At 33.4% G+C, this 144179-nt stretch overlaps 3 protein-coding genes and 1 long non-coding RNA gene across 10 annotated transcripts in view; all 4 read right to left on the reverse strand.

Annotated features, from left to right (window-relative positions):
• Positions 1 to 3331: 3331 nt before the first annotated feature.
• LOC128179817 (neurogenic locus notch homolog protein 1-like) lies at positions 3332 to 16748 on the reverse strand. 2 transcript variants are annotated; one of them, XM_052847445.1, is made up of 11 exons: positions 16637 to 16748; positions 14752 to 14802; positions 12395 to 12514; positions 11958 to 12056; positions 11522 to 11641; positions 11026 to 11124; positions 10225 to 10344; positions 5616 to 5714; positions 5043 to 5276; positions 4399 to 4558; positions 3332 to 3544 (listed from the first exon to the last, which is right to left on the reverse strand). In XM_052847445.1, the coding sequence occupies exons 1-11, from the start codon at positions 16683 to 16685 to the stop codon at positions 3364 to 3366; spliced, it is 1332 nt and encodes a 443-aa protein (XP_052703405.1). In that variant the 5' UTR covers positions 16686 to 16748; the 3' UTR covers positions 3332 to 3363. The 2 variants fall into 2 exon arrangements, with proteins under 2 accessions (XP_052703405.1, XP_052703413.1); XM_052847453.1 differs by lacking the exons at positions 11522 to 11641; positions 11958 to 12056.
• A 10808-nt stretch (positions 16749 to 27556) lies between these two features.
• LOC128179811 (integumentary mucin C.1-like) lies at positions 27557 to 83000 on the reverse strand. The gene is made up of 11 exons (XM_052847432.1): positions 82932 to 83000; positions 82687 to 82749; positions 46827 to 46928; positions 45949 to 46116; positions 36096 to 36215; positions 32977 to 33075; positions 32714 to 32833; positions 31799 to 31897; positions 31066 to 31422; positions 30412 to 30571; positions 27557 to 27827 (listed from the first exon to the last, which is right to left on the reverse strand). Exons 1-11 carry the CDS (start codon positions 82978 to 82980, stop codon positions 27647 to 27649), a joined length of 1518 nt encoding a protein of 505 aa, XP_052703392.1. The 5' UTR covers positions 82981 to 83000; the 3' UTR covers positions 27557 to 27646.
• LOC128179848 (uncharacterized) lies at positions 58290 to 68339 on the reverse strand. 2 transcript variants are annotated; one of them, XR_008243151.1, is made up of 9 exons: positions 67924 to 68339; positions 65854 to 65924; positions 65058 to 65141; positions 64603 to 64722; positions 63363 to 63398; positions 62765 to 62963; positions 61741 to 61804; positions 59493 to 59883; positions 58290 to 59092 (listed from the first exon to the last, which is right to left on the reverse strand). It is a non-coding gene; the product is annotated as an uncharacterized LOC128179848 (long non-coding RNA). The 2 variants fall into 2 exon arrangements; XR_008243148.1 differs by having other exon boundaries at positions 58290 to 59883.
• A 15209-nt stretch (positions 83001 to 98209) lies between the features above and the next one.
• LOC128179823 (protein psiF-like) overlaps positions 98210 to 144179 on the reverse strand; it is a 62462-nt gene continuing 16492 nt past the window's right edge. The window contains exons 5-11 of one of the 5 annotated variants that reach the window (XM_052847469.1): positions 140284 to 140382; positions 130535 to 130654; positions 110869 to 110967; positions 104724 to 104765; positions 104374 to 104403; positions 98542 to 98663; positions 98210 to 98450 (exon numbers count right to left, since the gene is read on the reverse strand). In XM_052847469.1, coding sequence (XP_052703429.1) covers positions 98352 to 98450; positions 98542 to 98663; positions 104374 to 104403; positions 104724 to 104765; positions 110869 to 110967; positions 130535 to 130654; positions 140284 to 140382 — 611 coding nt within the window. In that variant the 3' untranslated portion in view covers positions 98210 to 98351. The remainder of the gene's footprint in view (positions 98451 to 98541; positions 98664 to 104373; positions 104404 to 104723; positions 104766 to 110868; positions 110968 to 130534; positions 130655 to 140283; positions 140383 to 144179) is intronic. The other 4 variants (XM_052847493.1, XM_052847479.1, XM_052847501.1 and 1 more) reach the window with 4 other exon arrangements.

Below are 144179 nucleotides of genomic sequence, written 5' to 3' on the forward strand. Positions count from 1 at the left end.
CTGATATGAACAGTGACACGCACCTTTATTAAACCCCCCATATCACCTCCCTTTATTTAACTCTTTATCACATCTCTCCGGAACACCTTTGCACTTTTCATTCGGAGTTCCTCTGTTTTTTTACGTTTGGAAGCAGACAACGTTTTTAATTGTAAATAAATGCGATGGAGAAACGTTCTGCAAGAGAGTTGGAAATGGGGTGAGAATTTTAGAATCATTGGCTAGGAGAATCGGAGAGTTGGACGAAATAATAGTCAGAAAATTTCACGGAAAACTTATGTTATGAATATGCGGAATCCTAACACTGTTAGAAAAACAACAGATGTAAACAAGGTAGTAAGCTGCCTGCAAAGTAAAAATGAAACTCGCGACCTTTGTGATATCCGTCCAGGGGAGCTGAATACCTACTAATTAATATCCAACTCGTTGTGTTTTTTTTAACCCCTGGCTGATAGAAAACACACAACTCGCTGGAAAAAATCATTTACCATCAAAAACCATGAGAGATACTATATATAAACGATATATATATTGATCAAAAAAGTAATTGATCATATGAATCCGCCAGTTTTTATTTTTCTTAATGTTCTAAAAATACAGTAAAATCTTTTGCATTTGCCTTAATAGTATTTTTTTCTGAAAACGTTACTAATTCCCAATTCTAAATGAATTCCTGCTTCTTTGCTTATTTATTCTTACTACAATTTCGACAGCGCCCTCCTTTTTAGTAACTTTTTACCTTTTCTTAGTTAGTCAAACAAGATGCTCAAAGGTCCTGACGCTCGCTTGAGTATCTTAGACAATTGAACCAGGGAGTCTATAATTGAATTAAAAGCTTCATTTTGGAGTCAAAATCCTAACCTAAGACTCCTCTGCTTTAATTAGTCCGGTGAAACCGGGGAAGGGGGGAGCTAATTCAAATCCACGCCAACTTGTTCAAAAACTTTTTTCCGCTCAATATCGTAAACGCCAAATATAATACGTTTAAAGTATGTCAGGTATCGATAGGAGATCATCTTTAGGCGACCTTTTCTTCTGACCAATCAGGTTAGGACTTTTACTGCTTAAGAAATCTATTAGAACTCATTTTAATTCTTGCTTGATTTGTAACAACCCGTTAATAATACAGCGCCGCTTAATGATATAAATAACATTAAGCGTTGCAATTGCAACACCTACTTCTATAGATGATTGCATTAATAACAGTTGACGCCGCCAAAGTCTAATGATATATTGCCATTTAATAATTTATAGAATCGATATCATTCATTATTACGAGTTTTCGACCGAGGGGACAAGATTCACGGTGTAGGACGAGGCTTTACCGAGTCCTACACCGTGGATCTTGGTCCTGAGTTTGAATTTCACAATCCCACATGGGTATTGAATGATTATTTTTTTTCGTATTATTTACATTAAAATATGATGTCTGTCAACTTTTTTTACGACGTTCAAGAGAATACTTTTGGTTTATCCCTGTGCGTGATTCATGTATTTGAAAGTTAAAATGAAAGCATACGACAGTTTTTTAATAAAGATATGATATATTGTAATTAATTAAGCAAAACAGTTACTTAATGGATTATCTCAATCCATCAGTTTGCATTTCCATATAGCACATAACGTTTGTTTACGTTTTGAATCGACATAGCAACGTCATAAGTGGACAGCAGCCCTCACGCTTAATGAAACAAGCAAATATCTACACTCTCAACCAACTTCATATCATTAAACGTTTCAGTCGCATCTTTTAATTATACAAAATTGTACGACTTTTATAAAATAACACATTTCATTTTCCTAAATTCGCTTTACATTATTATCATATTTGTGAACCGATTACTACTGCTTTACTTTTGTATATGTACTATCATCATGATTATGTACGCTTCAAATATGCAGTAAAACAGAGAGATAGATAGATAGTTGCTTATGAAGATAGAAATATATAGTGTAAGGAAGCTAGCTATAAAACATAGATATATTTATAGATTATCGACAAAATGCTTATACATCGACATATATCGAGTTAACTGTTAAGATAGACAAAAAACTCTTGAAAGCTAGCAACCACTTATCACAGCCACTAAACTCGTGGATGCTAGATGCATATAAAACAATAATTTAAGTACTGCAAGTTACTTTTTCTTTGTCATTTACATATTATAATTAATATCAAGATGATAAATACATGAATGAATATAAATGACGATTGACAACATCGAAGACAGTAAAACTCGCAAGGGTTACTGATCTTTTCTAGGGTTACTGATCTTTGTCTTACAGGTCATAAGTTATGAAACTGATAATGTTAGAGCCGCTTATCTTAAAATGCAGTTTTAAAAATGGTAAGGTACAATTTAAAGTATTAAAACTTCACCCTCGCCGTCATAACAAAATTATGAATACACAAGTTTGAGATGAAAGAACTATATATGATAAGAGTTAAATTTTGCCCCCATAATTCGCCATTTTTTAAGTGTTTCGGGTACAATAAAATGTTCACTAAATTTTTAGAAGAGTTGATATAAAATATATTTTTCATCTATTTATTTGATTTATTTGCACTCACTGGCAGTATATGACGTCAGAAGTGACGCCATTTCTCTTATTCAATCAAACTCAGCCAAAAATTGACATTTTTCTTATCTATTTACGAATCGGAAATATACAGCGCATGCTTGAACAAGGAAATTTTTTTGGTCACTTATTAGTCTTGGCTAGATACATCTCTGATTAAAATATTTTATTTGTTCAAGAATGCGCTCTATGTTTTCAGAAGGAAAAACTGCTTGAAAACAAGCTGTTTTACGCTAAAAATGCAAAAATGGCGGGAAAAGGTTGTCTTTACAATGTCATATTTCTAAATTGTGGGCACTTGAACCAAAATGAATATTATGTAAACACATCACATACATATCTGTACTAAGAAAACAAAGAATGATAGTAAACTGATGATGTTCATTTTAGGGGGCCATTTTAGGCCCTTATCATATATAGTCCTTTAATGGTTTATATTTGCTAAAAATGTTGTTGCTCGATTATTGCTATCTTTATAGTTCAAAAAAGTTACATATGTGCCTGAAATCAAACCCACATCTTTTACTCCCTTAAATGAACCAATCTTCAAAAGGTAAAATCTTAAAAAAGGGCCAGTCAAACATCTAACATACGGTTTTTCATCTCATATAGAAATCAGCGCCTGACGCAGCCAAAATAAAGACATAAGAAAGGAATGTAGGCAATCTCAAATATCTTAACCAAAAGTAATCTAGTCTATCTGCAATTTATTGTAATGTCAATTTCAAAAGAGATTTTCTCAAAAGTATACATTGTATATTTGACATATATATATGGCTACACTTAGACTTTAATGTACAATGAAGAGTTGTCAGGAATCTGCTTGGAGTTACATCCGTCCGATGTGCAACAGAAGTGACAGCTGTAGTGACCTCTGACAAGGACGTTGCCATAGTTGGTACAGTGTTCAAGGTTAGACGTTTGGTGGAGCCACTTGTTCCGACACTCTTCTTCAGTCACACACCTTGTGAACAACAGTTCTAACTTTCAATCATATATCTTTTATTTAGGAAGTCTTTAACGCTAAAGATAAGGTTCAAACTTGTTGAAGCTTGAACCTTTCAATTATACATGTATCTATATATTAACTGGTCTAAAGCGCTTAAAACGCAGCACATCTTCTTGAGACTAGTACCTTGTGTTTACAAATAAAATACGCTTTAGAAATATTGAAAATCGGGAATCACTGTTTAATTGTGTGTTTTTTTTTTGTTTGTTTGCAAAACAAAAGGGCACGGAAGGGCATGCTCTTCGTATGAATAGTTTCTAAGGCGAGGCAAGCTACTGACAAACAAGTTGATAAAACAGGACTATCAACAGTCTCGTTTGAACTCATCTTTTCGTAAATTCTACGGTCGATGCAACAACTTGTCAGCAAATACAATCTTACACTGGGTCGCATGATGACTGACGTTTTTCATACTGATTGTTAGACCATAATTAATCACCTAATTGTCTACGGACTATTCCGTTTTTTCCCGATTAGACAAAGAGGACACGGCGGGAATGACCGGTCAGCAGAGAATGCTCACTCCTCCTAGGCACCTGATCCTACCTCTATCTTTTTGGAGGTCCGTGTTGCTCTGCTTTGAATTTGTATTTCGTTTTATGGATTTTTGAGATGGTTGACGGTTTGTTATTGTTATTTTTTTCATATAATGAAACGATGCTATTCAAAATTATGTAAACTGAAACATACGATGTTCAGTTGGGCTATGTACTGGAAATATAAAGGTTAAAGACAGAACACTTAGGGAATTAAACGGTCATTAAAATGTAATAAGTTATCAAATGATATATCCAGGTGGTTATTTGTACCTTTTATAGATGCTTGGAAAGGTCTGTCCATTATGGATTAAGTCAGTCATACAATAATCCTCTCCCGGGGCACAGTCCTGTAAATTTCCCACGTAAATTGACCTTATGTCACACGGTATCGAGTTGGAAGAATCTCCGCAAATGTGGCATTGTCTTACACCTTGTGTATAAATGGAATATATTTATAATATTAAATGAAAAATGTGTTATAGTATATGGATTTTATATAACGAATTACAAATCATAAGGAATGTTTTAAACATATTTTTAATGTTCCACTATGTATATTAATGGTTAAGAATATGGATGTTGCTTACTTTAGTCATTTTTACAGTTTCAATTCGATGTTATTGTTATACGACATATTGATCATTCTAATAAGTCTTTTTAATTTTGATGAATATTTTATATTGTGAAATAGACTTGAAACGAAAATAAATGTTAAACTTAAAAATAATTATGACAAAAATAGTATTCATGATAACGCGGTGTCAATCACATCAATTTTGATATAATCTACCAGGGGAGTATGGTAAGAAACACAATTCGCAACAATGCATTGCTGCGAAATATACAATTTTCATTTTCACTGAATATGATATATACTGTATTTATTCAAATTTTTAGCTAAATTAGTCACACACCTTGTGGTTTTGTAGTTAAAGTTACCACTATCAGAGATGTGTTGTTTTCGGGTATCGTGGTGTTGGTTGACTGGGGAGTCTGTGTGGAATCTGTCGTTGATATTGTCACATCCATTGAGGTCATATGTGTTGGTTGTGTCGTCGATTCATGGAATGGATCTGAGGAAACCACGGGTGTCATTATGGTGGAAGTTGTCGCCATTTTGGTTGTTGTTGTTGAGTGCGTAGAATGTACTGTAGAAAATTCCGTAACTTTTATCAATAAATTCGCCAGTTATTTTTCTAGAGTCCGTGTCCTATCTTCATGTCGATTGAGTAGTGATTAATATTTAGGGCTAAATACACATAATACACTAATCCTATGATTTATCATTCATAACTAGTACTGGTATTTATTTAATATTGTTTAAATTTATAATCAGACGAATTGTGCTCATATAAAACAATTTTGTAATTAGATTTTTTTTCACAGATTATCATTACCGTCAGTTCTATCTGTAATTATATGACACCTTACTAGTTTCTATGCATCAGACTGTAAAGCTTCATATTCTTTAAATATATGTATCATACCATTGGACTGGTTACAATGACAAGTATTTCCAAACGCAGTAGTTCGACAACTTGGAATCCACCCTGACTGGCAATGACAATCAGAATCCTTGGAGCACTCTGTAAAAAAGATATAATACTTCTTTTTAAAATTCCGTAAAGAATTACAGATACAGTTGTATTTCTCTATCTTATACGAGCAAATACAAGCACTTGAATGCATTTAAAAAATAAGGGATAATTACAACTTACATGTACAATTTTTATACCGGTTTAGCTTTGAAAATCTAAGATGAAATTATAACACTATAAAAACAAGAGGCCAATGGGCCACATCGCTCACCTGAGGAACAATAGGTATGATAAAATCAGCTCAATGGAGTCATAATACAAAATATCTGGACAATATACAATAATTCATGTAAATCCTGTATAAATAAAATCCATTTTCCCCTGGATATTCTTATGTTTATAATCATTAGTCCCTTTTCTAACAGGATGATTTTATAGTCATATCATGTGTTGAGTATTGCAGTTCTCAAAAAGATCCCTAACAATAGTTTATATATGGGATATAAACGTACAGTAAACTCTCAACCTTCTCGTGAGGCCAAAGAATTGTCCTGGGGCCAAAGTCTTAACAATTATAAAGAATCATCTGGCTGATTAGTTTCTGAGAAGATTTTTAAAGATTTACCCTATAAATTCCTTTGTTAAACTTTGACCCCCCCCCCATTGTGGCCCCACCCTACCCCTGGGGATCATTATTTTCACAACTTTGAATCTACACTACCTGAGGATGCTTTCACACAAGTTCCAGCTTTCCTGGCTGATTAGTTTCTGAGAAGAAGATTTTTAAAGATGACTCTGTTTATTCCTATGTAAAACATCGACCTCCCATTGTGGCCCAAACCTACCCCCAGGGATCATGCTTTTCACAAATTTGAATCTACACTAACTGAGGATGCTTCCACACAAGTTTTAGCTTTCCTGGCTAATTAGTTTCTGAGAAGAAGATTTTTCAAGATTTACTGTATATAATCATATGTTTAACTTCAATCCCCCATTGTGGCCCCAACCTACCCCCAGGGGTCATTATTTTCACAACTTTGAATCTTCACTACCTGAGGATGCTTCCACACAAGTTCCAGCTTTGCCTTCGAATTAGTTACTGAGAAGAAGATTTTTAAAGATTTACTGTATATATTCCTATGTTCAACTTCGATCCCCCATTGTGGCCCAACCCTTACCCCGGGGGTCATGATTTTTACAACTTTGAATTTACACTTCCTGAAGATGCATCCACACAAGTGTCAGCTTTCCTGGCTGATTAGTTTCTGAGAAGAAGATTTTTAAAGATTAACTGTGTATATTCCTATGTAAAACGTCGATCTCCCATTGTGGCCCAAACCTACCCCCGGGGGTCATGATTTTCAAAAATTTGAATCTTCACTACATAAGGATGCATCCACACAAGTGTCAGCTTTCCTGGCCAATTAGTTTCTGAGAAGAAGATTTTTAAAGATTTACTTTTTATATTCATATGTTAAACTTCGACCCTCCATTGTGGCCCCACCCTATCCCCAGGGGTCATGATTTTCACATCTTTGAATCTACACTACCTGAGGATGCTTCCACACAAGTTTCAGCTTTCCTGGCCGATTAGTTTCTGAGAAGAGGATTTCTAAAGATTTACTCTATATATTCATTTGTTAAACTTCGACCCCCCATTGTGGCCCCATTCTCAGGTGAGCTAAAAAGGTTAAGTTTACAATTCAATAAGTTGGTTTCTGGAAGAACAGATTTTGAAAATTTTCGTAATAAATATTGACAATTTTTTTACTTTTTAAAGCGCTAAGCATAGCTCAGCCCTTTATTGTCGTTAGACTTCAACTTCCGGTGCATCGAATAACCGCCCCCTATAAGCAAAAGTATACATCATTTAAACTGGTTAGGGAACCAGTTTCAGGGGTTTATGCACATAACTGCACGGGCTATTGTGAATCTAATTTACGGGTTATTGTGAAATTAATGTACGGGGCTTACATACATCATTGCAGGGACTGTCATGCAGTGATGAGGAAATATAGTGCGTATACAGAAGCTGAAATGCTATATACATATATCTGTTATATACATACAGAAGCTGGGATAGCGCTTTTCAGTACTATCAGTACTTTGATTTAATCTTTAGCTTTTAAGATCTGTGTACAAACATAGAATTGTTAGCAAATCTCTGTATCTTGCTTATAATTCGAAGCAAACACTCAAAAATGGTTAGTAAATAGAAATTGTTAACAATTAAACACAAGAAACATGCACTACATGTATAACAAATATTTAAAGAACACGATTTATTTTTTCGAAATGAATCATATATATACATGTATATACCTACATATTGCCGTAAGCGATATCAAACTCTATTTAAACTGAATAAACTAGAGAAAATGCCGAGCATCTCAACAAAAACCTATTGCATTAATCTACCATTACGCAAAAAATAATGCCGAATTACCGATAGAATGAATTGTATTTCAGTACTCCTACATCAGATTTTGCTTAATTTGCGCAGGTAAACAGTTAACGTAACTGTTTGATTTACCGAAGTCTCTGTTTGATTTGATACGTAAAAATCACGAAATACAGACGACAGTTTCCAGGTTACAAAGCATAAATAATGAAAACGAAACGAAAATCAGAACAAGCTAACATCAACGTTATGTGTGAAAACTGTCAACGCATTGAAATATTTAGCCTCAATTTACTTCACAAAATCGGCACCAATATATTTTTCATGTTTCAAAAATTTCCCTTCATACGCGAGCTGTTGCACAACAAACAAATTCATCATAGTCAGATCGACCCTTTTTCGTATAATGTCATGGCTGCTTTAAACAAAGAACCTCGTTTTAGAAGTATGGAATACGAGTCTTGGTAAAATGGGTAAGCAAAACCGGGCCGTGGCAAAATAAAAGCCGGGGCAGATCGGCAATCGTCAATTCCAAATACGCATTATTTTGCAGCAATATTTACAGCGAATACAAATATACTGGTCCATCAAATATCCTGAAATTTTAATGAGATTGGCAGATTAATAACTGCTTATCTTTTGTTTTGCCCAGGCCAAGTCTTGTCTACCCATTTTACCGGATGCCGAGCCCGAGGCTATTAAACTGATTGAAACACGCCTTTCCTTTATTATTATTTTCGTAATAACTCAGATTTGAAACAGAATTAGACCTTAATTTTTGCAATTTATATTTTCCTTCCCATAAGGATAATTTATGCTAAACTACGTTGAATTGGAATCAGTAGTTCTTGAGAAGAAGATTTTTAAAAATGCACCCCCCTTTTTCTACAGTTTCAAGGTTTTCTCCGCTTTGAATACAGATCGGACTTTTATTTCTGCAATTTATATTCGCCCTCCCATAAGGATGCTTTGTGCCAAATTTGGTTGAAATTGGATAAGCGGTTTTAGAGAAGAAGTTCAAAATGTAAAAAGTTTACAGACGGACAGACAGACGGACAGACAGACAGACGGACGGACGGACGGACGGACGACGGACAAAAAGTGATCAGAATAGCTCACTTGAGCTTTCAGCTCAGGTGAGCTAAAAACCGCAAGCGTTTATTTAAAAAAAATCTGTTGATGGTAGTATTGGAGCAGGAAGAATATGAGCTAGCTTGTCCGTTTTATCTCACAGTCAATTGTCTTTAATAAAATCAATTTTGTATTTTGGGTAAAATATACATTCATATTTCATTTTCATTTTAAACAAACGATTGCATACAATGACATCATTTAGAAATGGGCGATTTTTTTTTACAGCAATAGATATATATCTTTAGAGTTTGTGAAATAATTTAATATGCAAATAATTATACATAATTAAACTGACATATTAATTATTTTGTCGCAGGTTTGTAATATATAAACATGAGATACTGTGAGAAAGCTCACAAGTGATACCCCTTGCTAAGAAAATATAAAAACTACCTACATGTACATGTACCGGTATTTCTCTATTAGAAAGTAACGGATTTACAACTTTCTAACAATGACATTGGACTTGTAAAAATTTACAATTTATAAGCAATCTTTGTGTCAAATTGTTCCTTTCAATAATTTTTCATTACAAGATATGGCCTAGACAGGAATTATGCAGTTTTTTTTAACAATGACCTTGAATCTGCACAACTGAACTTATGTCAAAATCACGACACGCAATCAGGTCATGAGCAATCTTTGTGTGAAGTAAGAACTTCCAATGTTTCTCCATAAAATAAACATGGACCAGACACGATTGCACAGAGAGACGGACGGACGGACATACGAACAAGGTGCACGTGATTCCTAAATACACCCAAAACTTTGTTTGCGGGGGGTATAATAAGATTCTCACAATGCGGCCTTAAACTGTTAAAAAGTACCAGGAAATTTCTTTCATCTCATAAAATTAACGGCACGTTACCTGTACTTAACTTCTATAATTTTTGTTTTACATCCCAACAATTCTTTCATTTTAGTTTGACGAGTAAAACTCTTCATGATTTTTTCAAAATGATATCCTTGGTACATGGACATCAGCATTGGCAAAATATTATGCAAATCCACGCTTAAGCTCACCTCTACAATCGCAGGAAGAAAAATCGTAGACGAGAAACTTTTTCTCATGGCAGAAGGAATGGCTTAGGTTTCCTGAACACACGTGTGTGCTGCAGTCTGAATCACTTTTACAGGTGGCACCTGTATAACAATGTTGATTAAAGCTGCATGGTCCGATTTTCTCAATATTACAAATAGAATAAATTTACATACAAACCGATTATCTGAAAAAGTTATAGACTTTTGCCTTTAACACCAGCAGAATCGGTCTCCTTTCAAAGTGAGAACCATTAAAAGTAAACAAAAAAATAATTAATGGGCAAAAAACCCCCAAATCAAACTGCATTATGGGAATGTTTAGATAAGTGAACCGCTTGGTTTCGTTCCCCAAATGATTAGGTTTATTCAACTTGCATGTTATGCATCGATTGTAAACAAAGAAAACCTCAGAAATATCAATGAACAAATGTTCATAGGTTTATTTTTGATATGCCAAAATATTATAACCTTTTTTAGCGATGTCAAAGTCGTAATACAATCATAGCCGCCTCGAAGCCAGGGGCAAATTTTAATATGAGGCGATATAAACGCAGTAAACCTTTGTGTCGTTTGTTTTTTAAAAAAGGTTTGTACATCATTTTTTCATGGAAATATGGCTTAATTGACCGGAAAAAACTAATACAACGTCTTTTATTTTACACATACTTAGCATTACCATCGTTTAAAAGCGTTCACAAAATTTGATATAAAATCGGACTAAGCAGCTTAAGGCTACTGAATGTCCAAAAATTGCAGAACGACATTTGTTAAGCTTAATCTTACCAGGCAATAATCTGCATTCACACTTCCTTTGAAAAGTATCGTCCCTGCAGTGGCCAATCATTCCCGTCGGGCAACTACAGTGATGGTTATCGGTACACTCTAACAAAATAAATGACATCTGTGTTACATAAGGAATAAGGAATCATTCTTTGAGTATTATGAGGTGATAATTTTGGTCTGGGCGTGATCAAATCCAATAAAGCCCGAAGGGCTTTATGATAGATTTGATCAGGCCCCGACCGAAATTATCATCTCATAATATTCAAAGAATGATTATTTATTACTTATATTTATATAATTTTAGGCAATCGTACGATTAAATATTTAAATATAAACAAACAAACCCCGCTGGCGCCTCAATTTGGCGTAATTTGTATTACGGGTTATATAGTACAAAATCGATACGTAGTGTTATCACAGGCAAAGACACTGGAAAATGTAAATATATGTACATAAGTTTTAGCAAAATATTATGCAAATCCATGCCTAAATTTACCTCTACAATCGCAGGACGAAAAGTCGTAGACGAGAAACTTTTTTTCATGGCAGAAGGAATGGCTTAGGTTTCCTGTGCATACTTGTGTGCTGCAGTCTGAATCACTTTTACAGGTGGGACCTGTAAAAAATGTTTATTAAAGTGTCATGGTTTGATTTTTTCACTATTACAGTATCGAATAACTTTCCATGTTATTTAGACTTTTCAAATTTAAAATTATCAAGTGCAAAGCCCTCGGGAAATATGATTTTTCTCGGGGAAATAAATCTTCATATTTCCCTCACCACCATGCAATACATTTATATTATTATACGTATACTTAGTATAACCACCGTTTAAAAGCGTTCACAAAATTTTATATAAAATCGGACCAAACAGCTTAAAGCTACTGAATGTCCAAAAATTGCCGAACGACATTTGTTAAGCTAAATCTTACCAGGCAATAACTTGCATTCACATTTCCTTTGAAAAATATCGTCCCTGCAGTGGCCAATCATTCCCGTCGGGCAACTACAGTGATGGTTATAGGTACACTCTAATAAAATAAATGATATTCTGTAGGTATCAACTCGCCTTTATTTATTTTCGTGTTTATGTAAGTGAATGTTACATATATGAAAATCAATTTCAGATTCTTACTTGAAATCATATGCACTGAATTCATATCCGCGTGAAAATAGCGAGAGACAAGTCTCTCAAAATTTTTTAAATTTAGCTTTAACTTTTAAGATAGTTTTAAACTATTCAAAATTATAACAAAAATTGGTGCTCGCGGTTTCAAATTCTCGCGCTTTAATACAAAACAGCGGAATCGCGGAATTAAGTACTCTATTAAAAAAAGATGTTTACAGTATACGACACAAAAGTGTTTACCTGTACATCCACAAGCAGACCAGTGTAAATAGGGTTCACAAAATGGATATTGTTGCCTTGGACAGTTAAAACCAGTACAGTTTACGTCAACAGTGCACTTGGTCGGGATTGGCGTGGTAGCTAGTCGTAAATTATGAAGAAAAAACATCATCTAACTAGACCTGTTTTGTCTTTAACAAAAAGGAAGGTCTTTTGACAGCCCTTTAAGGCCTTTGATTAAATTGCTAAAACATTTCCAAAATTTTGTATAAAATATTTGAACGCATTTCTATAAAATATGGCCATACATGAACTCGCAAGAACTTTAGATGCGTAAAAAAAGATAACTCTAGAACTTTATGTCTTAGTATACACTGCAGTTTACAGCAAAATATGATAAGACATAAACTTTCAAGCTACGCGTTGGATGTAGCATCTCAGTGGCTGTCTGGATGTTCTTTTGAAGTGAAGCAGATTCATCTTTTACTGTAAATTCCTTATATTACGCGAGTGCTTAATTCCGCGATCCCGCTGGTTTGTATCAAATTACGAGAATATAAAATCGCGAACTTGAAACTCTTCTCCTTATTTCTTATAGTTTTCAACTCTCAGAAAATAATGGCGAGATTTTAAAATCCGCGAAGGATGCTTCTCGCGATTTTACGCGGATATTAATTCCTCGCGTTTAATTAGGAATTTACAGTACTTGAAATTAATGTGGAGAGGAAAATATGCAAGTTGTTGACAATGTCAAACCGATTCTTAAATGTAAAAGTAAATGATTATTATAGTTTTCTCTTCTATGTGCATTTTCTGAAAGCTGCGATCGCAGTTAAAGTGGACTTTCTATTCAATTTCAAAAAGATTGATGTTGCTTAATTACCTGATGTTAGTGATACACTAGAAATAACAACTGAGTGTAGCTTTATTGATATCATAATTTGACCACCTACATTAATAACCAACCAAATATTATAACACAAATAGGGAGTCTATCAAAAGTTACACCAAATAGACAATTGATGACAATGACATAACCATCTCCTCGGGGATATGTAAATATTTCACGTCTTATCAGTCTTAAACAAATGTTATAAAGCGGATTGAACGTGATGTAGACCATTTTTGACGGACAAAGTGGCTGACTCTTCAGATTCGGATGAGAAGTGAGGACTTCAGTACAAGCATCCGATATTTATTCGATGCTTACCTAGCATGTGTCTGCTACTGTAACATGTGAAGTTTTATTCGTTTTGATAAAGCATGGTCATCATTTCTAAATTTATGCATATGTTTGTTTTGTCTACATAAATCGATTGGTTTGTTGTTTGTTTATCGTTAATGGCAGTCGTCTGTATCCTCGTGCTTGGGGCAGTCTGATTGTTGGCACAGCTAAACCCACGAAGTGAAACAGCTAACATTTTCCAACTTGGTGTAAACAATAGTCAGGATCAATTCAGATTGGTGTGCCAGACTTACAACACACTTACTTAATTTTTCCAGTGTTAACATTTGCCCCTTCTGACTCATTTTTCTAGTTTCAATCGTCTTTTATATATTCTAGAAACTTTCAAGTTGCGTCACATGCACCAGTAGTATAGACATGGAAACCATTCTTTCAATTAAAAATTTTAGGTAGACAATTGTCATCCCCAGTTTCATAATACGGAACATCGACATTAAAGCCCCTGAAACACCGGAAGTCTTTTGATTTTGATCATGCATAGATGTGCCCCTCACGGTACGAACATAATTCAAAGGATTACGTATTTTTTGTTTTTCTCGTATGCCCAGCTTTGAAAACTGTTCAATCCATGCTGCATTATATTACATGTAAGGACAACTGAAAAAATAATTGTCCTTCATACAATTTCCATTCTCTTTTTCGTACCTTTTAGGCCATTTAATATAACTTAATCGTTTTCTTCAAATTTTTCTGACGATTTTTTGCATATCTTTGAATAGAGCGTTCCGGTCTTTTTTTCTAGGTTATTAAGGTCTTTCATTTCTAACGGAAGACCTAATTGTTTTTCTTAAGTTTCCTTTTCCCTATAAATATTTGTTCTCACCGATTTTGTGCACTAGATTTCTCGGAAACGCATACGTGTTCAGATTTGATAGGTATTGATTTGAACCTTGTTGGCAATTTTTTTGTTGAAGACGTCACTTCTTGTTTTGAGATTATTTGGATTTTTTGTTATTATAGGTATATTTGGTCATGTTCAATGACGTTTGTGTTTCACTTGGTTATCTATTTGTATAATAAATATATTAATATTGAAAATGCAAACGTGTATCTCTTGGTAAGTAAATTTATATTATCCATAAAGTGTATAGAATAAACAAAATATATAGTTTTGTGAATAATCTGTACAAACCCGTATATAGAAATCGACGGGATTCTTGAAAGTCCGTACACAGTGTCCAATCTGTAAAAGAAAGAAAAAATAATTTTGATGCAAAGCATCAAATCGGCCCCAACCATTTCAAAAGTATTTTGCATTTTTAAGAAATGAAAAACGTTTCCGCTGATGTAATAACGCTTTTTCTCGCATTATCACCGGTGTGAGATCGGTTTGTCCGGTGTGAGACAGCAGTGTGAGATTTTTCTGTCTTACACTGTGTATTACTACGCTGTTTTAAAACGTAAACAAACGTTGTCTGCTGTAGGGAAATGCAAAATAGTGCATTGAGAGTATCCATTAAGGAATTGTGTTGCATAATTAATTACAATTTTTCATATTTTAATTAAAAAAAACTGTCGTATGCTTTCATTTAACTTGCACTATTTGAAGCACGCGGAGGGAGAAACCGAAAGTAATCTTTTGAACGTCATAACAGAAAGTTGTCAAACATCATTTTTTAAGCTAATATAATGCGAGAAAAATAATCATTCATTATATACTCGTGTGGGATAGTGAAATTCCACCTTGGGGCCAAGATTCACGGTCTAGGACTCGGCAAAGCCTCGTCCTAGACAGTGAATCTTGTCCCCTCGGTGGATAGTGAAATTCCACCTCGGGGCCAAGATTCACGGTCTAGGAAATTCCACCTCGGGGCCAAGATTCACGGTCTAGGACTCGGCAAAGCCTCGTCCTAGACAGTGAATCTTGTCCCCTCGGTGGAATTTCACTATCCCACACTCGTAATAATGAATGATTCTATTAATCTATCATTAGTTGAAGAAGTAGATCGACTGTGATGTCGCAATAAAACATTGTTACAACTTCGCCAAATGCTAGAATGTGTGTACACATTCCAGTATGAATGAATAACTCAAAATGCTCAGCATATTGTTTGTCTTACTTTATTATCGGTCAATTAAAGGGACTTGGACACGTTTTGAGATCAAAAATTTAATTTTTTATCTTTTATGTATATAAAATGGTTTACTTGTGCAATTTAAATGATTGACCAATATATTGAATGTAAAAGTCAAGTTACAAGCGAGATACAGAGGTAAGAATTGCTTGTTATGTATACAAAGCTCGAGTCTTATAGTTGTTTACAAAAAATCTAATGTAGAGAATTACCATTTCTCAGACAAATTGACATGTAAAAATGATTTAAACTGATTCAGTATCTTCATAAATACTATAATCAACATACGAAAGATACATTTGATTGAAACTTACCCCAAAACAACACATATGTAAAAAAAAATATTCGAGCTTTGTTTACATATCAACCAATTCTTACCTCTGTATCTCGCTTATAACTTGATATTTGACTTTCAAATTTTGACATTGCATTAAAAACTTCTATATTTATCAGTATAAACAATGAAAAAGGAAAAATGAAATTTGAAAATTTTAAGACAAATTGTGCCCAAGTCCCTTTAAAAAACTTATATTCAGAACTAGCTGTTTTTATAGTTTTTACACTCCTCTCCTGAGGATCAGTAATTGTAGCAAAAAGGACTATGGTTTCTTTTTAATATTATTATATAAAAAAAATCAAAATATTTTTTCAAAACATTATTTTGACGTTACGTTAAAGATTTTTCATTCATGACTATTGCAAATGTTATAAACAAAAATAACATTCTATCGAATCATGCTACATGTAGATAACGTCTTATTTCCCCATGTGCACTTTCTAATACGACAAGATAAATGTACAGGTCGGCCGCTCCTGCGGCCGATAATAACATCGTTTGCGACCGATTATAAAAATTTTGAATTGGTTATTAATGAACGTATTGGTGGTCGTAAAAAAGTTTGATATTGCAAATATTACAAAATCAAACATATTTTTACTTACCCAGAAACAAAAAGCTTAACATAACAACACTGCTACATTGTTGAATCATGGTTGTTATGTGATCTATTATAAATTATACGATTCTCATGAAAAGTCAGCCGCTATCAGAGGGAACTCGTCTGAATAACCATGGTTTTAAGGTATGTCTTATTTACTGAAGACCACGATTCTATATAATTCTTTTTAAAGTCTTCCCTCTTCATTGTACTTTTCCTCAATTTTATCACTAATAGATTAAAAAAAAATAAACACATGTTGCATAAAGTTTTCTCTTATTATTTTAATTAATTTTACTATTTAATTTCCCGATTGTTTTGACAGATTTTTAGAATTTTTCACACATGATTAAAATTGATTGATTTAAAGTTTGTCTCAATTGACATTTTTTGTCAATTTGACGATTTATTAAAAAGAAAATACACAATTCAAAAAATACAAATGAATTGAAACCATATAAGATTTCTTTACTGACTTTTTTCTAAAAATTTTATTCATTTCTTTTCAAATGAAAGCTGAATACTTAAATTTGTGCCGAGATTATAATGCCGCACATTTTCTTAATTATATTTATAATCTATATATAATTATAAATACCTCTGGGTTCAAACGATGTTAATTCAATAGTGTAAAAATAAATCCGGGAAAAAGATTTTCCCTTTGAAACGCCCCCTCTAGCTTGTCAGGTTTCAATGCACGGCTAGAAATAAAACGTCTACGGGGATATTCCATTGCAAAAGAAATGAAGGTACCTAGATGATAACAATTTAAAATTGTGCGAGTTATTCCGAGTGACTTCCGAATGGAGAAAAGGTGTAAACATTCCTTATTATAAATCTCCGTAAAAATCGGTTTTCGTTCATGTGAATTTTCCCGAGTGAAAAATGATAATGGAGATATCTTGGAAATTTTCCTTTTCATCGATTTTAATTGCACTTTTCTCACAAATGTGTGTACCGTTATTAAAAATCGTCCAAAATATGCAACATCAATATATATCTTTAGACAAACTAAAGAATACGAGTTAATAACAGCACACTTTGTGGAATTAGAAACAACATGTGTCAGCTATTTAATTTTGACATATTAAATTGTACGACATGACCTAATTGAGTTGAATAACATTGAATTTACTTTAATAAAACATTTTCTAACATTATGCACTGTACGTGTCGTCCTCAGTTGGTACATGTATTCAACACATATGCATCTACTTCAGAAACCGTTGTTATATATATAGTGCGTTTTCCCCCTAGCCATCTTTTTCACCTGAAATATGGCTATATAGCAGTTTTTACTCCATGGAAAGCTCACAATATAGTGGATTTTCCTACTGATTTACATTCCGGTCATGTTTATGGTGGACCATTACGTGGTTAATTTGCAAAACTGATTACTCATATTACAGGGTAAGTACTGTAACGCATTTATTAATGCATAGTTTAAAATACAGGTTTTTGCACCCCTGATATGAGCAAAGCCGCGCGCTTATCACATTCCTGATTATCACCTTTTATTTCACTTTTTGTTACACCTTTTTGTTACACCGTTGTACCTTTTGTACGGATTTCGGAATACCTCGAACCTTTTACTCTTAATCGATGCATATCTACAATTTGGAATGTGACATTATGACATAGACATTTTTTAATAAAAGACGCCACAATACGTTTTAGCGTCGAAAATACGCCGGTTTGAAAATGGAAAAACTGGGATAAACTGGATAAAGTTTTTTACATGAAAATATAAACGAGTTCTTCAAAAAATAGGATAAAAACAACAACACATGGAAAAGTCTGTATTACATTCAAATCAACCTTCGACCAATATCAGCACTCTGGCTTTCGGTCTGATATTGGAGTTGCGGGTTAATGTGTGGTGTGAAACAGGTTTTGCCATGTATTATTCTCTACATAATAAGCTCCTCCCAGGAATTTAACGAACAAATCTTGAAATAATTTTGTAGAGGAGGAAATTAAGGAACGGAATTTATTTCCCTTTTGTCCCCAAAGACTATAGATTGAAAGTCAATACCTTTAGAATTGACGATCTTAAATACTATTAGTTACATACATTAAATTTGATATACTTCCTTTTATAAACGGTATCGTTTTAAAACATGCGCTAAGGATAAACTGTAAATCTGGGTCCCATTTTGAAAAAAATTAGATACATTCATTGATATCATGTACGTTTTTTTTTAGATATTTTAACACATTTTTCTGACTTGTTAAAATTGAACGAACGTATATGATGAGAAGTATTTCATTTTTAAATGTACCTTTATTACATAATATACATTATACAAAATTCAAAACAGACAAGATTTTCATTGATGGTTTTAGTAAAAAAATTTCTTTTAGGGATTGTCTTGAAAAGATTTTTGTTTCGTTAAGTGTTTGTTTTACTATCAGAATCGGAAGAAAGATTGAACAGTCAAGTAACAAACTAGAGCAATTTCGTCATGTTTATTCATTTGAGTACAGATAATTGGACAACACAAATATTTCATGTGACAGACAATGCCAACCCAAGTTGTACTATTGTATTAGTGTATTATTTTGTTTTGAAAATTACGATAGAGTTGAAAATTCATTTGATTGTTGTTTTTTATGGTGGCATATCTCTGCCCCTGGTGTGCAAGTTTTTATTTTCCTATCAAATATGTCGAAATGCAAGATAAATATGTTGACATGTAAGATAATTATGTCAACATGCAACATCACTATATTTGTTGACATGCAAGAAAATTGCAATCAGATAAGAATTACACAAAATCTCAAAGAATCTCAAATATCGCCCAACTGTGCCATCCAAGATGCTAGATGCTACCTTTTTATGTCAACATGCAACTTATTTCTGTCGACATGCAACTTATTTATGTCAACATGCAACTTACTTATGTTGACATGCAAGACAGAGATATGCCACCGTACATTACAATGCATTCATTTGTGTGAATTTTGAGTTAAGTATTAAATTGCGTTATCCCAATATGATTCATTACAACTTATCTGTAATTGTCTTCTGTAGAAATAAAATCTCAATCTTGTCTTTTGTTAAGAATAGTAATCAATTAAAGGTATGTGCATGTACATTTGCTCTTTTTCTCATGATAATTAGTTCTTTGCATTATAAGTTAACTACAAGTAACAACGCTTTTATTTTTGTTTAACATAGTACTTGTAAAATATCATTTCGTTTAATAACCAGCACGTGTTTAATCATTTTCCTATATATAAGTTTATGGACAGAGCCATAAAATGTTTTAGCTAAAAATATATGTTTTCATTTACATTTTCAGGTTTTAAGATTACAAATATCATCTTGTTTTGCCGTGCTTTACTTTGCAGTGTAATGTCATACTGTTTTTATACCATGAATATAAAATCAAAGACAAGTCAATGCAATTTACATCTAATACTGCTTTTCTTTAATTTCCTTGATACATCAAGATGGGCGAAAGAAAAAGAACAAAATAATAATATTCCTTTGGGTTAGTGCATTCTTTATTTTACTATTATATGATAGTTATTGCAATATTCCGCCCAGTATTCTGCTACAAATTCCGCAAAAAGTTGATGCAGGTAAGTATAGATATTGATGTAAACTGGGGGGGGGGGGGGGATATATCTGGGGAGATATCTGTACTCACCTGCATCACCCACCCTTGTTTGTTTGGTCCTAGTTGTCTAGGCCCTCACAAAATAAAACTGAAACGGAAGTAGGCTTGTGCATTATGGTTAAACACTATGGTTAAACCACAGCGTGGTCTCAAAAGTTCAGGCATGATCGTAGGGAGCTCGGGGAAAATGCAACAAGTTGATGCAGGTAAGTATAGATATCTCGTAAACAGGGTTTTTTTTTTACCTTTAAAAACCTCCAATCTTTAATTTCTTCTAACCTTCACTATCTTTTTAAGGCTCCCCGACAGACAAATATTTTATTTGGTGGATCGATCAGGGAAATTTTTTGAAATATGATTACAAAAAATACGTGTAGACAGCAATATCGGCTTCCAATTATTTTATATGACTTTTTTGTATTGTTTCGGTGAAACGGAAAATTATTTTAACTGAAAACCTTACCTATTTGTCTCAATTGTGACGTTATGGTGTAATAAAAAAAGAAATGCCAAAGATGGTCTTGTCGAGTCTTTATAGATCAATATTTTTGTGTATATTTAAATCGTTATCCTTTGAAATCTTTGGATAAAAGCTAAACCACATGTATAATAAATAGTCACACAAAGCACTTATTAAAAAATTGTAATTTTACAAAGAAAGTGAAACAGGAAAAAAGAAATTTTGGATTTGTACCTATCTCAACAAAAAAAACTCGATCAAATATATTTTAAAATTCACATTATATAAAAATTATGCAGTTTACTCGGAAAAATTCAAATCCATTTACATTTACAATTGATAAACAAAGCATGAACAAAGCATTTAAAGCCATATTACCTAAGATTAGGGGGGGGGGGGAGAACAGTTTATATTTGAGTTTGTTTGGGAGTGGGGGTTTCAAGTCATATATTTGACAATTTTTTAATGTAATTTAAAATAAGACTAACCCAAGCCATACTACAGTCATGAACATGAATAGTATAGAACAAAACACAAACTAATACATGTACATGTATATATACATAGGAAGTATTACAAAACAGATGATTGATCTATATCTGGGTTCTTAAATTGAATCATATATCATGTACATATTATGTTATTGTTTCTTTGTTCAAGGCATTTAAGATTGTATGTAGGTCATGATCCCAAGTGCTCTTCCTGAAATTATTAAATATCATAAAAACCATTGAGATACCCACCTTAATCCAAAGATATTATTCCTCCTTATAGGTCATGCAGGCGCATCAGATCATTATGGCATGTAAGTCCAGACCCTAAGGGGTCATCCTGACCCCCTTAGAATCAGAAATTGTCAATTATCTTTAAATTATTGATGTTTGATGATCCTATCTCTATTTAATCTTTATTATTAAGTCTTCCGAATAAAATTTGGAGACTAATTGTTTTTGTTCGGTACTTAATACATGTATTATTATTCTTCATCTTCTTTTTCTTCTTTCCTGCTCTGAACTTGTTTCTCAGAGATGGCTGAACAGAATTGTACAAAACTCTAGGATATGATAGGCCTGCATATCTAGTTGTGCATCCTGGTTTGTTTTTTCTCATTTTGGGTTAGACAACCACTTTTCGGGGGAGGGGGGGGGGGGTGTCAAAAGGGTGTGGGGTCTAACATTGAACCTTGTAGGAAGAATCGTAGACTCTATTGTAAATGGTAACTTGAAAACGGACAAAGATAATAATATAGGGTTTTCATAATCATATATTGGCTGTTACTGGCAATATATAGGGTTTATTAGATCTGACCCCTGGGGTCATCCCCACCCCCCAGGAATTTGAAATTACCATATATCTCAGAAACTGTTATAATCATGACCCCTAAACCATATATATTCATGTTTCTGATGTCTAGGGGCATCAAATGTTATGTAGGTCATGGGCCCTGTGGGTTGTCCTGATCCCCTCAAACAGCAAGTACCTTAATATCTTCAAAACTGTTGAGATCCCCACCCTTAAACTATATATATTCTTGTTCCTTGTGTCAAGGGGCAACAAAGGATATGTAGGTCATGGGCCCCCTTGAACAGGAAGTGCATGAATATCTCGAAAATGGTTGAGATCCCCACCCCTTAACCATATATATTCTTGATCCTTAAAGGGCATCAAAAGGTATGTACCGGTAGGTAATGGGCCTCAGGGTTGAATTTAATTTTTCAAAACCGTAATGCAGATCTATGGAACAGTTCCTATCATATCTCGAGATATGATGTGTCTATCCATTAAATCATAAAAGAAGATGTAGGATCTATGTTTTTTTGAAGTTATAAATGTCAATTTTCTGCTACTTTTTGACTCCCTGGATGAAATTTAAATTTTTTGTTTTTTTAGTGATAAACGTCAATTTTCTGCTACTATTTGACTCCCTGGATGAAATTTAAATTTTTAAAACCTTATTGCACATCTATAGGACAGCCCCAATTATATCCCAAGAGATGACGTACCTACTCCAAAAGTTGTAAGAGGAGTTCTGGGAACCATATACTTTTGGCAAAAAAACGTCATTTTTTGTTGCCCATTAATCCCCTTAATAAAAGAGAAATTCTGGAACCTGACCACGCCTCAATATGACATCCCCAATCATATTCTAGAAGATCATTTGGCTACTGCCAAAAAAAAAGACGTTTTTGAAACCAGTTTTTTTTGTTAAAAAACGTAATTTTTCAGCCATTAAATGACCCCCAGGACAAAATTGAAAATTCCGAAACCTTACTGCGCATCTATAGGATACCCTAAAACATATTCCAAAAGATGATTTGTCTACTGTTGAAAATGTAGGAGGAGTTCGAGGAAGAAGGTTTTTTGTGAAAAGACGTCATTTTTTACCAATTATTTGACCCCCAGGACTAACAGAGAATTTTTGAAACCTTTTTACAAAACAACATGATACCCCAAATCAAACTCCAAGAGTTCAGTTTGCTGGTTTATAAGATGTAAGAGCAGTTTGAGAAAGTAAAACGTGACAGACGGACGGACGGACGGACGGAACAGGGTAACAACAATATACCCGAACTTTCTTTAGAAAGTGCGGGTATAAAGAGCTACACGAGATATCATACGGAAGGTTTCGTGCATCATAAGTCATCACCCATCATTTTACAGTCCATTAAAACTCATCCGGAAATTGTAAACAAACCGAGTTGTTTTGGACATTGGCTGAGTGTCAAGTGATTGCGATTTCTGTCTAAAAATAGTTACAATGGGATTGACACACTGGAAAAAGAATTTGATTTGAAGCTATTCGATCACTGTGGTAAAAGATATGCATTTATAGAGAATGCATCTTAATAAATGTATAGTTCTCGAAGACATCATGTTTCAATGAGATGTTTCTGGCTCATGATGCATTTCACGCTGTAGTACTCACATTCCCCTGCGCTTGCATGGCTATGAATCGGAAGAAAAACTCAATATTTTTGTGTTGGCCCAACGCGTAATTCTATTTCTCTCTTTTTAATTTGAATTATTTATTTTGGAACACCGTAATTTATCAAAAGTTCATTTTTTCATATGATACATGTGTATATAAAATATGTGAAAATCGTGTAAAAATTTGATTTTTGCTGAATCATGGGTTTTTGCGTCACTATGTCCCTACTGGCCTTGGAAATTGAAGTGTGTGAAATTCACGTCGAGATCAAGAGTCGCCATTTTTACATGTAAACAACAGCACCACTTCACTGTACGGGACTGGTGAAGGTGTTTAAAAGAATATCAGAGGCAAGTAAAGGGATGATATTTGTAGTAAAATGTTTGAGAAATTTGGTGCAATTAAATATTTGTATAGAATGTATTCGGAAATAAGGTTTACAGTACTAAACTAGCGCAAATTTTTGTGCGCCGTAAATGGCAGATTTTTTTAATATTGGGGCACTGTAGCTCGTCCATTCGATTTTTTTCAAACCGGGAGTAACATACCTGCATCTAGGACAATTCTTGCTTTTCATTTCAATAAATATATTTTTTTTATCATATTTTATAAAGCTTATTTGGTCTTTGACATATATTTCTATATAACTGTATGGCGCCCATAGTGACCAACTATTTTCAGCTCTAAAATATCCTGTTCGCATGAAAAACGAGTTTCCAGTTTCTATTAATAAATATCAAAAGATTCATAAAAGATAATTAATTATAAAAAACCCTCTGTATTGATCCATCATGTAATATAATGGGTTTGTGTGGCCACCTTCGGGTTCATGTGCATATGTTTGAATTATATCAATATTTAGCTAATGTGCTAAATGGCACAGCAAAACTCTTTCAATTTCTACATAACTGTGATTAAATTTAAAACAAGAGGCCCAGTGGCCACATTGCTCACCTGAGCAACAATTGCCTTAATTCTGACCAAATTAGCATTACAGTATCAAAATATCTCGACAATTAAGTACAGTAGATCTTGCTAAAAAAATTGAAAATCTGCCAATTTTTATCCACCCTTTTTGGGGGGTAAATACCAAGCCCCTTTTGTGGTTGTACCTGTAAGAAGATTTTTCTCTATTTCTATATACCCCCTTCCATTTCGTGGCCCCACTTTTCTCTAGGGAATCATGGTTTCATCAAACTTAAATCTGCATAACCTGTCCTTTCACACTAAGTACTGAGTTTTGGACCGAAAACTTTCCCAGAATATTTTTAAAGATTTTCTCTATATAATCCTATGTAAAAATTCAAACCGCCATCACGGCCCCGCCCTACCACTAGGGACTGTGATTTTGCAAACTTGAATTACATGTAACACTACCCGAGGATGCCTCTACACAAGTTTAAGCTTTTCTGGCCAAATAGTTTTTAAAAAGAAGATTTTTTAAGATTTTCTCTATATATTCCTATGTAAAAATTCATCCCCCATTGTGGCCTCACCTTACCCCTGGGCTAGCTATTATTTAAACAAACTTGAGTCTATACGATCTAGGGATGCTTTCACTCAAATTTGGGCTTTCCTGGCCTAATAGTTTTGAGAAGAAGATTTTTATAGATTTTCTCTATACTGTAAAACGAGAAAATTTGGCGCATACGTATTTTAGCGCAAACGCAAGTGCCAGTACATTAGCGCAATTATATTTTAGCGCATGCATCTTTTCTTTAAAAAAGAATACAAAAAATGTTGTTGTTTGATAAACGATGTGCACGCCCAAAATTTAGTTTTGTGTTCACTCAAAATTTCTATTTCTATTTCTATTTCGCATGCACGGTAAACTGTCGTTGAGAACAATACACTTACTTTCGTGTAAATCGTCAGTAGATAAATATGAAAACTTCATTTATTGGCGATGATGTGTAATTGTTGTTGGTAAACAGATTTGAGTTATCGGACTTTGAATTTAACGTGTCGACTTCGATAATACTAGAAGAGTCCCGAAACTAAAGTGAAATCGAATGCTATATTTACCATGAGTTTCGATCACCATGAGAGAATCTTTTTCACAGTAATATTACTATAAAAAATTGATATCGTCTTGTTATCTTTATATCCACTAATCAGAGAAAAAAGAAATTATGATAAATTATGTATTGTCAGCGTTAACGATCGCCACGCTTAATCACATTTTCACCTCGAGGCGCTAAACGGAAGTGGCATGGGGAGAAGCCAAATATTCAAGGTGCTAATGAGAGACATTAAAAAGCAATTAAAGATGAATTAATTAATCCATGTTTAGGCACTTATACCCGATAACCCATGCCGTTTACCTTTGTAATTGTTTAAACAAACAGAACCGACAGCATCTGATATTTAAATGAACACTTCTATATAGCCTTAGAAATGGACTGACGTTATTATTTTGCAACTTAAAGAAATTTAATACACATGGAAAATCGTTGGCGCACTATTAATTTTAGCGCTCAGAGGCAGTTGCGCCAAAGGCGCTAAAATGTGTAGTGCGCCATATTTTCTCGTTTTACAGTATATAAAAATTTATCCCCCATTGTGGCCCTGCAATACCCCCAGGGACCATTATTTGAATAAACTTGAATCTACATTATCTGAGGATAGTTACACGCCAATTTGAACTTTCTTGGCCAAATAGTTTTTAAAAGAATTCTTTTTTCTCTCTCCCCGGGGACCATGATTTGAACAAACTTCAATCTACACTATCTGAGGATGTTTCCACTCAAATTTGAGCTTTCTTGGCCTAATAGTTTTTAAAAGAATTTTTTTAAAAAATGTTCTCTATGTATTCCTGTATAAAATGTATCCCCTAATTGTAGCCCCGCCCTACCCACAGGGACCATGATTTGAACAAACTTGAATCTACACTACCTGAGGATGCTTCCATTTTAATTGGAGCTTTCCTGGCCTTATAGTTTTTGAGAAGAAGATTTTTAAAGATTTTCTCTATATATTCCTATGTAAAACTTGATCCCCCTCTTGTGGCCCCTCCCTACCCCGGGGACCATGATTTGAACAAAATTGAATCTACACTACCTGAGGATGCCTCCTATTAAGTTTAAGCTTTTCAGGCCGAATAGTTTTTGAGAAGATTTTTTAAAAATACCAACAAATTTTTAATAATTCTCAATTATCTCCCCTTTAAAGAGGGCGTGGCCCTTCATTTGAACAGACTTGAATCCCCTTTACCTAGTGGTGCTTTGCGCCAAATTTGGTTGAAATCTGCCCAGTGGTTCTTGAGAGGAAGATGAAAATGTGAAAAGTTTACAACGACGACAACGACAGACAACGGACAAATTGTGATCAGAAAAGCTCACTTGAGCCTTTGGCTCAGGTGAGTTAAAAAAGTTTACAATACGGATCTATTCAAAAAAAATCTTACTTCTTCGATTACACATTTCACTTCCGACAAAGGTGCATTTACGTTCATGGTTCTATTCACAAAAGCTATATTAAGATCGAAACGTTGCCCATGCGCCTGCATTGTCTCTTATATGAGTAAATTAGAGAGAAATTGGTCTTGTTTATTACAAAGTTTTATATTTCTGTTTTAACATATTAATGAAAATGAGACTTAATTCATTAAAACTAAAATCATGTTGCCTTTTTTCCAATACACTTCGTCATTTTTTTATTTAATAGTTTAAACAAAGTTGTGTCTATCAATGAACTATCATTACAGACATTATTTTTAAAGAAGGCAAATTTGTATAGAGCTAGATTCTATGTTTCCGTCGTGAAAAACTTTTCACAGAAATTTTTCCTTTTCATTTGGATTGGATTTTATAAATACATCGATCGAAAAATTCAGAAAAAAATCATGTTGACTTTCCCAAAAACCCTATACCACAAATTGTTTTTGTGTATTTAGATATACAATGTCAATTTTCCAAAGTGCTGGCGTTCTTTTTATTGTTAAATTACATTTCAAGCTTTCATATACATTGTATACGTGACAGAAATAAACGTCTACACTCAGGCTTTAATATACAGTGTGGATTTGTCAGGAATCTGCTTGGAGTTACATCCGTCCGATGTGCAACAGAAGTGACAGCTGTAGTGACCTTCGACAAGGACGTTGCCATAGTTAGTACAGTGTTCAAGGTCAGACGTCTGGTGGAGCCACTTGTTGCGACACTCGTCCTCCGTCACACACCTTGCAAATTCAATTTATTCTTTTCAATCATATTATCATTTAAATGGTCTTTTACGCTTAAAATAAGGTTCAAACTTCTATTTTTTTAATGGTCTAAATCGCTAAAAAAAAAAGAGGCACTCCTTTTTGAGACTTGTACCTTAAGTTAAGAAATAACTTTTTGCCTTAGAAATACTTCTAAAAAAAGGAATCAATGTTTTATTGTGCTTATTATTTATTTTGCAAAATACGAGACATAAGTTAAAAAGATAAATAACTGAAACGATGTATTCATTTTAATGTAAACTTAAACATGCGATAATAAACTGGACTAAGAATTGGAAATATAAAGGTAAGGGAATGAACACATCATGACCCCCTGACTAATACTTGAGCCCCAAGGGGGGTTCAAAGTTTAACATAGAAATATCTTCTAGAATCTAGAAAAAATCTTCTTCTCAAAAACTACAATGCCATTATTTGTTATATTACTATGCAAGCATATTTAGAAAGTGTGGGTTCTAAATTGTTAAAATCATTTTTAGATTCAATCACAGCTTCTCTGGCCTTTCCGACAGAGCTCGGAAAAACATTTAATATGTATTAACATTACCGGAAAATAATTTTTTTTTTTTACAAAATGGAGTGCTTCCAATTAAAATAAGTATCGGCTTGCGTGTCGCTTCTCTGGTATGTTTTAGGGTATATCATTGACTTTATTAAAGTCTTTTTTCAATAAAAAAAGAAAAAAGGGGGGGGGGGGGGGGTCGTCATGGACGCCAATAAAATACATTCAAAGTGATTTTTCGAGCTCTGCTGGAAAAGCCCGAGAATGTGCGATTGAGTTAAATTGTTTGGTAATAAGTTTATCGAATAGTTCCTGACATCAATTGGTAACATTTAATCAGGATCAAAGATCACTAAATTCAAACAACTTCTGAATCTTACTTCTTACGAAGTTTTAAGTTAGGAAAGAACAGGAATAAAATTAAAGATAGTAAAGATTATGGTAAGAAAAGTATATAGGAATCATCGATAGACTATGTATGGACTTTCCATGATTAATTCTTTTTTTTTTTAAACAGATGAAAATGCAACATCTGGCCCCGGAGCCATAAAACTTAGACAAGCTTACTTTTGATCTAAGCCTCACTTTTACAAAAAGAACATATAGTAAAGAAGTGAGATTGAGATCACAAGTGAGCTCATCCAAAAATTATGGCCCCGGGGTCTGATGTCCTCAACAGACCAATTTTTTTTTCGATGGGTCGATAAAAAATCTTTTATTGAAATATCAATTCACAAAAGAGAGCCCTATATCGACTTTCTAATATTTAATATAAATATTTTTCCTTATTTTCAGTTAATCTGGGAAAAATTGTTTTGACCGCAAAATTAATATGGTATTTTAAAGCTTAGAATTTGGTCTCATTGGATGTGTAATATGATTATGAATACAAACATCCCAAAGATGTTCTGTTAACGTCTTTAATTTGTTATGCAAAAAATGTTTCTGAAAATTTGATTTGTTATTCTTTTATATTCTTAAATCTATGGACAAAATCTAACGAATAACAAATAGTCACATTAAGCACTAGTCAACAGTAACAGAAATCAAAATACATGTAAAACGATAATGCAAAATTTTTGAGAAATATCAGTTCATCAAATTTGAACCGATCCTAATTAAAAAAAGGTGATCCCGATAACATTTTTTTTCAATTGAAATTTTACAAAAATACTAAACGTACATTTTAATAAGATATAAAGAAAATGTTTTAAAATATTTTATCGTCAATTGATGCGTTGATGTCTATAATAATTAAGATTGGTCAGTTGATTCATCTTGGATCTTACGATATGATGTCCAAAAATGTAGGCTTCTTTTTATGTATTGATTAATGTATAGTAAAATCTTGAAATTTTAGGAAAGTGTTACGATATTTTTTGAGAGTCAAATTCAAAATGAAATATTTCAAATTGAAATGAACTATTGTTCAGGTAAACAAAGCTACGCCATGTTCTTGTTTATGTTTTGAATGTTGGGGAAAACATTTCAGTTTTAGGCCTAAAATGAATGTGATAAAGGCTAAAAACTATTTATTTAAAATAAAATAGAATATAGAGAAATCAGCTTGAAAAAGAACTTTTTCCGGTAAATGGAACTAATGTAAACAAAGACCGGGCAAAATGGCGACCGTGACAAATCTTTTTATTGTCAAAGTTCTTGGAATCTTATTTAAAAAAAAAAATATTTCTGTGTTTGTAATTGGTATACAAATGTTCACTTTGTTTGTTAATTCAGCAGTTTTAGAGTTTTCGGAGTTTTCATAAAACTTTTATTATGGATACTGTCCGACTTGTTGATTTCCCTTGGATCACAATATTGAATAAATCTAATGATTAGAATTATCTACTTTGATATAATTGTTTGATTTTCCCGGTTAGTAGTAATTTTTGAATTTTTTCCTTGGGGTCTTATTTTACATAATATACCGTTGTGTCAATTTTCTCCGATTATGAAGGCCGGGATGGAGTAAAATTTATAAATTCAACTTTCAAGACCCCGTCTTTCAGTACTCTCAGTACTTTGATTTTTTTTTACCTTTTATAAATACTTGGAAAAGTCTGTCCAGTATGGATTAGGTCAGTCATACAGTAGTCCTCTCCTGGGCCACAGTCCTGTAAATTTCCCACGTAAATTGCCCTTGTGTCACACGGTATGGAGTTGAGAGAATCTCCACAACTGTAGCATTTTCTTACAACTTGTATACAAATGGAAGATATTTATAATAAATGAAAAATATTTGATGGTGTATGAATTTTATGTTACAGAATGATTTTCTACTCCCTATTTGCAGAGTTAAATCATATATCACTACATATTGTAAAGAATTCTTTGAACGTAAAATTAATGTTTCACTTTGTTTATTAACGATTAATGACATTTGTTTTCTTTTATATCGTAATTTGTACTGATTAAATTCGATGTAATTGTTAAACGACATATTGATCATTCTAATAAATCTTCTTAACTTAGTTATATAGTTCATTTTATATTGTTGAATTGACTTTAAAACGAAAACAAATGTTTGACAAATGATTTTGACAACTATTATATGGATATAATCTACTTGGAAATTGTATATTTAGAAACACAATTTGCATCTATGCAATGCTGCGAAATATATGCCTTTCATTTGAATTGAATATGATACATATTGAAGTTTTCAAATGCCTAGGTAAAGTTGCCACAAACCTGGTGGTTTTGTTGTCAAAGTTACAAATATCAAAGAGGTGTTGTTCTCGGGTATCGTGGTTTTGGTCGATTGGAGAGTCTGTTTGGAATCTGTTGTTGCATCTGTCGTTGATTTTGTATCCTCAGTTGAGGTCATTATATGTGTTGGTTGTGTAGAAGATTCATGGAGTTGATTTAAGGAGACCGCGGGTGAAATTGTAGTAGACGTTGTCGCCGCTTTGGTTGTTTGTGTTGTAGTGCTAGTAGTGGTGGTTGTCGTTGTTGTCGGTGAAGATGTTTTTACAACACTTGTTGTTCTTATTGGTGTTAAGTGTGAAGAAGGTGTAGAAGTTGTATGGCCCATCGAAGATTCTGTAACTTTTATTTATAAAATCCATCCATCAGTTGTTTTTGTTGTCTGCTTGTCCTATCTTCATTGCGAGTTAATTGCTATTCAATGTTTTATACTACATAAGCATGATACACCACTTTTATGATTTACCGTACAAAACTAGTACTGGAATAACTTGTATTGTGTAAATTCATAAGCTACACACAATCCGACAAATTGTTCTTATATAAAAAAATAAATTTGTAGTTTATTCTAACTTGACATGCAGATCTATTAGGGTTTTTTTTCCCACAGATTATCACTACCGCCAGTGCTTTCTGTAATTATATGACACCTACATTGTAACTAGTTTCTATGCATCAGTATGTAAAGCTTCATATTCTTTAAGTATCTGTATCATACCATTGGACCGGTTACAATGACAAGTTTTTCCAAACGTAGAAGCTTGACAACTCGGAATCAACCCTGACTGACAATGACAATCGGAATCCTTGGAGCACTCTGAAAAAAAAATACTTTGTGTAAAATCTCGTTTAGAATTACAGCTACAGTTATAGTTCTCTATCGTATACACACAAATACAGGCACCTGAAATGCATTTTGCAATTAAGGGGTAATTACAAGTTATAAAAAAGAATTTAAAACTTTTTTTTAATCAAAACGCAAAAATCTAAAAATAAATCATAACAGAAACAATCACAGCATGTGCGTCATTATTTTTTTTAACTTTATTATTGGTAGTGTGGGAGCATGAATAATAGGAGCATGCTAGCTTTTCTGTTTCATCTAACATTCCAATGACTTTTCTATATTAATCAATTATAATATGTTGGTTGGAAAATAGACAGTTATGATATTTCATTTAAGTTTTAAACAAAGGGTTGCATGCAATGACATCAATTGAAAATTGGCGATTCATTGACATTCCTACAGTCATGTAGATGTCTATCATTTTAATATGCAAACTTTTAATATATATAATTAAACTGAAATATAATCGCAGGTTTGAAATCTTTATAAGGTTCTCGTTATGTAGCCTTAAAAATTTATTAAGCTCAAGAAAATTCCTTTTATCTCATTTAATCTACGGAGTTATACCTGAACAAAACGTTTGTATTTTTTTTTACCTTTATTAACAATAATTTTAAACCGCCATCTTAAAGGCAGTAAGTAATTCATCCCAACTTTTCTTTCATTTTATTTTGACGATTAAGACCCTTCGTGGTTTATTCAAAATGACACCCGAGTTACATCGGTATTGTCGCATAATCTATGCAAAGCAATGTGTAATACCGGATCTCTCTGATTTAGACTCACCTCTACAATCACATGACGAAAAGTCATAGACAAGAAACTTATTCTCGTGGCAGAAAGAATGGCTTAAGTTTCCTGTACACACGTGTGTGCTGCAGTCTAAATCACTTTTACAGGCGGCACCTGTAAAACAATGTTAATTAGGCTATTGATCTTTTTAAAATGCAGTCTGACTCACTTTTACAGGCGGCACCTTTAAAACAATGTTAATGAAGCTATTGATCTTTTTAAAATTGCACCAAGTTAATTGTTTAGCCAAAACTTACTGGGCAATGTTTTGCATTCACATTTCCTTTCAAAAATATCGTCCCTGCAATGGCCAATCATTCCCGTCGGGCAACTACAGTGATGGTCATTCGTACACTCTAACAAAATAAAGACATTCTATAGTTATCGGATCATCTTTCAAGTTTTGTGTTCAGTGTAGTTACATATATGAAAACCAATTTCATTTCAACATTGAAAACATATTAATTAATATGTTTTACGGTGTGACCGTTGGGGCGAGCGCAGAAGGAACCAAACATCTCTCATCATTGTTAAATTCAACGTTAACCCGTGGACTTGCCCCAACCTTAAAAACTTTGGCTTTGTCTCGAAAACTTTTATCACCGCAAGGAACCCGAAGTTATCAAACCTTTATTCCAATTGTCCATTTTAAGCTAATACACTTAAACAAACTACCACTGAGCATAAATTAAATGTAAAACAGACTTATTAAAATATGTTGAATCAAAGCCGTTTGATTTTTTTTCATAAAAAGACAATCATGTTTTATCAATCCTTTACGTTTTAGTTATGGTCACTAAAATCAGTAAAGAATAAACGCCTTGTCCGAGTGTGTTATTTCCCATTTTGTTCCTTGTTGTTATTTTCCTCTGTATCATCAATTCATTTATAATTTTCTTAACTTTTGTGTTCTATATATATGCGTTGTAGACATTTTTAAAATAATTTTTTGTCATCTACCTCACGCATGCATATATATTACAATTGGATCAATATGACAGTAAATTAAGTATGGAACTTGCATGTTTATTTACTAAGCAAATAAATGATCAAAACAAAACCAATCAGCCGAAGAGACACCATTCACACTGATACTGAGTACTAGCTACACGTTACACCCAGTACATTTGCTTGATCCACCTCTAAATTTATTGCGCGAAGTCACTGTGACGTCATACTTAACTTTCTTTTGCGCTCGACAGTTCTCGTAAATTTGTAGGAAAAATTCGGGAAAGGAAATGACGTCATAAGTCAGCAAAAGTTCAGATAGGTACAGTTTTTTACGTAAGCATATGTGTTGTTTACTTCAGTGTTTTTAAAAGATTTTTGTTGTTATAACTGAAATAGTGTATACGATTAAGGTAATGATCCATACGTCACAAAACAACGTCTGACGTAATTCACGCGTTATTACGTCTTTTCCGTGCCCGATCTAATCGAGACCTAACGCTAAAAGGTGTACATGTGTTTCAAAACAAAAAAATCAAGCTGACCTAGAAATTAATTCAAAACAAATCTATTAAAAATCCTGAAAACTGCAATCAATTAGCTTAGCCTATTACTCAGCGAAATGAGAAATTGACTGGGTTGTGTCGATTGAGTACTCGTTTTGAAAATACATACAGCTTACTTTTGTCCTGCATAAACATCAATTCATTACAAGGTTGAACTTAATCCAATTCTTTGAACGTTAATCCCTGAAGATGCATAAACATCCTGACCGAGATCTAGATTCCAGTGCATAAGGGAGATAAATACACAAGGGGAAATAATTTGACTTATTTCATCTATATTCTATATTCGCTTAGCAACGAGCATAGATATATTTTCCCACAAAAAATGTTTTTAGAATTAAAATCATACGCTTGAGAAAAGTTATTTCATTTTAAGAACAGTCTTTAAAACCAGTAAAAAAAAAGTTGAATAGAGGTTTTGTCTTACAGGCATATATCAGGTAGTTAGCATTATCCAAGCGTGGGACTGCAATTTCTAAATACCGATCTCGATCCATAATACTTACCGATATCCAAAGATACAATCTTTTGCGGACTAGATAATACAGATTGATCAACAGTTTGTTTAAATCATGTTTTCTATTTAACAATAATCTAAACATTTTTTTTAGAGTGATGAAATAATAAACCTATGCACAATTTAATTTTTACGGATCTTTTTTTCAAAATATATATTTTAATGATTTTTACCCAAAATACGCCCATTGTGATCCTGAAAAGGCCGATCCCTTGGGTAATTTTATTTCCAATTGATTAAGGGCGTTAATGTGTAAATAATATCAAAATTTTAGAGAATTCTGTACGTAAATAAAATTATAAGAGCTTAAATTCTCTTTGAAAATTTATTTCATTTTATCTCATTTGTATGCAGATTTATCTATTTTTGATAAATAAGCAAGTGTAACATAAAAAGTTTTGTTTTGAAATAATAATTCCTTTATTTTACATAGGATATAAGTCAAAAAATTATTTTGTGAAATTCTAATTTCAGGCTTAGGCTTATATTCTTTATGTATGAAAAAGCGCCATTTTCCGCAATCGGTTCTATTTTTAGCAACGACCCTAGCTTTTATAATACCGATGGACCACCCAACAGGATAAAATTTGATGAGAACATATCCTCAGATACATGTTTGAAAAATATGAAAAAATTCTGTACGCATTTTATTTATCTAGTGGGGTATGGACCATTACCTTAAGAGGTAAGAATTCTCCTTAGAAACGCTTCCTGTTCCACCATGTTGCTATGCACCGCAAAGGATTATTGGGATATGTAGAACTTTATCACGAGGCCTCATATAAATTTCTTTGAACAAGGTGCAGATTTCAACCCGAATTTTCTCCGTTCGTACACGTTGTCTATGGAGTTCGCTACGCAAGCGGCGCTTCGCGCCGCCTCTCTATTAACCTTAATTGCCTAATACTACAGATTCCTAATTAAACGTGAGAAATAAATATCCGCAATAATTCGCAAGACACACTCCCCCGAATTTTAAATCTCGCTTTATTTTTCACCGTTTTGAACTAAAGGAATTTAGTGGATTCTATTCTTGCGATTCGATACAAAACAGTACACTCCTAAAAAAAGGTTTATTCCCATAAAGCTGAAATTCTTATTCCGACCTGGTCGTCCATCCGAATTTTTTCAGACCAGGAGCTACAGACCTGCAGCTATAATTGAACAGACTATAATTCACTTGTCATTAATTTCCTTTGTTCTTTGACACCCTTACCTGTGCACCATTCCCATTAGTTAAACTCAGTCATCCATAAATAATTCAGAATTTTAGCTAAGTGGGAAGAAGACACCAAAAAAAAAAAGAAAAGAAGGAATTTACAGTATACGACACTAAAGTGTTTACCTGTACATCCACAAGCAGACCAATCCAAATTGGGTTCACAAAATGGATATTGTTGCCTTGGACAGTTGAAACCAGTACAATTTCCATCAGAGGTACACTTGGTCAGGATCGGCGTCGTAGCTTGTCGTTGATAATGAAAAAATATATATAATTTTATTTCTAAGTTTAAAGGCCGGGGCCCAGGTATAAATAGCAGCCAATCACAAAATGAATGGGAAATTCAATTTTCTTTGCAGCTTTCAGTTCAGAGGGAATATTTTCAAATTAATAGCATTATTCATGAATAAAAAATTCTAATTTTTGGTGTGGAAGTAGCTACCAAGACAGCTATCAATTGACGTCAAAGTTTTTACAAACAAAAAATTATTAAAAGAGTATTCATCTTATAAAGTTCTGAAGCAGCTCAAAATTTTGAATTCTAAACTAGTGATTGACATTGGAGGCGGAGATTACCAATGTTTTGTTTACACAGGAAGTGGCTGTAGCCATGTGCTCTGTAGATTACTCATCACAGCATGAGAAATGAACCTGCAAAAATCTTTTACCTTGGCATCGATTAAAAATTAATCCATCACATGAATAACACTGTTGGTGTGATAATTATTGAAATTTAATAAAAACCTTAAGTTAAAATTATCACATTACTTTTAGTTCCACATAAGAATCTTCATGAGTCCGCAATAAAGATGCATAATGTCCCATCTTTGGTAGATAAATTGTAAAAAATGCGAGTAAATTCATATGCAAAACTTCCTATTTTATGTTTGATATCTCTGTGTCGAAATTTAAATCAAGCTTCTGTCCTTCCAATGTTATAAGCTACTTTACTCGATCTGCACATTCCACTAGCCACCATAGTTTTGTATGTGATGTACGAAATAACACAAGCAATGCTGACATTCTTCAATCTTCAGTCTCCCGAACCTGACTTATCACAAAGTCATCAAAATGTGGGTCACTGTCCTAAGAACTTTGTAATAAACCCTTTACTGTTTTTCTCAACGGGAACTTCATCAAAATCCCAACTCAGTGTGTCAAAAGCTAAAAAAAGTTTCTCCACGACATTTAGTTACTTCCAAAGCTGGAATATTCATTTCTCCCTGCTTATTGTGATGTCCTTCCATTTCCCTCCAATTTCACTCTAGTTCCCACCAGAGGATGATTAATATGGGGTAAATAAGGGGTATATGAATATATGTTTGCTTGTAAAAGCAAATGAAAGTTTTATAAACGTTGTATTTGAGTTCTCAACAACCAGCTGTTAATTAGTGTTCATATTTTCTTCTCACATCGTAATGACAATCTACTGGGATTTTAATCAGTTGAATGAAAAATATCCCTAGAGAACCTCTGATTATTCTTTGTAAGTGGGGGAACTGCTAAATGTTACTTGGATCAAGTTTCATGCTTGAAACCATTATTGTTTCAGGGATGCCATATATCAGTATTAAAATTTTATCATCTTCACACATATATGTTACAAAACAACATAAATAAAATTATAAACTGATCAAAATCCCTTTATATGAAAATTTATACAGCCCCTCTTAATAGATTGGGTTTTCCCCAGTATATAAACAAAGCGGACTGAGCCACATGCAATGTTTACTCTTATCAGCATCACCGACAGTGATGGAGGTAGCCCCGCCTTTTTGCCCTTATAGGCTTAATTGTCTACCAGGTGGCAGAAAATCTAGGTCGACCCCGGCCTTAAGTTAAACTGTATGGTTCTTTTTGTCTTCTGTTATGGTTATACATTACATATTATAAAAGTTCTCGGACTCTCGTAAATTTTTGGTCTTGGAGAAGTAACTTTTAATTTTTAATTAGTCCCTTTTTTTAATTAGTCCTTCAATTCACCAACTGTCAATAAAAGAGAGCAAAAATTATTGCTGTGTTGGAAACCAACAATTGTATAAATTCAGCCAGTAGGAGAATCTATTATTGTATAAATAATTTATAACAATATGATAAATGCGACAAATTAATACAGGTATATATAAGATAAGAACAATATTAGGGGAAGGGCGATTTCAAAGCATATTTCTATAAATTGTCAAAGGTTTGGATGCATATGACAGTGTACATTTTAAGATTATATTTCCATTTATCTCTTTAAAAAAGGGGTTCTGTATAAAGATATATGAAAGTACGAAAATTTCAAATCTAAAATATATGACCGGTTTTTTTTTTTACTAAATATGGTTATATGGTTTATAACGTAATAATTTAATTCTGGTTGTAACGCGCTTTTTGATTGGCTAAAAAGATTATTTTATCTATACTACTATATTAAAATAATAGACTCGAATTTTTTGTCTTTAATACCGAGAAATCGAAAGAATACTGTCTTTTGTTTTATATATTTTAAACATCATTGGTACTTGAAGATTACCAATTTGTTTTTATTTTTTCTCAGTTGAGCTTCGCTAATTAATAATCAACGAAAATTCCTCAAAAAATTCCGGAAATCACCTGGATTATTTGCATTTTACAATCTTGCACTTGCGCAATACATTCACGCTAACGGGATCTTTGTTTCCACAAAATCACATCTGCATGAATAAACTCAGAAATGATAATATAAATAAGGGTAAATTTTCATTGGACTTTTGCTATATATTCTGCTCATATATATTAATGATTTCTTATGAGAGAAAATATAAAATACAAATATACATTTCAACTAAGTACTTACTTTTGTTTTCGGGATGACAAAAAATATTTGATTACATGCAAAAAAGTTACATTATATTTGTTAGGAGAGTGAAGATAGAATATCTTTTATCGTAAAAATGAATAATGTCCTACGGACCCAGTTTTACAAAGAAAATACGTGTACGTTGTTGAAAAGGTGTTGAATTCTTCCATTCTATGAATTAAAATTTTTAGTTGAAAGGTATTTGCAGTCTCTAAAAGGTTTGTTGTGATGAATTTGACTGTTATTTTCAAGGCAACTTCATTAACTTTCTCCAACATCGTTCTGGAACGATTCTGCAATTTTCTGCTACATAACGGTTATTTGGAAGGCATTCTAACTGTGGCGAGGGCCTTTCCCGAGACACAGTTAGATTATACAAATTAAGGAAAGTGTAGTGAAATTAACAGGATTATTGTAGGCTTATAGCTTTTTATGTAAATGTCAGCAATAAGGTGTGTCGATAAACCTATTTTGTAAATGTCCGATATGCAATGTCAACCCGTGCACGCACGGGTCAAAGTCTAGTATCGTATAAAGAATGTTGCCTACGTCATAGTAAGACTAACGTCAAAAACGTATCAATACGCCTGAAGTTACGTTTGAATTTTGTGAAAATTTACGTCATTTTAAAGTTCATATGACCGTTTATATCTACAATGAAGAGTAAAAAAAATTAAATTATAAGCAACGAATTCAATATTTATTAGTTTTATACGATACAAAATGGTTTGAAACAGTTTACGCTTTTTTATAAACCGCTTCGCGGTTTATAAAGCGTAAACTGCCCCAAACCATTTTATATCGTATAAAACTAATAAATATTGAATTCATTCCTTAAATAAATAAGTAAAGTTAGAAGTAAATAAATAATTTGTTGACAACGCAGCTTCCTTAAAATGCTTTACTTGTTATTCATAATGAAGTTATCTAGCGTTGCAGAGAAAACAAGTATTCCTTTAAAAGGAATGATCGGCAATAATGATATATAGATGGCTAGAAGCAATCAACATGATTAGTTGGATGTAAAATAATAAAAAAAGACTGTATTTTTACAAAATATAGAATATTTTGAATCTGTTCACCATAATTTCATCATTATAAACCGTCTACAATTTTAATTTTGAAATGGTGAAAGCCGTTCGTAAACTCCTTGTCTAGTTTTATATTTTTAACGTAATTTTTAAATGTTAATGTATCTTCTATTCTTCAGAATATTGACTAGGGCTCTTCAAAGAGCATAAACACGTATACAAAGAAAGAGATGTATTAATATAATTTAATGCGACTGAAAAACATTGAATGCCATAATTACTTGCTATTGAGGTCGCATTATAACGTAACCTTGTTAACGTAACCTTGTTAATAAATCAAGCCGTCTTCCTAGCTACTATTATGCAGCATCAATAGATCGAGGTCAGTTCATGGAGCATCTTCTTATGATCGAGGTCAGTTCATCGAGGTCAACTGCATTACTAAATGAATCTTTCGATCGAAATTCTTACGCGTGAGACAAAATGTGCATTCTTGAATTAACATGTCGAACTGTATTTAAGGTAGTCCTATACTCGGCACTAAATGGGCTCAATCATTAAAAGATTAACTTTAAATGATAAATATACATTCTAGCAATATATATACAAAAGAAAATATGTATGTTTACATGATAGTTTGTTTGTTATCACCTCTCAGACGGGTGTACCCCCTTGCGAAAATAATTGACAATTATGAAATTTGCCAAACGTCCGTTTTTCCTAAAAATAATTACCAATTTTGGGAAAATTAGAACTGAACATACAAAATAGAGTATAAATATTTATTTAAGCCATATCTCATCAATAATTTTGCGCAAATTTTTGTAAGTAAGTACGCTTTATGGACCTGATGTATCAAAATAGAATACAAAAAATGCAATGCTAGTATCGCGTTTGGTAATTTTTTTTAACTATTTTATGGACTCAAACTTAAATTCATGGTGTTTATTCTATAGATTGACATCTTAGAAAAAAGATTTGGTAAAATAAATTACATGTTGACGGATTACTTTTCACGCTATAAGCTCTAAACCAAGTAGACCCTGACGAAAAAATCCGTAAAAATTTCATTTGGCTAGTTTTCTGCCTAGATCTGTCAACAATGTTAGATATCATTTAAACATTAATTAATTGACGATTGATTAAATTCGAAATAGCTTCTGTCTCTAAATTTAAACCGGTTTTAGTAAAAGAAAAAGAAAAATTCGGGGGGGGGGCAGAACAAAGAAGATATAAGCATACCTGGGATCCTGGTTAATCAGAAACTTCGTTTTTCATTTTACTTTAACAGAATCGAGTTTCTCAACATTAACCATTTCTATCTCTCATAGAATACATATATTATACCGTTCTAATTGCTTATTATTGCCATTGTTTACAACAGCGATGTAGAGCAAAATCAATACCGGGTATCTAAAACCCTTTGTAAAAGTCGAACCAATATTATAAAATCCGTATTATGACGTAGTGCGAAACTCGGACTACTTTAATGTATGTTTGCATTTTTTAAGGTAAATGAATTGAAATAAAACTGAGTAAAATGTTATATAAATACTAAACTAAAGCTTCAGGTTTTTATAAGAACTACTTATGCAAGCGGAATGTGTGCGCACGTGAAAGCATTTGCCGTATGCCTCATATGGACACAACAGTGATCGGCCGAAGCCGATCACAAAAACATAGACCGCGCCTTTCTCCTGCAGTTATTGCTTCTATTATAGACCGTATAAATCACCAAAAAAGCATGTCGCTGTTTATCTTTGAATCATTCAATCAATTATATATTATACATTGAAACTTCAATATAAAAGAGGCCCATGAGGCCACACCGCTCACCTGAGCAACAATGACTATAAACGGGCGTTCAAAAGATATTGTGCCATATGGCCCTCGGTAGGATAAAAATAAATGAATATTGTAAATTAAGTATTCGAATTTTACACTTTTTTTTCATTCACGAAATCTTTGACATTGTACCTTTATGGAATACTATTATACTGATAATAAGAAAATCCTACGCAAGATATAAAACTAAACATTTGGTAGGGGTACACCGTTAACTTACAATTCCCTATATTTTCTTTCTGCCCACCCCCCCCCCTTCCTCCCCCTTTATAAAGCGATCAAATTACATGAGAGCATATAGGTACATTTTCTTCCTCAACTACTTACTAGTCATTGTATTTTTAATATATATACATATTATAATAGTTAATGTTTTTTATTTTAGAATAAAAACCCTACAGATGTGACGAAGAAAATTGTACCTCAATTCCTCAAATTAAAAACATTAAACAATTTAATTTGTCTTCCCCATTTTAATTAAACAACTGTTGTTTACCTGGCGTAAACTCGTGTGACTTTTATAACCTTACTCACATTTAATTGATAAATACACTGGAATGAAAAATCACGTGATATGTGAGCTATAAAAATCAATGTGTTGAGAGGCTTATCACTCTTTTTAACTAAGGCCCACCCTTTATTTTCATCTTTATTCAAAAATAACAAAAGGCTACAAATCAGAATAACTTTCGACTCTAATTTTTTTAAGGAATAGCGATAATGCCTTTATCCTCGTAACAGAAATGTGTCAGAACTATGAAAACTGTTTTAACGGTGTCGTTTTTATTAAATCGTGTCTGAAAAAGTATCAAAAATGGTGTAGATTTTACATCATTCATTGTATTACGAGGGACCCCGAGAGAGTAATTACAGCATATCATCCTTTAATTTTTTTGTACAAGTATTTAACGTCTAGCGAGACATTTCTAATGATCATCCAAAATTTCCGCATCAATCGTAGAATTACAAGCAAGATACAGAGCTCACCATTCTGCTAGTAAAATGTCAACCCTGGTTTGCCTACCCATTTTACTAACTTGGAAATCAACAATTATCACTAACTTCCAAAATACGTATTAATATTGTTGGCTATCAATATTTGCAGCGAATACAGAGATACCGGTCTGTAACATATCATGAAAATTTCAATGACATTGGTTAATTATTATCAACGTGAATTGAAAAATCTCGATCTGATCCGGCTTTTATTTTGTCCCGGCCCGGGTTTGCCTACCCTTTTTACTAAGACTCGTTTGGTATACCGAACCCAAAGCTATAAACTGATTGAAACATGCATTTTCTTTATTATTATTTTCGTAATATCACAGATTTCAAACAGAATTAGCCTATACATTTTGCAATTTATATCTTTCTTTCCATAAGGATAATTTATGCTAAATTATATTGAATTTGACTCAGTAGTTAACAATTGCCTTAACTTTGATCAAATTAGCATTACTGTTTAAAAATATCTTGACAACTAAGTACAGTAGATCTTGCTAAAAAAATTGAAAATCTGCCAATTTCTATCCACATCTATTATTTCGGTAAATACCAAGCCCCTTTTGTACGTAGTTGTACCTATAAGAAGATTTTTCTCTGTTCCTATATACCCCTCCCCCCCATTTCGTGGCCTTACTTTTCTCTAGGGTATCATGGTTTCATCAAACTTAAATCTGCATAACCTGTGCTTTCAAACTAAGTACTGAGTTTTGGACTGAAAACTTTCCCAGAATATTTTTAAAGATTTTCTCTATATATTCCTAGGTAAAAATTCAAACCGCCATTGCAGCTCCGCCCTACCCCTAGGGACTGTGATTTTGCAAACTTGAATTTACACTACCCGAGGATGCCTTTTCACAAGTTTAAGCTTTTTTGGCCGAATAATCTTTAAAAAGAATATTTTTAAAGATTTTCTCTATATATTCCTATGCAAAAATTCATCCCCACATTGTGGCCTCACTCTACCTCTGGACTATTATTTAAACAAACTTGAATCTTTACGATCTGGGGATGCTTCCACTCAAATTTGGGCTTTCCTGGCCTAAAAGTTTAGAGAAGAAGATTTTTAAAGATTTTCGCTATATATAAAAATGTATCCCCAATTGAAGCCCCGCCCTACCCCCAGGGACCATGATTTGAACAAACGTGAATCTACATTATCTGAGGATGGTTACATGCCAATTTGAGCTTTCCTGGCCTAATAGTTTTTGAGAAGAAGATTTTTAAGGATTTTCTCTATATATTCCTATGTAAAACTTGATCCCCCTCTTGTGGCCCCACCCTTTCACCTGGGGACCATGCTTTGAACAAACTTGCATCTACACTATCTGAGGATGCTCCCATATTAATTTGAGCTTTTTTCTGGCCTGATAGTTTTTGAGAAGAAGATTTTTAAGGATTTTCTCTATATATTCCTATGTAAAACTTGATCCCCCTCTTGTGGCCCCACCCTTTCACCTGGGGACCATGCTTTGAACAAACTTGCATCTACACTACCTGAGGATGCTCCCATATTAATTTGAGCTTTTTTCTGGCCTGATAGTTTTTGAGAAGAAGATTTTCTCTATATATTCCTAAGTAAAATTTGATCCCCGTCTTGTGGCCCCACCCTACCCCTGGGGACCATGCTTTGAACAAACTTGAATCTACCCTATCTGAGGATGCTCCCATTTTAATTTGAGCTTTTCTGGCCTAATTGTTTTTGAGAAGAAGATTTTTAAAGATTTTCTCTATATATTCCTAGGTAAAACTTGATCCCTCTCTTGTGGCCCCACCCTACCTCCGGGGACCATGATTTGTACAAATTTAAATCTACACTACCTGAGGATGCCTCCACACAAGTTTAAAGCTTTTCTGGCCGAATAGTTCTTGAGAAGAAGATTTTAAATTTTAAAAATACCAACAAATTTTCAATAATTCTCAATCATCTCCCCTTTTAAGAGGGCGTGGCCCTTCATTTGAACAAACTTGAATTCCCTTTACCTAGTGATGCTTTGTGTTAAATTTGGTTGAAATCTGCCCAGTAGTTCTGGAGAAGAAGAAGAAAATGTGAAAAGTTTACAACGACAACGCCGCCAACGCCAACGACAACACCAACGACGACAACAGACAACGGACAAATTTTGATCAGAAAAGCTCTTTTGAGCTTTCAGCTCAGGTGAGCTAAAAACGACTAATATTTTGTTATGCATTATAAAATAAAAGTTGTTGATCCTAACAATATTTGAAAAAAATCATTGCCACACCCATTGATGACGTAATTCGGAAATTTTATTCATTATATGAAAGTGTGGGATGGGGGTTATTTTGAAATTGTATCGATATTTCATCGTATTATATAAAAAAAATCGGACGAAAGAACGACTCGTTACGAGATCGTATCTAGTTTGACTCTATATTTACTGAGATTTTTAACACCTTTCTTAAAACTATGGGACATATCGCGGCAATATAATCAAAGAAACATTCTGAATTATCACTGGGAAAACCAAAAGATTTAGAGTTTTCTAAATATTTCCACAGAACTCATTTCAAGCTTATTGTAACGGTAAAATATTGAACGTTCCTTATAAACAAAATCATGTACTTGGGAAGACTGAAATGGATAAACGTTCAAGAAGAAGCGAAAGAAGGAGAGCAAGGGTTCGTGTAGTTAGCTACTGATTTGAAAAACCAGAAAGTGACCCGCAATATATACATGTACTAAAGTAGTGATGTCATAAGAACAACTCTCAAAGCCGCTACTTTAAATATTGAAATATTTTGTGATATACCAATCAACCAATTATAAACATGCGTTTTACATATTTTGCAATCAAGTTGTAAAAAGACACGGAGTACCCATGGAATGTATGCAAAACGGGAACACACCTTAAAGGTGTTTAATTTCTCCCGGTTATAAGATGGTACACGTACAAGAGGAGTTCTTGGAATTTGTTCCTTATAGTGATTTACTTGTCCTTTGACGATAGTACGTTTATTCATGAACAAATTCTTAGTGTTAGGAAAAACGAAAACCTAAACAGACTTTTACATAATGATTGAACCATGATATTGGCGATACTTGCTCGTTGTGACTTCTATATCTTTTTTAGTATGAGTTACAATATCACTTTATGCTTATCTTCATGCCGTTTCTTTTTATTTTTTGTAATTTGTGTTCTATTAAAAAGACCTTGTTTTAATAACTACATGTAAATTTTCCCATGCATTAGTCAGTATTTAACCTGAGGAACAATTTTGGCTAAAATGTGTGATTATTTTACAGACTTACTTGGACATTGTCCAGTATGACAAGGAGTAACACGGACACTGTCTCCCTCACAGTTCCTTCCACCATGTAACGGCGCAGGATTAGTGCACGTTCTGGTTTCATTTTTATTACCATCCCCACAGGTGGCGCTGCAAGGAGAGCTCGACCACTCGTTCCATCCTCCGTTTACTAAAAGATAGTTTTTTAAGTAAATTTGCAGATTTCATGTCACGAGACATTAAGGGACAATATTTTCCTTAGTCTTAAGATTCATTTTGAACTAGAATAATGTAGCAGTGCTATTGACGGGTTTTATCCTGTGTACTTTGGAACGGTACACACTTGAAAGTTACGTTTTTCTCCATAGCAGGTACATAAAAGTGTTTGAACAACAATTGTCCATTACATTTACATTACATTATTAAGAACAATTTTATATTTAATTAAATTGAAGTTTATTTAATAAAGTAAAATTATAATATGAAATTTAATTCTCATCGAAAAAACATCGACTTACTAAAATTAATGTATTTAAAATAGAAAATGTCATACACTTTATTTACACTTTTTTAAAGAATAATACGCAACAGCTTGTTCGTGTATCATGCATGGTTCTACAACGTTATTATAATATTCCGGTATCAAAGGATGATAATGATGATGACGACAGTGACACTCTGTTCCATCTGGACAGCATGGATATCCAACGTACTTTGTAATTTGGTCATGTCAACAGTTGTTGTAAAATATGATTTAATATTAAACTTAAATGTGGCATACATCATTTATCATTTAAGCATATATACTGCTAATTTTTCTGTCATAAATCCGTTCTAAAAACATATTCTTATATACCTAGCTTAATTACTGTTTTTGCGCTTTAGTAAGTTCAGTATTACCAGGTAATTGTTTGCATTCACATTTCCTTTCAAAAATATTGTCCCAGCCGCAGTGTCCAATCATTCCCGTCGGGCAAATACAGTGATGGTCATCGGTACACTCTAATAAAATAAATGGTATTCTGTTGGTATCAACTCACCTTTTTTCAATTTTTGTGTTTAGATAAGTGAATGTTACATATATGAAAATCAATTTCATTCCAACATAAAAAACATAATGATTATTAACCTGTGCCTAATACTGTAGATATCTAATTTAACAGGGTGAAATAATAACCGCGTAAAATCACGAGAAATACATGTAGCCCTCTGGGATTTTAAAATCTTCTTTTCATTTTTCAGACAAACTTTTTGAAATCAAATCTAAAATCGGTGCTTTCGGTTTTTATTATTGCGATTTGATACAGAACAGCGGAATTGCGGAATTAACTACTCTCCTGTAAAATTTTATTTTTCTGTTTTTATTATTTACAAAGCTTTATGAATGCATTTCTAATGAGCAAGTGAAATATAGGTGCCCGTCGATGAGTTTAAAGCAAGATACAGGTCTCACAATTCTTCGTCATGTAAACAAGGCTCGTGCCCTGTTTTTGTTTACATAGTTCAATATACCTTTAAAAAATCTTTTTCAAGATGATTTGTCTATATTCTTGTTTATTTTAAGCATAAATAAATAGTTCCTAAGTTTTAGCTCTAAAACTGGAATTTTCACTTCAACATTCAAACTGTAAACAAAAAACGTAAAACTGTAAACAATAGCGAGGAATTGTAAGCTCTGTAACTCGCTTAAAACTCAACAAATGACACTCAATTTTTGGTTGCCTATAAAATATGCTTTACTGAAGCATTATAAACATTAAAATTAAAAAAAATAATTTTTGACCAAAATCGTGACCATGCCCCTTTAAACAGCCAAACCCGATATCAAACGAACTCGAATGTAACAATATAAATAAAAAAACTGCCGATTAAATTTACAACACAATACTTGACACAATTTTACATAACTTAATTTTTTGTTAGAAATGATTAAAGTTTAAAACAAGGAACGAATATTACTGATTATATACTAGCCTCGTTTATTTAATACACACCGAACCCGATAACAAACCCGAACATTAAAAAATTATAATATAAAAAAATGATTTACTCGAAAATATGTCAACCAGAGGCTACAAAAGTGTAAACTTGATCTGTTGATTGACATTTTGAAGCTGTTTAGCAAGTTTCATACTATTTCTCAAACGCATATCAATAGCTAACTGGTGTCAGCAAATATTTAAATCCAAGTACGGAGGTATTGATGGGAGTTCATTTTATGGATTATTATTTGGTTTAAAATCATCGATAAATTCGATTATCTTCAAGTACTACGTCTTGTCAGCGGTTATAATTTGTGCGTAGTTCCAAACACTGTTTCACTTCCGGTTTGTCCGAGTAACTGCATAGGAAAGTTGATTGATTAAAGTCATCTCCCAAAAAGAAATAACTATTTTATACCTACATTGTATATATATTTCCTAATACATGTATACATGCATAAAATTTATTATTCTGAACACTAAAGAGATATTTTAATCAGCAAGCGATATGAAACAAAATTTTGTCACCATACTCTACAAACCAAGGTAGTACTTGTTTTCAGCGCATTTGGTTCAGATTTTTGCAAATCGGTTACCACGGATTCTACATGTATGATAACATCAATCACTGATTTTTTACTTGTCTTAGAATATAACAAAGTTTGGTAAGATAGGATAGCCAACAGTTTTATTTTTGTAGATTCTGATTGATAAATGTTTAATCTAAATTTTTCTCATGTTATTAAGGGTAAACAAACAGATATAAAATATCCAGTTTTGGACCATAATTTCTCTACCATTGCAATTTGCTGAATCTTGCAGACTTTACCAGACCAATGTCTGCAGGGATAAGACGTTACCTTACATCGAGGATTTAAGTCAACGTCATATTAAATCTCTATAAAAATTCAATGTCGAACAATATTTTCTCTCCCCGTTGGTCTAATGTTGCTCTTACAATACAAAAAGTCTGCTTATTGATAAGGAATAAATATGTATGCAGTTGAATTAGGTTTCTACATTGATTTCTAATTTAGATTAGGTTCTTATGTGGAGTTCTCAGATGAATTAGGTTTCCATGTGGAGGTCTAAGTAATGCCTTGTGTATAATCCTTGCCCAGCCTTTCTGTTTTGCAATATATGTCCAATACTATACACAAGAAGTGCAATATTTTCGGTGGTTTATAAGTTTTGGATAGTGAAACAACGATTGTTTGTGCAAGATTTGACAACGGGCACTTAAATTCTTTTGAATATCATTGTTTAAAAGTCTACGCTACTGTTGTAACATAGGCGATCGGAAAGTTCTATGATAAAGTAACAGAAACCTGAAAACACGAAAAGGAAGCCTACTGCATTTCGTCAGATTGGTCATATATAAATGTTGACTATCCCCCCCCCCCCGTGTTGCAGTTCTTCTTCAAAACGATATTCCACATGGAATGACATTGAAATGCTTTTGTAGATGATGAAAACATAAGGCACTAAAAAAAGTCTTGCTGCTATCTATGAAAGTTATGTTTAAATATTTTGTGATATGAAATGAAGTTATCAATATTCTTATAACCGGAAACTTAATTAACCGATTCAAAATAAACATGCCTATGCCTATCAACGACATTATGTCACCCTGTCATGTTTATCAGACACCCAAGGTAGGTATGTGACAAATGGTTATAACGAACAGTGGTCAAAATCAAAGTCCAAAGAAAAAATACAAAACAGGAGTAGAGCAAATACGGACATCCATAAAAGTTAGGGATAAGATCAGGTGCCATGGAGGAGTAGGTATCCTCTGCTGACCAATCACACCCACCGTGTGCTCTTTTTCGTGATCGGGAAAAACGGAAAAGTCCGTAGAAAACTAGGTAATTTATTATAGTCTAACAAAAGGTATGATAAACGACAGTCAGAATGCGACCCAGTGAAAGATTGTATTTGCAGAGAAGGTCGTACTAGTATCGACCATAGAACTTACGAAAACATGACTTCAAACAAGACTGTTGATAGTCCTATTTTATCAACTTATTTGTCAGTAGCTTGCGGCGCCTTAGAAATAGTTCATACGAAAAGCAAGCCCTTGCGATCGAATCAACTGAGTCAGAAACCCAATATGCAGGTGATGAAGGTATATTCCTACCACATAAGTAAGGAAAGTTGACTGTAGAAAAATTGAAGTCATCACCTTTGTCAGAAAGCTTTCCTGTTAGGTTACCATCAATGTCCCTTTTCAGTAAAATATCAAAATATTAAACAGATAACGCAGACTTAGTGATTTCTTTAATTTCAAGTTCACTGGGATATATCGAGTCGACGTAAGTAAGGAAGTAACAATTATTAAAGCTGACATGAATTCATAAATACGCATTATTTCCCTTTTATCTCCGACTACCGCCATATAAGTTGTCGATTTCTATTGTTCTGCTCATTGCTACACACCCCCTATATAAGGCCGAAAGCACTATTCATGCTTCACCGCATTCAGGTATTTCATTCACCTGAACACCTTGGACGAAAAGACGTGTAGAAACGCGTTTTGAACAAATATAATATGACAAGTTACTGTCCTTTAAAAAAGGACTACAATATGTGGACCATTTGCATTTGTTTCCAACGAAAACGTGAAAGCCTTAAGAATATTAGAGATTCCACCGACTCTAGCCCTCTGCTTTTAACCACTTAATTTGTACGTTGTATTACGTATACATGTATGTACAGCCCTGACTTTTTATCTCAGAATTTAAGGTTCATACTTCTAAAATAACTATGATCTATCTATGAATGAAGTTTGCATGTATATTATCAGGCATTTGGTGAATTCTACTATTTGCGCACACATTACGATTAGCACTACCTTTGTTAACAGCTTTGTGTAAATTAAAAATTTCATATTTTGATGCATTTTTCTTGAGATTTAAACTTTTATACAGTGACATAATTATTCAATCAAACTTAAATGTTTAAAAAAAAATTAATCGGGAAGTTCTCTAGCCTCGCCTACTATAAACGTAAAGTTAAGTTACATGTGTATTCGGAAAACAACAAAACATTGCAAATTATGTTATTTGATGCATGTTGTAGTTTCGGCATAACATTAACTTATTTCATAATACTGATAGTTCATATCACATGCCAATCATTTCTTTAAAAGGAATAGATTGCTTTGTTTCTCTACTGTTTACCGACAACTTTACAATTAAAGCGCCTTTGAACTTATGTGGGTATATGCACGGAGTCCCGATCCCGATTCAGATAAACGTATGCTAGCCTGGTTCCCTGAGCTACCCATTACGCACAGGAACCAGGCTAACTCATGCGCAGGCTTAATTTTCCCCATAGCATCCGGTTTAACCTCGCTTATATATTTTCTGCGTGGACCTCAGGGTTCACGCAACAATCACTGCACTGGCAAGGAATATACAATGAACAACGAAACGAGACAAACTGAAATCGAGGCACAGATACTTCAAAAATCCTCGATAATAGTAGATCGTTTTCCTGTGAATGTTATAACATTGCACAAGCGCAACCACACAGTGTGGCAGATCGAGCAATGCCAATGATTGTATGGATTTTTTGTAGAAACCGATGGAAACGATGTCACGTTGTTACTTTCTTGGATTTACTATCATTTATCTACTGTGTTGGATGTAGTGCTGCCGGGGTTTTCAAAAGATGCAGACGTTATGTACTCTGTATGAACGACACACGTGTTCGATGTGCATGTGAAGTAAGGCAGCACTATATGTGCAAAATAGTAAGGCTACCTTGGAAATTCTTTCAAAGAATAAATATTTTTTGTTTTTTATTGATTGCTGTTTCCTTTATTCTTTACTACAAAGGTTTTACTACAATATGTAGTTCATGCATTTAGAAGTCCGTGTAACCTGAATGCCTCGATCGGAAAGCAACCGACCTAACTAACATGACCGGTATATATATCCCCAGTGGCAGTAGAGGAGCGATCAAGACGCTTTTATGAGTTCATGTCAGCTTTAATTGAGAATACGTCGTCGATATACCTGGATGTTGAGTTGAAGGCCACAGCAAATGATTTATTTTTGTCTCGTACAAGTTTTTGAATGAATTCTGCTTCATATGAGTATAAAATAGGTCTGCTAACAATGAGGCGCAATTGGTACCCATTGGAATATATAATATTTCAATAATTTGTTGGAAGGCCTTATCTTTAAAAACTACATAAATGTTGTCTGTCAGGAATTCAAGCATCATAACCACTTCAGAGTACCTGTGTGCACCATCCAAATGGTTTTTAATTAACAAAACAGTTTTGCAAATGACCGATGACATGGTTAAGTAAATTTACGTCATCCATTTTCATTGAAAATGCTGCTATCAATGATGTCAAAAGCCTGTACTTTAATTTATAGTGGGGATGGTTGTATAAAATGTAAAATATCGTAAGTTTTGATGCTACTTAATTTGGTGAAATTTTTGTATTTCAAATTTTTGAAACGTTCCAGGGAATCATTATGTCAAAGTCCATTACGTGGTGTGAATATATCTTTACATTTGGTCAAATCTTTATTACGTGATGTCAAAAGATGTCAAAAGCACGTTAGGTGAAGTAAACATGACTTTACATTATGTCAACGTTTTACGTTGTGATGTAAAATCATCCTTACGTTATGCCAACATTGTACAACCAAAGGTCAATACACCATTACATTATTTTGACACTGTATTACATTGGGCAAATGTATCCTTAAATTATGTCAACATGTTATTACATGCTTTCAATACATCCTTACAATATATCAACACAGCAGTACATATCGCGATTCTATCCTTACAGTATGTCAACATTTTATTACATGATATCAATATATTCTTACATTTTATCAACACTTTAACACATGGTGTTAACACATCCTTTCATTATGTCAACACTTTATCATTTGATGTCAAAAGTACATTACTTAATGCGAAAATATCTTGACGTTTTGTTCAACTTTACATTAGGTTAATTCTCTATTCTTTTATATACACGCTCCATTACATCAAGTCGAAACATCATTCCGTTATACATTGTACTTACACGACTGTCCTAGGCCTTTATATCAACATGTATATCATGTTTTAAATTCAAAATTTACAACATGACATAAACATAGAAACGGTACGCCGATTTACCCAAATGGACCCAGAAAAACTCCACGAGTAGATACTAGTAAGAAGCAGTGATTTAATCATACAAGAATGAATACATATATAGGCCTTCGTATGCTTTTCTGAAAGCTGTAAGGGACTTAGTTGCTGACAATTGAATTTCCCGAGAATGAAAGAAGATTTACGTTTTTAAACATTGAGTTTATAGTTTAGATCGACCTAAGTTATAAGTTAGAATAAGACTTATTTAAAATTCAAGTCTTCTCGTGCTCATCGGCCCTTGAATACTTAAAATGAAACAAGAGGCCCATGGGCCACATCGCTCACCTGAGGAACAATAGGTATGATAAAATCAGCTTAATGGAGTCATAATACAAACTATCTGGACAATGTACAATAATACATGTTGATCCTGTATAAATAAAATCCATTTTTCCCCTGGATATTCTTATGTTTATAATCATCTTTTCTAACAGGATGATTTTATAGTCATATCATATGTTGAGTATTGCAGTTCTCTAAAAGATCCTTAACAATTGTTTATATATGGGATATAAACGTACATAAACTCTGAACCTTCTTGTGAGGCCAAAGAATTGTCCTGGGGCCAAAGTTTTAACAATTGTAAAGAATCATCTGGCTGATTAGTTTCTGAGAAGAAGATTTTTAAAGATTTACCATATATATTCCTTTGTTAAACTTTGACCCCCCCCCCCGTTGTGGCCCCACCCTACCCCGGGGATCATGATTTTCACAACTATAAATTTACACTAACTGAGGATGCTTCCACACAAGTTTCAGCTTTCCTGGCTGATTAGTTTCTGAGAAGAAGATTTTTAAAGATTTACTTTATATATTCCTATGTTAAATTTCGACACCCCATTGTGGCCCCACCCTACCCCCAGAAGGTCTTGATTTTCACAACTTTGAATCTCCACTACCTGAGGATGCTTCCACACAAGTTTCAGCTTTACTGGCTGATTAGTTTCTGAGAAGAAGATTTTTAAAGATTTACTCTATATATTCCTATGTAAAACTTTGATCCCCCATTGTGGCCCCACCCTGCCCCCGGGGGTCATGATTTTCACAACTTTGAATCTACACTACCTGAGGATGCTTCCACACAAGTTTCAGCTTTCCTGACTGATTAGTTTCTGAGAAAAAGATTTTTAAAGATTTACTCTTTATATTCCTATGTAAAAATTTGATCCCCCATTGTGGCCCCACCCTGCCCCCGGGGGTCATGATTTTCACAACTTTGAATCTACACTACCTGAGGATGCTTCCACACAAGTGTCAGCTTTCCTGACTGATTAGTTTCTGAGAAGAAGATTTTTAAAGATTTACTCTGTATATTCCTATATAAAATTTCGACCCCATATTGTGGCCCCATCCTACCCCCGGGGGTCATGATTTTCACAACTTTGTATCTACACTACCTGAGGATGCTTTCACACAAGTGTCAGCTGTCCTGGCTGATTAGTTTCTGAGAAGAAGATTTTTAAAGATTTACTCTATGTATTCATATGTTAAACTTCGACCACCCATTGTGTCCCCACCCTACCCCCAGGGGGTCATGATTTTCACAAATTAGAATCTACACTACCTGAAGATGCTTCCACCCAAGTTTCAGCTTTTCTGGCTGATTAGTTTCTGAGAAGAAGATTTTTAAAGATTTACTCTATATATTCCTATGTAAAACTTCGAACACCCATTAAGGCCCACCCTACCCTCGGGGGTCATGATTTTCACAACTACGAATCTACACTACCTGAGGATGCTTCCACACAAGTTTCAGCTTTCCTGGTCTTATGGTTCATGAGAAGAAGATTTTTAAAGATTTACTGTGTATATTCCTATGTTAAATTTCGAACCCCAATTGTGGCCCACCCTACCCCCGGGGGTCATGATTTTCACAAATTAGAATCTACACTACCTGAGGATGCTTCCACACAAATTTCAGCTTTCCTGGTCTTATGGTTCATGAGAAGAAGATTTTTAAAGATTTACTCTATATATTCCTATGTAAAACTTCTACCCCCCATTGTGGCCCCTCCCTACCCTCGGGGGTCATGATTTTCACAAATTAGAATCTACACTACCTGAGGATGCTTCCACACAAGTTTCAGCTTTCCTGGTCTTATGGTTCATGAGAAGAAGATTTTTAAAGATTTACTCTATATATTCCTATGTTAATTTCGACCCCCCATTGTGGCCCCTCCCTACCCTCGGGGGTCATGATTTTCACAAATTAGAATCTACACTACCTGAGGATGCTTCCACACAAGTTTCAGCTTTCCTGGTCTTATGGTTCATGAGAAGAAGATTTTTAAAGATTTACTCTATATATTCCTATGTAAAACTTCTACCCCCCATTGTGGCCCCATCTTAGCCCCGGGGGTCATGATTTTCACAAATTAGAATCTACACTACCTGAGGATGCTTCCACACAAGTTTCAGCTTTCCTGGTCTTATGGTTCATGAGAAGAAGATTTTTAAAGATTTACTCTATATATTCCTATGTTAAATTTCGACCCCCCATTGTGGCCCCTCCCTACCCTCGGGGGTCATGATTTTCACAAATTAGAATCTACACTACCTGAGATTGTTTCCACAAAAGTTTCAGCTTTCCTGGTCTTATGGTTCATGAGAAGAAGATTTTCAAAGATTTACTCTGTATATTCCTATGTAAAACTTCGACCCCCCATTGTGGCCACACCCTACCCCCGGGGGTCATGATTTTCACAAATTAGAATCTACACTACCTGATGATGCTTCCACACAAGTTTCAGCTTTCCTGGTCTTATGGTTCATGAGAAGAAGATTTTTGAAAATTTCTCGAAAATTTTCATAAATTTCTAATTATCTCCCTTTGCAAAAGGGCGTGATCCTTAATTTTCACAAATTTAAATTTCCTTAGGCTAAGGATGCTTTGTGCCAAGTTTGGTTGAAATTGGCCCAGTGGTTCTTGAGAAGATGTTGAAAATGTGAAAAGTTTACAGACAGACGGACGGACAGACAGACAGACGGACAGACACACATTTAAACATATATTGGGTACTTAGTGTCCAAAACTTTATTGGGTATCATTATTGGGTACATGATATGGTTTCACACGAGAATACATTTATTGGGTTAAATTTCTTTGCAGATGTATTGGGTATCAACAAATGTCCATCAACTTCTTGGGTACATAATTCTAGATGTTACCATGCATTTTTGATATAAAATTATTAAAATAAATTTTTTTAATTTAATTCATGAATTTTTTTTAATAATTCACAAAGCATAAAATAGTAATTTTTTAAAGTCTATTATAACAGTACCCCAACAAAGTAATACTCAACAGAGAACGAACAGGCCTGTGACCTACTTTGTTTTAATCTAGTATAGGAAATTATTTGATTAGGAACATTAAAGAAAGGGGGGGGGGGGGGCTACTAGGTCATAAATATGGGGATTACCATATAAAGTGACCTATAGGGTATTACCCAAGTAAGCATTGATCAATGTCCATGTTTCGTTGGGTAATACCCTATAAGTCACAGACTTGTCTAAGTTTTGTTGGGTAATACCCTATAAGTCACAGACCTGTGCATGTTTTGTTGGGTAGTACCCTATAAGTCACAAACTTGTCCATGTTTTGTTGGGTAATACCCTATAAGTCACAGACTTGTCTAAGTTTTGTTGGGTAATACCCTATAAGTCACAGTCTTGTCTATGTTTTGTTGGGTAATACCCTATAAGTCACAGACTTGTCCAAGTTTTGCTGGGTAATACCCTATAAGTCACAGACTTGTCCGTGTTTCGTTGGGTAATACCCTATAAGTCACAGACTTGCCCATGCTTTGTTGGGTAATACCCTATAAGTCACAGACGTGTCCATTATTTGTTTGGTTATACCTTATAAGTCTTACACTTCCCCATGCTTTCCTGGGTATTGTTCTTATAATAACGCAATAAGTAAACAGTAAGTAAAACACTGTCACTGTTTTGGGGGGTAAATACCTATACTAGTATCCATTACCCATTAAGTCAGAGACTTGTCCATGCTTTTTGGGGTTTATTCCTTATAACATCTACCCAATAAAGCATGGAAAAGTCTGTGGCTTACTGGGTAATACAGAAATGTGCAATTTTAACCAACAAAGTAATTCAGGGAAACATCTGAGTTAATTAAAGTGCTGTCTTTGCAACATGTATGCAATACCGCATATACGGTAATTTTTGCAATGATCTACAGGTAAATTTCGCGACCACTTTTATATTTTAATTTTTTAAACTCACAGAAATAATATCCCATATTCTTTTCTTTTAGAAACTTTTCACAACGCACGAAATGACTGACGCAAATTAAAAATATTACATATATCTCCCATTTTCGCAAATTTGTGACACGTAAAAAAAATCCCTTTATGCGGTATTTATACTTGCAGTCATGTATGCTTTTCCTTCGAGTAATTTTTGTGAGTTGATTTTAATCAACTCTCCTATGCAGTTACTATGGCAAACGGAAATTGAAACAGTGTTCGGACCTATGCACACATCATCACTGCTGACAAGACTTAGTACTTGAAAATAATTAATAATTTTGTTGTAATGTATACCGAACCATTGTTTTTCACAGAAACTTATTTATAAATACCTTGAAAATAGTCAGATTTTAAATGGTACGAACAATTTAGATATTTTTTGTAGTCGTATGTATTCCTTCGCCAAAGTTCAATATTGCTGGGATGCAATTTTGAAGATATATTTCAATTACTGATACATAATACATGGCAGAGTTTGATGGCGTTAAATCTATTCTTAAATATTACGCAACATGATTCATGTGGGGTTTTCCGTCTATAGCTCGGAAAAGCCTGATAATTCATAGTAGAAAAATGTGCTAAATTATTTGAATACAGCTATGAAACTACATATTATACTTACCATACAAAATTACACATCGTTGGTTTTAAGATAAACAATAATCAATAAAATTAACTCCCGTCATTACTTCAGTACTTTGATTTAAAATTTTTAACACACTCAAGTTTTTGATAATTTTATCTTTAAATGCATCAACTATACTGTGAAAACATTAGAATTCGTGGATTGCGTAAATTTTACAAGTTTGCGGGGACGTAATTTATAAACCTTAATTATTTATCCATGGACGAAGTTAATTTGTGGATAAGAGGCACCCATAAATTCAACGAAAATTGAGCATCATTATTAAGGAAAGTGAAAAACAACAACTTAAAGGAACTTTAAACAACAATTTATGATCATAAACTCAAAATTGATCAATTTACATAACTATCATAAACTTTGAAAATCTCAACTTTATCAACAATTTCAACAATTATCATCAAATATGAAATATACACAAATGCATGTGCATGTACACGAATTTATCAAATCTTGCAGAAAGATTGTCAGACATCTTACATGTATGGTTAAGAAGATCAAACAGACCATTCCATAGACCTTTAAACTGGCATAATATTCAGCTTGCATACAAAAATGCAGAGAAAGTTTAAATATTCAACAGTCATTGGCTGACTCATAAAAAATACACATCCAAAAATATTCAAAAAATGTTCATATCCACATACTGGTACAATTTGGGTTTTTTTTCCCCTTAAAACAGTGACAGAGAATTTTGTATGTGTGGAATTAGACACACTGTAACTCATCATAAACTTTGAAAATCTTAACATGATCAAGAATTTCAATACGATATTTACTGGTATTACAATGCATATGCATGATGTTCTTTTCTATGAGCACACACATATATTATTAACAATTCCTGTACACTAAGACATAACTCAATCAAAAGTGCAAATCTTAGCAAATTTATTACTTTTTAACTCTTTTAAGGTCATTCCATATATTTTCTTTATGGTCTCCCATATCCTTTTCCACAATATTCTTCCGCACTTTTAGTTACATTCTGTAAGTCTTGGGCACATTTTCATTCATGGGAGTGTATTTGATGTGCAACAGTCTGAAAAATATTCCCTTACCTCCTTTTCCTCTTGTTTGACCATTTTACTCTTGTTGCTATATATAATATATAATATGAAAATATTGAATGTTTTTCCTGTACCAACATCCTGTATTGAAGAAAATTGTAAATGTTTATCTTCATAACCACCCTCTAAGGTAATGACCTACACAATGAACAAGAATATTTATTGTTTAGGGGTGGAGATCCCATTTGTTTTTAAGATATTTGGTCATCATTTCAAGTTTATGGGGGTTGAGATTGTACAATTAATCTGCAAAATTAAGATATCTCTATCTTCAAAACTGTTGGAAGGAGTTATTTGCACAAAAGATGTACCCTATAAGCAAATGACGAGTTCAAAAGTGGGTACTTTTTGCAAAAATTTACAAGTTAAAATCCCAGCAATAATGCATATCTCGATTATATATACAATTGATCTGCAAAACAAAAAACCTTTATATCTTGAAAACTGTATGAGTTGTCCAGCCAAAGGGGCACCCTTTTGGCAGCCGCCCGTCATTTCACCACTTCAATTACCAGATTTTTCTGATGGTATACCCCATTAAACGCTTTCTAACACTAGCCGTGTATTTTTCCTGCAATGCTCGCTACCTTCATATCCACATGAAATGCCTGAGTATAGTCCACTGATGCATTTTCCATAGGCGGTAATGTAAACGTTCCGGTCCACTGATGCATTTTCCTTAGGCGGTAATGTAAACGTTCCGGTTCATAGCTCCGGCCCTATTTTTCGTTCAGCAACGAGGGACCTCTTGAATGAAAGCTCATCAAATTGCCTCTTTTCTGTTAAAATTTTATGGTGTGAAGTCTGTACTGAAAAACTCTGAAAATGAAAGTAAAAGTATTAAATTTGACAGTTTTGGAAAGGGTGTACGTCAAACAATTTCAATTCTTTCCTTCAAATGATAATTCAATTATGACACTTGCTTCTAAAATTGCAAATCCTTTTTTCTAACATTTGTCAAGCATTTTGATTTCAAATGTCCCAATAAATGTATATACACTCTGCAATTTAGCAGCTATTTTGCTTAAAGAGGTTCGCTCCTTAGGTTTTGGGTAGCCATTTTGGGTCACCTCTAGTCTGAAAATTCTGCATCACATATTAATTCTAGGGGTATATTCATAGTTTACAATGCATAATAAACTTTATTGAATAAAATTGTTTTACCAAAATTACATTTTTACAGAGTTTAGTAAGGGACAATATTTTGTGGCGGAAGGTTTTCAAGAACTAAATGAACATTTCCATAATTTGGAATAACATGGAATTTTCATAACTCACTAGTTTTAGATTACTGTTACTTTAGCTTCCTAATTTTCAGCGCAGACCAAACTTCTAGATATTTAATGTATTACGATATATTCATAATGTTCTAAAAACATATTTAAACAATCTTTTTATATTTCTATTGGTATATTTTGGTATATTTAGCTTATATTTCATAGACGTTAAGAAAAAATTAACTCCAATTTTGGCCTAAAATTAGCTTATTTCTTTCATGCTTTATCTCAAATTTTTGGGATGTGACCCCTACTTGTTTTACTTTTAAATGAGACATTAAATGTATGTCTATTTGTATGCAAAGTTTTGGAAAGATGACAATTTACTATAATTTTTTTATTTGCGTTATAATTTGAATACTTCAAAATTTTGTAACATCTGTTGTTGTGTTCATTATGTACTGGACTTTGAAACCACCAGTAAAGCAAGAATTTTTAAACTTTGACTTAGATTTTACTTTTATAGTCACTACATGTGTTCAACTTCATACCGTATTAAAATCATAGCTAAATAATAGTTCAAACTATAAATATTTGTTTTATTTCTTCAAATTATCAATTTCCATGTCAAATTTTAGCAAAAATTTCAGGAAAATTATCATTTCTGTTTGGAGCCTTATATTTCCCCAAAAAAATGGCATGTGACATGGATCACAAATAAAATAAATGAACATTTTAGGTCCCCATCTTTATATCCAAGTGGTTTTCGGATGATTGACATTACTATTATTTCAGGTGCCAACCTCCTTAAAGGCACTACTTTCTTGTCCTACCAATTCTAAAAATAGTTAGAGGTATATTCCCAAATATGAAACAGTCATTGTGGTTATTTACAACTTTAAGCTTATACATATTCATTCCAGACACCATACAGAACCATGATTCCAAATTGGGAAAAATTCAATACATAATCATGTATTTTGCAGCATTGATACACATGGATTACATCTGAAGAAATTGTCCAGTCAAAATTTAATTAAACAACATCTAGTTCATTAGCATTTGATGTTCTTAAAAAACATATATTGTAATATTTGCTGAACTTTATTTAACCCTAGTTTCAGAAGAAACGCACCATTACTTAACCCATTAAAGATATGTCATAAGGAAAAGAAACTTGCTAATAAGGAGGTTTCTTTTACTCTTCTATATGATAACCATGGTAACATTTATATAAAAACATATCCTATGGAAAAGAGACGTTAACTAGAGCTTAAAATCAAGAAGAATAAAAAATACCCACTAAGTCTGTGAAATATGTATAATCAATATAAAGTTTCCCAGTAATTATCTGCATGTCAAATACTGAATATATAGTTTTTACAGGTTCCTTCTTTCAAACTTGGATAAGTGTAATTACCTGGTAGACATCATTGTTACATAAATAAATTTTACTTACATCTAGTGTGTCTCATTGTTGTGTTTTAATCTTTGATGAAGTTCCAATTCAATTTACAAAGTATCTAAAATGAAATTTTTTGAATTTAATTCTACATGTATCAAACATTATCCCCAACATTTGCATTTTCATGTCACAATCAGCCATATATTTAAAACTCACAGAGAGAGAGAGAGAGAGAGAGAGAGAGAGAGAGAGAAAAAGAGAGAGAGAACAGCTAGACAACAAACAACTACTGTAACATCTCCATGCACAACACATGTGTACAACTTAAAGACCAACACCAACACTCCCCCCTTCAAACATTCAATATCAACCCCCATCCCCAAAAATTAATCTATTGTTTCAAAAGTATGAATAGATAAATACAGGTAGTTATCTACATAAAATGATTACAGATAAGTTCATTTAATATTTTGATTATGATTAACAAGGATAGGTTTTATGGATTTAGTACTAAGCAACATGGTAGGCTTTCACATATTAAAGTTTGCATACGTACATCTACATAGTCATGTCACATACATGGCAGATTTGTTTACGCAAATTTAATGCACATCTATAATCATAAACATAGAATTGGAACCTACCAGGCATTAAATGCAACTCCCTTACAATGCAAACCAATATTACATGTAGATAGCTAGACACTGCTTAAATGAAGTATTTTCCTTCACTAGAAACTTTCTACTTATCTACGTTCACTTTTACTCGCTTGAAATGATCGCACTAAAAAACAAATTCGATATTTTTTATTTTTTTAAATATAAAAACTCAAAATAAATTACATTTGGGTCAAAATCAGAATTTCTTTCATTCATTAAATTGGTTTTCTGAAAATCCCAAAGGGGATGGGGGTGGGAGGGGTGGGGTGGGGGTTGTGATGGATTTTTTCTTATAGAATGAGTTATTTAAATGATTGAACTTGTTGGAAATTTAGGTTGTTCACGTAATTGAGAAGATGTACAACAGAGAAATGCACGTTTATCATAATAATTGCAAATAAACAAGGAATATACCTTACCAGCATGGAGCTCAATATTGGTATTGTCCACTAATGCATTTCCATCTGAGGCGGTAATGTTAACGTTCAGGTTCATAGCTCCAAAGCCTTAATTTTCGTTCATCAACGAAGGACCTCTTGAATGAAAGCTCATCAAATTGCCCCTCTCTTGTTAAAATTTCGTAATGTGAAGTCAGATTCGTTTCCCGGCAAAATGTGTCTGTATTGAAAATGCAATGTAGTGAATTTCACAGTTTTGGAAAGGGTGCAGTACATCAATTTCAATTCTTTCCTTCAAATGATAATTTAATTATGACACTTGCTTTTAAAATTGCTAATCGTCTTTTCTGACACGTATCAAGCATTCTGATTTAAAATGTCCCAATAAATGCTTATACACTCTGCAAGTATAGGAACTATTTTGCTTAAAGGCACTACTTTCTTGTCCTACCGATTCTAAAAATAGTTGGAAGGATATACTGACCTAAGAAAGTATTTCAATGTTAAAATATAACCTCACTGGGCAAGATGGACTGTATTTTTATCTCTATATTTTTTTCCCTTATATCAAACATGTCAAATATCGTGATCAATATAAAGTTTAAAAAAATTAACTTACGTTTTTCATGCAGGTCAGGTAGACTGCTTGCTATTTCTGCAATTGATAAAAAAATATATTGATTAAATATTGAAATCAAATTTAATTTCTATTTAAATAACATGCGGTAGATGATATTCCGCACAAACACGGGAATTTGTACATTAATATGATACAATGCTTCATGTACATGACCTTTATTTATTCATTACAAATTGTCAAATCAGGGAGTGGATGTATACTAGCTGTAGTGCATCGTATCTCTCTCTTTTCTAATTTTTTAGGTCAATTTTCACTTTAACTATTATCACTGTCCCAAATAAGAATTTTCAGATGATTCAACTTCCTCGTTTTATGCATACATCATCTATTTATACAGACAGAAAATTGTTAACACAATCTGTTCATGGTTCACAAATTAACGTACAAGCTTAGAGTACATGTACTACCGATAAGTAGTGGTATAAAAATGTATGTAATTTAAAACTAATTTATATACATACATAATTATTTATTTGCATATCTTAATTCAAAACTTGCAGATCCAAGGTAACTGCCCGATGATTAACCCTAATAATATATATCATAAATCAAATTCATAGGGCCTATCAAAAAAAATGTTTGTTTCCGCTTTCATGCTGAAAAAAAGTAGGGTCGGTCGGTTGGAGTTTTTTTTTTTATTATTTTCAAATATTTTTTTTTCTTTAATATTGCAGTATCCATACATGCCGGTTAGATACTGAGACTGCTGAATGGTATAAAATGAGAAATACTTTAATATCATTCCTGACTGCTGGTCTTAAGAAAACAAAAAAATGATATTATATATCAGATACTTCCTCTGACAACGATGAGAGCATTATTAAAATCTATAACACATGGAAACATATAGCCATTTTGAAACAAAACGTTTGAGTTACACTGATTTGAGAAGAGTAACCGCTTCAAGCATTTTTGTGACCAAAATGTTGAGTAATTTTTTTCCAAATCAGATGAAAACGACAATAAACGTTTTTCCATCAAAAATCCTTTAAAAAAGTTTTGAGTCGGCAGGTAAAAGCAAGGGTCGGTCGGGAAAGCGGACACAAACAATTTTTTTTTAGGCCTGGGATAAACCTTTGCCCTTCTGAAAGTTAACAAAAACTTGACTGAATGGCATAGCTTTGCCAGAAACCTTTCTGAACCTTTCAGTTTACAAATAGCAGTTTTCTCTTATGATTATTTTTACACATAGGAACCCATACATATTTAATGCACATACCTTGCCCCTGGCCTCAACAAGGTCTTGGGTGCCCAAGGTTTCTTTTCCAGAGTTGAAAGGTCTGCATGCAGTGATTTTTCTATGCTGCTAACCTAAATTCTGTTCACAAAAACTTTCAATCTACAAATTAGAATTTATATTTATGTGTGTGTGTTTCATATGACTGCTAGCATTCTTTTATCATTGTGTCCATGCAGCTGACACTTCACAATGAATTAGAAAATTTGTTTTTGTCTCCAATAGAAATAATGCAATATAATAAGTTAACAAATTACAATAAAAGTCTTTTTTTAAAGAATGTATTTAGGTATGTTTAGAAAATTAAATCATTATTTATATTATCCAAGGCTCAACTCTATTTTCTACAGAATAAAAAAAAAACTTAAATTGTTTGACATGTACAAGATAATATAATTATATACATACATAATTATACAAGTGCATGTTGAACATACCTTTAAACTGTGAATCCAGGGCTCCATTATTGCTCTTTGTCCAGATGTCAGTATAGCTCTGATCATCATCATCATCATGTAATTCTACAACAACAAAGAAATGTTTCAGATTTTTTATAAAGACCACCGATATGTTCCGAAGAAAAAATGGCACACTACAAAAGCCAACATCTCATTGTTCAACACTTTATGTTTAACCAATGAAAATCAATGAAACATTACATTACGGCGGGGAAGTTGATGTCATGATATCACTGAATAAAACATAAAATCTCTCCCGAACCAGGATATATTAACCAATATAATTATCATTATATAAGGCAGTTAATGTGAATTTAATAACAACAAAGAGGTTCATGCTGAAAGGAACACTGATCCAGAACATGATATAAATGGTAGTCGCGATAAAAAAACAGAGAAAACTCGGAAAGGTGTTAGTGACGGCACTTAGCCTGTCTCCTAGTATGGTCATTTAGAAATTGAGTTTAATTATATGTATATGAAAGACTGCAAAACCAAGAGGATAAAAAATAGTTTTATGATTGAGTTTCAGACTTAAAATCGGACTGAAGTGTTAGTTTTAAATAAATTAAGCCAAATGAATCTATTAGATGGCAGCGATGTGTACCTTGTGTATTTTTAGGTATAGGGTATATTTTCTTATTATGAAAAAGATGTATTATATCATGCAGGTGCCTGTGAGGTACAATCATACTAAATATACATCATAAAACATGTACATACATTACACAAATGTTGTACATACATGTACATTGTGCATGTGACGTTGACTTACCATTAAAAAGCTCATCCAGGCTTGACTTCTACTTCCAGGTGCTAAATCAAAAGGGTCATCATCACATGATTCTACAAAAAACAAAGAAAAAGTATATGTATATGACATAGTTAGCTTATTTGTTTATTTTGGGGTCCAAAGAGGTCCACACAACTTTCCTACTGCACCCAATATATACATGTACATATAGCCATTAGGTTTCTAAAGATCCCATACCAATGAATCTTATCACAGGTAAATATTGGTAGCTCGAACAAGAGATATCTCGAATACCCTGATTATGTTGAAGTCTACCGCTAGTCCCGACCGTTCAATCTCTATATAAATGTAATGATTTTAAAAACTCCTGATATCTCGAATATGGTACATATTTTCGAATACCCTACTTATGTAAAAGTATATTGAAGGGCTGAAACGCTAATTTTACCTGATTTGTCTAAAAATGGAGTCATTTTTTTTAACAGCTGAACATAATTGCATGGTATCATTACTTCACACGTCTGCCCACGGCAATATTTACACCTTTCAAAACTATTGTTACCTCAATCATGCGAGACATAGTTTATTAAGATGGCAGCTTGTGTGTTTTGGGCATGTAAGGTGGTGTGGGGCACATCTTATTTCAAAAGCTTTTTTTGGGTTAAATATTGTAAAATTTGAAAATTCTAAACCGGTGAAAGTATTCTAATTATAATAAATAAATGTTCTTGAATCCACAGTAATATCTACAGATGTCCCATCCCATACCACCTTAATACATATCTATAAAATTTAGATAAAACACAGCCATGAATATCGCAAATGTGTTTAATAAAACACACTGTATACGGACATATTGAATACACAACTTGTGAAGTGACTATGGTTTATCATATACATGTGAAACGTTTCCACTTTTCAATATAATTACTAGATATGAGGACTGATGAGCGCAATAAATTAATATAAAATACATTAACTTCACAAACACAAAAAATACAAAAATATACTGTGTGCATTAGCTAGATAATAAATACTGTATGTGTTATTTGGTAAATTTCTAGCCGTATTTTTCATTTCATACGTGATAAATTTCAGTAATTACATGGTAAGTGCTTCATCCCTTGCAAGTTGCAAACCGTCGAGTGACAAAAAATTTAAGTCATATTTGAAACGAAACATTGATTTAATAATCTAATTTTTGTACCAATATTGATATGTATTTCATATACGTATACACAGTCACAGCAAATGAGGGGTTAAGGATCCCAACAGTTGAGTTCATCAAAGTTTATATTAGTCATTTATGAGTATAGTAGAAGAATTTGGAATAGACAGGTACTGAAACACGTGTAAATATAAGAATGGAATTAATCAGAAAGCCACTTCAGATATCTTGAACCCCTGGATATCTCGAAATTTTGTTGAAGTCACTTCAAGCTCAAGATACCGATGTTTACCTGTATTTTCAATCTACAATGTATTACCATTTACAATTTTCTCGAAATGTTTCTACGTTAGACCCCAAGAAGTGATTATAGTTGATTTGGAACCGCTAAAAAAAATTAATCATTGAAACAATGTCAATTTTTAAGACAAAAAGTTAACTTGTTCACTATGAATAAAGTATTAAAGGGACATGGTCAAGATTTTAGTAAAAAATTATTTTGCTATTTTGAATGCACAAATAAGGCATTTAAAATGATTAATCGAAATGATTGTCAGTTGTTAAGTTTTATGCAAGATAAAGAGTTCACTGTGACACAAGGCTTTGTAATGTAAACAAGGTGTGCAATGATTTTGTTTACATACATAAAAGACCAGTTTTAAAACTGAAATCAATGTGTAAAACGATTGGAAATGAAAATTTATGCCAAAAACAAACTAGCAGATAGAAAAAATCTTCTTGAAAGAAAGTTTTACAATGAAACTTCTTTATAACAAACACAAGAAACATTGACAAACTTGTTGGGTACTTTGGCTAATTCTTCCATATAAGTAGTGTTGTTTATGATTAAAATAGATTATGTCAATATCTTTTATTAAAGATATGAAAAGAAAAGAAATAAATAAGACTTAAAAATAACTTACATTCTTATCCAGATAGCAATAAGGCCTTGAATCGGTTTTCTCTAGTTCCAGGTGATATGTTCATCTAGCATCTGTTTCAGTAGCCATTGCTACTTTCTGATTGGATAATCTTATCACATGTCATAGTTGTTTGGAACTCTTCTGAATTCTTCATTGTTGATGATAAAACCAAAGGCATTCCGAAAGAATTTGATTTCAACAAACAGTAAAGTCCATAAGATGGACTAGATTTCATAGACAAATCTCAGACAAACATTTATTGGGTTTGTGTTATCCAATACCCAGTAAATGTCTCTGGAACACAATGAAAGCAATTGGATTATTGGGTATACCCAATAAATCAAAAGTACCCAATAAGTGTTCCAATGACATAAATTGAACCCAATAAATGTTCTCTCGTGAACACAGACAGACAGACAGACAGACAGACAGACAAAATGTGATCAGAATAGCTCACTTGAGCTTTCAGCTCAGGTGAGCTAATAAAATCTAAAACTACTGGGTAGTGTTTATTTAAAAAAAAAAAATACGTCTCCCCTTCTCCCCAAGGATTGTAATATGGGGCAAATTCAATGAGTGAAAAAGAATGATGTCAGCTATACGTTATATATCATCCATATATGATACAGGTCATTATTGTAAGGAATATTTTCATGATAATTGACCACCAGATCCAAAAAGGTCAAGGTCAAAAGGTTGGGTTTGGTTCACTTTTTCGCTAGATCATCAAACTATTTTTTTAGTTAAAAGTCTCTTTGTCAAAGAATTTTGAAGTTATGGTTTGGGAAAAAAATGATTTTTTTTTTCTTAATTTGACCTTGAGTTAGGAAAAGGGTAAAGGTAAAAGAAATTAACAACGGTATATCTCATGGTATTTTAGTTCTTTGTTAACAGTTTTAAGTCCTTCTGTCTAAGTATATTTTAAATAAACACGAGAATGTTTTGAAAGGGGAGACATAATAAACCCCTTTATTGTTGTTTTAAAATTTTGATTTTTATATAAACTTTTTTTTTACTTCAGGAGTATTCAAATTAAGTTCGTTACTACACAGTCATTTAACAGTCAGGGTTCTTAATCGTTCCAAAGCCTGTATATCGGGACGCGGACACCCAGGACATATTTTCTAAAATCTAAAATTTAGTCTTACATATTTAGTAGTTAAACTTTACGTTGCTATTGGTGTCTTAAATTAAGGATATTGACCCTAACTAGGAATGGCCGTTCTACTACAAAATTATTATTGTATTTAAATGATTTTTTTTCTTTTTGCAGAAGAGGTGGGAATAATGTTTGTGGAAGGGGATACGCTACGTTCATACGAATGATTTTTCTCCCTTTCATACACAGGACACTTGATAACTTAATATGAAATAAAATCTACAAATGAATTACAAAAGATCCTTTACCCCTTTATAGACATACTCCATCTTGACATACATGGTTTTGGTTTTTATGAAATGTTTGTTTTATGTAATTTTTCGGACAGAGGGTATAAATTAGAAATATATCAAAAAACGACGCACACATATAAGAGAGGATAACTGTATTCGCCTATTTAAAAATTTATTATCAAGAAAGGCAAACACTATTGGTAGAACCGGCACTGTCTCCAGCGCTTGCACATACATATGTACATGTAGCTAATTTTCAATTAAATAAATAATCCGACAGCATGAGTGTTGATTTCTTGTAAACGTCGTGAGAATTATGACGTCGTGAGAATGAAATTTTTGCTTATTCCGTTCTGTTCCGTTGATTACCAATATCAAAACGGGTAATAGTATTATGCGGAACGGAACGGAGCCATGCAGAATCTTAAAATATAAGTGAAGTACTGCTGACATTGTTATTTTGAAGATGTAATACTTAGGAATGTGTTTGTTTTGTTTTAAAGCTCTTATTCATATAGACTATTCTTTTGTTAGCTTAAATCAGTTAGTAAGTTCTGCTGTGAATATACTGTAATGTGTTAATATTAGAGTAGAAAGTAATATATGTACATTTTTCTTTAAACAACGAATTTAAACATTAAAATTAAAGATCAATTTTAATTATTTTGAAATGTAATGAAAAAAAAATCGCTCATTTTTTAAAATTTCTATTTTCCCATTTAGTAACCCTTTACTGGCTCCGTTCCGTTCCACAAAGTTCAAATAGCCCCTTGATCCATATCGGTAAACAGCTTACCGCCGTTTCTATATGTATAGAGAAAGGCCGAGGGTGTCCGTGTTCGCATAACAAAATGATGTTTTATCAGAAAGAAATAGACCGTGTACATCATGGAATAGAGAACTGACCTACAGCGAAGATTTCTTCACATCACGTTATTAAGTTTAGATATAATGTAATAAACTTATGACATCAAGTTGTAAAGTGTTGACATAATAAAACGACATATTTACACCATGTGTAATTCAGTGTTGATAAAATATAAAAATATATTGACATCATGTTATAAAATGTTGACATAATGTAAGGATATATTTGCCCCATTAACACAGTGTCGAAATAATGTCATGATGTATTGACCTTCGGTTGTACAATATTGGCATAACGTTAGGATGACTTTACATCCCAACGTAAAAAAAATGACATCATGTAAAGAGATATTTACTTCACCTAACGTGATTCTGACATCACGTAATAACGATTTGACCAAGTGTAAAGATATATTCACACCACGTAGAGGACTTTGACATAATGTAATGATAATTTGACATAATGAACCTATAGTTTTATGCTATAAGGCAGCGATTGCGTTCCATAACTATCGATATCTGACCATGGAGCAGAACAGTTAGAGTGACACACAAAAATTTAATTACGATTGACTACCAAGATAAATTCCCTTGTGGAGAACTTTTTTAACAAACCAAAGACCCTTAGAAAACAGAAACTAATATCAGAAACAATGGTGCAAAATTTGATAAAGCCTATGAACTTGCAAAGCACGCGATGTTTGTGCCATTTCAGTGGCTGTCGTCTGGATTGTATGTTAAGCAAATTCTTCGTTAACTTATAAAGTGGGGAGGAAAATATGCACTATTGTAAACAAAACAAAAATAAACTAAAACTTTAATATCTAAATGACATTTATGATCTTCTCTTCGATATGCATTTTCTAATAAATACGATTGCAATTTTAAATTAGAGGACTATTTATTCAATCTCAAAAAGATAGTACTTGCTTCTTACCTGATGCTAGTGATACCATAGAAACAACAATGAAGTATAGCTTTATGGAAGTCATAGTTTGACATTCTACATAGATAACAAAGCGACCAAATAAATATTACAATAAAAATAGAGAGCCATCTTAAGTTACATTAACAAGAGAATAGAGGAAAATGACATCATTATCTCCTTTGGGACAAGCAAATATTTTACCCCTTAGGAGTCCTTCGCAAATGTTTTTAGAGTCTTGAGTGTAATGTTGACTATACATAACATACAGAATGACTAGCTCTTAATTTAGATTCCGATGAGAAGAGAGGGCATCAACACAAACATCCATAATTTTCTTTTACCACAAGGTCCCTGTCAAAAAAAAAATCATGAAAAACATCCTTATATTAGCCAAGATTATTCAGTTGATTCCTAGCCTGTGTCTGCTACCATTTTCAAACTTGGCTTCTGCAATGGTCACGAACAAATTTTGTGTGCCAAACTTACCACAGCATGCAATTTTTAGGTTAAAGTAAAGGCAAACATGCCATATATGGTATTGAAGATAATTTTAAAGAAGAAATGATACAAGATATGTGTCTACATTTTGTCTAGTACCAACGATGGAATGCAATTCATGTACTCCATGTAGTGCTAATCTACGTAAATTATACCAATATCAAATATAAGTGTCTTTGCTCGGATAATGATCCACCTATCATTTACATTAAAACATTTCATATAATGATTTAGGCGTGTACAGTGTAGGACCAGACCTATTCAATTACTCCGTCGCCAAAAAAAAATAATGGAAAACCTTGTTTGCAGAGTGAATAAGGCACTGCATGAAGGTGATAGAAAAAATATTGCTGGTACGATTGAGAATAAAACGATTCTTTTTACAGAAAACTTTCATACATCTTATATATATTCGCTAGCTTAGAGTTTACGATCTGCTCATCTTGTCTCCAGCCCTTGACGGAGTTAATCAAGTTTCATGTCAGCAGCTTTCTATTTTGACTGGATACAGTGATCAACCCTGAATCCAAACAAAAATGTATTGCGTTTAAGAACAAGCTATTTAAAAAAGAATGAACTTAAAACACTTTTTATTAACAAAAACATTTAAAGAAACTGATAGCTGTGTATATATTTTATTGTTATTTTTTTATCCACATATAATGCCGTTCTTGTATATTCCTGCGCACATTTAACATGTTGTCGCTATTTAGTGTTGGGCTGTTGGATAATATTTGCCGTGCGCATGCGCTACTACATTGCTTCGGTCTTTATTAAGAATCAAAGTTTATTTATTTACATTTTTTATAAGGAATAAATACCTAATTGTACTGAAATTGCATTTTTTTGTCAAAGTGTTCACATATAAATGTAAACGTATTGCAATTGGTTTGTCCGTCGTGCGTTAACAATTTTACATTTTAATTTTGTGAAAACTATAGGGCCAGTGGTTAACATTTTAGTGCGAAGCATCACTATGGTAGGAGAAATCTAAATTGTGATATTCATGGCTATTATAATACTACCCCCTGGGCACCAAAGGCGGGGCCGAATATGCAAAATGTTTATAAAACCCTCTACCAAAATTGTGAAATTCATGGCCCCTAGGTTAGGGATTCAGGCTCTAGGGTGGGGCAAATACGGCTATAGAAAAAATGTATCTTCTCTACTCTCATATATATTTGTTAAACACTAAATGCATAGTTATTATGCCTATGACATCTTCTACCCAAATTGTGAAATTTTAACCACGAGGCATGGATTAAGGTGGTGGTGGTGGGGGAATATGGTCATAAAGTGTTAATGCATATAATATTTGTTTAAAAATCTTGTTCTCTCACATCTCTTAGAAAAACGGACTTTATAATTATGTTAACCAGGAAGTTTTTTTACTGAAATTATAAATTCCATGTCCCCTGGAGTATGGGTTTTGACTCTATGGCGGGGTAGAAATGGATGTATAGTGTTAATACCTGTAATGTTTAAAAATCATTTTCTCTACTCCCCAACTACATGTAAGGAAAACTGAATTCATCATTTTGTAGTCCATGTAGCTCCTGCCAAAATTATAAATTTTATGACTTGTAGGGATTTGAATATAGTGCGGGGCAAAAACACTCTTTTAGTGTATAGGATAGGGGTTCTTAAGGCAGGGAGTAGTCAAAATAGTTTTTGTTTGTTAATGTATATAATGTTTAAAAAAGTCTATAGATACAACAAAAATAGACTCTATCTTTAGAAAAAAAAACCATGAATGTCATTTTTAATAATATATCATATCATCTACATGTAAGACAAAGAGGAGGGTGTATATATTTGTCTTATTGTTTTATTATGCTCAGAAATTTTAATGAATTAAATGTGTAAATTCACATATGTAGAAAAGATAAAGAATGAAGCTGTCTATCAAAGTAAGTATATTGTGAAAGCATTAAGAAAGAGTTTTTGGGGAGGGTTGTAACAGTTAAAAGAGTTATCCTTCTTTGCTTCCTCATACATGTAATGGAGTTATCTTCCTTTGTTTCCTCATATTTAGTAATTAATCATTGAATATAATGTAAATAAGAATTTGTATGATGAAATGAGCTACGCAAGTATTTTTATGACTTGAACCAAAAACAGTTTTTGAACTTTCGAAGTAAACAAATAGTAATGTAACAGACACGATCTCGTTGCGAACAAACGAGTGGGTCTTCCGTTTGATCATGAATTAATGATAGGGTTGAATTAAAATGTTTGACATTTGGTACGAGTTACTATATTAACTTCCTTTTAAATTAATTTTTGGACATACACTGCAAAATTAAGATCTCCGGAAAAGGTCATTTTCAAACTTCAATATCTCTGCAATGCGTTGTCCAATTTTAAAACGGTTTTTAGTTTTGGATTCAGTACAAAAATGGCTACAAAGCGTATTCTGTATGATTGAAAATTCAAAAAATCGAAATGATGGAATCACTTCCGGTGACGACTGGAAGTGACGGACGACCTGCTCATATTAGAATTTGATAAGTGTAAAACATATTCTGATGGGAAAAAATGTAACTTTTTTAATTTGAAAAATGTCTAAAACACAACTTTCCAAAAATGCTTTTTGAGCGGATTGGAAGTGACGGACGATCGCGGTTTTACCTCATCGGCCCTAGGAAATCAAAAATCTATCATTACTGAGACTTTCAATTTTCTATCATTAATCGTTTTTTGAGAAAGAGGGAGGACAAAATCACTTTTTCAAAAAGAAAAACGGATATAACGGCCGACCGGAAGTGACGTCATCAACAAAACGGTAAGTGATTATAGACATTGATATTTTGTATTATTCGTGAAATTTTTATAAAAATCCGTTCAAGCATATTCGAGATATTTGAGATTTAAGAAAAATGTTTTTTTTTTTTTAAAAAAGGATAATAATTATAAAAGTAAATAATAGAGAAAAAGAAACCTAACAAAAACAATAGGGTCTTCCGTTGGAAACGGTAGACCCTAATAATTTGCCAACCAAAATCACCGATAACAGTACATGTAAAATGATTTTTGGTAAAGATGCCAGTTGGTGAACAGTTGTCAATTAAGGTTGAATATTCTAAAGCTAGAACAGGAGAAGGAAGTAACACATTATAGCTTTTAAAGCTATTTTTAATTTAAATGACCACACCGAAAAATTCTCTCTGCCCCTGGGGATGGGGAATGGGAGGTTGTTTAAATAAACATTTATACTAGCCACGTTTTTTAGTTTATCTATGAAAACATAACCCTATTTTGAAAGTTAACAAATATGGAAAAATTATTTTCTATCAGAGTCTTGCACCTTTTCAATATTAGGTCATGCATTCTATTATGATATATTATGAAGTTTTTCGCAAAAATTATAGATTTCATAGTCCATTTTAAAAGATTTCAGGCAGGGAGGTGGTCGACATTACAATATTATAATTTTTCTACTCCAGAAAAAACTTAATGAAATGCATACATGAGACTCCTCGACAAGTTTTTGTATGGGCTGATTTCCAGGTTACCGTTTAGATTTATTGTCCTCTTGTATAAAGTTAGTTATATTATGTTGTATAATTTTCTTTATCATTTGAGGTAATAAATTACCTTTTTATATTCTTATGTGTACCTTACGTCATATTTGGTAAAACCGAGCGTATATGTGTCAAACAGACCATTGCCTTCACAATTTTCTATAAATATTTATCACACATTACTACGAGTTTAAAATAAATTGAAGAGTTTTTTTTTTAAAACAGGTTACATTTCATTTTTTTTTTTATTAAAAAAATCACTTAAAAACAGGACAAAATATGACGGTTCCTAGTTCTCTGTGTTGACCTGCGTTAAAATATTGATCACTGTTTTAGGTACAAGAAGTCAATGTGTATGAGATTTCTGTCTGTTTTCTCTCCTTATCCCATTTAGGGTTGGGAAGAAGAGGAGAGAATCGTAAACTCTTTGCTTGGGGAGATGCTTATTCATTAGATTCTTCAAACCCAAGTCATTTTTAATTTTTTTTTTTACATGTAATTGTATTGAACGATAGAATTATCTTTACCATGTATCTGTTATTAACAGAACTTCAATAGTAAACAAACAAAACCCGAACAGAGTCAAAGTAAAAGCTTTCGTGGTTGTTTTCTTATTAATTACGTGATTTAATACAACACTGTGCATTTGAAGCACACATACAAGGCGCATAATTCTCAATGCGCTTCTTTTAACTGCACTGGTATTTGGCTGCACATCGAGGAAAAGGGGTTGGTTTTTATAACGCTTCTATCAAAAATCAATGCATTGTTGAATTTTTTTATACTAGACTTTTTGTTGATAGTCGATGAAACAATTAAGATGCTCTCTAAAGCTTTGCTGAAAGTTAAATCATCAGAGAGTGAGAGAGAAAGAGATAGAGAACACACGAGCGAGCGAGAGAGATCGCTAGACTTTACAATATGCATAATTTCACATTAAAAAGCCGTAGTAATGAAGAATAATGACCCCCGTAGAATAATGACCGGGAGTCATTTTTCGACGTAGAATAATGACCCCCCTAGCTGAAGAATAATTGGATTTTTCTGAAGAAAAAAGACCCAGGGGTTATTTTTCTTCATGTTAAACATGAAGAAAAATGACCCCCATAGAAAAATGACACCCCCCCCCATAAACATGAATAGATATTGGTTACACCGTATCCAACGTATGACTTTGAAATTTACTTAATTTTTCACTCTGTTCAACTGCTTTTGAAGTTATAAACACCGAATTTGTAATTAAATCGCTGTATATAGTTTTTCATATCCGTAGCAGGCACACACAAAACACTCTTATATTGCCACAAATTGATTGTTAACAGTTACGTCACTTCTCTCATCGACATAATGACGCAAATAAAGACAGATTCGTACACAATGAGGATATTGTGTGATAATTAACGAACAATAATCATGAAAGAATAATTGTTGTAATAATATAAGCAATTTTCACTAGTGAATGAATTGTCAATTTTAGAATGATACATGTATATATCTTTATGGAAAAAGACCAAGGGGACAAGTAACGTAGGAATATGAATTCTTCTTATTTACATTTCTTGAGGAAAGTGATTTTAAAAAAATCATTTTGCGTTAGTTTTGTTTTCTTCTACGTGATACTTGAACATCAATATTCTAAACATTTGTTGTAATGTTGTATTTGTGATCATGAATAGACTTTATTCTTTTAGAGCAAATGTGTGAAGAGTACCTGACTATAGTAAATCTTCATACATAATAAACACTGATCGATTATAATAAGAAAAGATTGTTTCTAAAAGCGTTGATAAGAGGTCAGGGCCCATGTTAGGGGTTTATATCCCCCTTGATTTTGATCACACGATCTTTATTGTATCCAAAGTCACCAATGCTCATACAAACTATTGATGCATTAATCATCTTGATATTAACAAACTTACTAAAGTAAAATATATTTTCTGTACGAGTACTCTCAGTACTTTGACGATTTTCCTTATTGGCTGTTAACCTCTACTGGCGTAATGGCTGCTGTCAGTGCCAACTAACTTCAGCTTGGTTATAATGCCTAACAGTGGAGTAAACTTTTCATGATTTTAGTTTCATCATTAATTCCGCGTGATGCACTTGCATAACCAGCAGTTTGTAATAGTGGAAATCCTCAATGCAAGTATAATTCATTAACAATAGGAAGAATATAAAAGATGCGACGGCGAAGCGCGAAGATGCGAAGAAGAAGGCGAGTTGCAAAGGGGAAGAAGTGATACTACTATCGCTTCTTTGCCTTTGCACCTTCGCACTCTCGCCTTCGAATCTTCGCGCTTTCGCCTTTTTAGCTCACCGAGACGAAGTCAAGTTGAGCTTATGCTATACTCCCGGCGTTGGCGTCCAGAGGTGGTTAAAGTTTTTGATGCAGGTCCTGTATCTAAGCTATTACTACTTCACCTAACCTGAATGGATGGTGAGTCTTATGATACAGATGCATCTGACAGGCATGGATGCTGACACAGAGCCATAGGTTGGGGATGCTTGAGGAGGTAAAGGTTTTAATTGCTGGAGCCTTCTGATGATGATATCTCAGTTATTACTGGTCATAATTTCATCAAATTGCATGGGTGGTGCGTCTTATGATACTGATGCACCTGACATGCTTAAATGCTGAATCTGAGCCATAGGTATATGATTCTTGATGAGGTTTAGTTTTTCGGAACAAGTCACATGTTTTCTAGATAATAGCTTGCATAGTTGATTCAACTATATTATAAATGAAATGCAGAGGTTGCTTCAGATGCAGAGCCTGATCTCCATTATCAAGGATGCTAAAGAAATCTCCTACCTCACTCAAACCTGCTTGATAGATAGATGTAGTTGTTGTTAAATGACAAAACATGATTCATATGATATAGTTTTGTATGAAACACTATTGTTTTATAGGATACAATATAATACCATACGTTATATTGTAAAACGTTATATGATACGATATAATATTGAATCATTTTTATGATATGATATTAAATCATGATATTGTTCTGTATAATATTGTATATTATGATACAATATTGTATAATATTTGCATTTCCATTGTTCTTTCCCACTGTAAGCCCATACGAAGGAGCTGCAATTATTTCTCTATAATCGCAATTGCTCTGTCAGTATGCTATGACGTCATAAAGGTGTAACGTTATATATACTTTTCCACAACGTTATAGATTTAAACCACTATACAATACATGATGTGTTTTTCTCCAACTCATAAAATTGATGTATTTAATATTAAAACCTGTCTTATAATAATATTTTTTAAAAATTACTGTTATAACATATCATTGATTCTGTTAACAAATCTATGTGAATTAAAAAGATACATTACAGTCTGAATGATTAATTTTGATGCAATAGCTAAAAGTCAAGGTCTAAGCTATTACAGGGTATTTGCGAGTGGTAAAATGCAAATATAAGTAATAAACAACGACTATTTGGTGTACATGGCGTTATGAATAGCAACTGCTCTGCTGGCATATTTTCCATGATGCGCTAGCGCGCATCATGGAATATGCCAGCAGAGCAATTGCTATTCATAACGCCATGTTCACTAAATAACGTTGTTTATTTCTCAAATATTATATTGTTTTATTATTTAATTATTAAATCACATTATACTATTACATATGATATTGCAATATATAATATTGCATCCTATGATATAATATTGTATATTCTATGATAATGTATCATACAGTATTGTATAATATTATATTGGTTTCTGTAATATAGAATTATATCAAATGAAATTGTATATATGATATTGTAATATTATAAAATATCGTATCATACGATATCGTATAAAATAATATTGGTTTATATGATATTATTATCATATTACATGAAATTGTATTTCATGATGTTGTAATATATATTATTGTATCAAATGATACAATATGTATAATATAATTTTATTATATAAAAAAAAATTTATCCCATGATATTGTATCATTTGATATGATACAATGTTGTATCAAATAATACTGTATCATATAATACAAAATCATATTATTTATCAAATATGATACAGTATCATACAATACAATACCATTCTATATTATACAATATAATAACACATGTTTCAATGTTATAATGTATTATTGCAATATGATATTTTTTCATATAATACGATATTGTATGATGTTTTATGATATTGAATTATTTGATCAAATACAATAATGTATAACACAATACAATGTCATATCATACGTTACAATATCATATCTCACAATTTTTGTACGGTATTTTATGGTATTATATGATATATATTGTAAGTATGATTTTTAATTTTATATTATTGTATTGATTAACATATGATCATATGATTATCATACAATTTTTTATCAGATGATATACGATAATGTGTCAAAACAGAATCCATGAATATCCAAGATCATAAAGGATGGTTTTCATATAATATGATAAAGGTGGTCTCATAAAGGTGATGCCTCATTAAAGTGATGTCTCGTCTCGGTGAGCTTTGTAATCTGTGATTACCTATACTATATAATTGCGGAGCTCTCTATCGTTTAAGAGTTCCGAAGCATATTTTAGAAATTTTATTTTTATAAAATTAATAAAATTAAATTATTCATGGGGATAGGGTCCAGACCCCCTCTCCCCTTTTACCGCGTGAAATTATTAATATTAAATTTTCCCAGAGGACGGACCCCCTATCCCCCCTCTAGATCCATGCATGAGCAAGGAGTGTCGCATAATGAAATTAGAATGTTACTGTGTTTGGTCCACGGTAAACAGACGGCTGGTAAGTGATAGGAGTCTGGAAGTGCCATCTTCGCTAGCCAAGGGTTTTCGGTCCACTTTGCTCCCCATAAACCCTTGGCAGATTTCATTACGAAAACTCGGTGATGTGGTGGCGCTATCTAGCGAGCAACTTGAGTTGCGCCCCTTGCATATTTACATTTTAATCGAATTAAACAACAGGTTATAAACACACTACGGCATTAAAACAACTTGAAAACATGTTGACTACCGAATATCGGAACATAATTAACGATGCTATTAAATAAATTATAACCGAAGGAAAGCACGGAATGTTTTATTCATATATAGTGTTTTGTAAGGACCTGTACCGGGAGTGAAAAAGTCGCCGATTTATATGAAAGCTTTCATGCCATAAAATCAGGTATCGTTGTCGTGAATATTGCAGACCAAAGCAATTAAATAAAACAGAGCTCACTGAACCTTTAAAAGCAATAACCATAAGCAGGAACGTATATACTAACAGGGTAGGCAACTTCTACATTCGCCATGTTTACTTCCCATGCTATCACGCGAGCCTTGACAAGTTTGTAGAACTATGGTCAATCCCAGTAAAATATATAGGTTTTTAAAGCGATCTGGTTAGACCATCGTTGGGGAGGCACTGTACTCGAGAACTTGTGTCTCAACTTGTTAAAAGCACCGAATGTTTTACCAAAGATCACACATGTGTTTTCTTTTAAAGTTTATATTTACAAGCACTGCGATTGGATCAGCTACTCGCAGCTGCAGCCAATCATAAAACAGAGCTTGTCACCGAGTTTTCGTAATGAAATCCGCCAAGGGTTTATGGGGAGCAAAGTGGACCGAAAACCCTTGGCTAGGGAAGATGGGAAGTGCATACATAACATGTATGTACACATTATGGTGGACATTAAATTTTGTGTGGAGTATATAATGATTAGGCATAGCCAGCACTGGTAAACATATATGTCACATGTACACATTAAAATATCTATAAACATTCATAGTAAGCGCGATGGCCTAGCGCATGCGTACCAGTAATAGCCTGGATTAATCGAAAAACCTTGGCGAGTACGGTGCCTGCATTAAATTCTATGTAATCGACCGAGACTTGCTGAATGCAATCAAAAAAGGCGAAGGCGAAAGTGCGAAGATGCGAAGGCCAGAGTGCGAAGTTGGGAAGGAGCGATAGTAGTATCGCTTCTTCGCCTTCGCACTTTAGGCATCACATCTTCGCGCTTCATCGTCGCACTTTTGCTCCTTCGCCTTATCGCGTTTGCAACTTCGCATCTTTGCCCTATATTAAGGTCGGAGTGGCCCTATCAGAACACCATAGATATATGTAAATATTATTGTTAAAGGGGCAAGGTCACGATTTTGGTCAAATTCTTTTTTCTGTTTTCATCATTTTTTAAGCATAAATAAACAGTTCCTTACGTTTAACACATTCATTAGGTCTAAAATTAGAATTTTCACTTCAACATTCAAAATGTAACGAATGACACTCAAATTTTGGTTGCCTATTAAAAATGCCTTACTGAAGCATTGTGAACATTAAGATCGGAAATATTTTTTTTGACTAAAATCGTGACCATGCCCCTTTAAGACGACAACCATACCCCGATGCAATACGTCAGTATCTTGTTATAACGGAAGTATTTTTATTTTCTAAGCTATACCCCTTCTTTATTTGAATATGAATTATAATTTCTGTTACTTTCTGTAAACTGCAGCAGTAAAAATTAAAATAGTGTAAAGACTATTTCACAAATACTAAAAAATATACTGAAAATCTTTAATCTACAAGGGGGTCATTATTCTACAGGGGTCACTTTTCTTCATGTGGAGTGTGCTCATTTTTATGAAAATGACAGTTATTCTTCAGGCAAAGGGGTCATTTTTCTACGTAGAATAATGACCGGGGGTCATTTTTCTGTGTAGAATAATGACCGGGGGTCATTTTTCTGTGTAGAATAATGACCAGGGGGTCATTATTCTACGTCGAAAAATGACCACCGGTCATTATTCTACGGGGGTCATTATTCTTTATTACACCGGCTCTCAGTACTTCAAAACTTTGATTTACAATGTATGCTAAGTTTTCAATCATTTAATTCTAAAGTTATCCAGTATTCAGATCAGAGACCGTAATCGAGATCACAGAACGTTCTTGATTAGGAACAACATTTCGACCTTTGTGAATATAAGTTTATCATGATCACATGGAAATTGTGTCTAGAAACTTATGTTTACAATACAACTCGGTCACGTTCAAGGACGTTTGTGTTTCACTAGGTATTAAATATTAAAAATGCAAACATATGCTTTTCTTGGTAAGTAATTATTCAAGTTATCCGTTAAGTGTATAAAGTAAATAAAAATAATTCAATTCTGGCTGAAACGCGGCATTTGATTGGATGAAAAATTTAATTAAATGTAAATAACCTGGTTTGCACGTCATGAGACACGTCATGATACTCCAAAGTAAAATACGTACTTATCCGCTTGACGTTATGATTGAATTTGGAACAGATTATCATCATTTTAAAAGTTAAACGCACTAAAATAGTACAGTTAAATACAGAAAATTACATTATATAGGATGAACTAAATATCCACCCACGTTATACTCGTATTACCTAGGTTGGGGCAATTTACGCTTTAATATAATCCGCTTCGCGGATTATAGAAAGTAAACTGCCCCAACCGAGGTTATACTCGTATAACTTGGATTGACATTGAGTCCATAAATATTAAATATTAGTTTTGTAAATGATGTGTACAGACCAGGAAAATGCCAGTTATATAGCCATCGACGCGATTCTTGAAAGCTTGTACAATATGTCCAATCTGAAATAAAAAAGACAAGATAGTTTTGATGCATAGCACCCATTTGTTCCCAGACATCTGAATACTATTTTGATAGCTTTCGCACTTAAGAAATAAAATGAAAAAAAAAACGTTAATAAACATATTGTAGGTTGTAAAGAAAATTTAATATTGCATAATTTACAAAATGTTGTTTAACTTACCAAGAAACAAGAAGCTTAACATGAAAACACGGCTACATTGTTGAATCATGGCTGTTATGTGATCTTTAGTTATACGATTTACGTGAAAAGTAAGCCGCTATCACAGGTGGATTAAGAGGTCGCGTATGTACATATGTGTACAGTGTCGCGTCTGAATAACTATGATTTTTAGAGTATGTCTTAGACCACGATTTTCTATCATTACAAATTATCATTTACAAAGTTTCTCTCCATCAGACAAAGAACATACAATTTTACTGTTCCTAAGTTTCATCATAAAAAAAATCATATAAAGTTTTCATTGATTTTATTATTTCATTTCAACATTGTTTTGACAGATTTTGAAAGAAATTTTCTAACGTGATAAAAATCGACTAGATTGATTTACAGTTTACTTCATGTCACCGTTTTCGTCACTTTTGATTTTCTTTTAAAGAAAATACACAATATGTATAAAAATATAACCAAATTAATGAAAGGAAAAGGATATAAGATTTCTTTACTGACACGTTTTAAAACCCGTTCATTACTTACCAAACAATAGCTGATTACTCGTTAAGAACAACACACTGTATGTAATAAGCTTCAACATGTTGAATGTTAATATTTACATATCAAATGTACAAATATATAATAATATAAAATAAAGTTAGACTAAGTTTATTTCACATCTGTAAAATATTTCTCAACATTATGCGTTGTACGTGTCATCCTTACCTACTTAATTATGCATCTCTTTATAGCCTTGCTAAAAAGAGGTTAGAAAAGAACGCGCCAAAAAAGTATTTAAGTAAAAACCTGATATTTTCGGGCAAATAATTAATTATTGCACGAATTAGAAACTTATTTATGTCTTATTGATATCTCAAACGTAAGAAATCAAAAACCCTCTTTTTTAATCTTTAAAATATTTTCTTAGGTAGAATATTGATGAATTAAGCAAAATGATTTGATGACACCTTTGGAGAAAGTATTGTTTAAGGTATCTCACTCCTTACGCTTTGATTTTATCGCGCAGATGATCATCATATTTAAAATGAATATGATTTTTTAAATTTAATAACCACAGATTAATTTTTAGAAATTAATTACACTCATGAAGAAAATCCATTTGAAATCAAGAAACAAACAAGTTTTTAGCTCACCTGAGCTGAAAGCTCAAGTGAACTATTCTGATCACATTTTGTCCATCGTCCGTCTGTCCGTCTGTCTGTCCGTCTGTAAACTTTTTACATTTTGAACTTCTCTAAAACCGCTTATCCAATTTCAATTAAATTTGGCACAAAGCATCCTTATGGGAAGGCGAATATAAATTGCAGAAATAAAAGTCCGTTCTGTATTCAAAGCGGAGAAAACCTTGAAACTGTAGAAAAAGGGGGGGGGGTAAATTTTTAAAAATCTTCTTCTCAAGAACTACTGAGTCCAATTCAACGTAGTTTAGCATAAATTATCCTCATGGGAAGGAAAATATAAATTGCAAAAATTAAGTGCTAATTCTGTTTCAAATCTGAGTTATTACGAAAATAATAATAAAGGAAAGGCGTGTTTCAATCAGTTTAATAGCTTCGGGTTCGGCATCCGGTAAAATGGGTAGGCAAGACTTGGCGTGGGCAAAACAAAAGATTGGCGGTTATTAATCTGCCAATCTCATTAAAATCTCAGGACATTTGATGGACCAGTATATTTGTATTCGCTGTAAATATTGCTGCAAAATAATGCGTATTTGGAATTGACGATTGCCGATCTGCCCCGGCTTTTATTTTGCCACGGCCCGGGTTAGCATACCCATTTTACCAAGACTCGTATTCCATACTTCTAAAACGTGGTTTTTTGTCGAAAGCAGCCATGACATTATACGAAATGGGTCGATCTGACTATGATGAATTTGCTTGTTGTGCAACAGTTCGCGTATGAAGGGAAATTTTTGAAACATGCAAAATATATTGGTGCCGATTTTGTGAAGTAAATTGAGGCTAAATATTTCAATGCGTTGACAGTTTTCACACATGACGTTGGTGTTAGCTTGTTCTGCTTTTCGTTTCGTTTTTATTATTTATGTTTGTAACCACAGGGGCTTGGTTGTTGGGTAGTGAAGTTCTTGGTTATTTGTTCCCGAAGAAAAAAATGATTAAGATTGGTAATCTTAGATGTAAAATAATTAAATAAATACACTGAAAACCCCTGTTTCAGTCATGTTAAAAAGGTGTATTCAATGTACATTAAAAAAAAGTAAAGGGAACTATCGTCTGTATTTCGTGATTTTTACGTATCAAATCAAACAGAGACTTCGGTAAATCAAACAGTTAACTGTTTACCTGCGCAAATTAAGCAAAATCTGATGTATCAAAAAAGTACTGATATACAATTCATTCTATCGGTAATTCGGCATTATCTTTTGCGTATTGGTAGATTAATGCAATATGCTTGGCATTTTCTCGAGTTTATTCAGTTTAAATAGAGTTTGATATCACGGACGGAAATATGATTCATTTCGAAAAAATAAATTGTGTTCTTTATTTTTTATAGTGCATGTTTCTTGTGTTTAAATGTTTACAATTTCTATTTGCTAACCATATTTGAGTGTTAAGCTTCGAATTATAAGCAAGATACACAGATTTGCTCACAATTCTATGTTTGTACACATCTTAAAACCTAAAGATTAAATAAGTAAAAAAATTGTCAATATTTATTAAGAAAATTTTCAAAGTCTGTTCTTCTAGAAACCAACTTTAACAACTTATTGAATAGTAAACATAACCTTTTTTCGCCATTATTACTCCTTCTGTACATGTATTCCTTGACTGTGTTTGTGTACATTTGTATGAACTGATTTTGAACCTCAAATACCAGTGAACTGGTCTTGAGTGAATAAAAGAATTGAAAATCTTAGGCCATTCTTTTTTTCCAGTTTAAATGCTGAATAGGAAATACCAAGTTAAAAATCTTAAGCTGAATGTAATAAACTCATGTGAACAAAATATGACTCAAACCTAGGCGAACTGTGAGCTCTGTATCTTGCTTATAATTCTACGATTGACGCTGAAATTTTGGTTGAACATTAGAAATTCTATATGAATTAGAGTATGTGAAATACTTGTACAAACAAAATAAAAGAATGATATTCTGTATATACCTACTCTCTGGGGCCCCTTACAATACATACAATAAATAATGTGAAATCTACATCAATTTTGATAGTTTTTTCAGACACGAGTAAATAAAAACGACATCTTTAAAACAGTTTCCATATTCTGACACATTTCTGTTGCGGGGATAAAGTAATTATTGCTATTCCTAAGAAAATATCACAGCGGAAAAATATCCTGGTTTGTACGCGATGTAAATAACAGTCATTTAATTATAATGGAGAAGACAAACTAAATTTTTGAATGTTTTTAATTTGAGGAATTGAGCACATTGAGGTACAATTTTCTTTTTCACATCTATACATGTAGGACTTTTTAAATAAAAAACAATAACTATTATATTTGTTTTTAAAATACAATAACTAGTAAGTAGTTGATGAAAAAATGTACCTTTATGCTCTCATATATTTTGATCGCTTTACAAAGTTGGGGGGGGGGGGGGGCAGAACGAAATATAGGGAATTGGAAGTTAACAACTTAACTGTGTACCCCTACCAAATGTTTAGTTTTATATCTTGCGTAGGATTTTCTTATTCTGGTAAGAAATAGTATTTAAATTTAATTAAGGTACAATGTCAAAGATTACGTGTATGCAAAAATAAGTGTAAAATTCAAATACTTTACAATATTTATTTTTGTTATTCTACCGAGGGACCATATGGCACAATATCTTTTGAACGCCCATTGTTGCTCAGGTGAACGATGTGGCCCCAGGGCCTCTTGTTTTAGGAACTATTTTTCGTGCAGAATATTTTTTAGACAAAAATGACAGAAACTATTTCAACATACATTTTTTCCTCATTTTACTTTATTCATTATTCACAATTTTAACATTTGATAGGTATGTAACATATTATATGGGTTCTGTGTGATATGTACAAAATTAAATCTTGAATGAGTAATAGGGGTTTAGCATAAAATCTTGAAAATATATATAAAATGTCTGAATTTTTAATTCAAACTTTTCGAGAATTTTATCTTTGAAGCCCTATATCTAAAATTTTGCAACACTGACCCCTATGTTTTATTATGTCCAAATGAGACTGTAAAAATATACAGGCAAACTGGATAAATCTTATAAAATTCTTCTTATTAAGAAAGTTTTTATGCCAAATCAAATTGTAACTATTATAGAAATTGTCTATTTTAAGTGAAAAAAGATCACAAAAAGTTTATGCAACCTCGTACACCTTTTTTTTCGTATACGTAATCTCTCTATTCAGTGTGACCACTGTGGTCAAATTGAATGGGCCATATTATGTCAACTTAAATTGGCCATATAGCAGAGGGATGAATACTACCCCCAATATCTTTGTATTTTTTTAAGTAAGTTTTGTCTACAGATTTTAATGATATACTTCTCAAGAAATTCTTGACACAACAAAATTGAGGAGTGCGAAACCTTAAGATTTTACTTAGGTTTTACTTTGGGATTAAGGAAGGAGTCCTCTCGTTATCAAACATACTTCTTATGATAAGAAATTCATGAAATTTTGACACAGTATAACAGATGATAAAACCAAATGATTCTATCAGTTTAATCAAATTTGACCTTCTTGCTTTAACATAAAGGTCAGGTCAAGGTAACTACCATTCCTCAACTTAACGGATGATAAAAATACATGTAGATCTTTGCAGTTATGTAGACATCTGTTTAAGATATGAAGATTCTTTTCTTCAATAAAATGATAGAATATGAGAAGGTATATCAGCTTATACTACTAAATTGGAATATAGACTGAAACTAAAATTGATATGGCTTAGTCCGCATTTCCTCTAATTTTCTTAAATTTTGAACATATTTTTATTATTTATATAATATATATATTTATATGTTATAATATATAATATAATATTTATATTTATATATTATATATCTGATTTTTGTATAGAATTGGAACTTTAAAAAGTTACACATATAAAATATAAAATAAAATATATATAGAAATCATATTTTAAAAACAAATTCTGAAATTCAAGTATCATATCATTAGTACAAATTGGTTAAAAAATCCAACATTAATGTTATTGTTTTAAAAATGCTAACACAGACTCATTAATCTACATCAATTCTGAATTGCGAAAGATGTGATATTTTCCTACGCCAATATTCCGCCAAATATATAGTCCTTGTTAGATTCTAAATATTGATTACTATTTCTATGCCAAGTTGTACAATAGAAAAAAGAAAGAAAAATATACTATCTTAATTTCCCTTCATCTTGATTTAATGAACAATTAATCAAATTTACATTTGACAAGTCGAAAATCAGAAAAGACTCCTTACTTAAGAAAGATATTGTCTAAATGTTCTTTTAAATTAATAGTTAAAAATTGAAAAATACAGCTTTTTGTATTTTAGTAGACAGTATCGCATTTTAATATGACTAATCCATGCAGATTTATTTTACGCAGAGTTAAAACATGGTAGACAAAAATATTTTTTTTTTCAAAATAATATTTCATTGAATATATTTCAAACCGTCCGATTTATTAATTTTACATTTCAAATAATAGTGAATGAATTTAAAGTTTAACAAACATAAATAATGGTAACAAACTCAAATGCTTTAAGCCAATTACTAAATACATGTAATACAGTAATGCAAAATTAACATCTGGAGAATGGACAGTTGATATACAAAAGAGAAGAACAAACAAAGGATTTCTTATAAACCGTTAGACAACATTCTTTTTTTGAGAAAAACCATGAATTAACCTAAAAAGCCATAGATGGACAATTCATTATCATAGGTCTGGTAATAATAGCGACATTGAAAGCAGACCGTCAAACAACATCTAGAATTATCTTTCTTTTTTTTACTTTTTACATCCTGCATAACAAAAACACCAAAAGAACAAACAATGTATTTCAAATGCCAAATCATTCCTCAAAAGATCCCTAATACATAATATATGTAGAGGCCAAACAAAATTTTAATTGAAGACCTCCTATTAGAAACAAAACCAAATATCTTTTGTACAAAAAAATTCAATTTTTTTTATTATGCTAAAAAATAATTTAATTTTCAAATCTCGCTATTGACTGATTGATTTGTGTGAATTACTCTGTGCCGGATAATTATGCCAGTGCCAAGGTGGCATTTTTGCCAAAATTCAAATATGCCATATTATAGACCATTGCTTACAGGGTTAACAACCACCTTTGTAATCATTGTATCTCACCTGTGAGGTGAGATATATACCTTTCAAAAACAAATTCCTGTAGGAACATAATTTTTCCCATAGGAAAAACAATATTCCTATAGGTAATTTGAAATTTCCTATCGGAATACGAGAACTTCCTATAGGAATTTTAATTCCGATAGGATTTGATAAAATCCGATAGGAAAACTTAATATCCTATAGGAAAACTACATGTCTGAATCAAATTCCTACAGGAAATATAATTCCTATAGGACTTTTAAAAATCCTATAGGATTGTCAATATTTCCTGTAGAAGAATCAATCATCCTATGGAAATTATCAATTTCCTATGGGATATTAATTTTAAAAGGTAAATATCTCACCTGTCAGGTGAAATACACTAAAAACAAAAGTGGTTATATACTCTCTAGACAATTGTCTATCATTTGGTATAAATGATTTTTCCGAAACTGCATCTTAAGCGGGTGCAAAAATGCCACCTTGGCACTGGCATAATTATCCGGCACAGTGTTGAATGCTAGTGGAATAAAAAATAAGAGGTTCTGCATTCAAGACCCAACTTTTCCTTCTTTTTTAAAGGAGTGGGGTAAAGATTTCCAATTTTAGAAGTGGACAATAATGAAACACATATTAGCCACACATCATTGGAAAATTGGTTCCAATTAATTACATTTCAGTGCATCTACGACGAAATGTGAATTAAAATTGATTCCACATGTGTCACAGTGTCAGATAGATGAAAACATAAAAAAAGAGAGGACGCTTTCTTTTATATCATTTCAATACATTCTTTCAAAATAAAACATTGATCTTCTATATGCGATTTCTTAATATATAAATATTCGATATTTTCTTCTATCTAACATTAATAAACTTAAGGTAACATAACGAAACACTTTGTGGTTTTCTAATTTTAAAATCAATTAGTTTTTGTTTTTAAATGCACGCTTATTTCAGATTTTTAAGGTGATTTACATTGCAATTTATTAACACCAATTTAGTCCACTTATTTCATAAATAACCATTACCTATGTGCAAGACGCAAGACAGCCTATTAGCAAATTTTTCAAATCTTTCAGAAAATTTCAACATATTGAATTATAGAATTATAGAGAGGAAATTCATTCCACATCAGTAGATACTAGGAGAGTGTTTAAGTTTATAACCGTTTGCCAGTTGGTTTGATTGGATAAAATTGAATATTTTGAATATTTCAAATAAATTCAAATCCAGTTTAAATAACATTAAACAGATTCCAAACATGATATCTATGTTTCTGTTGAAATTTCTGACACCATTTCTGAAAAATCTGACATCATCTAAGTTGCTCTTGTAAATTTGCGTCTATTGACATCTTCCTTGAATTAATTGGACCAAATTTAAATGATTCAAAAGCTTAAAATTTTGAAAATAGAGTAGAAATAGTTTCCTACAAATTTTTAAACATCATATCTAAGTTGTTCTTGCAAGTTTGCTTCTAATCATGTCTATATTCTATTTGATTGGAAGATATTGAAAGTTTTGAAAATATCAAAATTTATTGAAATTAAGTTAAAATGACTTTTAATTCATTTAAAACATCATATCTAACTTAATTTCTAGATCTGTTCCTCTAGACGTCAAAGTCAAATTGAATAGATCATATTTAAATATTTCCATATATTTTATTTCATTTACATCAAGTTAAAAAGACTTCAAATCGATTTTAAAACGCATATCTTATCTGCTCTGGCAATTCTGCGTCTAATGACATCTTTGCAAATTGATTTGATGACAATAAACATTTTCAAAAATAGAACACATTTGAGTTTAAAAGATTCAAAATTGATTTCAAACATGTTTTAGGTTAGTCTTGAAGTTCAAAGACATCTTGTTGTAATAATTGGAGGAACCTTTAATTTTTCCAAGGAGGCATTGCGCCTTTTCCGATTATTTCGCCTACGTGCACCTGTGTCTGGACGGAAAGTCCCTGTTACTTAATATAGCTTTAGGTACCTGCCGCAATATGATATTCGAAACATAGATACTGCTTTTATTATGGTGTCTGTAACAAATGATTTGGCACGAATTCGGGAAACCTGCATCGAGAGATGGATCTATAGAACTCTGTGTATATGTTCTTTTAACACTAACCGGTACGCATAGCTATAAAGTTTTAATACTTTTTGTATGTTTAATTTTTTTTTTTCATGACATTATTTTCATGACATTTCTGTGTGTCAGAACGCAATAATGAGCGATGCATATTCAGACTCTATTTTTAGAGTTAAATACTTATAACGTACTTCGTAATAGTATTAAGATGATTTAATTTAAAAGAATCATACTTTTAGATTTGACGTCCATGTTTTCTGTTTGTTCACTTAAAAGGGGGTATATCTTCAAATAGAAAGGACATTTGAAAAAAAAACACTCATCATGCTCAGTTCACCTATTATGTAATTATATTTAATCTTAAACAATCCTTTGCTTCAAATTTCAAAACGCGGCTATTGATTTAATTTGTGTGATTCAAACTGCAATAGAAAATTCAAGGTTCTGCAAACAAGATCCAATGCTTCCACCCCTTTTTCAAAATTGGGTAAAAGTAATGTTTTTATATTTTAGAATTGGGCAATAGTAAAACACGCCGGCAAAACATCCTTTGAAAAAATTTCCAATTCAATTCAGAGCATTTAAAACGAAATGAGTTGACTCCCAATGTGTGCCAGATAGATGAGAGCAGAAAAGAAATAGAGAGGAATTTAAATAAATTAAAAATTTTTATTAGGAGATAGAGTGTACCTTTTTGTTCCAAATAAACAATTGCAAGTTAGTATTCTTAAAAATTTGAAAAGAAAATACAAAACAAAGAGTGTTAACCGAGAATTTGTAAAGTTCTGAAAATGGAAAATGCCAATTTACAGATATTTTTTTTTGATAAAGTTCTACAAAAATAAGAAAGTAAATGTTAGGCAGGTTGGTAATGCATGTAGTTATTTGACGGCTATTGAAACTTCTCTTAGAAAGCTTGTTGATTTTTTTTTTTTTTACTTTTTGTAGCACAAACTTTTTTATTTTTTATTTTGGGGGGGGGGGGGGTCTTTGGTTTTTTTTTTTCTCTCTTTTTGTGTTTTTAATCAATGTTCTCATTTGAATATTAGAATCGACATCTTTTACTTCCTGATCAAGTGGAATGCGAAAAAACTCCGGTTTAAAACTTTACCAAAATCAGATTTTTTGAAGTTTCAATCTACTTCTACCAAAAATAAAGAAACACAGTGGTATACCGTATACCTCCATTTCAAACAGGAAAGTACTTAATGATAACCGAGAAGATTTGTCAAAATTTTTTGCCCTCAGCAATGTTGCAAAATTTCTGTGAAATAAAAGACATAAAAACTTTTTGAATACAACCTGATGACCTTTTTGAAATTTTTTAACTTGCAATTCATATCTTATCTGACTGTGTTTATAATAACAGTAATGATAATAATTATTTCCGAGATTTTGCTGAGTCTATATAATATTTATATTAGTAGTTCAATTCATAAATAGGTGTGCCATAAGGAAATTCTCTGTATTTCTGAATGAACTAATCGGGTCTTTTTGTCATTAAATACAAGCTGGAAAGAAAATTTTAAGTTGAATTATCTTGCTATCTATTAATATGTATTCAGTCCTCTTGTTTCAAAAAATATTCGTTATCTTTGCGCGAGACGCATGACTACCCTTAAGCGAACTTCCCATAGCTTTTAAAATCTTTAAATGAGCATGGTCACGGTTTTGTTTAAAAATTAGTTTTATGATTTTAATTTTAACAATACTTTAGAAAGGCATATTTAATAGGCAACCAAAATCTGAGGGTCATTTGTTGAGTTATAAGCGAGTTACAGAGCTTACAATTCTTCGCTATGTAAACAAAGCTTTTGTTTACATTTTGAATGTTGGAGTGAAAATTACAGTTTTAGACCTAAAATGAACGTGTTAAACATCAGGAGCTGTTAATCTATGCTTTTAATGAATAAGATAGACAAATCAGCTTGAAAAAAGGTTTTACTGGTATATTTAACCTATGTAAACAAAAACAGGGCACGAGCCTTTTTTACATGACAAAGAATTCTGACCCCTGTATCTTGCTTATAACTCAAAGACTGACTCTCAAACTTCATTTGATAATTAGAAATGCATTCCTAAAGCGTTTTAAATAATTAAAACAGAAAAATAGAATTTGACCAAAATCGTGACCATGCCCACTTAAAGCTGAACACCGCTTGTAATAACGCATCGTTATCCTGGTACCTGGTGTATACAGACGTCAATTTCGTTGCACCTGATTGCACACCTGCAACTCGTGGTCGACAAGTAGTATTCCTTTTGTGGTCTTTGGATTTTATGCATTTAATTCTTATTTTATGTGCATATGCTGTTTGTAAATAATGCATTGACCTGTTTATTTGATGATAGTATTCTTTTGGCTCGAAAAAAGTGCATAATTTCATCGCGACCGAATAACACGGTGGGGTAAGATGAGATGAGACCTTAGTCCGAAATATCTGACGTTTTTCTGGCTTTTTTAACGATTTTGATATTTACTTGCCAGGCAAAAACGTCAGATTTTTCGGACTAATGAAACCTCTACAGCAAAATACTTTAAACTATTAAGAAGTATGGAGCTTATATAGGGGTTTTAGTAAAAGCGCGATGAAAGAGAAATATGGCAGACAGTGCCCATTTACTAGCGTAATTCAGCTTTAATGATGTAGAGCAGAATATGCAGAGTGAATTTAATTCCACACAGGTGGAACGTCAAATACCTACGAAACAGTAATATTCGGTTGTCTGCGATTAGACTTTTGCAGATGGCACATTGGGTGGTTTAATGATCACATAGGAATGTATAAAGAAAAATGTTTTAAAGTATTCTTAAAAACCAATTGGCCAGGAAAGCTGGAACTTGTGTGAAAGCATCCTCGGGTAGGGTAGATTCCAGTTTGTTCAAATTATGGTCCATTGCGGTTGGGTGTGACCACAACGGGGGTCGTATTTTTACAGGAGAATACATGTGTATATACTAGAGAAAAATCTTTAAGGAATTTCTTCAAAACATAGTGGCCAGAAAAGTTGTTACTTGTTTTGAAGCACATATGGAAAAATGGTGTACATTTTACTAATTTGCATAGCGGCCATATTGTTATCACAATGGCGATTTTCAATACAATAGAATATATAGAAAGGAATGAGAAAAATCACAAATTTTTAAAAAATAAGTATTTCGGAAATATTTTCTCCTCATTTGGTTTTGTAATCTACTGCATCCGGGATCGGAATATGCTTGTTTTGTTTACATTAGATATTGAGATGGCGGTTCCTTTTGAACCTGAAAAATCGAAGCGGGGCGTTGTAGGAATAAAGTGTGTTTTAGTGATGAAAGGCGTCATGAAGGGATTTTGGAATTATTTTAAAAATACTTGCCATTCATAAGTTAAGTAGTTCCTCGTATATTTACAAAGTCCACATTGCAAACTAGTTGTGTCAGAAATCTTGACTCAGATTAAAAAGGTCTTGTCGGTTCCTTTTTACATTCAATTTAGCCTTTTTCAAGACACTCTCAGTAAGCTATCAGACTTGCAACTAGGCATTTAGGCTTTAAATTGAATTAAATTGAATTAGGCATATTGCATATTTCTATTTAAGAATTATCGTTATAAATTGAATGAAATTTTTCAGTTTTTAATTCTTTCCTGTTTCAAGCTGATATTTTTAGCTGTTTATTTGTTTATTTACTCATTTCAGCCGGTATAATCCTATTTTTAGATTATCTATAATGGTTGGATACTCATAGAGAGGCATTTAAAGTGAATTTGAAGTGTGAATCGCTGATTGTGGTGACAAAATCATACACAGATAATCTATGCATTGCCCCAACACATGTTCTCATTCAAAAAAATGAAAGTTTTGACATAATCACACAAATTTCATACATAAAAGTAGTATGTAATTTTTATTCGTAAAGGAGACAATTTGCAGACATGAATATTAGTGAGAACAGTGTCACGTGGTATTTAGCTCATGAATAAAGTGTACGTGATTTCTCCATATGATCTATAGGTAGTATAGATTCAAGTTGGTCTTGGTCAGAGAAGCTGTAGCTTGTGTGAAAGCAACCCCAGATAGTGTCGATTCAATTTGTCAAGGTTACCACCTTCGAAATCGGGAAGAAAATTAAAATTATTCTTAAAATAATCAAATGTTATAATATTATTTATATGCAATACTTTTGACATATTGTTGATTTCTTATTGTTAAGACGTGGTCCTCATACAAGCAATTATTAAGCTTTACAAGAAGTTCAAGGTTTGATGCAGGTAAACAAAACTATAAACAGTTAGTAAAGGTCAGACGCAACCTATCTTCCATTATTTTCTATTTTTCCTATCTCCGCAATGTAAAAATTTCCACTACTTAATTCCAAAAATAGATTTTTTGTTATCTGATTTTTTTTTATTTGGATACATAGTTTGAATTGAAAATATATACTTTGTCTTTTTTAAAACGAAATTAGCCTCGAAATGCACCAGAGTTTTTTGTTAGCATGAAGGGTTTAATTGCAATTAAAGAGGAAATAATCTATCAAGGAAAATAATCTAATCCTGAGGAACGTCGCATCTGTCCTTAAGATCTTCTTGAGAACTGCAATGCTCAGTATGTGATTTCCTGCCACAAAAGGGGGTCAATGTATCTGGAGAATATATGTGAATATTTTTGTACTGGTTTTATTCTTCTACATTATCCAGATATTTTGTATATGACTCCATAAAGCTATTTTCATTATCACTTTTGTTGCTCAGCTATGGACTTCTTCTTTAATGTTCAAAATAGATAATGTAGATATTTCAAATATTTTGTCAAATTTTAAAAGTCTTATATGGATATACAAGAAAAGTACAGATTTAAGATTCTTAATTTGATTAATTTGTAAACAATGCTCGGAACTTGTCATTGTCTACAAATGCATTGTATTGGTATAATTGTAATCAAATGGTGCTTTCCTGTCAAAACAAATGGCAATTTCTTATTTTTCATTACTAGTAAACAAATAATGAAACTTTTTTTACATAACAATCGATTCTAATCTTATAAGACTGTGCCAGATAATTATGCTAGTGCCAAGGGGGACTTTTGCACCCGCTTAAGACGCAGTATCGAAAAAATCCATATATACTTAATGATACACCATTGTCTACAGAGTATATAACCACTTTTGTTTTTAATGTGTGTTTTACCTGAAAGGTGGGTTGTTTGCCTTTGGAAATCAATATCCTGTAGGAAAATGATAATTCTCATATGAGATATGACATATATGAGTATTGACAATCCTATAGGATTTTCCAAAAGTCTTATAGGAATTATATTTTCTATAGGGTAATGGTATTTCCTGTAGGAATTTGAATCAGACAGTTATTTTTCCTATAAAAAATTAAGATGTCCTTTCGAATTTTATCAAGTCATATCGGAATACCTGTAGGAAGTTCTTTTATTCCTATAGGAAATTTCAAATGCACAAGTACTTTAAAACCATTTTATGTACACAATATCTAAAACAATAAATAAATTTTGATCTCAATACGTATCCAGGTCCCTTTAACCAATCAGATTCAATCTTTACTAAACAAGTCTTGAAATAGTTTGATATCTTTATTTCTAATAACTCTCTATGTTGTGTCAATATTTTTTTAATGATGTATTTGTATTGTGCATGATATCCACCCTTTAACTAATCAGATTCAATCTTTGATAAACAAGTCTTGAAATAGTTTGGAATAGTATTTCTAACAACTTTCTGTTTTATGCCAAGATTATTGATGCATTTATATTGTGAGTGTTATCTATCCCATCTCATATGTGCGAATCATGCAAACATCAATAGCACAAACTTAAAATAGAGGCATGCTTTGTTTACTACACGAGGCTTCTCGGAGAAACGGGTTATTCGGTGATAAGAAACACATGTCCGAGCTACCAGCTAGGATTTCGACATTGGCTACTTAAAAAGTCGCTCCGAGATGACTCCATACGGGAAGTTGTTAGATCTTTGTATAAAAAGCGTACATGTATGATAGAGGAGCGTTTTACATTTCTAATTTTAAATAGGTTGCACATTTAATCACCTACAACATCAATAATCCAAACGCGACAATTGATTTATAGGTATAAGGATTAACCATTATTAAAATTAAGATTCCAAAACGACTTGTCTCCCCTTTTAAAATAAAATTCATACAAAGGACTAGGGCTAATAACCATCAAAAATGGCCTGATCTCCAAAATTGATTAAAATCAAATCATAGATAGTATATCTTTCAAAAAGGACAAAATGAAAAAATATCTGTAAAATATTATTGCAAAATGATCATACAATCATGTGCATTCAGGTTAGCTATAAATGTTTAGGTATTTCATATATTTTTGTTCATAAACTATCATTGCAAATGAAATATCGTTTTTAATTTGAGATCAGATCGGGTTTTGGGATTTTATCTATAAGAATAATCAACACGCACTTTTATGACACTTTCTCTTAAAGCTTGTTACATTTAAATTTGCAATCAATTCATGTGTCACCTATGGCTAATAAAATATACTAAAGAAAGTTTTGAAAGATTATCCACGGGTAAAGGTTTAAACCTTGGTCCTTTTTTCGATTAGAAATATTTTCATACACACCCTGTCATTTTTATATGCATCATTGTCAAGTAATGTGGGACTGTGGAGTATGCGAACTTGCTCACTTTTGTTTCAGTTAGCAGAACCATTTTACTTCCAGAGTTACATCTTGTTGGAGAGCTGGGTACTTTGATGTTGAATATCCTTTGGAAACATGTCTGTTACAATTTTTTGAATTAAGTTCAACAGATAAAGACAGTATATGGCGAAAAACCTGTTGTGTCACCTAAACATAAAAAATCAAGGCACCAATAAATGATTATTAAAATAACTTTACTACAATAAACGAATAAAAATATAAATTCAAACAGTTAACATTTTTTCGACCAAATTATACTCATTTGGAAAACAGTTTCAACACATTTTTCATTTAAGGATTTTTTCTATCTTTTTTTTGCAATTATGTTTGAGGTAAGATGTTAGAAATACATTGGTGGTCTTCGCAACAAATTATCTCTGTGCCGATCATATTCTTCTTCATAAAAAGGCAGTCTATTTTCTAAGAAAAAAAGTGTTTACAATTAAAAGTAACAAAAAAAAAAGCCAGTCCAGATATGATTGTGATCAAGAATTAGTGGCCGATAATTTACCTCAGAACAATGCACTGTGAACGGATCCCTGCGATATTGCTGCAGCATGCATACTTGACCGGGGTAGCAGGACCGATCCCACACACAAGTCAGGTTGGTGTCACATTCAGGGCATATCAACCCTACATAAGAAATATTGAACTACCTGTCTCCTGATTATGATGGAAATGATTCATCTGCATGTCATTGATTTTTATTTTAACATTAATTTAAAACATTTATTCAAAAATAAAAAAAATATACACACACCCATATTTTAAAATTATTGTGATCATTAGTGCATTCATGTTTTTTCAAGTTGTATTCTAAAATACTGAATATAAAATTAGAATTAGAACTAGATCGTTCTCGTTGCGAGCAACGAGTGGGACTTCCGTCCGATTTTTTAGTAAATGAGATAAAATCCTTCACTTTTAAAACGAAATTGTTAATCAACGCATCTACGCAAAAAGTACAAAAAAAATTCGGCACCCGGGGCTTGAACGACTCTAACGACTGAGCTACTCAGACTCTCGCTTAAGGACTTTGATGCATATTATCTCAAGAACGCATTAATAGATTTTCAAACAGGTTACATATTCTGAATCAGTGAAAGAGTCACTATAAAAAGTTAAAAATTCAAAGGAAAATATAAAAAGATTAAAAAGTCAAAATATTCAATTTTTTTAAATTTGCTTCCGGTGACGACCGGAAGTAACGGCAAACATTTTTTGGATCCAGGTGCACTAGAAAAACGGTAGATCTATCATCTCCGAAAGTTTCTGTCCTATCTCTTTACTCGTTTTTGAAAAACCTAACAGACAAAATTGAATTTTTAAAATCATAAACGGGTGATAACATCCGACCGGAAGTGTATTTTTAAAAACTAAAAAAAAACTATCAGCATCAGATAAAAACACGTTAATATTGAAAATTTGGACGAAATTCAACCAGCAATCTCCGAGAAATCATCTGCACAAAATCAGTAAGAAAAAAAAAATAATAACTAGATACGATCTCGTTACGAGTAACGAGTAGGTCTTCAGGTCGATTTCTGTTTTAAATATTACCATGAATAATCGATAGAATTTCAAAAGTAACCCTCCCCCCCCCCCCCCCACATTCAGATAATGCACAAACCTTTATTACTTAAGAAATGGGTGACATTAAGCTTTCCAGATAGATATTGTTACGATCAACAATTTTGCTTCTATAATGAATATCTTGATCGTTTTAAAGTTATTTGTAATAGATTTTACGAGTCTATTGGCCCCTAAATAAAGGGTCCAGCCCTTTTTTCTTGCTTTTGTTTGAAAGACCTTTTCATACTCTACCACTTTTGTTATATATGTCTAAACAAAATATCAACTAATAAAAAGACACCGACCGAAACGTACAAAAAAATTATTCAAAATTATTACACAATTTCCGTGCCTAGATGAGCTCCATGAAATGGCACCATTGGCGTTAAACAAAATAATAGTGCAAAACTTCAAACTATGGTCTACCTATCCTGAAAGTTTCAAAGTCATATCTTTGATAGTTTCTGAGATCAGCTCTGCACAAAATAGGTGTCAAAAATGACAAAATCGGCCTTAAATCAGGACCGGATGTGACGACAACTAAAAATTCAAAAACATATAAAATTCAGAGAGTGTCTCATCATTTGTGAAAAAAAAATTCAGATCGGTCGAATAGTTTTCGAGATATCGCGTGTACAAAATTTGGTTAAAAAAATGATAATAAACAGTACAAAAACAATTATATGATATGAAATCTCGATAGTGTCTTCCAAATCTGAGATCCTGTTGAAACAAGTTTTTTTTTGTCTCGCGACCGGGAACGGACGAAAGGAAGTGATTAATGAAAATAAAAGGTGAATTTCTTGTACATTTGCTTAGTGTACATCATCGTTTATTACATGTAGGTAGGTAAAACACCCAAGAAAGTCTGTTAAACTTACCCTTTCGGTGACTACCGGAAGTGACGGTTGACAAAATAAAACACGTTAAACACATCTTCAATCGAATGTCTATCATTCATAAAAGTTTCATGTCTCAGACACTTGCAGTGACTAAAATCTCGCGGGTATCGAATTTGTAAAAAGGATAGCTATTTAAGATATTTGATATAACTCACCGGAAGTAGAATATGTTTGCTTATTTAACATTGTATAGTTTACATATATAAAATCTTGTACTGATATATTAATTCCATATAAAATATATAAAACAAGGAAAAAAATATAATTTTTAAGTGTTCCGGTGACGACCGGAAATGACGACAAATCAAACAAAAATGATGTTAACACAGATGCATACGTAGGGCTATTGTCCAACACAGTTTGACTGTCCAAGTCGTCACCGTTTTTGAGATCTCGTGGAGTATTTGTTTAGTTTGTTTTGTTTGTTTGTTGTTTTTTTTGGTTATTTTTAGTCTCTTGACAGGAAATGGACAAACGGAAATGCTTAGTGAAAATAAAAGTTAGTATTTCTTAAACATAAGACAACTGTACTTTATTGTTTATCAATTTTACTAAAACTGTCAAAGAAAAACAATTAAATTTTCAAACAGCTTGATTAGTTTGAACTCTTCCAGTGAGGACCGGAAGTGACGGTTGACAAAATGAAAGCGGTTAAACACATTTTCTATTAAATGTATATAATCTATCTTAGATTCGTGTATTGATCGCTTGATTTTCTGACATAGGTAAATCATTTATTTAAAAAAAACTATCTGAGATATTTGAGATATCTCACCGGAAGTAGAATTATTTTCTTTATTAAACGTCGGATAGATGACATATGTAAGAATTTATACTAATACTTCAGTTCTATATGAAATAAATTAAATGCAAATAAAAAATAATTTTTGAAGTGCTTCTGGTGATGACCGGAAGTTATGACGAACAAAACGAAATAATTTGAAGACATCTACAACTATAGATCTTTAATCCTTACTAGTCTGATTGCTAAAGTCCTTATCATTTATTAGATCCCAATGTCACAAGCTTTTTGTCGCAGGACAAGGAACGGACGACAGGAAATGAACTTTGGAAAAAATGAAAAAAAATCCTAATGATATAATTGTGTTCTATCACTCCTGCAAATTTCAAGAAAATCTATTGAGCCATCTCTGAGGAATCTTGTGTACAAAAAAGGGTAACAAAATTCGTACCCAATTTTCGAACCAAATTAAACTCTTAAGAATGGCGCCACTGGCGTAAAACAAAAACAATAGGCTCAACTTCAGACTATAGTCTACCAATCCTAAAAATTACATATTCGTATATCTGATAGTTTGTGTGCACAAAATAGGTCGTAAAAATGAACGATAAATCGGTACCGGAAGTGACGACAAACAATTATAAAAAAAAGTATGAAGGTAATATCAAGTCCAATCATCTGTGAAAAAATTGTTGAAATCGGTTGAATAGTTTTCGAGAAATCGCGTGCACAAAATTTGTAGAAAAGAAAATGATAAAAATTGGTACCCAATCTTCGGACGCTGGCTTGTTCCAAGAAATGGCGCCACTTGCGTAACACAAAAACAATAGGCACAACTTCAGACTATGGTATACCTATCCTGAAAATTCCATAATTATATCTCTGATAGTCTCTGAGTTTATGCGTGCACAAACTTGGTCGAATAAAAATTACAAAATCGGCCGTAAATCCGAACTAATTGACAATAAAAATTTAAAAAACATATAAAATTCAAACAACGTCTCAATAACTGTGAAAAAATGGTCGTTATCAGTTATATAGTTTTCGAGATATCATATGAAAGCCCGTACAAATTGAAACAACTTTTGCATTACAAGTTTTAAGAAAATATTTATACATCGAAAGTTATAACAAAAACTGTTCAAAAATTTCGTGGAAAAATTTGGTGCTAATTTTGAGGTCCAGGCCTTGAGCATATTATATAATTGGAAGCATGGGGGTACATTTACAGAAATTCATCTACAATCCCTGAAAGTTAAGCCTTTTTATTGATTAATTTCGAAGGAGATGCGTGGACAAAATGACCCTTTACAATTTTCAAAATCGTCAATATCTGAAACCGGAAGTGACGTCATCATTTAAAAAATGAACAAAATGTTTAGCCACGATGATGTTTTATTACTCTTGAAAATTTCGTGCAAATCGGTGCGAATCGGAGAAATAACGGTCCTAAAAATAAGAAAAAAAACACTACAGCAAGGCTCGTTGCAAAGCAACGAGTGGGTCTTCCGTAAATGTCAAACGTAAAGCTAAAGGTTCCTCCAATTTGCAATTGCCACAAGCAGTAAATACGTCACTGGTAATATTCACAGGGCGAAAAACCATCTTTAAGCAAGTTCTTAAAGGTGGCTTAAAGGAGCTTAAAGGCTATACAACCTTTAAGCCGCCTTTAAGTCACCTTTAAGCAAGTGCTTACAGGTCTTTAATGTCCAAACTTCTTTAAGCCACCTTTAAGCATCTTTAAGTGGCATTTACGCTCTCTTTACACTGCCTTTACACTGTCTTTAAGTGGCCTTTAAGTCAATATTGATCAAGCTGAACAATAAAAACATATATTAAATGCAAAAGCTCTTTTATAGAGATGGGAGGGGGTCATCCGAGTGATAATATAATTTCCAAGGAAGGGTTGGGGGTGTTCCAGGCGGTTTTAATCGTCGCTCCATTACACACAGATCGCTATCATCAGCACTGCTCCGATGGACACAGATTGCCGTTATAAAATTCTTTATAATTTTTTGGGGGTAATTATTGTAGGGATGAGCGCAGTCTCTGTATCTTAATATGTGCATAAAACTAATTAAAGTATGTTTGTTTCCTATTATAAATTAATCGGTGAAAAAAATCTCTCTCTCTCTCTCTCTCTCTCTCTCTCTCAGTTCATCCGGTTATTAAACAAAATAAAGATAATGAACCAAAAATTCATGATTTAATTAATTTTGTTAATCGGTTTGAGGTTTGTATTTTTTTTTCAATTTTCATTATTTCTAACTCTAGATCTGCTAGATACATGTTAAAGATGAAAAGACTCTCAACTGCCTTTGTTATATCGGACAGGATATTACTGCTTTGTTTGTCTAGACATAGTTTTGTTCGTTTATGTATATCTAATTAGAGTCTATTGTTTGTCCAACTTAAGAAAACCCCTGGAACTAACACAGAATATACAAGATATACACAACAGTTGTGTCGTGTGCCCAGGTGCACGTCAGGGTTTCTAAAGGCGTTGACTCTTAGTATGTACGAGTATACGATAAGTCTAGTGAATAAGAGTTAATTTACATTTGTAATTCATTTTCAAAGTATTATTTCCTAGCTCTGGGTTTCAAAGATGTTACGTCTACAAATTAACGATACATGTATGTAAGAGTAAAATCTTGATGCTAATTAATTAATGTACCGGTGATCATAAATAGGGGTTGATTATTTAAATATATGTATAAGGGTAAATATGGTGTACTGGGGGGTTTACAATTTTATTCATCAATTTTGCTCAAAACTGGAACTAGGTCCAATTTTTGAAAATTTTCATTTTTTTTTAACAAAATAAGGCAATACTACAGTGGATTTTTTTGATAAGTCGTTCTTGAAATAGTAGAAGTTTTTGTTAATTCGTACTCATAATCATTCGGATTTTGTTAAGTCATACCAAGAATTATTGGATTTTTTTTAAAAAAAATTGGTTTAAGTTACCCTTGTTTTTGGTTTAAGGACTTTGCTTCTTACAGGATCATCTAGCTTTACTCTCGACATTAACGGAAGACCCACTCGTTGCTTTGCAACGAGCTTTTCTCTAGTTGTAACTTATTCATGATATTATTTTCAAAATACTTATTTAAATGAAACTAACCTGCTATGGTTGTTTTCACGGGTTGTGTTGCTAAAAGAAAGGCCAAATGATTAACACTTTTAAAAGTTTTACGGTTAACTGTATTTACGTTAAATGGGTTATCAATATATTGAATTCTGTAGAATAGACCAAACATGCAGTGGTTGTATTCAAGGGATGTTTTTTTAAAAGAAAATGCTGATATGCTCATATCACCTGATTGTGGGTATCTGGACTATATTTACCGACTGGTTTTTTTTTTGTTTGATTCGAGTAAAAAATCTACTCTAGCTAACAGGTAACTATATTTCAATTGCATGAGTTATTACTGTGTTTAAATCTAGAAAGAACAAGACAAAGAAAAAACAAACCTGCTGTAGTTGCAACTGTTAGGTGTGTTGGGGCTGTGGTGGCTGTAAAATTTGAGTTCAATCAGTTATAACTTAAAAAACAAGTTCATTACTATATTTCTCAAAACTATTAAAAATCAAAACTGCAAAAGTGAGACCACATTGCAAGATAAAATTTTGTGTAATGTAAACATTAAACTACATGTATATGAAATTAAAAGTACATGTAATGTTTCTATGAATTTGGTTTTAAAGCAAAATGACATTGAAACCTCAAATTAACAATTTTCATATTACATGTTTGAAATGTACCAAATGAAGACGGGGTTTATTATTTCGTTGAACAAAAACAGTTTCTAAAGACAACTAGCTCTTAGTTATGACTCTTGAACAATTGTGAGCAAATAAGATATATAATCTATTTCGGTTGAACAAGGTAATTTAGAAAAAAAAATTATTTTCTAGAAACGCCAATAACAGTAAGGGGCGGGGTTTATATTAGGTTTCGTCGGTTGAAAAACACAAGATATTATGCGTGATATATAGATAAAGTATTTTGTACATGCGTTATCTTGACGTCACATATTGAACGCTATTGGACTCTACGGTAAAAAATATATGATTTTAAAATTAGGTAAAAAAGTGTTTTTTCATCAAATGGAATAAATTCACATTTTAATCATATATATGTTTTATTAATTTTGAATTAGTTTGTTATGACTTCCGTGAAATATAAAATACTTTGTCTACGTATATTGTATTAGCTCTGGTATATTGCATTTAAATAACTTTCAACGGAAGACTTTTTACCTCACCTGAGATAAAAGCTCAAGTGAGCCTTTCTGATTATTTTACTGTCCAGCGTCCGCCAATAAACTTTTTTACATTTTTGACTCCTTTTCAAGTACAAATTAGCACATTTCATCCTGACTTGGGAAAACGGCTTTTAAGTTTGTTGAAGTGAAGCTTTTGGGCCAGGTCCTCTTTAAAAGGGAAATAATCTATACTTGTGTGGAAGCGTTCTCAAATTGTGTCGATTCAAGTATGTTCAAATTATGATCCCCGGGGGTAGGGTTAGGCCACAATGAGGGTTCGACTTTTTACATAGAACGATTTAAAGAGAAAAAATTAAATATCTTCGAATATAAAACCAATAGGCCAGAAAAGCTATAACTTGTGTGGAAGCATTCCCAGTTAATGAAGATTTCAGTTTGTTCAAATCAGGATGACCAAAGTTTGGGAAGGACCACAAAGGGGGGGGGGATCAAATTTTTAATCAAGAAAATATAGAGACAATCTTAAATTTTTCAAAATCAATCGGCCAGGACAAGCAGTAACTTTGGTGGAAGCATCCTTGTTAGCATAAATATATGGAAAAAAATAAAAATCTTTTAATACAGAATCTATTTAACTACATTGTTTTGATATTTTCTATATAACTCCTATAAAGCTGATTTTATCATGGCGGGCTGTCAGTGCTCGGGTGAGCGATGTGGCCTATGAGCCACTTGTTCGTTTTTCTTCTGCTTTTTAATTATTCTAAAAGGTCTAGTATCGTCTTCAACAAAACACGCTAATTTTTCGTACTATTTCTTATTATATCATTTTTCCCATCGGAAGACTTCAATGTTTTTGTACTGTTTCTTAATTTTTCCCTTAAATTGTGTGCATGTCACAGGGCGAAAAACCATCTTTAAGCAAGTCCTTAAAGGTGGCTTAAAGGTGACTTAAAGGAGCTTAAAGGCTATACAACCTTTAAGCCGCCTTTAAGTCACCTTTAAGCAAGTGCTTATAGGTCCTTAATGTCCAAACTTCTTTAAGCTACCTTTAAGCCACCTTTAAGCATCTTTAAGTGGCATTTACGCTCCCTTTACACTGCCTTTACACTGTCTTTAAGTGGCCTTTAAGTCAATATTGATCAAGCTGAACAATAAAAACATATATTAAATGCAAAAGCTCTTTTATAGAGATGTGAGGGGGTCATCCGAGTGATAATATAATTTCCAAGGAAGGGGGGGGGGGGGTGTTCCAGGCGGTTTTAATCGTCGCTCCATTAAACACAGATCGCTATCATCAGCACCGCTCTGATGGACACAGATTGCCGTTATAAAATTCTTTATAATTTTTTGGGGGTTTCAAAATTATTGTAGGGATGAGCGCAGTCTCTGTATCTTAATATGTGCATAAAACTAATTAAAGTATGTTTGTTTCCTATTATAAATTAATCGGTGAAAAAAATATCTCTCTCTCTCTCTCTCTCTCTCTCAGTTCATCCGTTATTAAACAAAATAAAGATAATGAACCAAAAATGCATGATTTAATTTGTTAATCGGTTTAAGGTTTGTATTTTTTTTTCAACTTTCATTATTTCTAACTCTAGATCTGCTAGATACATGTTAAAGATGAAAAGACTCTCAACTGCCTTTGTTATATCGGGCAGGATATTACTGCTTTGTTTGTCTAGACATAGTTTTGTTCGTTTGTGTATATCTAATTAGAGTCTATTGTTTGTCCAACTTAAGAAAACCCCTGGAACTAACACAGAATATACCGGTACAAGATATACACAGCAGTTGTGTCGTGTGCCCAGGTGCATGTTTGTGTATATCTAATTAAAGTCTATTGTTTGTCCAACTTAAGAAAACCCCTGGAACTAACACAGAATATACAAGATATACACAACAGGTGTGTCGTGTGCCCAGGTGCACATCAGGGGTTCTAAAGGCGTTGAATCTTAGTATGTACGAGTATACGATAAGTCTAGTGAATAAAAGTTAATTTACATTTGTAATTCATTTTCAAAGTATTATTTCCTAGCTCTGGGTTTCAAAGATGTTACGTCTACAAATTAACGATACATGTATGTAAGAGTAAAATCTTGAGGCTAATTAATTAATGTACCGGTGATCATTAATAGGGGTTGATTATTTAAATATATGTATAAGGGTAAATATGTCAAAGATACCCGGCCTGGCACATCATACAATTGTATGTACAAGTCATTTGCAATTGCCACATGCAGTAAATACGTCACCGGTAATTGGTAATTTTGTTTGTTATAGAATTGATAGTTTATAAATCATGTACATGTACATACAATTACATGTAAATATTTAAACATATTGGAACGGCGCCGCGATCATGAAAACCGGGAAATTGCGGGAAATTGAACAATACCCTAATAGTATCAATGCATTTAATAAAAGAAATGATTTCATTTTCTTTTTTACATTTTTATAGCTATAAATTAGATGAACGTATATCTACTCGGTTTAAATTTATTAACTAAGAAAGCCTACTATAGTGAACCTAACGGTTTCCATTTAGGTATAATATATTTTTGTTCACTGAAGACCAAGTTCCGTATTTCATTCTAAATACATGCATGCATGTAATTTATAAATTAGATATAATTGATTGTTACAAACTGAATGGTTTGTCAAAATCTTTTCAAGTAAATACATTCAATACAGTGATTCAATATCCACTGATATATAGGATATAATCAAAGTACTGAAAGTACTGGAAAGCGCTAAGCCGGGAAGAAGCTGTTAAATCATACCGAATGTTATGAAAATACATGTTAAGAATCATATTTGAATCGGGGTTTGTTCGTTATTGCAAAATTTTCACGTACTCAGGATTAAAATGATATAGAATTTGGATATGCCATAGTTATAGAATACACAAATCTTTTTAATGATTAATGCATGCTGTCGTGTTACAGTGAAAACAGAATGCTGATGACTTTAAAAAAATCATAACCACAGCATTTAATGTAAGCAATTAATGTAAGTGTTTCTCTATTTTTGAAGCATAAAATGTTTTATCAATTTGACTGTAAATCAAAGTTTCCAATTTACAAATTATAATAATCTGCCTTAAAGCATGTTTACAAAGATCATGATTGATTTTAAATTTTTAGAACAAATGTATCTGCATGCAGGATAACTTGAAGATATTAAGTTTTCCCTACTGCATAATTTTGAGTTCTCCCGAGTACGACTTCTCCAAGGTACGACTTCTTTAGCATCCGCCAGTAGGTGGCGGTATTTCGGAAATGCGAAAACGAAAGTGGAAGTAGGATAAGAAATCTGGCGACAAAAAAGCGCTGCAGCTATGCTTAGCGCTTTAAAAACGCTCATATATATGTAAGTTGCCGTGGCGCAGAGGATGTGTGGTGATGCTAGAAAACGAAGGGTCACGGGTTCAATTCTCGCCGTGGCCGGTTTTTTTTTTGTGTGTTTTTTTTCATTTTTCTTTCTAGAACAAAAACCGTTTTAATATCTTTTCTTTCATAAAGTTAATACATTTTGTTGGAAATTAAGCACAATATTGAATTAAATTTTTTTCAATGGCTTAAAGGTGGCTTAAAGGTGGCTTAAAGAAGTTTGGACATTAAGGACCTATAAGTTGTCCTTAAAGGTGGCTTAAAGGTGGCTTAAAGATAGTCTTTTAGCTGCCTTTAAGCCATCTTTACGCTTTCTTTAAGCCACCTTTAAGCAATACTTATAGCTTAAAGGCAGCTTAAAGGTGGCTTAAAGATCGGCTTAAAGATCGTCTTTAAGCTACCTTTAAGCTATCTTTAAGGAGGACTTAAAGATGGTCATTCATCCTGTGTGTATTTTCTAGAAAATGTTAGGGTTTCTATCATTCATTTTTTCAAAGACTTATTTAACAAAAGTGGCTGTTCTATGAACGTTTTTCTCTATCTAAGGGTCGGTTTTTCTCTATCAAAGGGTCGGTTTTTCTCTATCAAAAGGTCGGCCCCTTAAAGGTGGGCCAAAAGACTAATATATTCAGAACGTTCATAGCGACCATCAATAGGGAGTTACGAAGCTGGCCCCTAAAACTGATATTTCTCATTTTCAATGATATAAAGAAATTGGAGAAAGATTCTTCGAACAGGCACCTATGAGGGCCAAAAATCGTTTCAATTTATAATGTTTTATTAAAACGATTGTATGTTTACCATTATTGACACAGTTGTTTATCTTGAATCTTTGCAACTGTTTAACGATCCAAAAAGACAAGTTGGTACGTAATGAAGGATCGTAAGGCACTAGAATCTTAATGCTAAGTTACTTTGAAACAAAAGTATTTTGTAAATCATCATAAGACAAAAGTCGTGACGAATTTCATTCTCAAGGACTTTCTATCTTCAAAAATGTCATAGCAACTCCCATTAGGAAGAAATGATAGCGTTAGACAGGCCCTAATCCTGTTTGCCTCAATTATCTCAAAACTTAAAACATTTTGATACGACTTGTAGAACAAAATACGTTGCAAACACTTACATGTAATCCTTTTCAGTGATATACAGATACAGTCAGTTCAAGCATATCTTTTACAACATACACCATAGCATAGCATAGCAATGAAATCTCATAGCATAGCATTGAAATCTCATAGCATAGCATTGGAATCTCATACCATAGCATACAATCTCATAGAATCGCATTCGTCATATCATACCATAGCATACCATAGCATAGCATACAACAGTATTTTAACTCGGTTTTAAATGTTTTTATTTGAAAAAATAAATGTTTACATAATAGATTTGTGGTAAACTTTGGCTTATTATTATTTTACTTCGAAATGTGTGGAACTCTTCTGTGTATGGAGGCGTTTTTGTTCAAATCTCATAGCATACCATAGCATAGCATACAATATCATTAAGCCCTTCATTTCAATTTCTCATAGCATATCATACAAATCTCATAGCATAGCATACAAATCTCATAGCATATCATTAAAATCGCATACAATAGCATAGCATTAAATTGTAAAAGATATGCATGAAATGACTGTAAGGGACAGGCCCTTTAAAATGGGGCCTATTGCTAAAGGGATTAATAATTTTTTCTTCTTATCAATATCTAAAAAAATATTGAGGATTTGTGAAACATTCTTTGTCAGATAATGTCTTGAAAATTTAGAACTAATTGGCGCTTCCATAAAAAGAACTCCAAAAAACCGAAAATATATATATTTTGTTTTCTAGATATAACAAATATTTTTGAAAACGCAGAATAATATACTTGATGGGAAATATATTGACAATTTTTCGACAACGAGATCGGGCATTTATGACTGTTCCCGTAAAGGAAACAAAGACATGTGCGCGAACCTTGCGATTTTAAGAGCATAACGTGTATCATACCGTTAATTTGTTTACAGTGACAAACATTCCCAAACACTGTATTCTGGCATAACGGAATCAACCCTGGCTGACACTGGCAATCTGAGTCCTTTGAGCATTCTGTTAAAGAAAAATTAAAATAAAAAATGTTGCAGATGTAAGTTAACGAAAATTGTAGCTCTGGCTAATGGGCTAACGCTTCAGTTCGAATGTAGAGTGCTGAATTCACAAGCCAGAGGAAGCAGGCTCAAACCCAAGCAGAGGCAATATTTGTCTCTTTTACACTACGAAATTGGAAACGGATGTGATAATGTATGTATGGACTCACTATCGCGCTCCCCCTAGCACTTTCTAGTGGTTTAACCCTTAAGCTTTGTCGGTAGAGCGTTGGCTTTTAAACTGAAGGGTCTTAAACCTGAGCCAACTTGTGGTCCCTCCTCTTCTCTATTACATTAATGCCTAACTTATTTTATAAAATATAATAAATTTAAAATAGATTTTCTCTATGCCATAGATTAAACATCTTTTTGAATAAATGGTCGCAAAAATTATGTCTATTGGACCGATGGGTCACATCACTGGCCTAAGCAATGGTATCCAACACTGTATTTATCACAAAAAGCTTTCAGATAATATTTGTTAATCAATACATTACATGTATAAACGTAATAATTCATAAAGTGTTTTATACATATTGATGTAACTCGCACCTCAAAGTGGTTGTGTCCACAGGTGCTTGATGACAGGATCGACTTCCACACCTAATTATATATTAGACCCTCGGGACTTTATTATTTTTTTTATTTATTAAATTATCCTGTTATTTCATTAATCGCCCAAAATTACCTCAAACATTTTTTTTTAAAAATCAGACCCTCTATACATATATAATACAAAAAGGTTGCTAACTTCGTCCATTAAGAATCAACGGAAGTAGGGGTTTGTCGCAAGGAAGATAACTCGTAACATTATTTTATTTTTTCTCTCTTTTATACTTTCCATTGTAATACTTTCAGTATGAGTGCCTTCTTTTAGATTTTCCAGTACCCAAGACGATAAAAAAGTTTTCAGTTCTTCGCGGTTTGATTAGAATTCATTCTTTTAATGGATTGTACTTTTTTCGAGTTTGCCATGCAATTTTGTAAATCTCTTACTTTTTCATTATTCATGTGTACACTCGGAACTTCTCTGTTTATGAGCGGAGTTATCTTCCTTGCGATAAACCATCACTTTCGTTGATTCTAGATGGATTGGGTTCAAAACTTGCAACTTGTCGGTGAAAATTGTCCTAATTTACCTAATAAATGTATTTACACGGGCATGACATGCAGATTTTCAGTGAGGGAATTATCGGCATGAGGTCATTGCTTTTACTGGTAGATGTAGTTTCAACAAATATTCATCGGCAGTGCCTCTCAGCTGCCAGAGGAAGTAAGCAAGTAGCAACCTTCTTGTATTATATATTGTAACGTGTTTTACCTAAACAAAATATCGGGTTCTTTTTAAGGGATATAAATATATTAATTTTACTTCTACTCTTCCTGAGTACAATGATTAAACTTGATTTACAATTGATTTGAGGCGTATTTAAATCACTTAGTATTGTTTAACTGGGATACTTATCCCCGCGTGCCTTGGTAAAGGGTTCTTAATATTACAGGAAGTCAGGCGCCTCAGTTATATAGACTTACTACCTCCCGACAACCAATTAAGATTCCAATTCCAATTACCGCTGAGGAGTATTCCTTTCCCTAGTCTGCCTACTTACAACCTCACAAATTACTTCTATCAGGTTTCTATTACCTTCTTGCGGGTTCGTCTGAGAGCTGTGGGTTTCAGACCTACTCGGCCTTATCTGCTAGATGAGTCTGCTTATATACCCTAGGGAGAGTTTACTTCTAAGGGGGCACCAGGTCATTCCATTTCGATGGGTGTACTCTATTACGTGTACGGGTATGCTTTATTACTTAAACTTAATGGGTGTGTTTCTCTGCTTGTCACTACCCCTATTCCGCTTCACTACCCACGCCTCTAACACCGTGCGTCCCGCACGCTAAATCAATGAGAATCAAATAATTTTAAATATTTTTTTTTATTTTTTTTTTATTTTACAGAAGGAGACATAGTTCAAAGTATAGTTCACAGTAACTAATTGTTACCATATGCATGAAACTTGGCAGCCATCCAACAATTTAAAGAACATCTTCATGTGAATTTACATAGTTAAAGTAACCAACTGTTACTAGGTAAAACAAAAGAATCTTCTTCTCAGCAAAACACCATTTGCATGCAAAAAGCACATTCATTAAGAACATCACAAATCTCAGTCATTCCAGATATCTTCCTCGACACGCTCCACTGTCTCACCATCTTTCTGAAATTTTCTGGTGACTCTGACTCTTTCCTGCCTTGAGATTTGTATCAGTCTGTGTTTCAGCGTCAGCTTTCTTGCTCTTCTTAGAACAGCACGAGCAGTGTTGGTCATCCAAGGGCGCCTTCTGTACCACCAAAGCACTGTTGCTAGGTTCCTCTATCTCTATCTCTTCATTAGTAGGCAAGTGTATGGTCACCGGTTCTGATGTCTCCGTGTTTCTTCTTTTCACCCCTGGCATAACTGGAGACGTCTTCTTTCTGTACGTTCTACCGGCTTCTCTTTTCTTCTCCTCCTCAAACAAGAGTTCTCTTGGATCCTCCTGCCAATCCTCTTCATCTTCCACGCGTCTTGGTGGAGATTTCCCAGGTTCAGTGGACTCCAGTGGGGTAATACAATGGTCATGACCAGGGTGCAATCGTTGCATATGTTTCACCAACACAATCTTCCTACCAAAGGCATGATCGCAAAAATTACATTCAAATCTTCTCTTCTGAATATCTGCCATTCCACATTTTAGCAGGTGTTCACTCCACTTGTCTTTAGTTGGCAGTCTAACCAGACAAATGGAACATAGGAATCAAGGTTTTCTTTGTGTAACTTTAGTCTTCGGCATTCTGTCCTACAATCTGAAATAACATAATGACATTAAACCTTGTAATCGAACTCATAGTCAGAATGCCAAGCTGGACTTTTTCTTTGTCTACGACCAGCATATGCTAACTCGATCTCATTCAATTCTGAATTTCCTAACAGTACCACCTGAGACTCATCGTCAGAGGTGACATCATTACCCTTATTATGGTTTTCTAAATCCTTAGCATCTATAACTTGATCATGATTCTCTAAACTTTCGCTATCGCCTTCATCTCTAAGGACCTGAGTCCCGTAAGGTCTTAACCTATCAACATGTACAACAAGTGTCTTGTTATCAGTTTCTTTTCTGATTTTGAAAGTTACATCACAGTGCTGTTTTACAATGATGTAGGGACCATACCAGAAACTCATAAGTTTAGGTGATTTCCCAACAGCTCTCTGTGGAAAGTATACTAACACCTTGTCACCCTCTTCAAACTTCTTTTTCACCACATTTTGATCATGGTATCTCTTTTGGCGCAACATAGATTGTTCTGTTATTTTGCGCGTGTTTGCATGCGCCTCATTCAAAGTTTTCCTAAGTTCCCATACCCAGTCATGTACATTAGTTTTATTAAGTCTGTTTGGAAGCTCATACATGATATCAATTGGGGTAGCAGTCTCTCTTCCCATCATCAACATATTCGGAGTGCAACCCGTGCTTTCATGCTGAGAGGATCGGTTAGCCATTAGAACATATGGTGATTTCTTATCCCAGTATTGCTGGTAGTCAGAGACATAAGCGCTGAACATTGTAGCTAAGGTTTTGTTAAATCTCTCAACCATGCCGTCCGATTTCGGGTGGAACGCCGTCGTGTGGGTCTTTTTGATACCGAGTAGTTCACACATGTCTTTGAACAACCGACTCTCGTACTGCCTGCCTTGGTCACTGTGTACGATTTCAGGTACACCATATTTACAGAAAAACTGTTCCACCAGAACTTCCGCCACGGTTTGGGACTCAATATTTTTCAAAGGATACGCCTCTGTCCATTTAGTAAAATAGTCAGATACCACGATTATGTATTTGTTGCCAGATTCAGTCTCTAGTAAAAGTCCCATTATGTCACTGGCCACACGTTCTAAAGGATAGCCTGTTTGGTCAATTTGCATGTGTGACTTTCCAGAAGACCGAACTTTTCTTTTCCGGCATTGTGGACATCCGGTGACATAAATTCGGACATCTGCCTGTAAACCTGGCCAATAAAACCTTTCTCGTACTCTAGCAAGAGTCTTTGTAACACCTAGATGTCCCGATGTTTTTGCATCATGACACTCTCTGAGTATTTCTTTCTTTTCCGACATTGGCATCAACACCTGGTAAATGGTTTTTCGATCACCTTCCCATCTTCTACAGAGTAGATTGTCTCTTACTTCCAGGAATTTGTACTGCGACCAAAGAGATTTGATTACGTTACTTTCATGTTTAATTTGGATGTATTCTGGGCGATCATTAAGCTCTAACCATTCTCTGACTTTCTTTAAATCAGAATCACCCTCTTGCAGACATTGCACTGTAGAACTACTAACTGGAGCAGTGTCAGGTGTTACACTTTGTACAACCTTCTCTCCATATCCACACTGCCGACACGGATATCTACTCAAACTGTCCGCATTACCATGTTTCGCACCAGGTCAATGAGTGATTTCCAAGTCAAAGGTACTGAGTAATTCGATCCACCTGACTACTTGTCCCTGAGGATCTTTGAAACTCATTAACCACTTTAAGGCGCTATGATCAGTGCGCACAAGGACTTTGTGACCATACAGGTAGTGTCGAAAATGTTTGCATGCAAAGACAAGAGCCAGCAATTCCTTTCTGTTGAGGCAGTATTTTCTTTCACTCTTAGACAGTGTTCTACTTGCGTATGATATCACCTTGGTCGTACCATCTATATCCTGGGACAACACTGCACCAAGTCCCACTTGACTTGCGTCTGTGTCAAGTATAAAAGGCACTGCAAAGTTTGGGTGTGCCAAAACTGGGGCAGTTGTCAAACACTTTTAAGATTATCAAAGGCACTCTGACAATCAGACGTCCATTTAAATTCTCTTTCTTTTTCCGTTAACCGAAATAAAGGTTTTGCCAGGCTAGAGAATCCAGCTATAAACCTCCGGTAATAGCTGCATAAACCCACGAAGGATCGCACCTCACTGACCTCAATCGGTATTGGCCATTGTTCCACAACAACTACTTTGGCCGGATCTGTTTGTATTCTGTCGCCAGATACCTTATACCCCAGAAACAGAACTTCCTTCTTGAACAAAGTGCATTTTGCAGCTTTGAGCTTTAGACCTGCCAATTGTAACTTGGTCAATACTTGTTCTAAGTTTTGAAGCGTTTCATCAAACGTTTTACCAAAGATAATGACATCATCAATATATACCAAACATACATTGAAATTAAGTCCAGCCAACACTACTTCCATAAGTCTTTCAAACGTAGCCGGACTGTTACAGAGTCCAAATGGCATCACGGTAAATTGAAAAAGCCCACTTCTGGTCACAAATGCAGTCTTTGGTTTATCGGCCTCGTTCATTTCTACCTGCCAGTGGCCCGAATAATGATCTAGAGTGCAAAACCAAGACGCTCCTTCCAGTCGATCTAGGGAGTCATCAATACGCGGTAAAGGGTAGGCGTCCTTCACCGTTTTGTTGTTTAAGGACTGATAGTCAACACAGAACCTTTTTGTACCGTCCTTTTTCTCTACAAGAACTACTCCAGCAGCCCACGGACTAGATGATGGTTCTACAATGCCTTTATCAACCATATTCTGCACTTCCTTGTCAACAAACTCCGCGGCATGATGTGGTAACCTTCTTGGAGGTTGCTTGGTTGGCTTTTCTCCTTCTGTATTGATATGGTGCTTTATCAACGAGGTTCTACCAAAGTCATCTTTATTCCTTGAGAAAATGATGCTAAACTTAATAAGGATGTTTATCACCTGTGCCGTCTGCTCCGCTGATAGCTCAGGTATTGTCCTACCGAATAATTCTTGCAAATGCTCCGGAAGGACCTCTTCTCGTTCCCCAGGCATGGCGTGATTAACACTACCTTCTGTTTCTGGCATAATGATTTCTTTTACCGGGAATGTCATTCCTACGACTGTGTTCTTAAAAATTGTCTGGGACTGACCGGACACGTTCATAAGTCTAACTGGTATTTTCTCAGATGAATTGACTACAGATCGAGCTACCAATGCTCTTCCGCTGTCCTGAACTTGGCACAAGGTTCAATTAACAACGGTATCTGTGGGAATTTCGGTAGGTCTAACACTTGACCCGGGCATACCATTTCGCTTTTAGGAGGAATGGATATAGTTTCACATAGGCTCACCCGAAAGCAGCCAATATTTCCTTGCATTTCTAATTCATGTTCTATCCAACGTACATACATCTTGGTCTTGCATACGTCAACCAGGCATTCATTCGTTTGTAAGAAATCTAATCCAATAATGCCATCTGCCTTTATGTTTGCTATCACTGCCTGAGTCTCAAATTCTTGAGAACCAAGTTTAATGCCAAATACTTATTTTCCTTGTACCGTAAGAGGCGCACCATCAGCCCCTACAATTCTCTGTGATATCGGTAAAAGGGAAGTTCTGCTGATTTTGCCTATTTCTGCATACAGTTGATCCGACAAAATAGTCAGAGTGGCTCCCGTGTCTAACAATAAATTACACTGAGTGCCATTTACCTTTCCTTGACAAACAAACCAGATTCATGGCTGTCTTGGTCAACTTTCATGGCCGTTGTACTGGAAACTCTCGAATCATTCCTCTTATTGGAATCTGTATTCCCTTTGACACTGGTTGAATCCTTTACCTCTGGTTTTTGCATTCTAGTGCCACCTTTATTGTTTCTCAGAAAACAATCTTTGATCATGTGGCCTTTCTTTCCACAATGGTGGCATTTAAAAGAAAATCTTTCTTCCTTGGCTATATTACCCGTATCTGCAGCAGCAGATGATTCTTTTACCGAGACATTAACAATTTTCTTTTCTAAATCTTTCAGAGACGCCTGTATCTCATCTCTTAATTGCCTGAGTTCCTCCCTAACAGTAGGATCTTGTGCATCAGGTGTAACTTGGTTATTGCTCGTGGTCCTGACATATCCACCATTTTCTCTTCTTTGACGTTCTGCTCTACAGAATGCCTCAATCTCCACTGCACAACGTATTGCTTCATTGAGTGACTTTGGTCGAGATTGCTGAATGCGTAGACGCATATCAAACTCTGTCAAAGCATCTATGAACTGATCTTTGGCGATCATCTCTGTAACTTCTCTGGGAGCAGTTGGATATGCCAGATGCGCTAGACGTCGAATACTTTTACCAAGTTCTGGTAAAGATTCATTTGGTCTTTGGCACTTCTCTCTGAGCATTGCCCGGTAGAGTTCAGTTTGATTCGCGGGTGCAAATCTCGATTCCAAAGCTTCGCATAACTCTGCGTAGGTCCTATTCACTCCTGATCTCATGTTACCGAAGACGGTCTGGGCCTGTCCTCTTAAAGAAGCTGCCAGGTACAAGCTTTTCTGCTGAGAGTTCTATGAATTGATATCGCTACAGGCCTCAAAATGTGCTTTGTAATCAATCCATGATGCAGTGCCGTCATATGTTGCCGGTTTCATCACTGTTTTACCATAGTCCTGATAGCGTTCATTCGAAATATTTTTAGTTGTAGTAATAGTAGGAAACGATCGGTAAACGGATTCCTGCACTGGATTCCAATTATTTGACCACGTAACCGTAGACGAATCTGACGATGACACCGCACACCGAGTACTTAGGTAAGGGTTTGGTGTCAAATATGTCTCGGTGAACACTGGTTGGCTTATGGTTCCTAGGCGCGGCAGCCTGTTTTCAGTATCTGTAACCTTTGGCAGTGTACGATCCTTCTCATCTTCGTACAATGTGTACCCAGGCGTTGGGTATTCAAAGTGACTAGGTGCATACCCCGTGTTCTTCGGTGTTTTGAAATTTATTTCAAAACTGTCGTCAGGGTTGCGATTGCTTTTGTAGCCCATGTCTACTCCGGAGTCTGGCATTGGCGAATGTTTGGCAAACTGTGGAGTTGATCGTAATCTTTCAATTTCTGCTCGGAGCTTTTCCCTTCTGGCATCTATGGCACTGAGGTCAGCTAACAAATCGTCTTCACTCATTCTGGTATTATATTCTAACTGGGTTACAATTCCTATAAATGCACTTGGTTAACTTTGCACTCGGTAAACTTTGCACTTGGTAAACTTCACCAAGTAATATTCATTACCCGGAGACTAAGCAAACCAATAACAAGCATAACAATACACAAAGTAACGCTGTACACACGCGGCGCAACCGACCTTTAGATAACTATACACAAGCTCTAATATACTTACCAAGTCACAAATACACAGTCCACTATACCTGTCAAAAATTACTTGGTAAAATATTAACCTGGTAAAACAAATCTACATAAAACAACAAAACCAAAATAAATCAACAATTTAATCAGTTCCTATCCCTTAACCAGCTGCCACCGAAATGTAACGTGTTTTCCTAAACAAAATATCGGGTTCTTTTTAAGGGATATAAATATATTAATTTTACTTCTACTCTTCCTGAGTACAATGATTAAACTTGATTTAGAATTGATTGGAGGCGTATTTAAATCACTTAGTATTGTTTAACTGGGATACTTATCCCCGCGTGCCTTGGTAAAGGGTTCTTAATATTACAGGAAGTCAGGCGCCTCAGTCATATAGACTTACTACCTCCCGACAACCAATTAAGATTCCAATTCCAATTACCGCTGAGGAGTATTCCTTTCCCTAGTCTGCCTACTTACAACCTCACAAATTACTTCTATCAGGTTTCTATTACCTTCCAGGTCTTGCGGGTTCTTCTGATAGCTGTGGGTTTTAGACCTACTCGGCCTTATCTGCTAGATGAGTCTGCTTATATACCCTTGGGAGAGTTTACTTCTAAGGGGGCACCAGGTCATTCCATTTCGATGGGTGTACTCTATTACGTGTACGGGTATGCTTTATTACTTAAACTTCATGGGTGTGTTTCTCTGCTTGTCACTACCCGTATTCCGTTTCAATATGTAGATGGTCTGATTTTTAAAAAATGTTTTGTTTTAGGTAATTTGTGCAAGGAATGTATAAATCAGATTAGAAATATGTCATAAGAGGATAATTTAATTTACTTGGGTTCCAAGTTCCAAGTTCCAAGTGTGATTGAGCTTTCTACAAATAGTCAGGAACAATACATTCACCAGCCCGTGGTAGATAAGGACAGCGCATCACGGCTAACCCAGGTACACACTGCACTCGTCTGATTTTTTAACAAGTATTTACCATTTGTCAGCACAGATTCACCCCTGGGGTGCATGTCTTTCAAAGTTTGAATAAAAAAACATACAAAACAATGAATTTCTTCATCTGAGTAAATTACTAGATCACGACTCCACGTCTACACTAACCAACCAAATAAATTTTGAGGATGGTACTTTTCCATTCAAACCAAAAAATAAAGAACAACAAATTATCAATATATCAACACATTGAATGAATGCATTCTTGATACTTGGGTCAATTTACTTAGTTTAACATCCGCCAAAGACCTTGCCGTTGTTCAAATGTATGGTAACAATAAAAAGTTTTGGTTAACAATTAAGTCTATACCAACTCAGCAATCGGTCGTCGGTAGATGCAGAACTTTGTTTAGTTTATATGAAACCACCAGGTACGTACACAGCTTCAAGTCCGATTCAATTCAGCCCAACAGGTTCTTACAGAATAAAAGAATGTAATGGTTTTATTTTTCAAAGGTGTGCAATAAAATTAAGTGCATTTATTTCAACCATTGTCTTTGATATAACGGTTCACATCGGTATTTCTTTAAAGAAACATAGAGGTTGGCGTATGATGATGATAATGATGATGATAATGATGATGATGATGATGATAGATAGATAGATAGATAGATAGATAGATAGATAGATAGATAGATAGAGTGTGCTCAGTCAATTATTCAACTTGTAATGTATTAAAAGTTATTTCTGCCAAAAGTAAATGCTCATTTATGGCAAAAGTGGATGTATCAAATGCTTTTTAATTGAGACCCATTTGTCCTAAAGCTTATTAGTTTTTTTACAGAGATTCATGTTTACCCATGGGCTGTTTAATTTCTTGCTCATTATTTGAAAAGTTTTCAACTTTCCTTCATTGGAAAGTGCAGAATAGATCGAAGAATGAGTGTAGTTCACTTTTTGGTTCTTTATTTGTCGCAAGTAAATCTAAGGATGAATCTCATATATTAGTGCATTAATTTCAACAATAATGCTAAGGGCTGGGTGTACCATAAGCGGTACCATGAAGGTCCATATACACGTATTTGGGGGGTTTTTTGTATAAATATTGACATCTTGTCTCAATTGATTTTTATACCGGAGGATAAAATAATGGAATGACTGTCAAAAATCTACAAAGTTTTGGAATGTAAAAAAAATGTAATGCTCAAATAGCTCCAATCTCTTTTAAAAGCATAGATATTTGCTGTTAAACATTGCCGACAGGAAGAGTTTTCTCTCGTTAGTATTTTACAACGTACTCTGAAAAATTTGCAAATGAACACATTTTGAAAAAATCTCAAAGTGGGTTGATATTAACACACTTTGAATTTTTTTTTTTGCTGGGTCAAGTCGAAAAAATTGATATAACATTTTGAAGGAGAATGTGCGTTCATCTTGTTCATTTGAGGAGCAACATGTGAAATTATTTGAACTGGCTTTTTTTCTGCGAAAAACTTACCCAAACTGTTGTTAAAAGATTTTAAAAAAGCCTCAATAAATATGAAGTTTTGCATGTTGTGTAAAGAAGTTACGCATACAATAACATAACTAAAGCCTTTTTAATCACTTATATTTACATTCCACATATTTTTTGCTTGTAAAGTGTGTTGATAGCTACGGTAGTTATAATGCTGTAATACACACAGGGTACTCAAATGTTTAAACTACGAGTTTTATTATGACGTCACAAACGTTGACCGCTGTAAACTGCAACGTCACAAAGTTCACGCTTGTGGCTTTTACTGTGGCTCTTCCATTAATATGAACTTACCCATAGGATAAGACAGGAATTTTAAGGTATAAATCACATTTGTAGACAAGGAATGAAGTTATAAAAATGTAAATTTAAGGATTAAATAATGGTTTTTTGAAGTATACAGTCTCATAACTGCAGCGATGTGTGGATACAAATTTTCATAAAGCGCGTTACTCGATTTGTATGCACACACCGCTGCAGTTATGAGACTGTATACTTCAAAAAATCATGATTCAATGCTATAAAAACTGTGCAGCTACAGACTTAAATTGAAGATTTAGAAATCTGACAAAACAGGAAAAAATGTCATTAGTGCCCACTCTAAAACTACTAGTTGAGAAAAATGTCTAAGCTTTCCAATTTAAGTTGCAGCTTTGCTTTAAAATAGGGTACTCTATCTTAAATTGATATTTTTGAAACTCTACTTAACATTTCTGCATACAGAACTGAAGAAAAAAACTATCTTGTGACTAGTATAAAGATATCTGTTTTCCCTACCCCAAGTGTATACTTTCCTGCTCTAGTTCTTCTCATGTTTTTGGAAATGTATAGTCATTACCATGAACCGAGAACAAGAACATATACAAGGTTGGGGTGGGTGGGGTTAAAATCATGGATACGCTGAACCACAAATACCAGTCTTCAATCCTTATCCTCAATATTGAATACCATTGGTACAGCTCTGAGAAAGATGACGTCATCACTTTCGCGGTGACGTATTACACTTGGAATACTTCGCTGTCCCTAGTGTATACATACGCTCTATCTCTTCTCAAGTATAGGGAAATGTAGTCATCGCAATTTCCTTGATCATTACTATTGTTGCTAAAGTGCCCTCACTTCACATCATTATAAAATTCATTTTAACAAAACTTGTCGAGTTACAAACAGTCTCCTCGATCATACTTCTGAACTAAAAGATTAAAGAACAAGTTCATTCAAAATGGGATAAATTTATTATTTTAAAAACACTATTACATGTATATATATTATTTTTCTAATTTTAGATTTGACATCCTCTCAACTTATCACTGTTATGAGTTAAACAGTTGTTACATATCTACAAATTGTTAATCAACAACAAATTATCAGTCACTGTTATTACAAAACAAAAGTCCTACAATATCCTAATATGATGTAGATGACAATTAATGATATTTTACAGCTAATTAGAAAACAAAGGATCTTTCTTTTTTCCTTCATTGCATTGAAATTTTAATGGCCTTATCTTTCTTGAAAAGCTTTCTGCAAAATACTTATTAAAATCCCATATTGTTGGAACTGATCTTCCACAAAATCACATTAACCTGCACTATTTGCTAATCTACCTGCTATATAATCAGATTCCACTAAAGCTGGCAATCTACTATAATATTCTGCTGTCCCCTCCCATTATAATCCAACAAGGTTCAATATTTCTACATTGGCAACCGAACCAGATAAAGCCTGAGTCACTGCACACTCGCTCTAAAACTATGAGGAGTCACATCCTTATATATTCCTAACAAACTAAGATACCGAATCAGTCTTTCGTACATTACTGAATATGTCACTCCTTCCATACTTCATCCAAGCTTGATCTCTAAAGAGCACATATCTTTCTATTGATGAAATATCAACCCTACCTAATTCATTATTTATATATGAGGCGATTCTTTTTACTTTATCCAGAAAAATTGGCTTTGCCTGCTTATAAACTACGTGTGCTGTAGCTTGCTTTTCTTGAATAAGTTTCAGATACTGTTTGATGTAATGTACAGCTGCACGGTTACCCGTATCACTTCTCTCATCCCAGAGTTTACCATGACTACAGATATAAAATCGGATCTCTTTGTTTCTGTAGTTAGTTAAGAGTAAGGACACAGCCAGGTTTACCTGATCGCCGTATATAAGGAATAAGGAATCATTCTTTGAGTATTATGAGGTGATAATTTCGGTCGGGGCGTGATCAAATCCAATAAAGCCCGAAGGGCTTTATGATAGATTTGATCACGCCCCGACCGAAATTATCACCTCATAATATTCAAAGAATGATTCCTTATATTTATATAATTCTAAGCCATCGTATGATTAAATGTATAAATATAAATAAGCAAACCCCGCTGGCGCCTCAATTTGGCTTAATTTCTATTATGGGTTTTATAGTACAAAATCGATACGTAGTGTTATCACAGACAAAGACACTGGAATATGTAAATATATAAGTATATTTATACTGACAGAACGGACACCCGTCCTTTTAAAAAGGAATATAGTCATAAATGTTTAGAGTCAAGGACACAGCCATATACACGAGATACTTTAGAATGGCGGAATGTTTATTCTCGTGATTATAGAAAAAAAAATTTAAACTAAGATTTTGCTGTTTTTTACGAAAGCGCTTTTGAATCATTGATGCGATACTTTAACTTTGTGTGGATTTTATATTGTGTGGGTTTTTTTTCAGACTTAAAAACGCAATAAAAATTATGTTTAAAGAGACAGTACAGCGCATCTTATAAAAAAACCGACTTGAAAAAAATTTCCGATCGGGTTCGGTATTTTTGTACTACTCATGAATGTATAAACTTTCAGAAAATTACAAAGTTCTCCGTGCAATAAATCTAATTATATCATTAAAATTAATAATTACGTATAACCTATCACATAGGTACATCGCAACGTGTTCGGGGTTCAGCCTTCTATACTATAACGCATGCGTATAGTATGTAAACAAAACACACGAGGGCTCGCGAAGAATCTCCTGGACAGGTTTGTTGATAAAAATATGTCTTTTCTACTTCTCATAGGTAATAACTGTTCAAAGTTTTTAAAATAACCACTATTATTATTTTGTGAACATGTATTTCTCGTGTTTATCATAGGAGTTGCTACAACCTAAATCTTTTTTTTATAAATGAGGCCCCTTGAGGGGTTATTTGACATATTTATGTCTATTCACTTTAAAATGAACCTAAATTAGCAAACCATTTGTAAATTATCGAGTAAGTAAGGATATGTTTCATTTAGAGAATCGCTTCAACCTCGTTTTCCATGATGACCGTAGTTGGACGAAGATCTTGTAGTTTTCAGCACGTGTCAATTACTGTCATTCAAAGTCCACGTGGTACAAATAAACGATATAAGATTATTCAGGTTTGTACGACCCTTGAATTTCCGGAAGCTTATAATTACGTTAATTAAGTATGTGATAGGGATTTTCGTTATTTCAACTATTACAATAAGCGTTATTTCTTATTTCCTAACTATACAATAGGTAAATCTGAAGTTATTCACACATGTGTTTTCAGCTGTACTGTCTCTTAAAATTTTATCCATTCATTTTAATATAAAAATGCCATAAATCATACAAATATTTTCTACATGAAATTCAAATGCCAAAGTAAACAAAAAGACCAGAAAAAGTGCATGACAAAACAGGGAGAAAATAAATGTTCAAAATTCATAAACAAAATTCTAATAAATCGAAATGTTTTTCATTTCTGGGTTTTTTCCGCCAGTTTGTAAAAAAATTAGTGTTGCAACGGTTGCATTGTAGCATTATCATTTGATTTTGATGATCATCGCGTTCCGAACAGCATTTCACGTTCTTCAGTTCTAGAAGACTATTTTTGATGTCTAGCGACAAGTCTGTAAAAACTGTGCTTTCAAACGGTCATTAGCAGAGTCCTTTTCTGGTAGGAACGATGTCTGATTTCTCGGTGGGTTTCCAGTACTGTCGTATTTCCACGCAAAGGTTGTTTTCTCTCCTATGAACGTAAACGTTGTATTCCAGATGCAAACTTTGCGCTTCGTTCTTGAGAGTGGTTTCTTAAACGGAGTCTATTGCCGATAGCAGTGATTTGAGCTGAATTGATTTAAGACAAAAACCTTTTTTTCGATTTGTCGTTCGTGCCTCTTTACTTGATGCGTCCTTTTCCTTTAGATGTTGATGAATGTATGGAAGACAATATTCTTTCTTTTTGTTTCATACCTGTCCTGAGAGGCATATGGGTCTCCTTTTTATGCATGGATTCTTAAAATTTCGATAGGACTTTCACTTAATTGTTTGTTAGCTACTGTCTCACTGAGGGATGTCGAACTGGAATACAGTAAGCTCTTTTTCTGTGTAGTATTCCTCCACCTCTCTATCTTCTGCTTTGAATAATGGAAATAAAACTTTCATCATCATCATAGTCATTTTACATTTGTCGGAAAACAAGTGTCACCGTTGATTCTCCGGTTAAAAATGACGGGTCTTCGCCGTTTTTGTCTTGAATATAGATGTGCAGATGATCAATGTTATTTGTACGTTAAGGAATACGGTAGGGATAAAGAAATATTTGATTTTAAGTATTTTCTAAATAAATCCGTCTTAGAAGTGGTCTTTGGCTTTCCCCTACAATTGTGACGTCACAGCTAGAGCAGTATACAAATATTTCCTTAATGGATGATCGTCCTAGTTTGTCATTACAAAACTCCGTCATCTCCACTGTCCACTTCCCTGTAAGAGGTAGAGATCTTGGAAGACGCACTCTAAAATCCCAAGGTTTATTATTGGAATATAAGGACGCACTGTCCGAAGACTTGAGAACCATATGCATTCGCAGCGACATCTTTTTCAAAAATGAACTAGAACTTGTTTTCATATCTCATTTATGTCAACATTCGGTATCTAATTTGTAAATTTCATGGACCAGCCTAGCATCGGACCAGCATTTTGGTATGCGATACTTTCGTTTTTCTAACGATCTTCTCGATTCTCCAACTGGCCTGGTCGATTTTTTTATATTTTTGAAGTTCTCAAGCATAAAACGTCATTGAATGAGTTTATTTATTATATACCCTTAACTAATAGTTTTTTGGAATGCCTTGTGAGACGAAACGATTACTGACATTAAAGCTTAAGATTTCTTCAGGTACGATTTTTAAATTTGTTTAAACATTTCAAAATTGTACAAGTGATTTTCTAAATTGTATAAACGAATTTCTAAATCGTACATTTGAATTTAAAAATTGAACAAACGAATTAATAAAAATCGCTTAAATATTCTAGAAATCGTTCAAGCGAATTCAAAAATCGTTTAAACGATTTTTCTAAATTATACAAACGATTTTATTAATCGCTCAAACGATGTTCTAAATTGTACATGTACAACAGGGATGGGGTAATGGTAATTTGTAATGGTAATTGAGTGTAATTAATTACAAATTTTGATGTTATTGGAAGTAATGTATAATTGGCCGCATTTTCAATTACATGTAATGGTAATTTAATTAATTACTTTCAAAAAAGGCATGTAATTCCAATTACTTTTCATTACATACTGATGGACATATAAATATTAAGCTGTCCACTACCCATTTTTCCCCATACAATGGTACATTAGGTCAAGTTCGAAGAGTAGTTAAAAAGTATTGAACTATTATTATATATATCATACTAAATATTTTTCAAAATGGATTTTTTCAGTGATTAAATCTTTAATGATAAGTTTCCCAAATTTAATTAAGTACATGTATTTGATGATTTGTTTTATCTCTTTTTTCTTAAAAAATACTTATTTCCCTTCTTATTAGAATAATTTTTAGTGTGTCAATTATCATTGAGTTAGTTTAAAACATAACTGTTCAATTTACAAACAAAATCAGTGTTATCTAAATTATATAAACTATCAGGTCATGCTTTGTAATTGATAGCCTAAAATACACAGAGCTAAAATGCATGGCTTCAAATGGGTTTAACTTTTTGATACCTAACATGGCCACAGGGTGTGTTCCCTTATTGCTAACATTTTGATAATTAGGTAGAGAACAACAGGTGTGAATTGTGTTTTGAAAACAATTGAAGTCTGCCCTCTACCCGAGATTATCCTGTACTTTTGCATTGTATTTACAAAGAAAAAAAAGTGTATTAAAATGGAAAGGAGAAAGTTTTCATATAATAGTTTTACATGCAAGAAATATATTATACTTCAGTTGACATGGTAGGTGTAGGTTAAGGGATATGACTTTTAAATGTTTATTGAATATCAGGGTGTATGGGACACCTCCATATTGTGACTACCAGTACCTGCGTTTTAAAATAAACAATAAAAACCAAATTTATATTTTTTCTTTCCAAAAATTGTAACTAATTATCAGATTAGTTAGCAAATTCTCAAACAGTGAAATTATTTTGATTATGAGGAAATTTTATTCATATTATAGATATACCTACTTAAATGTTTATGTGTTGTATATAAATCATGGTTTTAGTAAATTTTGATGAAAATGTAATTTGTAATTTAATTAATTACATCTGCAAAGTAATTGTAATTCAATATAGTGAATAAAATAAGTGTGAGCATTCATCCAAATGAGAGCAAGTTACAGCTGTTTCCTATCTCTGAAGAAATGTCCCGATTCGTTAGCTCTGCAAGATTTTGAGAAGATTTTGGTAATTATATTTCAGCAGATATACAATAACTACTTAGAGTAGTTCCCCCTTATTGTGACGTCAAAGTTCACGTCGGTCAAGTGTAGGCTGTCTCTTTGAAAACACACTAGAAAAAAACTACGCGAAAAATATTGTTTTGTTTACTTAAAAAGCATGATGTGGAAATTACACAATTTATCTGTTTCTCAAAAGTTTTACTTTGATTCTCGCGAGGTGGTATCCAGTTTAGTGAGATCGGCCGACATTGAGGAATTGCATTGTGGGTCGAAATTTACTGAGGCCGAAAAATTCTGTCGGATCAATGTGCAAGAAATCCATTGTGACGTCACTCGAAAGGACGATAACTCCGTTAGTCTTAAAAGTAATGGAAATTGGTGGTGTGTTATTTACTTAATTAAGGAATGAATTCAATATTTATTAGTTTTATACGATATAAAATGGTTGGGGACAGTTTACGTTTTATAAACCGCGAAGCGGTTTATAAAAAAGCGTAAACTGTTTCAAACCATTTTATATCGAATAAAACTAATAAATATTGAATTCATTGCTTATAATTTAATTTTTTTACTCTTCATTGTAGATAAAAACGGTCATTTGACCTTTAAAATGACATACATTTGTACAAAATTCAAACGTAACGTCAGGCGTATTGATACGTTTTTGACGTTAGTCTTACTATGACGTAGGCAACATTCTTTATACGATATAAAATAATTTTTTAGCCAATCAGAAAGTGCGTTACAACCAGAATTAAATTATAATGCATGAACATAGTCTTTTACCTTTTTCTCGTGAGAGTGTGAAAATGGGAAACCATAATTACAGGGAACTACTGGGATTATTAAAACAAAGCATTACTGGTCCAATTTACTGACGCCAAAAAAATCTGTTGAATGAATGTGCAAATAGTCCGAATTTTCTATTCACACACGCCTTGCCGGTAGAGCTCGCTGCGCTCGCTATAATTATATAATATATAATCGAATTTTTAAATCGTACTTGAGTATACCTGCGCTCTATACTTACAAAGGCAAAATATCAAGGAAAAAATGGCGATATTTACATTTGCAAACAAAATCTACTTAAGTGACGTCATAGATGGACAGGTCAAGGACAATGGTGACTACTTTGGAGTCTAATATGTTAGACAACCTCTATATAATATTGGATAAAGATTTGATTTTGATACGATACTACATAAGAATTGGTTAAAATCGGGGGGGGGGGGTAGGAACCATTTGATCACATATATACAATGTAGTCCTTAATTGTAATATACACCATTCTGACATTGCCTCTGACATTTTGCCGTTTTTATAACAGGTTAACAGTAGGTTTTTGGGCCTCCGTTTGGTTGCATTGGCGGATCCAGAGGCGGGGGGGGGGGGGTTCCGGGAGTCGGAACCCCCCCCTCTGGATCATCATCAACATCATAAACATCAAAGACATAATAAAGTTACCAAAATATCCATTATAATACATGTAGTTTGTCGTTATAAGTCTGAGTTATTTTTTGTTTCTTAGTGTTTCTTTTCTATTAAGCATAGACGTACTTTCTCATTGCTGGAGACTTGGGCTTGAGGCTAAATAATATGCAAATCTTCCTTACCTAAACCAAAACGGCAAAACGCTCAATAATGCAGTGCACTCTGCTGTTGAAATAGATAGTGACGAGATAAATGTTTATTAAATACAGTTGTATATGCACGGAAAAAGTTCAAAAAGTCCTTGTTTATTGACAAATGATTAATTTTGCACATATTGGTTTTCATCAAATGGAACCCCCCCTTTTCCAAATTGCTGGATCCGCCTCTGTGTTGCTGTACATTTCAGAAACAGTATCGCTATTCAATTTGAAGGAGCAGTTATTTTTCGAATCATGTCAAGGTAGACTGACAAGGAGGTGCATTTTGCTTATTTCAACTCACGGCCAACGACCCTAGTTCAATTTTAAAACATTCATGTTTAAAAACATTCATGCATTCTGCACTCACTTCTACGTGTATTCAGAGGGATTGTCAGAAAGGGAAATTCAACAAATGAACTGATGGAATTTACAGCGTTCAGATCTAACAATGGAATTTACAGCGTTCAGATCTTACAATATATATTATACATTTGCATGTAAATGTAAAAAAAAATTAAACCAGCCAAAAAATTATGAAACTAACCTCTACAATCACATGACGAAAAGTCATAGACAAGGACTTTTTTCTCGTGGCAGAAGGACTGACTGAAGTTTCCTGAACACACGTGTGTGCTGCAGTCTGAATCACTTTTACAGTTGACATCTGTGGGACAATGTTTATTAAGATATTGACCTTGTATGAATTCAACAACGATCTCTATCTATACTTATAAATTAAGACATTTTGCAAATAAACTACAAAATGCCTGCACCAGAGTACTTGCTGACACCTTTGGTATTTCAACACTTGTGTGATGTTGACCGTAAGGTATAATTGGATTTTAACTGGTAAGTTATTATTGTGAAATAAATCAGAAACCTACTCTCATTTTCGATAAACAAGCCCGAAATAGCAAAAATAAGATTAAGGTGACGGACACGCTTTGGCGGATCCAAGTCAGGGATAGTCTCGATCAAAATAAATACTTGCAATGAAATAATATTCAATGATTATGCATAGAGTGAATATATGTACTGTGAGCCTATTTAGAGAAAATATAAAAGTTAAGATTTGACAAATGTTGAATAAAAAAAAAATAAGTCAATACGTTTCTTAAATGGCCGATTTTAGTTTTGATACTCATTTGCTTGCGAAGTACGACCTCTGGTGAGAGAACGGGATAAAACTTTCCTGAACGGGGTAACCAAGAACGCAGATTGACTATTAACGAAAAGGGTAGAACGAGTTCATCATGCATCGCGGGCAGATACATGTACCTTGGATCGGACTTCGATTAATGCAAAAAAAAAAAATAGATGCTGTCATTAGACAGTAATACTCGCACCAAGTGTTTGCCCCTTTTACAAAAATCTGTACTCCAGTTGTGATAACAAATTACATGATGTTGATATTAGTACAATAGTTGATAAGACAAAGGTTAACTTATTAGATAATGATATGTCATGTAAATTAGAGGGTATTATCACTAGAGAGGAAGCCCTTGCTGCTTTCAAGGGAATGAAAAATGATAAAAGCCCTGGTACTGATGGCTTCTCTGCAGAATTTTTTAAATTTTTTTGGAAGGATATTGGCCACTTTTTGATTAGATCATTAAATTTTGGATTTAGTAAAGGGGAATTATCTATAACTCAAAATCAAGGTATAATATCAATACTACCAAAAGGAACTAAGCCAAGAGAATACCTGAGTAACTGGCGTCCTATATCTTTACTTAATGTTACATATAAGATAGCATCAGCATGCATTGCAAACAGAATAAAAACAGTCTTAAACTTTTTAATTCATGATAATCAGAAGGGCTTCCTCAAAGATAGGTTTATTGGAGAAAATACTAGGCTTATACATGATGCTCTTCACATCACTAAAGAAGAACAAATTCCAGGAATGATTTTACTTATTGACTTCGAAAAAGCTTTTGACTCCATATCTTGGAGATTTATGTATGATACGTTAAGATTTTTTAACTTTGGTCATGAACTCATCAAATGGATATCAGTATTATATAATAAGGCAAAATTATGCGTTATCCAGAATGGGATCTTCTCAGAATGTTTTGAAATTGGAAGGGGTTGTCGACAGGGTGACCCTGTCTCTCCATATCTTTTTAACCTGTGTGTCGAAATCATGGGACACATGATACGACAAAATATAAATATTAAAGGTATTAAAATAGGAAAAGAAAAAATTTGTTTACAACAGTATGCTGATGACACAGTTTTGTTTTTAGATGGATCAGAAAAATCTCTCAAGTCTGCTCTCGACCTACTCTTCCAGTTTTCAAAATTTTCAGGGCTTAAGCCTAATATTAACAAAACTAAAGCAATCTGGATAGGATCCATGATTAACAGTCAAGTTTTCCTTTGTCAAGATACTGGGCTCCAGTGGACATATGAACCTTTTACAGTTTTAGGTGTAACTTATACAGCTAATCTGGAAAACATGGAACATCTGAACTTTAATGAGAAATTTAATCTGGTACAAAAAGAAATAACACAATGGTCAAAGAGAAACATCTCTCCTATTGGCAGAATTACAGTTGTGAAAAGCTTATTCTTATCCAAGTTTACCCATTTATTTACAGTGTTACCTAAACCAAACTCTCAGTGGATTAAAAAATTAGAGCAAGTTTTCTATAAATATATCTGGGGTAATAAAATTGATAAAGTTTCTAGGAAAACTTTACAGTTGGACTATGATAAAGGGGGATGTAGAATGGTTCATATTGATACATACATAAAATCTCTTAAACTTACTTGGATAAGAAGGCTTCTTCACTCTAATTCGGAATGGTCCATGTTTTTCAATGAAGTAATTAATTGTAACACTGCTCATCTCATACAATTTGGATCAAAGTACTCTAAACAAAAAGCTAATTCAACAACAAATCTATTTTGGAAAGAAACTCTTTCTTACTTTGCTGATTTTCTGGTTTCTATAGAGCCAAAATGTGAACATGATATATTATTAGAACCACTTTGGTTTAATGAGAAGATCAGTGTGCAAAATAACTATATTTTTTATAAGTCTGCTGGATAAGCAGGGGAACTTTATTAATTATGAACAAATAACCAATGATTACCTAGTTAAGCTACCATTTACTAAATATGAAGGTTTAAAAAAGGCTATATTAAGCTCCTGGCCCAGTATCAGGCAATTTTCACATGAATTAGTAGTAAAACCGTACCAGTTAGAATCTATAATAATTCTGTGTAAAGATAAAAAAGGCTCAAGAACATTATATGACTTTTTTTATCTCAAAACTACAGCATAGGCCAATATGTGAATCTAAGTGGGAAATTGACTTAAATCTCGAACCAGACTTTAATTGGAACCTCATATATTGCAACTCTAAGTTAATCACAAAAGATACAGAACTGGTATGGTTTAATTACAGAATAATTCATAGAATTTTAGGTATAAATAAATTTTTGTATCTTTCTAAGATAAAAAACAATAACTTATGTGCAATATGTATGTTGGAACCTGAAACTTTTAAGCACTTATTCTACCAATGCCCGCTAATCTTTAATCTCTGGACAAAATTGTCAGACTATATTTTTAATAGATCTGGCAAGAGAATAACATTTGATATCCAGAGTGTACTATTAGGTGATCCAGATATGGATCATGTAGTTAATTTGATTATTATATTAGTAAAAAAATTCATTTTTCAAAGGTCGAGAAAAGATATAAAGATATGTTTTGAAATTTTAATGTCCTATTTACAAACCTATTACAATACTGAAAGGAAACTATTTACTACTGTAGACTTTACTAAGAGATGGTCACCATGGAGTTGTCTCTTTCCAGTATAAATATTTAATTAACACATCAATGATGATGTAGATATTAATCTTCTTCTTTTTCTTTAGATAATTTGTACTGTATGTATCTTTAAATATTTATAGGTGTATACAAATTTACTGTACCAACTTGCTGTGTGTGAGAGTCTGTGAGAAAGGGGTGTTCTGTCTGTCTGTCTATATACTATAAAAATTAAAAATTAAATTATGCCCCCTCCCCGTGGCGGTTGTCGGTCTGTGTGCATACATATGTACATCATCGTGTGCACAGATTTAGAGAAGGGGTGGGAGTGAGGGGTCCAGACCCCCCCCCCCCCATGAAAATTCATTTATATTAATTGTAAAATTACCAAAAATACACCTTGGACCCCAATGCTCTTACAGACATGTAAACGCTCTAACCCACTGCCCTTCGATGTTAGGTAACATTATTTGGGGGGTAAATATTTAATTAATATTTAATATACTTTATTGTTTATCTCAATAGAAAGAATACATCACAATATGCAGGTGTCTTGCACCACCTTAAAGCTAGTTAATTACCCAATAAAATGGTGCAAATGGATTTGAAGAATAGGTCATAAAAATACATGCATGTTACAAATAACTGATCTTTGTCTGAAGTAACATACACAACACAGGTCTGCAGGTATCATTAGCGGGCACTAGTTTTACCCAGCTCTTCGATTAGGTGGGTTCGCGTGTATACATACATGTCTGTGTTTTCCATGTGCAGAAAAGGATTAGTTAAGATCAGCTAAAGGAATTCATTATTGTGTTTTAATTGGATTATCATTATGATGCTGACCAAATTATAGGTAAGCATAATACATGTAGTAGCAATAGCACAATATAATGAGATGCCAGCATACATAAGTTCTACTTTCACTTTCTAAATGTGATCTCGATCCCTTTGACAGCATACTGTATCATCATCTTTTAATATTTAAATAAGCTTATCATCGTTACCTGTCCCATCGCATTTGTAAAGTTTCTGTCATTTTAGTTGCAAAAGTTATTTTTTTCATTTGTCAGACTTGCACTATTGAGTTGACCCCATCTTGACCCTGTATAAACAATTTCTTATTAAATTTCTTATTAAATTTAAAAAACTACATACTAACATGTAAGTAAGTGTACTAAACACTTAATTATCATTTTTATATGAGTTATAATAGGAAGGAAGGAGTATTTCTTTCTTAATGTATTATAATGCATCAAATACAATGTAGGTCATGACCTTATGGGACTAGCTGTTCTGACCCCATGAAACAGGAAAATACAAAATATCTTCTAATGTCATTACGATGCATCAAATGGTGTAAAGTACATTAATGACCCCCAGGCGTTGTCTTTAACTGGCTTTGCCCGAGTAAGTGCATAGGAGAATTGATTAAAATCAACTCCCAATAAAGTATTTTATCTTATTCATATGTTACAGTAGTGTTTGATCCATGTGGGTAATTCCTAGCCTAATGATGTCATTGCTTTGTTTAGGAGACTTTACAATTGCCCCAAATAGGCGAATACACATGCATATAACATTTTGTTTATAAATCTTAAAAACAGAATTAAGCAATTTCAAAATGTTAATGTGCATCAGGAGAGAAAAAGCAATCAAGAAATGATTTAAAATTGGCTACTGCAAACATGTAAGAATGTATTAAGAAGACTGAATCTTAACAACCAGGTTAGATGGGGGGGGTGTGAATGTGGAGTATAAACATTCATAATTTGAATCATTTATTGTTATTAATTTTAACTTGTCAATGAATACTAGTTATTGATCCCAAGGTAGAAATATGACCTCTGATCATATCTCAATAGATCATTTGTCAATTATGCAAGGTGTAATGTAATTTTTTTTAAGAAATACATTTTTTACCAGTTTATAAAAGTTTTTAGATACCCAAATTATATTTTGATTTAATAGATCATTCGACAATTAAGGGGGGGGGGGGTAGGGCCGGCTTATATTTGAGCTTGTTTGGGGGTGGGGGTTCCAAGTCATATATTTGACAAATTTTTAATGTGATTTAAAATAAGACTAAGCCATACTACAGTCATGAACATGAATAGTATAGAACAAAACACAAACTAATACATGTATATATACATAGGAAGTATTACAAAACATAGATGATTGATCTATATCTGGGTTCTTAAATTGAATCATATATCATGTACATATTATATTATTGTTTTTTTGTTCAAGGCATTTCAGATGGTATGTAGGTCGATCATGATTCCAAGCGCTCTTCCTGAAATTGTCAAATATCATAAAAACCATTGAGATCCCCACCTTAATCCAAAGATATTATTCCTCCTTAGGTCATGGCTCATCAGATCATTATGGCATGTAAGTCATGACCCTAACGGGTGTCAAAAGGGTGTGGGGTCTAACATTGAACCTTGTACGAAGATTAATCGTAGACTCTATTTTAAATGGTAAGTTGAAAACGGACAAAGATAATAATATAGTGTTTTCATAATCATATATTGACTGTTACTGGCAATATATAAGGTTTATTAGATCTGACCCCTGGGGTCATCCCCACCCCCCAGGAATTTGAAATTACCATACATCAGTCAGAAACTGTTATAATCATGACCCCTAAACCATATATATTCATGTTTCTGATGTCAAGGGGCATCAAATGTTATGTCTTGGGCCCTGTGGGTGGTCCTGACCCCCTCAAACAGCAAGTCCCTTAATATCTTCAAAACAGTTGAGATCCCCACCCTTAAACCATATATATTCTTGTTCCTTGTGTCAAGGGTCATCAAACGGTATGTAGGTCATGGGCCCCGGGGGTGGTCATGACCCCCCTCGAACAGGAAGTACACGAATATCTTGAAAAAGGTTGAGATCCCCACCCCTTAACCATAAATATATTCTTGATCCTTAAAGGGCATCAAAAGATATGTAGGTAATGGGCCTCAGGGTTAAATTTATTTTTTCAAAACCGTAATGCACATCTACATTGATCTATGGAACAGTACCTATCATATCCAAAGATATGATGTGTCTATCCATTAAATCATAAAAGGAGTTCTAGGATCTATGTTTTTTTTAAGTGATAACCGTAAATTTTCTGCTACTTTTTGACTCCCTGGATGAAATTTAAATTTTTAAAACCTTACTGCACATCTATAGAACAGTCCCTATCATATCCCAAGATGTGATGTGTCTATCCATTAAATCATAAGAGGAGTTCTGGGATCTATGGGGTTTTTTTGAGTGATAAACGTCAATTTTCTGCTACTATTTGACTCCCTGGATAAAATTCAGATTTTTAAAATCTTATTGCACATCTATAGGACAGCCCCAATTATATCCCAAGAGATGACGTAGCTACCCCAAAAGTTGTAAGAGGAGTTCTGGGAACCATACCTTTTTGCAAAAAAAACGTCATTTTTTGTTGCCCACTGATCCTCTTAATAAAAAATAAAATTCTGGAACCCGATCACACTTCAATATGACACCCCAAATCATATTCTAGAAGATCATTTGGCTACTGCAAAAAGAAAATGACGTTTTTGAAACCAGTTTTTTTGTAAAAAAAAAAAAAAAACCGTCATCTTTTAGCAATTAATTGACCCCCAGGACAAAATTGAAAATTCCGAAACCTTATTGCGCATCTATAGGATCCCCTAAAACATATTCCAAGAGATGATTTGTCTACTGTTGAAAATGTAGGAGGAGTTCAAGGAAGAAGGTTTTTTGTGAAAAAACGTCATTTTTTATTAATCATTTGACCCCCAGGACTACCAGAGAATTTTTGATACCTTTTTACAAAACAACATGACACCCAAATCAAACTTTAAGAGTTCAGATTGCTGGTTTATAAGATGTAAGAGCAGTTTGAGAAAGTAAAACGTGACAGACCGACGGACGGACGGACGGAACAGAGTAACAACAATTAATATACCCGAACTTTCTTTAGAATTAAAGTGCGGGTATAATAATAAATAAAATAGAACAATTATTGCAACTTCAGTATTTCTAGAGCGGGTTGCAAGAAACGGGTTGAGTAATAAACATCATAGCGGAAAGTGTATGGCGACTTAACCATCGGGTAGATGCTTTGAATCTGACAACTTTGGTTTCAAATATTTATACATGTATGCATGCAAATGGATAATAATGCATAGCCTAGCGTTTTTAGTCCCCTACCGGTTTCACCGGAGGGGACTATAGCTTTCCTCTGCGTCCGTCAGTCCGTCTGTCTGTCTGTCTGTCCGTCTGTCCCACTTCAGTTTTCCACTGTTTTTTCTTTATGCGTTGGACGAATGATATGAAACTTGCTGAGCAGCTTCAAAATATTAAACTACAGATCAAGTGCGTCTGGTTGACATATTTTCAAGAAAATTAATTTTTTATATTCCAATTTTTTAATGTTCGGGTTCGTTATCGGGCTCGGTGTGTATCAAATAAACGAGGAAAGCATGTTGTCAGTAATAATATCGTGCATTACTTAGACCATTCCTTTTATTGTTTCTAACAAACAAATACGTTCTGTAAAATAGTATCAAGCATAATTGTGTTGTAAATTTAATCGACAGGGTTTTTTGTATTATTACAATCGTGTTCGTTATCGGGTTGGTCTGTTGAGACGGTAAGAAATGATATTCTGCATAACAGTGCATTGTTTTCACAAATTTCTACAAACCGGTAGGGGACGTGTATTGCTTATGGAATATTCTCAGAATGCTTGTTTATTTCAGTTTCATACCACGACAGATTGGTTGTAAACCTTAGACATTAATTTGTAAACATTTATGAACAGATTATTATACCCCCGCTCCGAAGGAGAGGGGGTATACTGTTTTACCCTTGTGTGTCTGTCTGTCCGTCCGTCTGTCTGTCCGTCTGTCCGTCTGTCTGTCCGTCCGTAACAAAAATTTCTGTCGCATTTATCTCAGCAACTATTTATCGCAGATGCTTGAAATTTTAACACAGTGTCTGTTAAGGCATGCCATATCGTGGGATATATTTTTGTACCAATCGGACGTCAACTTCCTGTTAAATGACGACTTTGCTTATTTTTTAACCAAAATTTTCAAACAAATTTTCGTCAAAGATTTCTCAGCAACTGTTTATCGCAGATGCTTGAAATTTTAACACAGTATTTGTATAGGCATGCCATATCGTGGGATATATTTTTGTACCAATCAGACGTCAACTTCCTGTTAAATGTCGACTTTGTTTATTTTTAGCAAAACTTTTCAAACAAATTTCCGTCAAAGAATTCTCAGCAACTGTTTACCGCAGATGCTTGAAATTTTTACACAGTATTTGTATAGGCATGCTATATCGTGGGATATATTTTTGTACCAATCAGACGTCAACTTCCTGTTTAATGACAACTTTGTTTATTTTTAGCAAAACTTTTCAAACAAATTTCTGTCAAAGAATTCTCAGCAACTGTTTATCGCAGATGTTTGAAATTTTTACACAGTATTTGTATAGGCATGCTATATCATGGGATGTATTTTTGTACCAATCGGACGTCAACTTCCTGTTAAATGACGACTTTGTTTATTTTTAGCCAAAATTTTCAAACAAATTTTCATCAAAGATTTCTCAGCAGCTATTTTTGGAGATGCTTGAAATTTGTACACAGTGTTTGTTTAGGCATGCCATATTGTGGGATATATTTTTGTATCAATCAGATGTCAACTTCCTGTTAAATAATGACTTTGTTTATTTTTAGCCAAAATATTCAAACAAATTTTCGTCAAAGATTTCTCAGCAGCTATTTATCGGAGATGTTTGAAATTTTTACACAGTGTTTGTTAAGGCATGCCATATTGTGGGATATATTTTTTTACCAATCGGACGTCATCTTCCTGTTAAATGAGTACTTTGTTTATTTTAGCCAAAATTTTCAAACAAATTTTCCTCAAAGATTTCTCAGCAGCTATTTATCGCAGATGCTTGAAATTTTAACACACTATTTGTTTAGGCATGCCATATTGTGGGATATATTTCTGTACCAATCGGATGCCAGCTTTCTGTTAAATGTCGACTTTGCTTATTTTGCATATTCACATCAGAGCGGGGGTATCACTAGTGAGCATTGGCTCACAGATATCTTGTTATATTCTACGTCTATATATGGATAAATGATGTATGCATAAAACGGGGAAGTTTAATGGGAATGGCCCCACCCTACCCCTCAAGATTGTTTTATCTGAAATTCTTATAATAGAAATTATATTTAAAATTGACCTAAAGAACTAAATGTAAAGAGAGATGCACTAAATACCTATTCACTGGTTTTGACATAAATACTATAAAAAAGCAGTTTTTTCCATTTTGAAAAAAGGATAAGGAAAAAATCAGGCAAAATATATACAAAAAAATATGGTTTACCACATTAAGCATTATATCATAATAATGTGTAAAGTGTTAATTCCCGCGCTTGCGCAGGTTATCATCTAGTATTTCAAAAAAAAAACTACCAGGCATTTGTCTGCATTCACATTTCCTTTCAAAAGTATCGTCCCTGCAGTGGCCAACCATTCCTGTTGAGCAATTACAGTGATGGTCATCGGTACACTCTTAAAAAAAAAGGATATACAGTAGAATATGTTGTTTTCTTGATTTTTAGCTCACCTGAGTTGAAAGCTGAAGTGAGCTTTTCTAATCACATTTTGTCCGCCCGTCTGTAAACTTTTTTTTACATTTTGTACTTCCTCTTTAAAACCGCTTGGCCAATTTCAACCAAATGAGACACAAAGCATCCTTATGGGATGGCGAATATAAATTGCAGAAATTAAAGGCCAGTTCAAAGAGAACACCTCGAAACTGTAATACAAAAAAAGTAGGGGGGGGTGCATTTTTAAAAATTCTTCTCAACAACTATTGCCTCAATTAAATTCAACGTACTTAAGCATAAACCATCTTTATGGAATAAAAAGATATATTAAATATATTAAAGGCTAATTTTGTTGCAATTCTGAGTTATTACGAAAATAATAATAAAGGAAAGGCTAGATTCAATCAGTTTATAACTTCGGGTTCGGTATAATTCCATATTTCAAAAACAAGGTTCTTTGTTTAAAGCAGCCATGTTGGATGTTTAATAAACGGGTCGACCTGACAAAGATGGATTTGTTTGTTGTGCAACAGTTCGCTTTGTTATGCTTTGTAACTTGGGGAACTATTACCCTGTACTTTGTAATTTTTACGTATCAAATCGAACATAGACTTCGGTAGATCATACAGTTGACTGTTTACCTGCGCTAAATAAGCAAAATCTGATGTATCAAGAACATACTAAAATACAATTCATTATATTGGTCATTTGGTACGATTTTTTGCGTAATGGTTGCACTTAACCCGACTAGCAACTGTAATAAAATTAATGACAAGAATTCGGTGTCTCTGAGTATTTGACGCAATTGTACATTTGGCTAGGTATGGCTTCAAACCCAATTAAAAACACTTTGTTTTCATCACAAATACTGGTGACAAGTTGGTTTAAAGTAATGATTTTACAAAGTCATTATATTTTGCTGGTGGTGTCACTTTGCGTCCTGATCGAGTTGTGATAGTCTTTGGATCTTTATTTGTGTTCGACTAGGGACTCGTTCCTTTGTTGCCATTTGATGTGCAGTTCGGATTGTCATCTGGCATATAGCACTTGACCTTCCATTGATTTTCTCAGGTCTTTCCTGTTTTCTTGTATAATCAGCTTCAATATCGTACGATCTTGTCTCTATGTTGGTCCCGGTTATAGTTCCTTTATCCCATGGTCTGTTTGGGGTTTTCACTCTAACCGTTTCTCCTACTAATAGCGGTTGTAACGGATATGCAGATTTGTTGTAATACTTTGCTTGTTTTAATTTGGGAATATCAATTTTCCCTTTCTCAAAGACGGCATCTCTAGACTGGAATAGGTTCCAGTTTATAGGAAGGAGTGTTTTTGTTCTCCTACCCATTGACCGCATGGCTGGACTTGTTCCCACATGTTGCGTTGGTGTATATCTGTAATCCAACAGTGCAAAGTATGGATCTGATTTTGAATGTTTTCCCTTATTAAGGATTTGTTTGACAGCTTGTTCTGCTTTCCCATTACTTTCTAGGTACTAAGATGATGATGTTATATGGTCAAACTCCCACAGACGTACAAAGTCTGCAAATTCCTCAGAAGCAAACTGTGGCCATTATTTGACATGCATGTGTCTGGTATGCCATGTCTAGCTAGCAAATTGTGATCAAAGTTTCCTTATGACCTCCCGCGAGGTCAGCTGATTCAATAACTCCATCTCAAAGAAATTCGAGAAATAGTCGGTTATCAAATGTGAAGATGTACAAGCCAACCTTAGCCCATGGACGTGGCAGTACCTCGTGTGGTTTCAACGGTTCTCATCCTTGATTGCTGTCAAAGTTGCGACAGATTTCACATTTTTCAATGAAGTCTTTGACCTCGGCATTCATTTGTGGCCAGTATATCGATTCTCTGGCGCGTCTGAGACATCCTTTAATTCCTAGATGGGATGCGTGAATTCTCTTAGGCATATCCTTCCGGAGTGCTTGTGGAATGACTGCTTTGTCGCCTTTGAATATAACCCCATTTGGAATGGACAGTTCGTCTCATATCGTAATAGGGACTTACGATCGCTGAAATGGATTTTCTATCATTGGGCCATCCTCTGCATGTGGTTGATCCTAACTTTTGTAGAGCGGCATACCCTGCTGTTTGATTCTGAGTGTCCTCTAGACGTTCGGTGGCAATAGGCAGGAATTGGAGCATGTTGATGGCTTCCACTGTCGGTTCAAACTTTGTCGATTGCTGTTCATTTGGCAATTATGCACGGCTCAGTGTATCTACAAGCTCCATGTCCTTTCCCAAGCGGTACTTCGGATGTACTTCATATTTCTGCATTCCGACAAACATGCATACTCTGGAGGCGCTTTGGTGATTTGTATATTGGTTTGTTTACAATCACCTCCAGAGGCTTGTGGTCTAATTGGAGATGGATTGGTCTCCAGAAAGTATAAACATTGAATTTTTCCAGTCCAAATACTACTGCTAAAAGATCCTTTTGAATTTGCGCATATCAGTTTCGGTTAAAGCTCGGCTGGCGAAAGCAATCGGTCTTTCATCTTGAAGTAAGGCAGCGCCAAGATCTTTTTCTGATGCATCACCTTGCAATATAAGTGGTTTAACTGTATTAAAATACTGTAGCACAGAGTCGGCTGCGACTAGATCTTTAATTTGCTTCACTGCATTTTCTGAGGTCAAATGCCATTCTATATCTTTCTGTGTTGGTTTTCGAAGTGGCTCGCAGATGTCGCTTAGTTTTGGAAGGAATTTAGCTAGGTATGTGACAAATCCTATGAATCGGCGTACGCCGGCAAAGTCAGTTAGATTTGGCATATCCAGGGCTGCCTTTACTTTTTCGGGGTCTTTTTAATCCCTCAGTTGTTATAGTGTGACCAATGAATTTGACCTCTGATAGACGAAATTTTATTTTGTCTTTGTTGAGCTTCAACTGTTTTGCTCTGCATTTTTCCATAAGCTGCATAAAGTTTCTGTCATGATTTTCTTTGGATTCTGCCAGTGTATTTCCTTCTATCACAAGTATGTCATCATGTATGCTTTTGACTCCCAGTAACCCTTCCAGTGCTTGGTGTTGGCGACGCTGAAATTCCTCTTGTGCGGTGTTGGTTCCAAAGGGCATGAGGAGCCAACGGGACCTGCCAAAAGGACTGTTAAATGTTGTTGTAAGGGAGCTCTCGTAGTCCAGGCGGACATGCCAGAACCCATCCTTGGCATCGAGAACGCTGAAGAATTTTGCAATTGTGAAACTAGTATTTTTAGCAATGCAATTTTATTTACGGTTGCATAACATGGCAGTTGTTCATTCCTGTAGCTATATACATATGGTCCGAATAGAGAGCTCTAGATGTTGCCTGGTTTGATTTTCCGATTTTAAATTGGGACTATAGACTGTCGATTCCAAAATATTCATGCAACACATTTTGACGATTTAAAAAAAATAAACATGCCTGTAAAAGATGCAATTGAAATAGATGAAACGGGAAATAACCAACAAAACTTCAATGACAAATCAATTTTTAATCGGAAAAATTCACAAATTCACAAAAAACAGTTTTCTTACGGAAATTTATAATGGAAAATGTTGACGTCTTTTCTCTATTTGGAAGTCAATCAGAAGACCTTGCACAATTTTTCAACGTTATCACCCGGGTCTGTTGAAATGTAAAACCCCGTAAACTTCTTTATTTTTAGCCGTGTATTGAAACCAGCTGATGAGTTAGAGAAGACGTTTTAAGTAAAGAATAATAAGAATTTTTAATGCTTCTAAAAGAGAATCGCTTGAACCCT

This window comes from Crassostrea angulata, chromosome 1, assembly GCF_025612915.1.
Source record: "Crassostrea angulata isolate pt1a10 chromosome 1, ASM2561291v2, whole genome shotgun sequence".
In the NCBI taxonomy this organism is placed as follows: Eukaryota; Metazoa; Mollusca; class Bivalvia; order Ostreida; family Ostreidae; genus Magallana; species Magallana angulata.

What these genes read in the sequence shown, in the direction of transcription:
- LOC128179817 (XM_052847445.1), bottom strand. Translation starts at nt 16,685, where the DNA reads ATGATTCAACAATGTAGCAGTGTTGTTATGTTAAGCTTTTTGTTTCTG. An exon ending in TGAATGCAGATTATTGCCTG is followed by an intron (nt 10,345 to 11,025) that starts GTAAGATTAAGC and finishes ATTGTTATACAG; the next exon opens with GTGCCACCTGTAAAAGTGAT. An exon ending in TCATTGTAACCAGTCCAATG is followed by an intron (nt 5,277 to 5,615) that starts GTATGATACATA and finishes AATTTTCTACAG; the next exon opens with TACATTCTACGCACTCAACA.
- LOC128179811 (XM_052847432.1), bottom strand. Translation starts at nt 82,980, where the DNA reads ATGATTCAACAATGTAGCCGTGTTTTCATGTTAAGCTTCTTGTTTCTT. An exon ending in TGAATGCAAACAATTACCTG is followed by an intron (nt 46,117 to 46,826) that starts GTAATACTGAAC and finishes ACTATCTTTTAG; the next exon opens with TAAACGGAGGATGGAACGAG. An exon ending in TTTCCAAGTATTTATAAAAG is followed by an intron (nt 27,828 to 30,411) that starts GTAAAAAAAAAT and finishes TGAATTTGCAAG; the next exon opens with GTGTGTGACGGAGGACGAGT.